The 106320-nt window shown below is 41.5% G+C and overlaps 9 protein-coding genes and 1 long non-coding RNA gene across 10 annotated transcripts in view; 6 read left to right on the top strand and 4 right to left on the bottom strand.

The window, feature by feature from the left end:
• The window catches only part of LOC133018440 (uncharacterized), a 7295-nt gene extending 4851 nt beyond the window's left edge, over nucleotides 1-2444 (bottom strand). Inside the window, exon 1 of the long non-coding RNA XR_009682809.1 lies at nucleotides 2375-2444. This is a non-coding gene — a long non-coding RNA (uncharacterized LOC133018440). The remainder of the gene's footprint in view (nucleotides 1-2374) is intronic.
• Nucleotides 2445-19960: 17516 nt separating this feature from the next.
• Nucleotides 19961-25720, top strand: LOC133017659 (cytochrome P450 7A1). Its single transcript, XM_061083800.1, has 8 exons — nucleotides 19961-20196; nucleotides 21390-21630; nucleotides 21723-21932; nucleotides 22174-22368; nucleotides 22558-22757; nucleotides 24245-24375; nucleotides 24508-24686; nucleotides 24778-25720. Exons 1-8 carry the CDS (start codon nucleotides 20114-20116, stop codon nucleotides 25078-25080), a joined length of 1542 nt encoding a protein of 513 aa, XP_060939783.1. The 5' UTR covers nucleotides 19961-20113; the 3' UTR covers nucleotides 25081-25720.
• Nucleotides 25721-35325: 9605 nt separating this feature from the next.
• On the top strand, nucleotides 35326-37069 carry LOC133018438 (transmembrane protein 70, mitochondrial-like). Its single transcript, XM_061084805.1, has 3 exons — nucleotides 35326-35559; nucleotides 36052-36151; nucleotides 36414-37069. The coding sequence occupies exons 1-3, from the start codon at nucleotides 35383-35385 to the stop codon at nucleotides 36857-36859; spliced, it is 723 nt and encodes a 240-aa protein (XP_060940788.1). The 5' UTR covers nucleotides 35326-35382; the 3' UTR covers nucleotides 36860-37069.
• A 2265-nt stretch (nucleotides 37070-39334) lies between these two features.
• On the top strand, nucleotides 39335-45422 carry LOC133017570 (ankyrin repeat domain-containing protein 45-like). The gene is made up of 5 exons (XM_061083680.1): nucleotides 39335-39569; nucleotides 40792-40959; nucleotides 41056-41141; nucleotides 41646-41778; nucleotides 45289-45422. The coding sequence occupies exons 1-5, from the start codon at nucleotides 39335-39337 to the stop codon at nucleotides 45420-45422; spliced, it is 756 nt and encodes a 251-aa protein (XP_060939663.1).
• An 8979-nt stretch (nucleotides 45423-54401) lies between these two features.
• Nucleotides 54402-65891, top strand: LOC133017569 (ankyrin repeat domain-containing protein 45-like). Its single transcript, XM_061083679.1, has 6 exons — nucleotides 54402-54636; nucleotides 63418-63585; nucleotides 63682-63767; nucleotides 64299-64431; nucleotides 65499-65605; nucleotides 65871-65891. Exons 1-6 carry the CDS (start codon nucleotides 54402-54404, stop codon nucleotides 65889-65891), a joined length of 750 nt encoding a protein of 249 aa, XP_060939662.1.
• Nucleotides 65892-68098: 2207 nt separating this feature from the next.
• LOC133017568 (E3 ubiquitin/ISG15 ligase TRIM25-like) lies at nucleotides 68099-69718 on the bottom strand (the record flags this gene model as incomplete). The annotated part of the gene is made up of 2 exons (XM_061083677.1): nucleotides 68099-68656; nucleotides 68873-69718. Coding segments are annotated over 2 exons (1404 nt in total), but the record flags the coding sequence as incomplete, so codon positions are not given.
• A 3442-nt stretch (nucleotides 69719-73160) lies between these two features.
• Nucleotides 73161-73989, top strand: LOC133017567 (transmembrane protein 70, mitochondrial-like). The gene is given in 3 exon segments (XM_061083676.1): nucleotides 73161-73233; nucleotides 73370-73693; nucleotides 73696-73989. Coding segments are annotated over 3 exon segments (588 nt in total). The 3' UTR covers nucleotides 73887-73989.
• Nucleotides 73990-76023: 2034 nt separating this feature from the next.
• On the top strand, nucleotides 76024-79044 carry LOC133017566 (ankyrin repeat domain-containing protein 45-like). The gene is made up of 5 exons (XM_061083675.1): nucleotides 76024-76258; nucleotides 77473-77640; nucleotides 77737-77822; nucleotides 78352-78484; nucleotides 79007-79044. The coding sequence occupies exons 1-5, from the start codon at nucleotides 76024-76026 to the stop codon at nucleotides 79042-79044; spliced, it is 660 nt and encodes a 219-aa protein (XP_060939658.1).
• A 1022-nt stretch (nucleotides 79045-80066) lies between these two features.
• On the bottom strand, nucleotides 80067-92826 carry bpnt2 (3'(2'), 5'-bisphosphate nucleotidase 2). The gene is made up of 8 exons (XM_061083775.1): nucleotides 92255-92826; nucleotides 90366-90438; nucleotides 89239-89385; nucleotides 86470-86629; nucleotides 84675-84770; nucleotides 84366-84527; nucleotides 83908-84042; nucleotides 80067-82451 (listed from the first exon to the last, which is right to left on the bottom strand). Exons 1-8 carry the CDS (start codon nucleotides 92371-92373, stop codon nucleotides 82309-82311), a joined length of 1035 nt encoding a protein of 344 aa, XP_060939758.1. The 5' UTR covers nucleotides 92374-92826; the 3' UTR covers nucleotides 80067-82308.
• Nucleotides 92827-95334: 2508 nt separating this feature from the next.
• On the bottom strand, nucleotides 95335-104952 carry dars2 (aspartyl-tRNA synthetase 2, mitochondrial). Its single transcript, XM_061084065.1, has 17 exons — nucleotides 104545-104952; nucleotides 103999-104098; nucleotides 103139-103205; nucleotides 102851-102952; nucleotides 102463-102558; nucleotides 102221-102344; nucleotides 101569-101615; nucleotides 101302-101408; nucleotides 101144-101213; nucleotides 100318-100497; nucleotides 99300-99407; nucleotides 99108-99170; nucleotides 97502-97654; nucleotides 97139-97357; nucleotides 96903-97013; nucleotides 96472-96547; nucleotides 95335-96008 (listed from the first exon to the last, which is right to left on the bottom strand). The coding sequence occupies exons 1-17, from the start codon at nucleotides 104711-104713 to the stop codon at nucleotides 95839-95841; spliced, it is 1962 nt and encodes a 653-aa protein (XP_060940048.1). The 5' UTR covers nucleotides 104714-104952; the 3' UTR covers nucleotides 95335-95838.
• Between the last annotated feature and the right edge of the window lie 1368 nt (nucleotides 104953-106320).

Genomic DNA, 106320 nt, shown 5'->3' with positions numbered 1-106320 from the left:
ATAGGATTGAGCCTTATTCTGTTCCTCTTCTGTCTATTTTGCACAGACTGTGTACGCTCACACAAACTCTCACTTTAATCGTATTTGCTACTTAACCATATACCTAACCATACATTAACCTTCACTCAAATCTAACCTCCTAACCTTAAAGCAGGAAGACAACTCCCCAGAAAGTGACTTTGTTCACAGATCCAGGAGTAAACTAAGACCATGCATGCAATGCACACTCACAGACTTTCTAATTTCCGCACTTCACTGTGTAGACTGCAGCAGATAAGGTTTATAATTGTGTCTCCAACATTTAATGACTTAATGTTCAAGGTCAACGCAGCAGATGATAACCTGCAGACACTTCACTTCTTGAATATGAAGGCAGATTTCCATTCATGAACAGAGTAAGGTGGCTGATAAGGAGGTAAAAGTGTAATACTCAGTTTCTGACATCTTTATTGGGCAGACTGCAGGAGATACGGTTTGTAATTGTGTGTCTTACACTTCAACCTCACGTACAAGGTCAACACAACAGCTGATATCACTGATCTGCCTCTTATTTACCGAAACATCAAGGTGCTATTTTGAACATTGTCTCTTTTTTATTACAGATGTACTTATTAGGTTATGTAAAGCATGCCAATCACGGTTTACACAACCCTAACTTACATAACGTTATGTGTTCTACTATTTTCTTATATTTATGTTACCTATGTTTCCTATTTTGAGTTGTTTCTAAATAAAGCACGTTGAGTTCACATTAAACTGTCATAACCTGCCAACACACCTGCACATTAACTATTCATGAACAGACTAAGATGTTTGAAGGAGTAAAAGTTCAAAAGGTAACTTCTCAACAACCCACGTGGACATAGAAGTCTTGTTTGCCAAAGTGTCTAAGTTGGCAATGTCAAAACTCCTCCAGAGAGACGTGTTCCTTCTGACATCACACTGTAAATCTTTGTATTGCGCTCTGATTGGCTGATCAAGTGATATCTAACCTATTTTTTTTTTTTTTTTTTAACACTATGTGATGGGACGGTACAGTAAAAAGTAAATAGATTACATTTATTCATGGCTTTTCAATTCCTGAGTACAACCAACCAAAGTGCTTTACAACATAGGATGTTCCTGTGCACTGGCCCAGGTGCAAACACCAACATTTGTGAGCACAGACACAATTTGCTGTGACAGCGCAAAAGGAAAATGCAATTAAAGCCATACATTTTAATACCAGTTACTCATAAAATACTTAATAAATAAACAAGTATAAAACATCTTACCCTTAAAATAATCATAGCATAAAACACATACAATGAACCCAATACACAAAACCCTTACACGTGTAGGGGGACATGCAGCATCAACAAACGGCCGTCTTGATCAACGCATTAAAACATTAAAACCATCTGCTTTATTGCTTTCTTAAAGCTATAGAGTGGCCTGCTGTGCTTTTTTAACTTAACAAGACAGACTGCATTAGGATATGTACTATTCTGAAACCTTGAAATTATGGCCATAATGATTCTTAGTCTAGAAAGACAGAATTTTTTTTTAAAGTTTCAGCTTTGTGTTAAGAGTCTTAATATTTAACAGCCATCTTTTGTAATCTAGCCCTAATAGATTTCCACTAGGGGCAGGAGACAGCATTTTTGAATGGTTGACACACAATTGTTATATTGGTAAGGATGCTCTCACTGCTGCCTTATGTGACCACACCATACCACTCCTGGAGACACCGTATTTCTTCTATTGTCTTTAAAAGATGTCTCTGGTATACTTTCTTGAGAACAGGTGTGGATGTGTTATTCATTTTTAAGTTGAGAAGAATGTCGTTCTATGGAACCTGTAGTTGAGTACTTGTTGAATGTTAGTGTTGTAGATTACAAAGTATAGGTGTTTCAATGAATGGTTACTCCAAATCCTTTTGCAAATGTTAAGTTCCTGGGTTTCAAGAGATGTGATCTGGAACACATATGCTCAGAGAAAAACATATTTGGAGGGATGCTGAGCGCCACTTGTGTGAACTAAGATATATAGGTTTATCATATAATTTATCCTGATCCTCTCCAAAATGATAGGTCATGCTCTACTCCTCACAAAATGTCATGGAAATCAGTTTAGTCGTTTTTGAGTCACTCTCCTGAGAGACCAATAAACAAACAAACAAAAGCAAATGGTAACATTTAGTATGTGCACACGCCTAAAACCACAACCTGTCATAATATGCCACCCTGACGTGTTTCACTGCACCTCCAGGACATTATAATATGACTATTATGAAACCAGATTCAAGACATCAAAAGGCCTTTTAAATACTAGCTGTGCAAAATGTTTACCTATTACAAATGTCTCATGGCACTTTACATAGAAGGAAACTTACAAGATTCGGGAGAATCTCAACAGTTCCCACAACAAGCAATCACTCAGGCTCAGTGTTAGCGGACATCTGCCTTGACCGGTTGAGATGAGGAGGAAAATAGGACATAGAGGAGAGAAGAGAAAGAGGGTTACATAGATTGATGGGTTCATTCATTTACAGTAAAGTGTTTTTCCTCCTGCATTTTTAGCACATGAACCTACATGCACCAGAGGGTGTCAATGTGCAGCTTCAGTTTAAGGTTTTCTCAGAAGATCTTTAGTTTTTTACATGTAAATGCATGCCAAACCAAGCACTGTCCTACCAGTGGTCTTGCAATATTCTGCTGACCTGCAGGTGGCAGTAAGTCAGCTAGATGCTAAAATGTGCCAACAAATCTAGTCATTCACACACACACATTCAAACAGTGTATCTATTAAAAGCACTTTCTCTGTAGCACATCCCCCACACACTGTAGGTCGCATGCATGGTACAAGGAAGAAGAACTCTGAAAGATAATAACTTACTTTAAATACTTTAGATTTGGCTTTGCAAATTATTTATGAAGAAGGAAACATTCACAAATCATTGGTTTCACACACGCACTTTAAACAACAGCTGTTCACAATCATATAAGATATAAACTGAAGCTAAAAGCCTCAGAGAGGATAAAAGTTCATCTTGTTAGCAAACTTTAGAACAACATGCAAATGAAACTCACCTATTTTGTTGCACTGATCATCCTAGTTCTCTTAAACACATTGAACCTATAATATAATACTATAATATTATATAATACTTGCCATTACCTCTCAACCTTCCCAATAAGGCCTATTTCCTTAATTTATTTGTTGTTCCACTGCTGAACATCATTCTGGATTCACATAACATAGAACTGTGCACAGTGCTGAAATGAACAGTATCAGGATAAGATAAGGAGGAAGAGCAGTGGAAGTTCCATAAGGTCAAGGTCAGAAATATGTGTCTTGTGTACTTCAGAATGAGGCTGTTGTCGGCCCACACAAGGAAGATGGCAACTAATTTCACAGTTTTTTATCATTTACGTTTATCATGTATCTGATAGTGTTACACAGCAAAATCAAACAACACTTGGAAAAGCCAAACATTGAGGGAGACCACACAGATCTTGAGGGTTTCTAGGAATAACAACTGTATTTATCGAATAACAAATGTTATATGAGAAGTCAAACACCAAACTGTGATGGCTAAGGGAAGAGAAAGAGGGATAACTGATCTCTCCAGGGGACTTTTTTAGGTGTGCCTCCTCCACTCCTCACTACCCTACCACTATGACATCCTCCTCAACAGGAAAGGAAAAGACCACAAGAGGCACAAGCAGGGCTCATGACAGCGAGCTTTCAGCTGAAGCAAAATAACACCCAGAGCATACAAGTGACTCAACTACTCATATAGAACTAAAAAAGTATTTTTTCACATTTATTTATGTCTTTCATACTTGGTGATGTATTTTGAGTGGATATTTTGTCTGGTGTCTGTTTTGGTGAGCTTGCTAAAACAAATTCCAACCAACTTTGTTGACACCGTAATAAAGTATTGAATCTTGAATCTTTTTCTTATTTATGTCTCTTACCTCTGTTGGAGGAAAATGTGTAAGTATCTCTGCCACTCTCATCTCTTGTCAACATTGTTGAGTGATTGAGCAGACATTATTTAAATGGTTGGTAAGGATAATGCACCATTCAATGCTCATGTCTGTGCCCATTTTTGGTAGACTTTTACAGTTGTAACACAAAAGGCTTGTGTAAATCCTCAAAGTGTATATTTGACATAAGAATCAAATGTTTAAAGTTGAAGATTGTGCACTGCACACTTAACTGCACTAACTCGTAGTCTCCACATTGTATTGATTCATGTTCGGCAAGTTCTGTCTTCTTTGGGAGGTGCAGCGGCAACCAAAAAGTATCAGAAAGAGCATAAATCCTTTTCCAAATAGGCACTTAGTGTTTACCTTTTCCCAGAATTTCAAACAGAATACCATGTGACTGCAGTGGTAACTGTAATGCTAGAGTTACTACAGTTTATCAGGAGTTTAAAGGTCATGCATGCTGAAGAATCAATTATTGGGAAGTGTTTGTTTAGTGTAGCTTAGTAATTATCATTCGGTTTCTTTGCTCTCTTGAACTTGTTATCTCTCTTCCTCTGTCTGTCTAGCTGTCTTTCTGTTCAGCTGGCCTTCATCTACAACCTCTTAAAGTTAACTCAAGGTTAAAGCCATATCAGCCCAGTGTTTCGTGCCAACGCAGGAGTGGATCAAACTGTGATCAACAATCCCCACATGGCATACAGCCAGGTATTTGATATCAGTATCTCAGGACGTGTAACTGCTGAATAATACGTAGGTCACTTAACATGATGTGGCAGAAATTGCTTTTAACTGTACAGCAGCGGGCGACATTAGACACAGATGAGGCTAAAAAAAACCTCCAATCTACCGTCGACATTATTTACAGACATGTCTGTGGGGATGGCAGCAATTGCCGGTTAATCAGTCCACCACTTTGTTGCAGGCTGAAATGTGTCATAATGGACTTTTCCATAATGACACCTAAGTGATGCCATATGGTTCATTTGAGTATCAGAGACAAATTTCATTAGTAATTGGGTGATTTGTAATACGTTTGTAAATACATTCTTTTGCCTCATTTTGTAATCACATTGGTGGTTTTACCTTTTACCTGCTAATGCGCATTCCCATCAGCTACAACTGGACTTAGCAAATGTTATCTTGCTAACATTTGATGGTAAACATTGAACTTGTCTAGCATTGGGATATCAACACTGACACTACTGCAGCTTGGAGCCTCTCAAGCATGGTAGTAGACTCTTCTCTAATTGAAAATTGGTCAGAAGACTGTGTGAAAGTCTCTGAAACTGTAAACTATGTGATCACATCTCTATCAGAGAGTGATTCTACTGATGAAAAGAAATGCAACCAAACCACCTCAATAAAGTGCTTACCTCCTCCAAGGCCCAACATTCTCTTTAAATTCAGTAAGGACGAACCAAATTCCACAAACTCATAGATATCAGTCCCCTAAAAATGCCAGATTTTTCATTAAGATCCATGAATCATTACCTCAAAAATTGGTAAAATGTCAACAACAAAGAAAACTCCCTGTGTCCTACATCTGCCCTTTGTCTGGAGGCACACTAAAGGCTGTGCGGTGGCCCGGGGGGTGAGCAGGAGGGCGCCCCCGCCGTGGAGGCTTAGGTACCTCAGTAGGTTGAGTTAGATCCAGTGGGCAGGTTTCAGCCGGTCCACAGATACATGTTCTGGTTTACCACCAATGTCCACGATAAACGTTTTAGGGCCAGCCTCAATGACCCTAAATGGACCGTCATAGGGACGTTGAAAGGGCCCGCAATGAGCATCCTGACAAATTAACACATATCCCGCAGAATGAAGTTTGACAGGGATATGAGAACGAGGGATGCTGTGTTGCGATGTGGGAACTGGTGCGAAAACCTTGGCATTGACCTGACCCCTTTCCCGGAGTTTCTGTGCCTTAGCGCCCGCGGATGCAGGGCCACAGCTGTGGCCGCACCATGGATTATGATTGTGGATCGCGCGTCAGAGGTCGCAATGGTGGATCCAGTTCGGTGGATTCTGTATCGTGCCAGCTGATCGTCGTTGTAATGGAGGATCCTTTGTCGCGTTGGCATCGGATGATGAGGGACCACGAGCGAGGCGGCAGCTGATAATGGATTCTAACTGGCGGCGGTGGACAATGACTGTGGATTATAGTGGATCCCATCCTGATGCTGGATCGTGGTCTTGCTGCTGGCCAGAGACTGTGATTGCAGCGGGACTGCCTGACACATAGTATTGAAAAATGTTTAGCCTAATGGATGCTGCTAAAAATCCTGATGATGTTTTCTTACACCTGACATCTATTGCACTTCTGTCCGTCCTGAGAGAGGGATCCCTCACATGTGGCTCTCTCTGAGGTTTCTACATATTTTTACCTGTGAAAAGGGTTTTTAGTAGTTTTTCCTTACTCTTGTTGAGGGTTAAGGACAGAGGATGTCACACAATGTTAAAGCCCTATGAGACGAATTGTTATTTGTGAATGTGGGCTATACAAATAAAACTTGATTGATTGATTGATTGATTGTCCAGGAGCGCAGCTCGTTGTTGTGCTGCAGACCAAGAAACTGTAGTATCTGGGACAAAATCCCCAGGGACTCTCAACGGCTGGCCATAAACCAACTCGGCAGATGAAGCTTGTAGGTCTTCCTTAGGGGCGGTCCTAAGCCCCAACATGACCCATGGAAGCCTGTCGACCCAGTTACCGTCCTTGAGGCTGGCACGTAGAGCAGCTTTCATAGAACGGTGGAATCGCTCGCACAGCCCTGTAAACTGCGGGCCTCGGTCAGACGAAATGTCAGATGGGACGCCGAACCGAGCAACCCAGGTGAAGCCGCTGCTGTTGACACTAACGGCACAGCTTCCGGCCAACGTGTGGTTCTGTCAACCATGGTGAGAAGGTGTGTGAACCCCTGAGAGGTGGGCAGGGGCCCAACCAGGTCCAGGTTAACATGGTCAAACCTTCTTTCGGGCACTAAGAAATGAGCCAGGGGGGCCTTAGTGTGGCGGGGGACTTTAGAGTGTTGGCACACCACACATGTTTCAGCCCACTACCGCACATCCTTTTTAAGTCCATGCCAGACAAATTTTGCTGCTACCAACTTCTGTGAAGGTCTTTTTCCTGGGTGTGACAGGCCATGGACAGCGTCGAAAATCTGTCGTCTCCATCCTGTGGGAACGACTGGTCGTGTCTGGCCTGTGGAAACATCACATAGGAGTGTAGTGCCAGCAGCACCAAAAGCAACATCCTCTAACCTCAGTCCTGTCTCAGCCGTCCTCAGTGCCTGAACATCTGGATCCGAAATTTGATCTGCTGCCATGCAATCATAGTCCACACCCAGCTGGACGGCTCCAGTGATCGCTCGGGAGAGGCAGTCAGCCGCTGGGTTGTGCTTGCCTGCCACATGTTGTATATCTGTTGTAAACTCTGATATGAAGGAAAGCTGGCGCTGCTGGCGAGCAGACCACGGCTCTGCCACTTTAACCATGGCAAACGTCAAAGGCTTGTGGTCCACGTACGCTGTGAAACTTCGGCCCTCTAGCAGGAAACGAAAGTGTCGGACGGCAAGATAGAGGCCTAGCAGCTCCCTATCGAATGTACTGTAAATCTGCTCATTAGGGCACAGTTGCCTGCTGAAAAAGGCGAGCGGCTACCAGGCCCCCTTGACCCACTGCTCATGCACCGCTCCAACTGCATAGTCCGAAGCATCGCTCGTGATGGATATCGGTACATTGGGTGCGGGGTGTGCAAGCATCGTCGCCTTAGCCAAAGCTGCCTTAGCATCCTCAAACGCTTTATGCCTTTCCTCCGTCCAAATCACTGCGTGCCTGGCCGCTTTACTCTTCAGGGCCTCATAAAGAGGTTGCATTAGCTGTGCTGTATGCGGAATAAAGCGGTGGTAAAAGTTCACCATGCCCAAAAACTCCTGCAGAGACTTCACTGAGAGTGGGCGTGGGAAATTCGCCACAGCTTCCACCTTTGAAGGGAGAGGAACTGCACCGTCCTTAGTAATGCGGTGTCCCAGGAAGTCGATAGTCCTCAACCCAAACTGACACTTGGCTGGGTTTATAATCAGGCCATGCTGACTGAGTCGCTGAAACAGTGTCAAAAGGTGAGAAATGTGCTCTGTCTTAGAAGCACTAGCCACCAGTATATCATCCAGATACACAAATAAAAAAGGAAGGTCCCTCAGTACTGTATCCATCAGTCGCTGGAAAGTCTGAGCTGCATTTTTAAGACCGAACGGCATCCGAAGGAATTCGAAGAGGCAAAATGGTGTGATAACCGCTGTCTTGGGTACATCCAGTGGGTGCACCGGCACCTGGTGATAGCCACGGACTAGGTCCACCTTGGAAAATATGACTTTATCCGCCAAACGGGCAGAAAAATCCTGGATGTGCGGGACAGGATAACGATGGGGTGTTGTTGAGTCATTCAGCCGGCGGTAATCGCCGCACGGGCGCCAGCCACCGCCTTTCTTTGCCACAATGTGCAGCGGCGAAGACCAAGGGCTACAGGAACGACGAATAATCCCCAGGCGCTCCATGTTCTCAAACTCAGCTTTAGCAATAACCAGCTTTACCGGGTCTAGGCGCCGGCTACGGGCATGAACTGGCGGGCCTGCTGTAGACATATGATGTTCCACGCCATGTTTGGTGCTGCTGGATGAGAACGTGGGCTTTGTTAAGCTTGGAAACTGTATCAGGAGGCGGTGGAACTCATCCGTGGTTGGCATAATGCTGGACAGCCCCACAAAGTCTGATACTCCGATTGAGCAGGTATAAGAACTAAAAGTCACTGCATCAATTAAGCGGTGGCCCTTGATATCTACTAACAGCCCATAAGCGCACAGGAAATCTGCCCCTAGCAGGGGAACAGTAACTTTGGCTGTTATAAAGACCCAGCTGAAATGTTGGTCCCCAAAACACAGCTCCACGTACCTTATCCCGTAGTTGCGGATGGGGGTGCCGTTGGCAGCTTGCAGCGGGGGGGCCGTGCCTGTCGCTCAGCATGTCCACTTGTGATGCGGGCAAGACGCTCTTCTGAGCTCCCGTGTCGCACAGAAAACGCCGCCCAGAAATGGAATCCTGAATAAACAGCAACCTGCATGTCCTGCCGGCGCTCATGGCAGCTAGTGGGCGCCGGCCGAGCCGTTTCCCATACTGCTGTAACTGCATGGTGGGCAACACCGTTTAGCTTTAGAACCATACTGTGCATGGTAAAAACACAGCTGGGAGCTCTGTTGCCGCTTCACCGCTGCAGCGCTGACCACGGCCGTGTCCCCGTGGCGCCATGGACCGTCCCCGGGTGAGTCCCAGGCTGCCGCGCAGGTCTGCTGTCCCGCCAGGAAAAACTTGTCGGCTTCCTCAGCCAGTGCCCGGCAATCAGTGATGCTCATGTTGGCCAAAGCAGACCGCACCTTGTTCGGCAGCTGCTGCAGGAAAAGCTCCTTGAACAGAAGCTCCGGCTTGTGGTTTCCCAGGAGAGACAGCATCTTGTCCATTAACTCCGAAGGCTTGGAGTCACCGAGGCTGGTAAGTGACAGCAGCCACCCTACAGTATCCCACTTAATTGATTTGTTCATGTAATCGTATATCACATAATATGGTGACAGCTATGTTTTAGCATGTAACTAATCATTTGTCAAACATTTGTTAAAGTAGCTGAGTTCATTATAAACAATTTGTTTGTTATCTAAAGATAAAATACTTGTTCTGTTTGATGTACTATTAAATTGAATTTGTACCACAAGTTGATTGGTGTCAAATTGTTCATAAAAGATTAAATAAATAAAACTAATAAAAAAAGTAAAAAGAAAATGAAATGATTAATAACATGAAAAAATTGGCCTTTTAAATGTAACGTTGTGGCGTGCACTCATGGGTGTGTCCTCTCACCCAGTGGGTCGATGGGAAATGTAAAGGTTGAAGCTATATATACTTCCCGTTTTGGGAACATGTGCCTGTTCTTCCTGACTACTGAATAAACAACAGTAAGCAGTACCTGCGTCTCTGCCTTTCCTTGTCCTGCCACATTGGTGACCCCGTTTTTTGAACATGTTCGAGGTGAAGGAGGATAGTGTCCCTTCCTCATCGGGGGAAGACGTTTTTTCTTCCCCTGCTCCCGTGGACCGTGTTTCCACGACGACCATGGCGCAGCAGCTTCCAGGATCGAACAGCTCCGCGGAGCACGTTAAACTGCCGGAGTTTTGGCAGAACGACCCCACGCCGTGGTTTCAGCACATCGAGGCTCTCTTCCATCTGCGAGGAGTAACGGCAGACGACTCCAGGTATTTTTTGGTGGTCGCGGCTTTGGACCAGCAATTCACCCGGCGCGTGATGCAGCTCCTGCGGGCCCCGCCGCTGCGAGGGAAGTACGCCGCCATCAGGCAGCTTCTTCTCCGGCGCTACAGCTTGTCAGCCGCGGAGAGAGCGGACAAGCTACTGTTGCTTCCCGGTTTGGGCGATGGTTTGGCAGTGGACCTGATGGACGAGATGCTGTCGTTGCTGGGCTCCGAGGATGAGGGTTTCCTGTTCCCGCACATCTTTCTGCGCCAGCTCCCGCTGCAGGTGCGCGCATCCCTCGCCCTCTCTTCTTGCTTGGCGGCCGGCGACTTCCGTGGATTGGCTGAGGAGGTGGACCGGATCCTGCTGACTTCGAGGAACGTCTCCGTGCAGAGTGTGGCCGTGGAGTCCTCGCAGTCGACGTTGGAGAACGAGGTTCCGGCAGTGACGGCTGCAGTCTCCACCCGCACACAGCGTGGCCAGCTGTGTTTCTTCCATCAGCGCTTCGGCAGCAAGGCGCGCCGCTGCGTTCCTCCGTGCGCGTTCCAGGCACCGGGAAACGCAAGAACCGGCGCTCGGTAGCAGCCGTGGGCGCTGGTGATCAAGAGGAGCTGCTGTTCGTTCATGACTCCATGTCAGGTAATCAGTTCTTGGTGGACTCCGGCTCGCAGAAGAGCCTTCTCCCTCCTGCAGCTACGGACCTCTCGGCCCGTGGCAGTGGTCCGCGTCTGACAGCGGCTAACGGTTCGGCTATAGAGACATTTGGTACCAAGTCTGTGACTGTGTGTTTCAATGGACGCAAATTTCTGTGTGATTTTGTTGTAGCCTCCATTGCGGTTCCTATTATCGGAGCAGATTTTCTGTGCACTAATGGGTTGTTAGTGGATGTAACTAATCGCAGGCTCATTGATGCTGTGTCTTTTGCGTGATTTCCGTGTCAGTCAGGGGGACCCGGGCCGTTAACACACGCTAATTTCGCGGCGTCAAAGGATGTCTTCCAGCGCTTACTGGCGGAATTTCCTTCGCTGACAACGCCCGCATTATCTGCCGCGGTTACTAAACACGGCGTGGAACATTTCATTCCCACTGCGGGTACGCCCGTTTTCGCACGTTCGCGTCGCCTCGACACCGTGAAGTTAGCCACCGCGAAGGAGGAGTTTGCTACCATGGAGCGTTTGGGGATCGTTAGGCGGTCCAACAGCCCGTGGGCTTCACCGCTCCACATGGTGCCCAAGGCGGACGGTTCTTGGCGGCCGTGCGGCGACTTCCGCCGTTTAAATAACATTACGGCCCATGACCGTTACCCAATTCCGCATGTTCAGGATTTTTCGATTCGTCTGGCGGGCATGACAATTTTTTCTAAAATCGATTTGGTGCGAGGTTATCATCATGTGCCTGTGCGGGCAGAGGACGTGCCCAAGACTGCTGTCATTACACCGTTTGGGCTTTTCGAGTTCCTGCGGATGCCGTTCGGCCTTAAAGGCGCAGCGCAGACGTTTCAGCGATTGATGGACTCGGTGCTACGTGACCTCGCGTTTGTTTTCGTCTATTTGGACGACATCTTGGTGGCCAGTCCGTCGGCTGATGAACATTTGTCGCACCTTAGGCAGGTTTTCCAGCGCCTTGATGGGCATGGTCTCATTGTCAACACAGCCAAGTGCCAGTTTGGGCTGTCTGTCATAGACTTTTTGGGCCATCGCATTTCGTCGCAGGGTGCGATTCCTTTGCCCTCGAAGGTGCATGCAGTTGCGGATTTTCCCCGTCCGGTCTCGGTCAGGTCGCTACAGGAGTTTTTGGGCATGGTAAACTTTTACAATCGTTTCTTGCCTCGTGCGGCCCAACTCCTGCAGCCATTGTATGGTGCTTTAAAGCTTAAGAAAGCCAAGGACCAGGTTGATTGGACCCCTGTGAGGATCCAGGCTTTTGAGGGGGCTAAGGCTGCCCTGGCTAATGCGGCGCTTCTGGCGCACCCCGAGTCTCGGGCGCCCATCGCCCTCACGACCGATGCTTCGGATGTGGCTGTTGGTGCAGTTGTTGAACAGCGGGTTGCGGGTGCGTGGCAGCCCCTTGCATTTTTTAGCCGCGGTTTGCGAGACAGTGAGCGAAAATACAGTGTGTTTGACCGGGAACTGTTAGCGCTGTACCTGGCTACGCGTCATTTCCGTTTCCTGCTGGAAGGCCGCCCTTTCACAGCCTATGTTGACCACAAACCATTGATGTTTGCTATGGCAAAGGTGACAGAGCCATGGTCTGCTCGCCAGCAGCGCCATCTAGCGGCGATCTCCGAATTCACAACGGACATCCAACATGTGGCGGGTAAAGCGAACCCGGTTGCAGACTGCCTGTCACGGGTGCTGGTGTGCCCTGTGCATCTTGGGGTTGATTTTTCCGCACTGGCTGCCGATCAACCTGGGGACCCGGGTATCGTTGCACTGAGAGCTGCGAGTACCGGTCTGGAGCTGGAGGAGGCAGTTGTGCAAAATGGTGGGCCTGCCCTCCTTTGCGACGTCTCCACGGGCCGCCCCCGCCCGGTGGTGCCGGTTGCTTGGCGCCGTCGGGTCTTTGATATGGTGCACTCTCTTTCTCATCCGGGTGTCCGGGCGTCGGTGAAGTTGGTGTCTTCGAAGTTTGTGTGGCCTGGCCTTCGCAAAGAGGTCAAGGAGTGGGCGGCCACATGTGTGGCGTGTCAGCGAGCTAAAGTTCACCAGCACACTAGGGCGCCCCTCGAGCCATTTTTGATTCCAGCCAGGCGTTTTGATCATGTGCATATCGACCTTGTGGGGCCTCTTCCCCCTTCCCAGGGTTTTACACATCTCCTTACCATGGTAGATCGGACCACTAGGTGGCCAGAGGCGGTTCCTCTGTCCTCCACGACATCTGCGGACGTGGCACGCGCTTTTCTTTCAGCTTGGGTCTCACGTTTTGGTGCACCGTCTGATATCACCTCTGACAGAGGCCCGCAGTTCATTTCGGAGCTCTGGTCAGCGCTAGCAAAGTCTTTGGGCACACAGGTTCACCGTACCACTGCCTACCACCCCCAGGCTAACGGTTTGTGTGAACGTTTTCACCGGTCGCTTAAGGCGTCATTGCGGGCTGCGCTCTCAGATGCAAACTGGTTGGATCGGTTGCCGTGGGTGATGCTCGGGTTGCGCTCGGCTCCTAAGGCTGACCTGGATGCCTCGCCTGCAGAGTTGGTGCTCGGTCAGCCGCTCCGCGTCCCAGGGGAGTTTCTGCCTCAGAGCTCGGCCCCCTTTCCGCGTCCTGCGTCACAGTCCGCTTGTGCACCGGTGCCCGTGCATCATTTTTCTCCTCGGTCTTTCGTGCCAACGGATCTCGCGACCGCTCGGTTTGTTTTCGTGCGTCACGATGCTCACCGGTTTCCCCTCCAGCCCCCGTATGACGGCCCGTTTAGAGTGTTAGAGGCGGGTTCTAAAAGTTTCATTCTGGACGTGGGCGGGCGCAGGGAGCGTGTTTCGTTAGACAGACTTAAACCAGCTCATCTGTTGGCCGGCGAAGAGGTGCTACCGGCCCTGGTTCCCCGTCGTGGTCGCCCCCCTTCTAAGACCCCTGTGTTGTTTTCTCCAGTTGTGCCTCCTGATCCTGTGCCTGTTGTAAATGATGTCCCTTCTGCTTGTTTCACCCCTGCGTTTGCGGACGGGGATCGGCGTAGCCGTTATGGTCGCCTCGTTAAACCCCCTGAGAGGTACTGACTTTAGTCCCATTTTGTATTTTTCCCTCTGGGTGTTCGGGGGGGGGCTGTGTGGCGTGCACTCATGGGTGTGTCCTCTCACCCAGTGGATCGATGGGAAATGTAAAGGTTGAAGCTATATATACTTCCCGTATGGGGAACATGTGCCTGTTCTTCCTGACTACTGAATAAACAACAGTAAGCAATACCTGCGTCTCTGCCTTTCCTTGTCCTGCCACAATGTATCTTTATTTATCTTAGGATCAATATAAAGCTACATGCATTGCAGTGGTGTATAAAGTACTTGAAAGCCATACTTGAGTAAAAGTACAGATATCTTACTTGAAAGTGACTCCGGTAAAAGTAAAAGTCACCCTAAGAAAATGACTTGAGTAAAAGTCTTAGAGTCGCTCATATTAAATGTACTTAAGTATCAAAAGTACCTGGTATTGAAATGTACTTAAGTATCAAAAGTACAAGTACCAAAATTAAAAGTGCTAAGTGCTTTTTATAGTAGGCCTATACAGACACAAAACAACCCAAAATTGTTCTCTTCAGGATTTATTTCAACTGACTGAAAAATTATATCAACACTATATATATAACGTATAATTTTACAAATTTTGGACCCAAGATGCTGAGGTTAAAATAGTATTGGACAAGTGTCACTTCTAGAGACAACAAAGAATCAATACAACAGAATAAACAAGTGCCTCTTGAGTCTACCTAAGAACACTAATAGACCAAAGTATAACCACTAAAAAAGTCTGTAAATATCACTAAACATGGACCTTTCATCAGTAGCAGGAGTGATACACAATGCCCCTTAAGATAACTCAGCAAAGGGAAACTAGGCACACAAAATAAAATAGTTTCTCTTTTATTAACAGCCTGGACAGTGCTAGTATAGAGAAGAAAAAACACTGGACACAGTCTGGTTTTGCTGCCAAATTTCAGACTGAACAAGGAAATAAATAATTGAAGACCAATGTTTCTACAAAATACATCCAATTGAATATCTTAAGGTGCAAATTTAGTTACATTATTTTGAAGTTTATAAATTATCAGTGTCTTGCTTGACGGCACTTCAACACTAACCTTTTGTGTCGATTAGCTGAATTTTGTAACTGCCTGTGTATCTGCCCGCCAGCTTGTCCACGCATCTACATGTAAGCCTGTTTATTTATCATTAGACTATCTTCACTGAATGGGCCTGGGGTTGTGTTTGCATTTGTTTCCAGCAGGGTGACAATACACCTGTAGGGTATCTTGCCTGTAGGGACGACAAAGTGAAGACACAACCCTGCTTGAAGTTGTACACATTAGCCAGTTTGTACAATACATATATAAAGACTCAACAGCTTCTAAGTTGTGTTGAGTCAGTACAAAGGGCGACTAAGGATTGGAATTGGCAATATATAGATATATAATATCTTTGCAAAAATTATATTGGCATTATAGTGAGTGGAAAACTGGGCCTGATTACCCAGGGTTCCATTTGGCGAGGTCCATTAAAAAACCTGAATTGTGTGCGTGAATATGCAGTAGTCCATGACACAGTGTTTGTTTTGGTTGTGTTGGCTGAGAGTTGTTTTTGCGTTTGTTTATATAATTGGTTGTGTTGTTTGTTTTTCCATCTCGACTTGTTTTAAATATGTTTGTTTTGTTTAAGTGAACGTGTAAGACTAAGTAGACACGGCCAACCAATGATAGTCTATTTGCCAACAGTTTTTGTTTAAACCAACTACTTCCAGTATCTTCTTTAAGACAAGTTAACCACTTGCTGCTTCGAGCTATGTATTTATGTGCAGATGTTGACACGAAGCAGGAAAGGGAAAACAAATGTGAATCGAAAAAGGAATACCTTCAAAAAATAATGTAAAATCACCTAATAAAAGCCCTCAAAACGCAAATTCATTTGCCTGAATAATAATCCTTACAATTTCAATAGGACCTCACGTCTGTCAGTGCCTGTCAGTGCTCAGGCCCTAATAATAAAGACTGCAGGAGCGAGAGAGCGAGAGAGAGGTGAAAAATCTACTTAAGTACAGTAACAAAGTATTTCTACTTTGTTATTTCCCACCACTGATGCATTGTAACCTGCTGGCTTCATCACCATGACAACCTCTTTGAACAATTGACTTCAAAATGACTGAACATACTTAAGGACAGTGTCTGTTAAAAGTATTAATTCACTTCTGTCTCATGAGAGAGTGAGACGTGCTTTAGTGATTTCTGGAGATATCTCGCAGAAGCTTTCCATCGGTCTCAGAAAACCTTGAGAGACGAGGAAGCCGATGTCTTGTTGTCTCTATGCAAAGAGAAGGCCAGGAAGAGAGGAAAATATTCAGCTCTCCAGAGAGAACATCCTTCCACACCCATTTATATGGTGTATCTATGTGCAGCACTTCTTGTCTATCTCACAGTTGTCAGGAATCCTACCCATTGACACTTTGGCATACGTCCGGGATTGATCTGCTGAAGTCATACTCTGTGTGTGTGTGTGTGGGTGTGTGTGTGTGAGTGTGTGTGTGTGTGTGTGTGTGTGTGTGTGTGTGTGTGTGTGTGTGTGTGTGTGTGTGTGTGTGTGTGTGTGTGTGTGTGTGTGTGTGTGTGTTACTGATATTATTTGCCCAGTAGTGACCTGAAGGTGCGGAGGGCGAGCTGCAGGTTACTGTAGCATGAACTAATATGAACTGAGTGGTTAATATATCCAGTTAGTGCAATTGATTTTAATTTCTGATGATGAAATGTCACCACCAGTTGATTTCCAGCTTGTTGCAACACATTAATGTGTGGGTTGAGAGCATCAGTGTGGATGGGTAGATTGTGTGACATGTCACAGCCAGAGAAATTGTCTCATCTCATGAAGACCCAATAGTTCCCATGATAAAATCATCACCATGTTTTTGAAATGTGCTTGTGTGACACATGATGCAGTTATGCAAACATATTGTGGTATGCAGAAATCTATGTGCATGAAATCCCACTAACATACTGTGTGTGTGTGTGTGTGTGTGTGTGTGTGTGTGTGTGTGTGTGTGTGTGTGTGTGTGTGTGTGTGTGTGTGTGTGTGTGTGTGTGAGAGAGAGAGAGAGATCAGATGTTATTTAGCCAGTAGTGACCTGAAAGGGGCGGGGAGCTGGAGGTAACTGTAGTATGAACTAATATGAACTGAATGGTGCAGGGCAATATATCTAGTTCAAGAGTCATTGGTACTCGTGTTTCTGCATGATGAAACATCTACATTAGTAACACTGAGTTGTCATAACAAAAAGTAAAAATAACATATTACAATGTTAAACATTAAATACCCAACAGGTAATAAAGTAGTCAAATTAGTGCATTCATAAGTCTTTATATTAGTATATTGTGCTGCTAATACTTAGATTTTTCTGTAATAGGATATGAAGTACTTTTACATAATAGTATTACTATTGTTATTTGACATTAAGGAAGTGAAGATATCTTCCACTCCTGGGTAGCAAAACATAGCTGCCTATGACAAAAGCCAAGGACTGACACCTGCACTCATTCATTAGTCTGTCTCCTCTAACATACTCAAAAGAGTTTGGTTTTGTGATTTTATTTTCTAGGTATAACCACTTGTCCTTTCAAACCTAATTATGCATGCAAAGCCTTTCTTCAAGGTTGACACTCCGCTGTTCTCTGAGAGTGCAAAGGTAAGATCACTCTATGATTAACCGATAAGAAACTGAAAACAAACTAATACCACGGCTCAACCTTGAACTCGCTTTATGTGCATTTGTACAGGCTAATAAATATCAATCTTTATCAGCAATTGATGGGAGGATTCTGCAAATATTATATAACATCCATGGTGACTATTTGAATACAACTTTGAGGGAGTGACCTTGACTAAACTGCATATTTTATGATATAACTTATTTTTATATGTATTCATAGCGTAAAATTTACCGTACATAACCCTCCAACATCTGCCCTTTTTTTTTACCCATGAAGGGCACTGGTGGACCACATGGAGGTTGAGGCCCTAGGCTGATGATCATTCTGCAAATGCATCCAAAAATGTATAAACAAAGAATAGAAGGAAGAGTACAAACTAAGAATACTTTATAGGCTGACATATTTGGCCTGTAGGGAGGTATAGGGAGGTATATGGGGTGGGAGGTCTACACATTTATGGCCATACTGTGCATTCAGAGTAACTGTAAACCAGTGAACCGATCAAGAACACATCATGCTTGTAGTATAGCATCCAACTTGATCAATGTGTCATGAACAGTGTAATAGATGGAGAGACATTTAAAGCACAACAAAGAAGAGGTCTGTTATAGTTTGATAAACAAACTCTGAATACCATGACAGCACCTCAATTAACAGATTGACTGTTGTCATGCTGGGATAAAGTGGCTGATAAATGGTTGGAAGATTAAACTTACGATTGTTATGTCATTTGAACTCACCTTGTTTGCATGTTGTTGCTTTTTAAAAACATATTACACTGGGGACTCATCAGGTCTCCACTCCCGTAAACTCCCATGGAGTTGTCTTGTAAACAAACAAGGTTTTTGTTTACATTTAGTGTTAAGATCCTGTCAGTTAGGATCCAGCAGTAGCGCCACTGTCTTCTGAAATCAATATTTCAATGGTGTGTGCTGCACAAAGACTGTTTTTCGCTGCACCAAGCAAAGCGCAACAATATTGAAGTTTCCTGGAAGCTGGTGAAAGGAGAACTCAGGCAGCAGCTGATGCCTTATGCAGAAGAGTTCAATGTAGACTTGATGCATCAAGGAGACCACAATGTGGAACAATATACAAACGCTAAAAGAGTAACATGAGCAATTGTCACCCCCAAGTCTGAGGATGTCTCCCACAATATCCCCATATATCTCCCTCACCCTGCATCACCCATTCCAACAGCACATCCATGAATGGCTAGAATTGCCGTAACTCTATATGTTAAGAAGGAACAATTCCGGGTCTGGCTGTGTGTGGGAGAGCCCCGTGGCAAGCACCACTGCCACAATCACAGGATCCGATCACCCTAAACCTTCACTATATGTGATTGCTGCTTTGTGATTTTACAATCTCTCATTGCGAAATTGATGACTCTGATCATGCCACAAAGTCTTTATCTGTCAATCAAGAGAAACCGCCAGATGAAGTTAATGTGATTGGTTGTTGATCTGCCAGCATTTCAGCTTTTTGCTATTTACCCATGCAGCCTGGATCTTTTCATGTCAGTCAGGCTAGCAATTTGCTTTATCAAAATATTTCCTTTGCATATTGGTTGCATTGCATTTGAGCACACTGCCTCAGATGTTGGCTAATGCAAGTCTCAACAGGTCAAACTTGTCACATATGGCACAAAGCAAATATTTAGTCCAGCTATCACCACACAACAGGAGTACAGCAGAGACCTTGAATCGGTTTACCAACCTGAATTCCCCCCTCAGGTAACACTGTCCATGGACTCCAGTCAAGGCCATCTCTCTCTTTCAGCCCCCCCCCCCCCTTTCCCCACACACACACACACACCCACACAAAGAGAGAGGGAGAGAACATCATGGAACCCGATTTCCTAGAGAATTCCCTGTGAGATAACAGCCTGGATGATAAAGGGAGTATATGCTACACTCAACGTATCTTAATGTGAAACCTAAAATCAAGATTAATCTTTCTGTTTTTACAGATAACTATGTAGCTCAGACTACTTCAAGCTGATTTTTTATGTGAAATTATACCTTTTTTTTATACTGAGGATTTGTTCAGGTTTTAAGCAATAAGCACTGCCAGAACATGCAAAGGTTCTTTTAAACCAACAAATTCACGAAAATAATTATAAACCCTTCCCAATCCAGACATACACACAGGGTTATCTGTAAGAACCTCACTGCAGATAGAGTAATAATGATCATTCTGTTGCACAACAAGATGAAGACAAAAAACAAGGTCCCACCCTGAGACAGAGCAGGTATAAATACCTCCCACATGCTGCCTGTCATCACACTTAGTTGAGCTGACACTGCTCACTGAGACATACACACAGGCTGCTTACATAATTTGAACTGCAACGTTCCTCTCATTGTCATCTGTGTGAGCATTAGTCGCTGTTACTGAGCCTCCTGCTGTATCGGATCTTCCAAACTTCATCATCATCGTTATCATCATCATCATGATATTAAGCATTGCTCTGATCTGGGCAGTAGTTGTGGGATTTTGCTGCCTGCTATGGCTCGCTGTGGGGATCCGACACAGGTAAGACTGGACATAGTGCAATGTATGAGGCATTTCTGTTGTTTATTCTGTAGTCATTCAGCCAATGTGTCTCGAATTGCAAGGCTATATTGTAGGACTCTGTTGAACAAGACTAACTTTTAGTCGACTGCACCCATATCAAAAGTGACAGGTCCTGCCGAACAACAACACATGTGCATGATTCATGTTGGCCATCCATCGGGTGAATGACAAACTGTGGGTATGCATGAAATGAGCAGGATTCACACAAAGGCTTTTGTAGGGATGATGGAATTTGTTTGGCAGGCTTCACATTGTCACCCGTGTGCTGTCAGTGTTTGGCTGCTGATGTCAGGGTTGTGTAATGACTGGTCATGTGTTTGCACATTGAAGAGGAAGCAGATTCTGTATCTTTCTATGTCGTAATTGTTAGTTTGTGGTTAGATTGAACAGATAATTAACTTTATGATATAAATATTTAGCTTATTTATAGGAGTGTCATAAAGTTATGAAGGCTGGTGTGACACAACAACAACACTGCTTTGTTATGTTTTGGAAATGTTTTTGTTGAAGTGTAGTTGTTGGGAGGACCATGATTTACAAATACAGGCATAATCAGTTACCGTCAGTGGAAAAAAGTGTATCTAGCAGCATGAAGTGGTAGCAGTATTCATTTTTTAACAGTTTTGGGAGCTATTTTTGGGAGATATTATTAGACAAGCGGGGAAGCGCTAGTTTAGGCAAAAACTGTCTTGTCTGGAATTGACCAGCGATGTTGCAACTACATGGGCAGCACCCTAAAACTCTAGGTCACAGGGTGCCCTGGTGGTGTTTGCATCTAGTGGAGACCTTTGTTGGATGGCATTAACCATTTCTCTCTATCTCTCTCTCTCTCTCTCTCTCTCTCTCTCTCTCTCTCTCTCTCTCTCTCTCTCTCTTTCTGATGATTGATGTTATACGTTTTTCTTTTGTCTTACAGTGATCCATAATGTCTGATTTCATTAAAATAAATTATATTTTGAGGGTACATGGTTTTCACACATTTGAATCCTATTGTCAGCCATAATGAGAAGCAGAATGAGTGTTATTAGTTTCAATTAATATAATCCTCTGTATCCCCACTGAGCTACAATACAGACGATTTTACGTTTGATCAGTGGTGGTTAGTTTTGGATGTGCACTGAATATTCTCTGAAATCTCTTTCTCAAAATAGGCAACCTGGTGAGCCTATGGTTGAAAATGGCTTCATCCCTTACCTGGGCTGTGCTTTGCAGTTCGGGGCAAACCCTCTCAAATTCCTTCGCAGCCGCCAGAAGAAGTACGGACATATTTTCACCTGCAAGATTGCAGGCCAGTACATTCACTTTCTGTGTGACCCCTTCTCGTACCACTCAGTCATCAGACAGGGGAGGCACTTGGATTGGAGGAAGTTCCACTTTGATACATCAGTCAAGGTACATTTATTTGATGTCTCCTTCTATCATTATTCTACTTATGTCAGAATATTATTTCTTCATCCTGTACCTCTTCCTCCTTCCCTCACCAGGCCTTTGGCCATGACAGCTTCGACCCTCGCCATGGCCACACCACAGAGAACCTCCACCAAACCTTTCTGAAGACCCTACAGGGTGAGGCTATACCCTCCCTGATACAGACAATGAGTGGCCACCTGCAGGATGTAATGCTGAAGTCAGACACACTCAGTCCCAGGAAGGAGCACTGGGAGGTGGACGGCATCTTTGCTTTCTGTTACAAGGTCAGTAAGTGGGCTATAGACTGGAGGCATAGAAGACAATTCAAGATACTGGAGTAGGTCGTTTTGGACAGTCTGAATAAAATTGACGACAACATTAATTTAATAATCTTCTAAAGCGTTGCCATGTAAAGTTTATTAACAATACAGCCTGTATCTTCAGTTGACATGTCCATATTAGCCATGGCCTGTATTATGTTCCAACAATCCTAACACTTTTCCTTTTTGGCCTAATGTTCCCCAGGTGATGTTTGAGGCTGGCTATTTGACACTGTTTGGTAAAGAGCTTGGTGAAGACAAGTGTCAAGCTAGGCAGGCAGCCCAGAAAGCCTTGGTGCTCAACGCTCTGGAGAATTTCAAAGAATTTGACAAAATCTTCCCTGCCTTGGTGGCTGGTCTGCCGATCCATGTCTTCAAGAGTGCCTACAGTGCCAGAGAGGTGAGTGGGCTTTTCCCTAAGACTATCAAAAGAGAAAATGAAAACAGAAACTATTTTGCTCTAAAATCACATCTCATGTTTCTTTACTGCCATTTCTAACTATTCTCATTATTTTAGCAGTATAAACCTTGCATAAAAGAAACCCATATATTTACATTTGTTTTTGTACTCAACCTTTCAAATGTGTAGAACCTAGCAAAGACCATGAATCCTGAAAACCTTTCCAAGAGGGAGAACGTGTCTGACCTGATCTCAATGAGGATAATCCTAAATGATGCCTTATCTACCTTTAATGATTTGAGCAAGGCAAGGACTCACGTCGCTCTGCTCTGGGCCTCACAGGCTAACACCCTGCCTGCTACCTTCTGGTGTCTCTTTTACATGATCAGGTATGCTGAACATTTTTTAGTTTTCATATCGTTAATAAAACAAACGGCAGCCAGAACAAATGGCTCAACCCATCAATGTGGGGGTATTCTGCTCTGTCTATAAAAATATTGAATTTCTATGCTAGAATTAATCATGTCAGTTGTCAGGTGTTATTAACTGTTACTATGAAGCACTGTGCTGTTACAGCCTGTGACCGCAGTGGCCAACCAATCGAATTATTTTCATACCATGTATCTAACAGAAGATAAAGCAGCTTGCTTTAACATGCAGCTACATGTAAGGAGCTGATTGTCTAATTTAGATGTTCAATTTGATACCGAGCTAACAGTGTTGTCACGCCACACAGAATGACTAAGCTCACAGCCCTCACTGTCACTTGGACCAGTAGCTGAGGAAAGAAGTGTACATTGTGTGTGTGTGTGGCAGCCTCCTCTCTAAAGATAATTAGTGTTGCAACAAGTGTGAGAACCTCAGTGTGTAGGGCAGCGATTCCCAAACCTAAGAAGGCCGCGGCCCAATTTGAAAACTGCAAAATTTGTGAGGCCCACCCACATCTTTAATCACAACTATATGATCCACACACAGGACTAGAATAACACATATTATTTATTTTATAACAAAAAATAATTGTATATGAACGCAGGTATATGCAGTGCAAATCCAATGACATCCACATTTAAGCGTAACGATTTGCAAAGCAACCAATGTAAAAAAAACATTAAGTGCAAATAGGGCACAACGACACCTGCTATATAGGTCAAATAAAATAAGAACAATGTGGAATTTAAATCTCATGTCTTTGTTTCATTACCTGTGATGATAACTTTTTTTTGAATCAATCTTAAATGTTTGGTGGTATTTAACGCTTACTTACAAATCTGAAACTTTTTTATCTATTTATCTTCTGATGACCTCTCACGGACCACCTGCAGTGGCTTCACGGCCCACCAGGGGGCCGTGGCCCACACTTTGGGAATGACTGGTGTAGGGCATCAGACCTATCATTAGGCTAAAATGCACCATGATTTATACAGCAAATTTACATTGAGGTCACTGATGTGCTTTTCATGCTACTCTCTGTGTAGTTCAGCACATTGGATTTGAAATAGAACCATGAGGATATGTGTATTTTAAGACGGTGATTAGCTACGATACATTATGCAACCAAATACTCTCTCTCCCATAAAACTGTGGGGCTATCTTCTGTATGATAAAGACAACAGTTCCTGCACTGTTGATCTCTAGAACAGTAGCTTCAGAAAGTATTCAGATCCTTAATCTGTTGTAGATTTGTTTTAAATAGATGAAATTGCCCCTTTGCCCAACAGTTTACTTTCAGTAACTGTTGTCTTTTGATGAGTTGAATAAAAACAAATACAAATGTTAAACTATGTAATAAGCTATGGGGTGTTTATGTATTACAATATTGCATCCATAACAACAGTGACAGTGGTTGTGCCTAACAGGCTTCTGTACCTGTGTTCAGGAGTCCTGATGCTCTGAGAGCAGCTCGTGAGGAGATGCAGAAAATTGTGGATGATTCAGGTCTCACAGTTGACCCAAGTAACCCCTCTCTGAGCCTTACCAGGGAGCAGCTGGACAACATGCCTGTTCTGGGTAAGATTTCCCAATTGATCAAATCTCCTGTTGTTAACATTCATATGGTATGTTTGGGCCTTTTTTTGTACTTTTAAAGGCAGTTAAGTAATGTTATGAATCTAAATTATTTGTATTCCCTTCTGTCTATAGACAGCATTATCAATGAAGCCATGCGTCTTTCTAGTGCTTCTATGAATGTGCGTATGGCCAAGGAAGACTTTCTGCTTCACCTTGACAACCAAGAAACTTACCGTATAAGGAAGGATGATGTCCTTGCTTTATATCCGCCCATGCTGCACTACGATCCAGAAATCTATGAGGATCCCTATGTAAGACTGAAAACAGCCTTTTTCAAGAACTCACTATAATTTGTTATGCCCCACTGAAAACTCATCTCACTGTCTCCTCTTCACACCACAGGAATACAAGTTTGACCGTTTCCTGGATGACAATGGTCAGGAGAAAACTGCATTTTTCCGCAACGGACGGCGTCTGCGTTATTACTGCATGCCATTCGGCTCCGGGGTCACCAAATGCCCTGGCAGGTTTTTTGCTGTGTATGAGATCAAGCAGTTCCTCAGTCTTGTGCTGTCCTACTTTGATGTGGAACTGTTGGACCCCGCTGTCAAAGTCCCACTTCTAGACCAGTCCCGTGCTGGACTGGGAATCCTTCAGCCTACCTATGATGTGGACTTCAGGTACAAGCTGAAATCAAAACAATAGGCTTTATCTTTTGTCAGAATGTTGAAGTGCATATTGTACATAGTGTATATTTATCAGTGTTAATGAATATGCTTTGCTGCATTATGTAAATAGATTGAATTATACATTTCTGTTGTTTTAATTTTGCTACTGAAGAACATGAATTCCTTTTTTATCTTTCAATTGAGCTTTGTTTCTCTCTTGCACAACAATGACTGAAATGCAATAACTAGGTGAGGATGCATCCCTGTATGTATGCAAGTGGTGTCAGACCCATGTATGTGTAATAGTTTGTGTAACACGGGTAGACAGGCTTATAAATGGGGCCCAGTACATGTGATATGAATCATTTGATTGTGTTTTTTTATGTTTTGTTTTTCTGTACAGATGTATTGAGGTAGTAGAATGTGCTACTGGCATGTTGAGTTATGCATATTTCAGTGGTGGTTTGATAAAAGGGAGATCTGCTTTTGTTACATTACTGCCAACAGGTAGCTTTTCTACCTGGCAGGCAGCCGTTTGATTCAAGAGATATCACCAAACCACATTACTGTTTTAATGGTAATATAGTAAAGACTGTAAATCAATCCACAATCATGAACTTCATAAAGAGAGCTACAAAACGTTTGAAAGTATAAAAATAAAAAACATTGAAGGAAAATGGTGTTATGATGTATTCATTTACCTGTTTTATAATAAGAGGAAAATCTTAATGTCATCTCCATATTGCCATGGGTACCTTTTTACTAATGAATGTAATCGCCCTTCCATATAAAAATGTCTAAATTCGAGCATTGACCATCCCAGTCAAAATGTATTTAATACACACAAATCCCTATGATACATCCATGCTGTTCTATTACCAATTGATTGGTTCTTTTTTTAGTCTATGAGTTCATGACTGTTATCATACTTGACCTTCACCTTTTAAGTTGACGATAAGAGCTTCCATCAGCCTTGAACTTTGCTCTCTCTTGTTGTCCCACTCTCAATCACTGATGTCACTGATGACATGTCTGATTGTTTGCCAGTATTTTATCATCTCCACTCTCTCACTATGGCACCTTAATAAGGTTAGTTTGTTCAATAAGTGCAAAATACTTTTGCATACTGTATTTCTGTTGGTTCACTGTACCAGGACATGGAGCACAAAACTATAAATTTAGATAATCATGTGCATCAGAAAAATGACAGAATACTCGTCTGCACACGTACGTGTGACATTTATGATGCACAGCTGACTCTGACCAAGCTATTTGTGAGTGGTCACCCAAGCCTTTTGCTTTTCATACTTTGTAACAGATCAAATGTCCAGTCCACCAACTAAAACAAGGTATAATCTAACTCCAATGACATAGACGGTTATTTGCTTATTAATACTACTGTTTTCAATGAAATCTACCTATTCAGTTTACCATCGAGTAACTGTGGTGGACCTGGAAGCGAGGTCAGATCCCCACTTTAACCATGGTCAGCTGTACTGTTCTTTGTTTATTCCCAGACAATAACAATCTGAACGTGTTTAACTGAGATCAAGTGTAACCGACATGTGCTGGTGCATATGTGTGTGTTTTGACATGTTTACGTTGAACAAATAGATGATAAATCAAGACATTGGCACGGCTGTCTGTGTGCCATGTGACTCTTTCAAGGACTTCCAGGAACTGACTATTAGGATAAGGACTTCTATTTACAGAGAATGTAATCGCACATTGAGTTAAATTCAATTATAGTCAATTCAATTCAATTCAGTTTCACCTATGTCGCACCAAATCACAACATAAATTACCTCAAGGTAAAAACTAAGGTCACTTTACAATATCATAGATAAACTTCTCAATGTTAGCGAATTAGTGATGGGGGGGGGGGGGGTGTGTTTGAGAGTGGTTCGATCTCCAGGAGCAGTCTGCACCAGTTTGCTGAGAGGAACTAATACAATGGGAAAAGGAAATTTGTAGACCTCAAAATAAAACTGGTAAACTTTTACAAAGCTAAAGAGGGATACAAAATATTGTATGTTCGGAGATACCAGTGCCACTCGTGAAGACTACAACCCAGAAAGGCTAGAAAGGACTCAACCAAAGAGTGGAAGGAGTGTAAAAACCGTAAACCACTCTACAGCTACACAAGATCTGTATCAAACAGCTGGGCACCTGAAAAAGTCTGTTGGGGCAAATGGGATAAAAGTCCACATATGCACAGTCAAGTACAGTCTGCACATTGGAAGCCACTGCTTACACATAATATAGAGAGAAACCCTTGTTACATGCTCTTGTCAAACACTGTTCAGTGCAATGTTCACACTTCAATGGATTTTGCAATGCAGCAGTTTACTGAGCTGATTGTGTGCTTACAGGTGAAACAGAACGCTCCTGATCCACAGATGTCCCTGCACTCTCACTGCAGCCTTGATTTTCAACAGCAAACCCAAACTTAAAACACTGTATTAAGCTGCTTACAGACATGCGCCGGAATCCGGAGATCCTCTGCAGTTTCTCTGGAGAAGGTGTGTGAATGCAAATGTCTGTGTGAGACAGTTATAAAATGGTGCAACAATTTACAAAGTCCCACACACAGGTTATTAATAAAAACACTTCTGGTGAAGGCCAAAAGCAAGACTCACAGAGCCATTGGTTTTCTATAGAGGTGCAACTGGACTTTGGCGCGAGCAAGGGCATTTAGAAAAACCTTATTATTATTAAAACGGATATTAGGAGAGTTAAATTTACTCATTGCTACCAGATTAGATTTAAATATTCTGCTAGATTAAAACATTTTCACGATTATTTTGCAAGATTCCATACTAACATTTATGAGCACTACCCCCAGCGGTCGCCATGATGATGTGCTTCCTCTGTTAGTGAAGCATTCAGGAATTTTCATCTACCCCTTTGTTTTTAGGGTGGTCCTGAATACACAACGGTTGAACAGGTGTTTGAAAGACTAGATGGCCACTACCCCTAGATCAAACAGATTGGACAACACAACCCCTGGCTGCGGGGCAAAACATAGGGGTAGGGCAAGGTGTAGGGCTAAGGGGTGAATTGGGACAGGGCCTTTTTTTTAACCTTGACAAATTTATTTGTCCTTTCTGATCAGGAAGCCAGTTGTGCACATGCATGGGTGTGTATGTTTGTAGGTGAGTGGGTGTGTTACAAACTTTCCCAGTGTAGTGGACACATGTGATAGACAGAATTCACCAAAGACTGTTGACGTGCACTACGTGGTTTGCATGATGACACACTCTGTAAGGAGCTGTGGGGTTACCATGGTAACAAGGGCACTGGGAGGGGTGAGAAGCGGATGTTTTGGTGACACCTGGAAGTTCTCTGTAGCCGTAAAATGTTTGTAAATAAGACGCACACCGAGAGGTGCACAAAACGAGAAATCTCCTGACTACTTCTTCCCATCGACTTCTACATTGGTGACCTCGATTTTCTCTGGACGTATCCAGAGACGGACATGGCAACAAACCCAGTCTCGCTAAAGCTATGATTTATTACAACAGTACAAAGAAAGCCCTTCGTGCCCAGCTGCCACTTATGTAGATCTAATAACTGCAGTCAGAGCTCCCTGCACTGTGCAGCTCATATGAAGCAGCATGTGAGAAGGAAAATAAGCTCCTGTATCAAAGTGAGATTAACATTTAGAAACTGTGAGAAGTGTGTGGAAGAGTAGACAAAGTTTTAGATGGAAGCAACTGACTTCCACTCTGGAGGCGATCAATCTGACTGGAGTGATCGCCTGCTGTAGATTAAAGTGAAGAGGACCTGCGTGGTCACAGGTAATTTGTGCAAGGGACAAGGGTGACGTTATGTGATGAAAAGGATAGAGCCAAAATGTCAGGTCAGGGTGGATGGAAAGGTTGAAAAATCCCCAGTCTTTGAAACAGGAGACTGCTATTTGTTTTTAACAGTGATGTTCATTTATTCATGTATTTATTTAGCCGATATCCTGTCGTATTTATTGGAGATGAAGGGAAATATATTTTGGACTTTCACCATGTAGACAGAAACACTACTACACCATATGAATGACAATGTTGCTTCATAAATGGAGCGACACCTGCAAGCTAGTTCAGGCAGCCAACTCCAACTGTGCTGCTCCAATCATGTGACATACATCATGTGACATACCTCACTTATCTATAATACACACCCAATTTCCCCAAATCCCCTTTGCTCCCACTGCTGCTGCAGTATTGCTACCAGTTGCTTCAGCCCCTCCACCACCACAGCATCCACCTGTAGGCTCTGACAGGGGGGGTGACCTTTTTAGTATTGGCCCATTACTCTGATCATTCCAGTGTAATCATATGAGGGAGTGATTAAGTTGGAGCCTAGACGCCAAACACTAAACCTGGTATACTGCTGCAATAAACGTTTAAACGTGAGTTGTCCGACTGAACTTCCGGAAGTGTAAAAAAACTGCTATATGCACATAGATTTGCTGATAAGCATACAGCTGTCTTGGATATATGCCACAAACAACAACCATAACATTATTAAAAGAAAGGTGGTTTCAGTGTTGTGGCCAGTTTGATTAAGAACTAGAAAATAAGATTGAAGTCAAATAACTGATGGTTCAGGATGGACTCTCTCAAATCAGGCCCTGGATATACACTGATCAATGTCAATTAGTGCGTATTCACAGTTTGTTTAATTCTTCCTCCAAAAGTCCTTTGTTTGAGGTTAAATGATAAATGATCCCTAAAACGTCATATGTCTACTTAAGAAGTAAGTGTGCCTCAGTATAGAGGATTAAATGTGTTTTTCAGCATTCGTTGTTTTTAAGTATTTACCAAAATATGATTGTTTTTATAATTGATATGAAATATGATATACGAATATTAATTAATTAATACATTAATTTTAAGTATTAGGCCATTACATGTGAACTCAGATCAGCCTCTTTACCCCTTAATAACCCCATTACCCTGTAGTAACCTCTGCAGTGCAGCTGAGTCCACAGGAATAGGAACCATGCAGAGTAAGGCACAACGAATTAATGAAAGTGACCACGGTGCTATTTGTGGCAGATGACAAACTCAGTTTTCCAGTAAAGGTCAGCTGCACAGACATGTCTATGTGATGCATTCATTCCACTGTGGAGATACTAATGTTGTTCCTCTTTTTTAGTTTTATGCAAAAATGGTGGTATCAATTTCTACAGCAGACATTTGACTGATAACAGTAACAATGGTCTATTCAGTTCAAGAGTTGTATGTCTCACTGTGACATAACAGTGTGAGTCAACAACACCAGGACATTCAGAACCGAAGAATCCAAATGAATTGGCCATGAATTAACCCAAACTGTCACAGATGGTCGTAACCACGTTTTTATGTTATGCAGGGTTAGAGTTTTTTGGATTGACCCAAATTTCCCTGCCGGTGGCAATGCCTAGAACATACGGTGAACATACGATGCATAATTTTGAAATCCATGTAATATTTTCCCCCACTTCCAAATGATGGACTATTTTGTGTTGGCCATTACATAAAATCACAATGAAATAAATTATAATCTGTGGTTAAGCCATGACAAAATGTAGAAAAGTCCAAGGGGGTGAATATTTATGCAAGGCACTGTACATGGCGAGGCTTTGATACAGTCCACAATTATCTCACAGTGGCCTGTGTGTTAATAGTCCGACAATGGTAAGGAAAGGTGTCATTCGTGCAGGCGTGTAGTGCACGTGGAAGAGCGTTATCTTGATAAACGGTGTATTCAAAACATGTTATTGCGTCATTACGGTCACGTGTCAGTGGAATGGAAGGAAGTTGTGGTTAATAAAGTACTTTCCTATATCAACAGGTGTACACATTAAGTATAACCTTTGACTCATGCCGCTGGGTGTGTGTTTGTGTGTGTGCGTGTGTGACAGGCAGACAGACAGCTGGACATGCTGATGTAAATGCCTTTTACATCACCTCTGTATAAACATTGTGGGAGCAAACATGTTGTTGAGAAATATCTGTCTGAACTGGAAAAGCCTCTGCAGCTTCACTGGCTGACAGGTTCCTACTGGTCAAATACACTCTGGACCAATCCACGCTGCCCCTGATATTAAACTGCATCAGACTGATATGTCGGTGTTGGTGTACTTTCAGCAAACCTGGTGGGAATATCATATAAAATAAGATAAGATAATCCTTAATTAGTTCCACAATGAAGCAATTTGCAGTATTATAGCAGCAAGAGTCAAAATAGACATCAGTAAGTAATATGTACCATGCAATACTTAAGAGTAAGGAATATACAAAATATAGAAAATATGATTTAAATTAAACTCTAATATACAGTGTAAAAACTGGAAAAATGTGTGCAGTGTGAGAATATGTACAGTGAATGAATTGCACACTTGTGTTACTTAGGGTTAGGGTTACCTACAGATGAATAGCTTAAGGAGCTAATCAGAGGTCGAGGTCAACACAATAAGGTCCAAAATCACATTCTCCACGAAGCCACCATTGATTATAGAGAGACCATCTAAAGAAAGTTATTCCCCATTTTTAAGATATCATATAAGTTGACGAAGAACACCGAAGAAGTAAGACACGAAGAAGAAGGAAAACTACGTCATCGACACACATACAAAATAACATTGTATCATGGATAAAAGCATTAACTTTATTGTTGTGCTTATTTTTATTAAACAATCATTAATGCAAGATATCAACAGCTGTTAAGTTCTGTTTTGGATCTTAATGCACCATTCAACATTATTGACCATCATGTAGAAAACCCAAGGGAACAAGATGAGAACATGCAAACTTCACACAGGATGACCATGGTCCGACTGGGATTTGAACTGGGAACCTTCTTCAAAAAGGGCTAACCATTGCACCAGAGTGTTGCCCACTATGGATACTGGCGACAGAAATCAAAACCTTCTGTTGCATAATCAACCTGGTACTCCTCATTCCTAAAACATTTTCTTTTATACTATTAACTTAAAATTGTACCTATAAAATATTTTTTGAAAACATGATTTATATGTTACATTTATATAGTTTTTCTAGGCTTATCGACCCACTAAAAGCACTTTACAGTACAAGTCAAATTCATATATTCTCACTCACATTCATACAGAGATTCTATATTTTATATTTTTCTTTTCTATCTCGCACCATTCATACACTGCTGGCACAGAAATTCTGGGTTCAGTATCTTAACCAAGGAATGCAAACTTAGTTCAATCTGGAGGAGCCGAGATTGAACTAAGTACCTTCTCGTGGACGACCCTCTCTACCTCCTGATGCTGATTTGCCACTATACAAATACAATTAAGTTGAATTGAATTGAATTAGCTCATTACTAACTTCCAAGGGCATAGGTCCTCAGGTACAAGACAGTTTCTTTAGTTTTTTCGCAACAAACAGATGGAGCAGCAACATAACACATGCAAAATAAAAATCGTGAAAAAAGAATGAATGATGTGTTTATAGTGAGAGAGAGGCTGCAAACATACAGCCACAGAAACACAGCTTCGTCAGTTTGACAGCACGTGCAGCATTTATCGAAACTGAATACACAACCAGACACAGAAACGCTGACTTACTACTTATCAAATGACTCTTTAAATGCTCAGAGCATTGTAAACAAGCTGGGGTTTGAGTACAGAACGTTTGAGTCATCGGTGTTACGCCGACCTAACAGACAAGTGTTTGCAGTTTTACCAGTTGAACCAGGTTCAGGAATTCAAGTCTCACCAGAGTTCCAATGGAAAAGTGTGTGTGTGCGTGTGTGTGTGTGTGTGTGTGTGTGTGTGTGTGTTCTTATGAAGTTGAAGTCACATAATCTTATATGACTCAATTTAATTGACTATGTACGTTTGCTCCAAGAAGGTTCCTGGTTTGAATCCCAGTTGGCTGTAGTCTTTCTGTGTGGGTTTTCTCCCGGTACTCTAGCTGAATGGAAATTGCATTCACCATTACTGTGAACTAATAGGTGTGCAGTAAGGAGGGACCACCCTGAAGGAAATGTTACTTTTATTTGATGGTATTTTCTTTTATTGGAGAAAAATTCATCCCCCCCCATGATCATTTAACAGTAATGACAATACAGATCATTGCTGTTAAAGGGTCGGACATAAATATATAAATTTGTTGTTCACTTTATATATATCTGAAGTTGAGCTACAACCCATTCAACTTTTATGAGATTGTTTAATCAAAACTAGTAAACTAGGAATCCACTCAGGCAGATGCAGGCAGTCTCACATATTAAATATGATCCAGAGCAGTAAAACGTTTAAGTTTTGATTGCTAATCACAGATGATTTTTTTTGATTGACAAAATAATGAAGTTATCATATAGTCTCAGCACATAGGCGACATAGATCTTGGTTCTCAATGTCTTTTACCAGTTAACGTGACTGTTACTGTGTATAGCTCTGGTGATAAATGGACTGTTTGAAATGTCAACGAAAAGTGGTTGAAATGACTACATGTTGTTTGTGGCATAACAGCATACATCACTCGTGCAGTATAAAGTATATGCAGTGCAGGGACTACTTCTATAGATTGTTATGCATCTGAAGGTTTGCAGCCTGATGAGACTTCTGAGTCAGTACCATAGGTCAGTACCCACTCTGAGAGGAATCTTAGTAACATGCTCCCACCTGCTGGATGAGTTGAGATGCTGCACTTGTGTGGATATGGAACAACTTGAAGTGGCAGCACAGTATGTCGTCAATACTTGGTTTTGCAGCCCCATTATCTCCCAGTTCCAACACTAATGTAGCCAAACCAAGATCTTTTTATTTAACAGAAGGACCTGTCACAGCCACTGCGATAACTGATGTCATATACCTAGTTTAAAGTCTGCTGCAATGATACAGACATAGTATAAATTGTATCACCACTTGGGCTGTGGTCCCAACCAGCAGCTTTAGATATTCATAATTCATTTACTCTTGTCATCTTATGATCAAGTAATATTTAATCACTTTATTTGAGTATAATTTCTTTGAGAAATTAGGACAAGATGTTGAATATCCCATGAGTTGGAAGGTCCTCCACTGTATTGTGAGCAGCAGATGTTGAGGTGTCAGTTGTTTACCTGTCGGAGTTCGCTTAGCTTTTCGATTGTATTTCCTTTTTTATTTGCACTGTACATTTTCTTGATAAAGATTTTTCTGGATTTAGGTTTACCTTTCTCTAAATTTCAGGACCCTACTGTCACTGTAGTGGACCCCAGGATCATAGGAGGTTTCTGCTATTACCACTAAACACCCCCGCTTGAGGAGGGCTTTCACATGTTACTATATTATACTGACAGTTTACTCAAACAGCTGTCAGTCTGATCCCAGAGCTGTGGATGTTGCTGTTGATCAAACAAAGACAATAAACATCCAATCAACTGCAAATTAAGTTGTACACTGTGATGGAAATTCATCTTGAGATTTGAAATAATGAAATTCTCAGACTGGAGTTGCCATTGAGTCTATATAATAGTACGCTCTGCAAAGTTTACACAACAAGCACGGAACAACAACTGGCTGCAAGTTCACAAAAGCCAGAACTTATACAAAGAGGCGTTAAATAAGAGATAATATGAAAAAAAGAAGACATCAAAGACATCAAAGACATGAGATCATCATCTATGGCTTATCTGGTGTGTCCGTCCGTCCGCAGTACCAGTTGGAAGAAAAACATCACCAAATAAGGGTTCCATCCTGTCAGGTAAACAGTATTACAGCAGTGAGACCCCTAGTCAGGGGATTTCCAGTACCTTAGACACTGGTCAGTGGAATTTTCCATAACAACACTTTGTCACTGAGGCAAGACACACACTCCTGTTCTTTGTTGGAGTGATACTAGACTCTAGATCTCCATTATAAACCTGCCTGACCGTGTAGATGTGACTCAGTGTAAGAACAGCAAGACATCAGGCCAGTTCAAACCAAGTGATTTTAAGCCTGTAGGAATCACTGATGTCTTAAGACTTAGGGCTCAGGAAAATAATATTTCTGTGAATGTAACACCAACATCTGACATTTGACACCACACTCACTGTCTCCACGTTTCCAGATTTATATTAATTGGATGCAACTTTAACTTATTTTTTTGCTCCCATCTAACACAGCAAGACCATCCTGACAGCTCCTCTCTGCACTATGTAAAAAATGGGTGGATGCTGACATGACTGACTAAACACGCAGCATCCTCTGCAATTATGTCCTTTTCGGGATCCTCCTGTCCAGCTGGTGGCGACACACGCCTCTCTTGCTGCTGTGTTCTATCGACAAAGAAGTGTTTTCCGGCGTGTGTGGATTTAGAAAGTCAATGGATCAGTTTGGGTCTTGAACTGAAGAATAATGTTTTCTGTGAGTGTCCTGCGGAGGCTTCGACCCTGTCTGGTCTCTGCCTCGCTCCGTTACACTCTGGTCTCGGCCGGACAGCACGGGCCGCTGTGTACCGGCTCTTTAATCGGAGGAGTTAGCCGGAAACAGCTACATGTTGTCAGAAGGTCGTTCCTCAGCCATAACAACAAGGTATTTAACAGTGGACGGACACGGGGGGTTCTCCACACACACACAGTGCACCTATTGAACTAATGCTTCACCGGATATCTTTACACGGCGAATGCAAACAGCGCTTGCTTAGATTAGCTTAGTTAGCATTAGCCGCTCAGATCAGTCTGACTGGAATCGACTGCTCATGCCTGATGGGATGTCTGCTCGATTATCTCACCTCAACAGTGACAGCAGACAGTGCACATTACAGATATGTGACAGTGAAATAACCAGACATTCTGTACAAAGATTACGTCCTTAAGTTAACCATTATGCAGGTTACAGTGGGACAATAAAATGACCTGCAGGAGTTATTTACTCATTTAAACATGCAAGAGTATTTACTGCATTTATCTGGAGTTCTTCATCAGTGCCAATAATTGATGGTGCGGCTGCTCAGCACAGCACATCACATGCCAATCAGTGTCTAAGCAGCTTTTTCAATGCGTGTCCTCTGTTTGGTTGTGGCAGGTGAGGTCTCTGTGTCCATCCAGCCGTTCTCTCTCTGTGCACACACACTCCGAGGATGGGGACCTCATTTACACTGGCACCCTGGGCACGGCTGTGAGAGGTAAGTTACATCTGAAAGAAAAAAACACTTGATTATCGTCGTCTCTCTTTTCCTTTATCTGCTTATTGTTGTAATTAGTTCTGAGTGGACATCAATTAAGTGACTGCTTTAAATGCACTAAAACTTAATTAGCAGTCACACTTAACTCTTCAGTGAGTGAAATGCACCTGGGGCTAATGGATAAAATGGATGCATGACTGATAAATACAGTGTGTGGAGAAGTGTATCTATAGCAACTCTCTGAATCTTCTCTCTCTGTCAGGGGTGAAGATGTTCTCCTACAGCACCAGCGGGACCAGCCTCTTCCTCATGCCCCAAATCCTCCTAAAGACCGGACTCGGGGTCCAGAGCTTCGCCCTGCAGGCCGCTTTCTGTGGCATGATCGGCTTCTTCACCTTCCTCACCCCCGTCTTCCTCCACTTCATCACCAAGGGCTACGTGGTCCGTCTCTATCACAACCCAGACAAAGACATCTACACTGCCATCACATACAGTGTATTCCTCACAGAAAAAAAGTACACGTTTCACCAGAGCCAGGTCAAGATCCCAGACGTCAGCAAGATGTTCACCACCTTCTACGTCAATAACACGGGGATGCTGGTAAACCCAGACCTGTTCCCCATCCCACACAACTACAATCACCTGATGGGCTACGATAAACCCTTCAGCTTCGACACAGATGACATGGACAGACCCGATAAGAGCTGAGAGACTGAAGGCAAACAGGTGTTAGCGTATGAATAACATCCCCAACTCTGAACTGCACAATACACACACTCAGTTTCTACCAAGGTGGAACATCTACTGAAGACTTGACAATTGAAGTAATCTCTCAACTTCATTTCATTTAATTTTTTGTCAATATATTGATGGATGTTTCTTCGAAATAAATTATAACTTGATTATCATGACCTGTTATTTGGGATGACACAGTTTTCTTTTGGTCAACATTATTACTAATTTATTTGGATTTGTACATATGTTCAAGGGATAGTTCAGCCAAAAATGACAGTTCACTCATTATCTCCTCACCACTATGCCTATGGAGGGTAGGACGAAGTGTTTGAGTTGACAAAGTCTCCTCAGAAACATTTAAGGAACATTAAACTGAATAAATAGAATACAATTAATATTAATTCAATTTCATCTTAGCATTATTTTCTCCAGGCTCAAGTTTTCACTTTCTTCATTAGCATTAAAAACAGGATGAATGTGAAGCATATGGTTATTTTTGTAGTTTCTTTTCAAACTGCACATCATTTCATTTTTTTCTGAGATACATTTGTCATGTTAAATTAAACTGATCCAGAAATGTTTCTACACTAGAATCATGGATAGCTGGAAGAATATAATGGAAAACTGTCATTTGAGTTACTGTAAATACTTTCTCAAAACAGCACTTGTTCATTTTGAGTTTGAAAGACAAGTGTTATGCCTGTACTTATGCCTGTAACTACTTAGCCCAATGATTTCATAAGGAGGCTGAGTTGAGCACAAAAACAGAGAAACTACAGCTGTGACAGGTGAGACAAAGCAGAGATCCTGATGCAAACGAGCCCCAGCAGCGTTATAAAGTAAAAACCCTCCTAAACTCATTTTACAGTAAAGCTGCGGGGAAGATGTTCAGGAGGAGACACCACCGTCATAAATGATGAAGTAAGTTCATATCTCTGATGGTTTCACTGAGGAGGGAGGAAGAGGAAGCAACGCTGCAACTGCTGAGAAAGATTATTACAGTAAAAAATTGTATTTATAGAACTCAATTAAACTGTAGAAAACTAAGCTGTGGCATTTGTTCTCTAACAATCGTCCCAGTGGATCATGTTAAAGTAAAACAGTTAAAGAAACAGCTCCGGTTAGCCGTTAGAGCGTGGATGACGCTATCACCATGACAACAGCAGCTTCCTGTCTGGCTCCCAGCTAACATAAGTGAGTGACAACCAGTGTGTTACTTTACAGATTACTTGATTTTAAAAGTAACTAAGTTTAATTACAAGTTACTTTATTAGTTACATTCAGCAGCTGCCGACAAAAGCCCCGCCGCCTCAACATAAAAATGACAACCGGTTTTGCCAACACTCACTTTATTAGAAATGCATTTTTAACAGTAATGTACACATTAACAACGTAAAATGTATCTCCTGACATTTTAAGTTGAACTTAAAAACTATTCCCTGAAAAAATACATGTTTTTATAAAAATAAAATAAAGACAGTCTTTCTTGACTTCACTTAACATAAATACTTGTTATAAAAATAAAAGAATGACAGTCTTTCTTGAATTCACTTAACATAAATACTTGTTTTTCTAAAATGAAATAAAGACAGTCTTTCTTGACCTGACAAATTTAACTGTTAACACTGTAATGGAAAAACGTACCACTTATGATCTACATTGTTAGTAAATGTAACTATTAAATTATTTTCAACATGTTTTATGAACATTGTACCTGTTGTTCACAGCATTAGAGAAGCAAGGAGTGGTTTTACAAAAAGCTGTTCTGTGAGGCAGCCCGGCATTGACAGTAGTAGGGATTTTGTTTATTATGGCACGAAACAAGGGCGATTCAACTTAATTGTCGCATAGGCTACATGACTTCACTCCCGGAGACGCAAGAAGAAAATCAAATATATTGTTACGGACTGGGTTTATGTTTATGTTTGGATTTGACGTATGTTCAGTAAAACACTGTGTTGAAGGAGCGTTCCGATATCCTGAGGGTCAGTGAAGGGGTTGGGTTGGGACATGTGACTGTTTGGACCAATAGGATGGGGATGTTGGGAATGTCAGGGCCTCATTGGCTGGTTGTGTTGGGGATCCGGGGTCAATGAAGTGAAGGGTTGTTGACATAGACATATATAAAGACTATATAAAAAGCCTTTACACATATATAAAGCCTTTATATATATATAAAAAGCCTTTATACATATATAAAGCCTTTATATATGTCTATGGTTTTTGATGTGTGCGAGTGACGGAGTGCGAGTGACGGAAGATGATAATAAAAGTAATAATAGTAGTATAGTAGACAAAATAGTAACGCACAGTGACTTGGAGGAGTAACTTTAATCTGATTACTGGTTTGGAAATAGTAACGCGTTAGATTACTCGTTACTGAAAAAAGGGGTCAGATTAGAGTAACGCGTTACTAAGTAGCGCGTTACCGGCATCACTGGTGACAACATGTCGTCTGTTGCGGAAGAAATCTTTAAATGTGTGCTGTCCGGAGACTTGGCCACTATCGAGAAGTATTTACAAGCTGAGAGTGTCGTGGGCAAGTCGCAGGAAACAGACCTTTTCAGTAAGAAGGACGAGCTAGGGAGAAATGCTCTGATAACCGCCGCCATTTTGGGAAAGAGCGACATCGTCCGAGTGCTGGTGAGAGGAGGAGCTCAGGTCAACGAGCAGACTACGAGCGGTGAGAGCTGGGTTCAATTATGTATATCATATGGAATATTATATGAAGTAGGCTTCTGCTTATCAAGGACCAAATATATTTATAAATAAAATCTAAAAATGTACAGTTACATACAAATACTATTAAAGTATTCTTTTACATGTATACATTCATTTATTTATATATTTCTACATCTATGTTTCTATTTCTGTATCACTACATTCATTTACTCAGCAGTTCTACGTTTATTTTTTTCTGTTTCTACATTTATAAAAAATGGCCTTCATAACTGCTCAGGTTTAATCAGGTTGACTCCAATGCTAACTGGAGATTAATTATAGCAGTTGAAGTTCACTAGCTATCTCTGGCTAATGTGATCCCTTTCCACTGTAATGTGTTAGCCAAACCTCTTCTAAACTTTGTTTTTTTCAATCAAGTTAATTTATTTAGAAATAAATCCAAACACACATGTTTGTATGAACACACAATATATTTGTATGTCTGTTTCATATATACATCTCTATTTGTGTGTATACTGGATAAATGAATATGCAGAATCTCTCAGTAGGATGTACAGTATACTCATAGCTGCTATGATCAGATGTGATACACAATGTATCAGCCATGAATCCATTTTATCCATCAGCACCAGGTGGATCTCACTCACTGTAGAGTTGAATGTGACTGTAAATCAGGTTATAATGCATTAACTTTACAATTCAAACAGTTACCTAATTTATGTCACTGATAACAAGGGTCCCACTGCAGGGCCTGTACTGTGGAGCAGTGGTTATCAACAAAACTTCACGTTGAACTTTGTTTTTTTTGTCCTACAAAGCTGGTTCACTTCTTACCAGGTTTAATCATCATGGTTACTGCTCTGACCTAGAAGTCTGCCCAATCAGATCAGTGGAAAACCAAGGTCATTATTTCCACAGGATCTGACAGTGAACCTGTTAGCCACATGCACTTAATACATTTTTGTGATAGATATTTCTATTTAAAAACATTAAGGTTGGGGGGTTTAATCTCAGGCTCCTCCAGTCCACATCCCAAACTGTCCTGGATAGAAGATACTGAACATGTGGCGACTTTGCCAGCAGTGTTTAAAAGACGATTTATGAATGTAAAGTATGAGTGTGAATGTATAAAACCCTTTGAGGGTCGATAAGACTGGAAAACTGTGATACCATTTACCTTAGCCACCTGCACTGGCCTCAGTTTGATCGCCTTTGTGTCTCAGGTTATTCAGCGCTGCATCTTGCTGCTTGTTGGGGTCACGTGGAGACAGTGAGGACTCTGCTTGAACTGGAAGCTGACAGAAAGGCCACGACCTACAGGGGGGAGAGGCCTGTGGACGTGGCTCGGAGATACTCCAAGACAGACTGTGTAGACTGTCTCGACCTGGCAGGTGTGGGCCGGTGACGTTCTGCTGTTATCTTCCACAACCTTTGATTTGTAAAGATGTATGTTACTGTTAATTCTATGTATGTTTATCTTCACACAGAAGCCAAACAGGACCTGATGTCATATCTAGCCTCTGTGAAGGAGACTATTTCAAACTCAGGGAGGAGCCTCACGAAGGAAGAGAAGGTAAAACATTTCTTTAATTGGGATCAACACTGAAATTAAAGATTGTTTATTGGTTTAGCCATTTTAACATTTCATTAGTTGTAAATGGGATCCACATTTTAGAGTTTAACCCCGAATAACTTTTGTGTGGGGAACCTGTCTGTCTGTCTGTCTGTCTGTTTATTCATGAGGTCAGTTATTATAAATACTGTAGTCGTGTCACTGCCATCGTACAGTATTAGTGAGTGTCTCTGGGGTAGGGAGGTAGAGCGGGTTGTCTACTAAACTGGGTCAGTAGTTCGATCCCAGTTTAGACTACACTACACTACTGCAAGTAGATGCACTGAGTGAATGTGTGAATGATAAAACTGTCCTCTAAAGTTCCATTAGTGCCCTTTAATTAGAGCCACACCCTATTCTGACTTTTCACTTCTACTGTTACACATTAACAGAAATGTCAGTGTTTCATTGTCTGTTTTTCTTCCCTCTAAGTTCATCGTGTCTCTTCTTTAAATTCCTGCACAGAACCTCTGTACGCGTGCATGTTCTGCAGGGTCAGACTGGATCCAGAGTGTCCAACAGCCAGCCTTGTCAGACTTCATCGCCCAGAGGAAAGACATAGAGGACACTCTGCAACCTGTTCTCAGCAAGTTGTCAGGTCAGTTTAAGTATTAGTGCAGTAACTTACAGAATCAGTTTCTGAACACACAAACACATTTCCTCCTCTAATGCAGTACCCAGTTAAACTGAATTTTTGCAAGTTCTCATCTAGAATGTGTTAATTTATTCAACTGTTTCACTGGTGGCAGATAATAACTGTAAAGGTGGACCACTGCAATATGTACACAAAATTATATTCTATACATTAAAATTGTGTGCTAACTTTCTTTTTACATCTCACTGTGATTAAAGTGTGTAATGGCATTATACTTAAGAATCATGTGATTTCTTTTTGCAGCACAAATGCCTGATTAACCACCTTTAAAGGATTAAAACAGGGATGTTGTGAGGACATCACCTCTTCTCCGAGTCTCACCTGGAGATAAACGCTGTGTTTTGAATAACGTTTTTTTGGACTTCCTGTAACCGCCTAATGGCTGTCTCATGTTCGATAGAATGAATAGGGGACGTTAACTCTCCTCCTGACTTTTTCTTTGCTGTGATTCTCAAGAAAAGGGATTGAGACCAGTTGTAGTACATGGGGACTAGAGAAAAATGTTTTACTCCACAAACTGTATATATTCAACAAAAGAACACCATCAGTACCTTAATACCATTTTTCTCGGTACTAAACTAAGTACTGTTACTAGTTCAGGGAACTAGTAACAGTACTAAATGATAATTGATGGTCCATTGGGATGTGTAGTTTCGTTATATGTGTAGTGTCATTATTTTGAGTATCAATTAATTTTTTATGAACATTATAAGACATTATCTTCACAGTTAACTAGTCCTGAAATGTGTCCACTTTATGTTATACAATCAATGTTGATGGACCATGTTGAGAAACGAAAATGTGTACGTTTTTTGCATAAAATTTAAATGTATAATAAAAATACAAATTAATCTATAAGTACAAAAATCTGTGCTTTCTTACCACATCTCTTGAAACAAAGACATGAGTGAATGTATAAATGTATACATGTACACATACCCAAGAGGCCACTTGTTTCAATTTCAGATGATTCAAATCCCAGAGATGAACTGAAAAATCTGCCTAATTGTAATTAATGTCCTTAATGAGGTCTCTTTAACAGGGTCCTTCTTCAGGATCCGTGCAGAACACAGCAATGAAATATCATACTTGCAGCTGATTCCTGGTCAAGTTTTTTTGAAAATAAGTTACGGAAAAAAATACAAATATTTGAACATATTCTGTTGAGTCACTGAAAAATAAATTCTCTTCGACATAGTAAGTCTTCCTGTTACCACGAGTCACTGGTTTCTGATGACTCAACACAAAGTGACTCTGCCAGGAGAGTGTGGCTCTCACAGCTCCACTGCTTAACGCCACAACGACCGGTGATTATCACACCTCCTTTCAATAGTTTTCACGACCAGATATAGCAGCACATCATGCTCTTTTAAAATCTGCAGTTATGCCTCCCACCTTAACCCTGGGTGACCTTTTGTGAAGCACTTCTATGATATTGTTAGTCACATGACATCACTTGAAGATATTTGTCAGACGTTACCCTCTGGAGCTACGAAAGCTTTTGTCCAACTTTTTTTTAGTCCTTCCCCAAAAAAACCTGTGGACAGACATGGTCTAAAATAGGCAGAAAGTTCCCTTTAATCTTTTTATATTTCAAAATGTCTTTCATGCAGTACATGTGTAGCACAATCCAAGTAAAAGTCAAATGTCCATTCAAACAATAACCGTGCTATTTAAATGACACCGACCGTAACAAATTTAATTGTTTATCATTCATTGTTATCAAAGCAACATCTAAATAACCCATCCTGAGTGCCGTGGCCAAAGTCGTCCTCCATCGACAATGTTGTGTTGTGCAGATTAAAGGCACTCTCTGAAACTCAGCACACAAACTCCGACAGCTCTACCTGGGACCCTGAAGCTGCTTGCTTCTTTGAATTGAGCCACGTCATCCATACAGGTATTTATCTTTCTGACAGCTTCTTCTTCTCATCATCATCATCATCAATTATAATCTCCAGGCAGAACATGTTCTGAGTATTTAACTCTTAACCCTCGACACATTTGTTTTGCATCTATACAAGGTTTTTAACAACACACAGGGCGCTGAAACAGAACATGAAACAAGTCACTTCTATCTTCAAGAAATTGAGGGGAGTTTAAATTTCACATGGGTTCATGTCAAAAGTAACACAACCAAGTGGCAGTTTAAACACACAGACACACTCAGGGCAGACAGTACTGATCGAGCCAGTCCCTTTTTTTCTCTGTGTAAAGTGAACACAACCATGCAAGTACACAATGTATTGTAACACAGGGCAGAGTCCAGACTCCAAAGGAATATGATGAACAGAACATTTCACAAGTCTCTTCTTGACTGAGATTGTACATAGTGAACGGGAACAGTCTCTGGAGAGATAAGACATGAAAGAGTCCAACCGAACCAAACAGTTTGTAATAGATATGTTATGGTGGTGGTGTGATCAAATACAACAAAGAAAAACTTGGATGTTTTTAAGATGTTCTGACTGATTAGACCTCTGCTCCGTAGAAGGCTTCAATAAACAGTTTGCCTTTATCATCATCATCTTTCTTGCACACACTACCAGCCAGGGAGAATTAGGGAAACATCATGGAATACCTGAAAATAGATTTAATCATCCTCAGTGGAAAAGGCAATAAACGGTGATGGGAAAACTAAATTTGACTTAATTGAAATTGAATGTATTGTGACACAACGGCGTCACAATATGTATTATGTGGTCTTTCTTGCCAATCAGCCCCCTACATCTATTCAGCATGGCAGCAGTGGAAGGAAAGAGCAGACGATAATGTGACACACAAAAGCACAAAACCAACACAAGGATCTATCGCCTCTGCTATGATAGACATGTAGGAGACACAATAAATGGCACACACTGAAATCATTTTCGACCCACAAACCAAAATGACTGAAAGGTCAAGAAGTACAATTCCAGATTCCTCATCTGCTGATCTACAGAACGTTTATAGGTGGCTTGAGTGACTGCATTTGTTGACGCTGCATGAGACTTTGCTGCAGTTTTCTTTTCTTTTACCCATCAGATCGAAACTGCAGTAGAAAAGGGGGGAAAGAGTAATGAAGCACATTGTTGTCATCAAACCTTTAATTGTCGAATAAAACTGTAAAGACTGTTTCATGATTCCAAGATCCTAATAATTTAGGATTAAACTGTTTGGCTGTATTTAAGCAAAATTGGTAACTTGATGAAGCTGGCCTTTGCTATGAGTATGACTCGTGAAATAATATAATCTACAGAAAACTTTCCTTCTGTTCAGGACCTAGTTATCGGTTAACCATTTTCCCAGACTCACATTCATAAACAGGTGATGTTGTGATTGTTTTGTGATGAAGATGGGACTTGATTAAATGATAATAAAAACACATATCTGTCAATCCAAAGGGTTTTTTGTATTCAATATTGTGCTCCTCGGTTTAACTCTTCACATAAGTCATTCTGTTGTCCTCTGAAGATGAAGGAAAGGGATTCTGGGATGGCAACTGTTATCCAGTGTTCACTGTGTATGCATGTGACTACACCCACACTGGCCACCAGTCCTCCTTTGCTGAGTGGTTCACCACTGTAGTCAATGTCCTCTCCTGTTAGGGTCGTCATGTGGCCTCCTGCAATCATAGTAATGATCTGTCCTTAGTACGGTGCACTACACACATTTAAGTCAACACAGAGATGATGAAAAAAAGTAAAAACTTCCCTTATTACTAAACACATTATCCAAAGCAACTTACAACTTAAAAACAACACAAAAGCAGAAGTGTATCTATAGCAACTCTCTGAATCTTCTCTCTCTGTCAGGGGTGAAGATGTTCTCCTACAGCATCGGTTCCCAAACTTGGGTACATGAAGTGGTTCCAGGGGTACGCGGGGAGAAACTTGTGTTCGCATTTTCAAAGTGAAAAAGCCCATTCAGTTTTCAAACTGAGATATAAATAATTTTGCAATATTAAATACTCTGAATAGCCAAGTCACATTGCCAAAAACACTCATGTATACCCATATTCAGCGAAATAATTTCGTCGATGACATTATTTTGTCATCGACGAATTGGATTCTGTATCGTGCCTGCTGATCATAGTGGTAATGGAGGATCCTTTGTCGCCCTGGCATGGGCTGATGAGGGACCACGACCGAGGCGGCAGCTGACAATGGATTCTAACTGGCGGCAGTGGACAATAACTGTGGACTATAGTGGATCCCATCCTGATGCTGGATCGTGAGCTTGCTGCTGACCAGAGACTATGATTGCAGCAGGACTGCTTCACATATAGTATTGAAAAAATGTTTACCCTCATCGATGCTGCTAAAAACTTTAATCTTGATGATGTTTTCTTAACACTTGACATCTATTGCACTTCTGTCCGTCCTGAGAGAGGGATCCCTCACATGTGGCTCTCTCTGAGGTTACTACATATTTTTACCTGTGAAAAGGGTTTTTAGTAGTTTTTCCTTACTCTTGTTGAGGGTTAAGGACAGAGGATGTCACACAATGTTAAAGCCCTATGAGACGAATTGTGATTTGTGAATATGGGCTATACAAATAAAACTTGATTGATTGATTGATTGACGTAATTCTGTTGAATTCACTGCCAACACTGCAAAGCTATATGTCTCCATGAGCAGTGATGCCGGTAACGCGCTACTTAGTAACGCGTTACTCTAATCTGACTACTTTTTTCAGTAACGAGTAATCTAACGCGTTACTATTTCCAAACCAGTAATCAGATTAAAGTTACTTGTCCAAGTCACTGTGCTTTACTATTTTGTCATTAATAGTAAAATATATATTTGATTTCGTGCCGCGGATGGGGGAGCAGCCGCCCTCCGCTCCGCGCAGCCGGAGGCTCGGTGTGCAGCCTGCCGCGACGTATTTTGGGGGGGGGGTCCTCGTCCGCCGCGCCTCACGGCGTCTCTGGTGCGGGGGCTTCCTTTCTCTTGGACCGAGGGGTTGTGTCCGTCGCCGGTGGGCCGTCGGAGGGGACCGGTCGGCGGCGGCGACTCTGGCCGCGTGCCGGGCCCTTCTCGCGGATCACCTCAGCTACGTCGCCCGCTCCTTGCTTCTCTAATGCTGTGAACAACAGGTACAATGTTCATAAAACATGTTGAAAAGAATTTAATAGTTACATTTATAACCAATGTATAAATAGTAAGTTTTGCCATTACAGTGTTAACAGTTAAATATGTCAGGTCAAGAAAGACTGTCTTAATTTTATTTTAGAAAAACAAGTATTTATGTCAAGTGAAGTCTAGAAAGACTGTCTTTATTTTATTTTTTATTGTTTTATAAAAAAAATAAGTATTTAAGTTAAGTTAATTCAAGGAAGACTTTTGTTTTTATAAAAACATGTATTTTTTCAAGAATTAGTTTTTAAGTTACATTGTACATTGTTGTTGTGTACATTACTGTTAAAAATCCACTAATAAAGTGACTGTTGGCAAAACCGGTTGTCATTTTTATGTTGAGCCGGCGGGGGTGTTGTCGGCAGCTGCGGAATGTAACTAAGAAAGTAACTAGTAATCTAACTTAGTTACTTTTAAAATCAAGTAGTCTGTAAAGTAACCAAACTACTTTTAAAATCAAGTAGTTTGTAAAGTAACTAAGCTACTTTTTCAAAGTAACTGTGGCAACACTGTCCATGAGTGCCTGAGGAGTCCACTGCTCTTCTTCAAGTAGGAGGTCGGAATATCCGAGTTGCCTGGAACACAGCACAGTGAGGATGTTAGCAGCCCGGAGCTATACTCTTACGCCGGCTTCACACCGGACGCGTAAGCGTCGCGTGAGCGTCGCGTGAGCGTCGCGTGAGCGTCGCGTGAGCGTCGCGTAAACGCTAGGCTGTCACACCGGACGCGTAAGCGTCGCGTAGATCCCTAGCACGCCGGGGCCAGGCTGCACACCGGACACGCTGAACTCCGCGGCTGTCATCCTGCGATTCCTCCCCGTGATCACACATACAGCTGATATTTGTCATTAACTGAAACGGTGTCCCAGCATTTGTCCTTTTTAATGTTGTCTTAAACAACACGGCCGAGGATCGTACAGCTCACTGTACTACTTCTCCACTTCAATTATTAATTTAATGTCATCCATCTTCAAGAACTTCTCCGCTGTTTGCTCCGTTCAATGTCGGGTGTCGAGGGTAAATTACGTATTCTCCACCCAAGCCTATGTGGAGAGTACGTAGACACACACACACACACACACACACACCCTCTCTCTTTCTATCTTTATGACTGCTTGTGTGGCTGTATGGATGGGCAGAGGGGGACATTTAATAATGTGATTGGTAAAATTGGTAAAATTAAAACTCCAGGACAACAGAAGGGGAATACAAACTATGTGATGCATATTTTATCATTTATATCATATAAAATATGTCCCCAATATCGATTAAAATCATTTTTCACTGTGTTTCCCGGAGCGCTACGCTCGCGTCAAGCGCAAAAAATAGACTCGACGCCGAAACGATCGCTGCACGACGCGAGGCACTTTTGGTGCAGCGCTGCACTTCAGCGTCCGGTGTGGCCGGCACAAGGGATTAACATGAGAGTGGATGGGAGCCATCTGTTATTTAAGGCTTGGCGGGTGCTTACGCGACGCCTACGCGACGCCAACGCGTCCGGTGTGTGGCCGGCGTTAAGCCCTCTGAGAGAGCAGTAGCTAGCCGCTGAGAACTAGCTGGATTTAACGGTTCTCGACCTCTCAGTCCGGTTTTTGTCACGTCCTCACTCCCGGAACCCCTCACACAGACCCGGCTCTGAACAGGAGATCCTCATTAAGTGGATCCATTGAAATTGAATTCAATCAGAAGCCTCTGCCAGATTTCTGGACAGGACTGTGCATAACCTTGTTATCGGTCTGCCTACAAATTAAATAAATATATATATAAACGAAATACACTCAAACAGGTTGCGTATTATACACTGTATTTAAACAAAACACCAATCAAACCCCACATATCCCCGCGCTCGTGCCTGCAAACAATGGCGGACCCGTAAACATAAACACGCTATTTACACACATTCAAACATCAATATTTTCCCACCCCCAGGTCCATAACATAATCCCCAAACAAACGTCCAAAACAAAATGCCTGCAGGTGTGGCGAGGTGAGTGTCGCAAACAAATCCAAACAAAGTCCACGCTTTCTCACCCCCTTCCAGTGCCCAGAAAATGTTCAGTCCTTGAAATAATCCATTACGTAACTCCCAGGCAATAATCCCGTTCCAGAGAAAAATCCTTGCAAATTGTAATTGATCTCCTGGCCCTTGAACCTCTGGCAGCACCGCCAGCCCTCTGCTCCAAAAAAAACACACAACAACCGTCGGGACGTCACTTCCCCATATTTAACACATTTCATGTTACAGAACCCCATATATACATAATCACACAAATAATAAACAAATACATACACAGATCCATTCCCTCATTCTTATAATTTTAAGGTGTCTGACTAATGACCTATGTACCTTTTTCGATACATGAAGTGCACTCAGGTGACCTTTACAAACCCTCGACTAGGGATGAGCGAGTACAGCATTATCTGTATCTGTTAACCATATGAATTATTATAAATTATAGTGGGCGGGGCCTAACCCGGAAGTGGTTGTGATTTAACCCGGAAGTGGGCTGGTTCAACATAACTTTCTTTTTAGGGCCCGAGCACAGACATCAAAGGTGTCTGGTGAGACCCTATTGAAATTGTAAGGATTATTCTTTCTTATTATTATTATTCAGGCAAATGAATTGGCTTTTTGAGGGCTTTAACATGCTCAACTTCTTACCAAAATTTGCAGAAAGTTAGAAAGTGGTGAAAATTTACGTATTCTGAAGGAATTTTCAATGGGCGTCGCAAAATGGCTCAACGGGGCCCCCCGAGACCCCCGGAAGGTGTTCACATTGACCGGTCTTCACAAAAATCGATATACAGGTGTATCATGACCAGACAAACAAAAAAGTCTTTAGTTGCAATTGGAAAAACACAACAGGAAGCCTGCTATTTTGCATTTAGTGGCCATTTTGGCCATATTCCACATTTTTACTTTAATACACTTGTACCAGGGTTTTTAGGGCCCGAGCACAGACATCAAAGGTGTCTGGTGAGACCCTATTGAAATTGTAATGATTATTATTATTATTCAGGCAAATGAATTGGCTTTTTGAGGGCTTTAACATGCTCAACTTCTTACCAAAATTTGCAGAAAGTTAGAAAGTGGTGAAAATTTACGTATTCTGAAGGAATTTTCAATGGGCGTCGCAAAATGGCTCAACGGTGCCCCCCGAGACCCCCGGAAGGTGTTCCCATTGACCTATCTTCACAAAAATCGATATACAGGTGTATCATGACCAGACAAACAAAAAAGTCTCTTGGTGCAATTGGAAAAACACAACAGGAAGCCTGCTATTTTGCATTTAGTGGCCATTTTGGCCATATTCCACATTTTTTCTTTGATACACTTGTATCAGGGTTTTCATCGGATCAACTTCAAATTGAGATGAGTGTCATCACAACAAGATGGAGATAAAAACTGACTGACGGATTTTTTTTTAATCACACGGTGTGACCGTGGCGTGGCGTCAAAGTTTGATTACACGCCATTAAAACACGATGTTCTGTAACGCGGACATACATGGACCATGAATCCTTTGATTTCAGTCTTCCTAGATCAAAGGAAACTTTATGTTTTGCAAAGGTTACGTCTCTCTCTCTCAGAACTGGTTATTTTTGTTTTTTCAGACAAAAAGCATGCAACGCTTCAAAATGGATGTGCTCGGGCCCACCCAGTGCTGCTTTGCAGCCCTAAAAATTTTATATTATTCTTGTTACAAGTTGAATCACATTTGATACTGCTCCTGTATATATTTATTATTATTATTATTATTCAGGCAAATGAAATGGCTTTTTGAGGGCTTTAATTTTTGTTTTTTTCAGACAAAAAGCATGCAACGCTTCAAAATGGATGTGCTCGGGCCCACCCAGTGCTGCTTTGCAGCCCTAAAAATGTTATATTTTCATTTTATCAATGTTTTCATTATTATTATTATTATTATTATTATTATTATTATTATTATTATTATTATTATTATTATTATTATTATTATTATACCAACATGGTCCTTGAAAGCTACATGGTTGTTACCCACTGACTGGTTTAGGAAAATATATTAAATGGACTAAATACTATTACTATTAATATTATTATTATTATTATTATTATTATTATTCAGGCAAATGAATTGGCTTTTTGAGGGCTTTAACATGCTCAACTTCTTACCAAAATTTGCAGAAAGTTAGAAAGTGGTGAAAATTTACATATTCTGAAGGAATTTTCAATGGGCGTCGCAAAATGGCTCAACGGTGCCCCCCGAGACAGCCCGAGACCCCCGGAAGGTGTTCCCATTGACCTATCTTCACAAAAATCGATATACAGGTGTATCATGACCAGACAAACAAAAAAGTCTCTTGGTGCAATTGGAAAAACACAACAGGAAGCCTGCTATTTTGCATTTAGTGGCCATTTTGGCCATATTCCAAATTTTTTCTTTGATACACTTGTACCAGGGTTTTCATCGGATCAACTTCAAATTGAGATGAGTGTCATCACAACAAGATGGAGATAAAAACTGACTGACGGATTTTTTTTTAATCACACGGTGTGACCGTGGCGTGGTGTCAAAGTTTGATAACACGCCATTAAAACACGATGTTCTGTAACGCGGACATACATGGACCATGAATCCTTTGATTTCAGTCTTCCTAGATCAAAGGAAACTTTATGTCTTGCAAAGGTTACGTCTCTCTCTCTCTCAGAACTGGTTATTTTTGTTTTTTCAGACAAAAAGCATGCAACGCTTCAAAATGGATGTGCTCGGGCCCACCCAGTGCTGCTTTGCAGCCCTAAAATTTTTATTATTATTATTATTATTATTATTATTATTATTCAGGCAAATGAATTGGCTTTTTGAGGGCTTTAACATGCTCAATTTCTTACCAAAATTTGCAGAAAGTTAGAAAGTGGTGAAAATTTACGTATTCTGAAGGAATTTTCATTAGAATTACGTTTATTACATAAAGGTTTAAGGTAAAACTTATTATTATTATTATTATTATTATTATTATTCATTTTAATTGTATTTTATGGACCAATTACCAGACAAACATGACACTGAAACCAGTGAAATATACAATAATGAACTATCAAACTGTAACCATGGTCATTACACTATGGTGAATGGTTGTAGGGCGTTCGCCACATGTTTTTTCATTATTAGGGCCCGAGCACAGACATCAAAGGTGTCTGGTGAGACCCTATTGAAATTGTAATGATTATTAGGGCCCGAGCACAGACATCAAAGGTGTCTGGTGAGACCCTATTGAAATTGTAATGATTATTATTATTATTATTATTCAGGCAAATGAATTGGCTTTTTGAGGGCTTTAACATGCTCAACTTCTTACCAAAATTTGCAGAAAGTTAGAAAGTGGTGAAAATTTACGTATTCTGAAGGGATTTTCATTATTTATTATTATTATTATTATTATTCAGGCAAATGAATTGGCTTTTTGAGGGCTTTAACATGCTCAACTTCTTACCAAAATTTGCAGAAAGTTAGAAAGTGGTGAAAATTTACGTATTCTGAAGGAATTTTCAATGGGCGTCACAAAATGGCTCAACGGTGCCCCCCGAGACAGCCCGAGACCCCCGGAAGGTGTTCCCATTGACCTATCTTCACAAAAATCGATATACAGGTGTATCATGACCAGACAAACAAAAAAGTCTCTTGGTGCAATTGGAAAAACACAACAGGAAGCCTGCTATTTTGCATTTAGTGGCCATTTTGGCCATATTCCAAATTTTTTCTTTGATACACTTGTACCAGGGTTTTCATCGGATCAACTTCAAATTGAGATGAGTGTCATCACAACAAGATGGAGATAAAAACTGACTGACAGATTTTTTTTTAATCACACGGTGTGACCGTGGCGTGGTGTCAAAGTTTGATTACACGCCATTAAAACACGATGTTCTGTAACGCGGACATACATGGACCATGAATCCTTTGATTTCAGTCTTCCTAGATCAAAGGAAACTTTATGTCTTGCAAAGGTTACGTCTCTCTCTCTCTCAGAACTGGTTATTTTTGTTTTTTCAGACAAAAAGCATGCAACGCTTCAAAATGGATGTGCTCGGGCCCACCCAGTGCTGCTTTGCAGCCCTAAAAATTTAATTTATTATTATTATTATTATTATTATTATTATTCAGGCAAATGAATTGGCTTTTTGAGGGCTTTAACATGCTCAACTTCTTACCAAAATTTGCAGAAAGTTAGAAAGTGGTGAAAATATACGTATTCTGAAGGAATTTTCATTATTATTATTATTATTATTATTTGCATTGTTATTGTTTGAGGTTGGAAATTCCAACTTGTTAAAGGCACAAACTGGTTCATTCGTAACTGATAAGCATTTCTGTATTTTTCTTGTACTGTATCTCTCTTTTAACTTTGAAATTGTTTTATGATTTTTTTATTTTTATTTTTTTTAAATTTATTTCCACACCAGGTGTGTGTGTGTGTGTGTGTGTGTGTGTGTGTGTGTGCGCGCGTGTGTGTGTGTGAGTGAGTGAGATGTGAGGGACGTTCACTGTCTCCCGGAGAAATGAACACTGTGTTTTTAGTATAGAAAGACGTGAACTATATTCGTTCACAAGTCATACAGACTGGTTTTGTTATTTTAACTTTACATTAACACTTAAAGTTTAGTGCAGTGTAATTGTTTGCCTTGATAATTAAATGCCAGTGTGAAAATAGATGACAATTTCAAACCATACAAACTGTCATGTTGTACTGTATTTAATAGAGGTTTACTTTACTGTAAAGTAAGTGTAAATGTAAATGTATGTGTACACCGAGGGACTACCAACAGAAAACAACTGGTGCTACCAGAGAAGTACAAGGCAACAGTTCTGAGACTGAACAACATCCCTCATTCAAGATCGTTTCTTCTGGCCACACATGCAGCAAGAGATAAAGCATTACGTGTCTCAGATTTGTACATGCCTCAAACAGAAGAAGCCCTCTTTTCTTTTCTTTTTTTTTACATCTCACTGTGAGTCGAGCCCAATACAGAGAAACTACAGCTGTGACAGATGAGACAAAGCAGAGATCCTGATGCAAACGAGCCCCAGCAGCGTTATAAAGTAAAAACCCTCCTAAACTCATTTTACAGTAAAGCTGCGGGGAAGATGTTCAGGAGGAGATACCACTGTCATAAATGATGAAGTAAGTTCATATCTCTGATGGTTTCACTGAGGAGGGAGGGAGAGGAAGCAACGCTGCAACTGCTGAGAAAGATTATTACCGTAAAAAATTGTATTTATAGAACTCAATTAAACTGTAGAAAACTAAGCTGCGGCATTTGTTCTCTAACAATCGTCCCAGTGGATCATGTTAAAGTAAAGCAGTTAAAGAAACATAAACCTCCGGTTAGCCGTTAGAGCGAGGATGACGCTGTCACCATGACAACAGCAGCTTCCTGTCTGGCTCCCAGCTAACATAAGTGAGTGACAACATGTCGTCTGTTGCTGAAGAGATATTTAAATGTGTGCTGTCCGGAGACCTGGCCTCTATCGAGCAGTATTTACAAGCTGAGCGTGTCGTGGGCGAGTCGCAGGAAACAGACGTTTTCAGTAAGAAGGACGAGCTAGGGAGAAATGCTCTGATAACCGCCGCCATGTTGGGAAAGAGCGACATCGTCCGAGTGCTGGTGAGAGGAGGAGCTCAGGTCAACGAGCAGACTGCGAGCGGTGAGAGCTGGGTTCAATTATCATATGGAATACTATATGAAGTAGGTTTCTGCTTATCTGCTTATGTTGGGGTCACGTGGAGACAGTGAGGACTCTGCTTGAACTGGAAGCTGACAGACAGGCCACGGCCTACAGGGGGGAGAGGCCTGTGGACGTGGCTCGGAGATACTCCAAGACAGACTGTGTAGACTGTCTCGACCTGGCAGGTGTGGGCCGGTGACGTTCTGCTGTTATCTTCCACAACCTTTGATTTATTTGTAAAGATGTATGTTGCTGTGAATTCTATGTATGTTTATCTTCACACAGAAGCTAAACAGGACCTGATGAGTTATCTAGCCTCTGTGAAGGAGACTATTTCAGACTCAGGGAGGAGTCTCACAAAGGAAGAGAAGGTAAAACATTTCTTTAATTGGGATCAACACTGAAATTAAAGATTATTTATTGGTTTAGCCATTTTAACATTTCATTAGTTGTAAATGGGATCCACATTTTAGAGTTTAACCCCGAATAATATTTGTGGGATTACTGCCATCGTGTGGGAAACCACAATTGAATAGTTAACCTGTCTTTCTGGGTTCAATTATGTATATCATATTGAATATTATATGAAGTGGGCTTCTGCTTATCAAGGACCAAATGTATTTATAAATAAAATCTGAAATTTACAGTTACATACAAATTCTATTACAGTATTCTTCTACAATAGACTGTTCTGTGGACACCTTGATTGTAAGGTTCCCTGTTTGTAAAACTCATCAAACACCTCTGCATTCACCTCTGTCCCTCCCTGATTCATCAGTCAAGTGCAGCTCAGTCTGTAATGGTAGACCTAACTTTTGTAAAACTAAAATCTTAACCTTAAATCTAAACATCTTGTCAGCTTCATTTTTCCAATAGGACTGTTTAGTCCCCTGTGGGGTTCATTTAAAGTGGCTGTTCTCATCTAGATGTTTTTTTTCCTGAGCTGTGTTAATATGAACTGTTTTAAAATTAATTAACAAATTATTGGACAACCATTGGAACGCATGTTTGTTTTAGAAGTGATGATGAAACCCGAATGCCTGCGGATCCAGGGATCTGAACTATGATGCAGGATTTGCGTAGAGATCTTTCAGTCCTACGAAGATTCTCACCTGAGGAAAATCACCAAGACAAGATGGACCAAGTTGACATCTTCCATGACTGGGACTAAAGTTTTTAAAAAGGTTAATACGAACTATAACATCCTAAGTTTAATTGGGACTGTGCAGTCAAACAAAATATTTCTATCTGAGCTGTGAGGTCCTTCCACTACAACGATTCTAAGTTAGCCTCTAAGCTTGAGCGGTGGTGTGGATGATACGTGGATGTTGTTTATATACATTATTTATTTGCTCCTCAGTAAGTCTTCATAACCATTCCATGGACATTCTCATTTATAGGACATGACTCTGCGGCTGGACTACGTTGTCGATTTCATGACGAAGCAGGTCAGTGGCACAGGGAGCTGATAGTTTACAACCTAGAAACACGTAAACATGCAATGTTCCGTTGCCATTGATCTGGTTCTGAATTTGACAGTTTGTCATGTTTTGTGTTCAATTTACCATTTAAAATAAAAATATAAAAACATAGATGCATTAATTGCTAGAAATGCTATATTTAAATACAAAAGCATTTACAATTCTCTCCTCAGGCGGTCCAGAGGGAGGACACCGAGGAGGATGTGGTGGTGGAGGTCGTTCAAGGCTTTTCTCAGATACATGTCAGAGATTCTTGTCACGTGCGGCATAGACAGAGAGTCTATGCCGCTACAACACTACAACATTCAGAGCAAGAGTGAGTGAGGAGACTGAGGGCTCCTCTATTTATAGGCTGCCTCTCACAGACTCCTCCCCCTCGTCTATTCCAATGTGATCCTTAAATTCTATAACTGTGAATAAAAATAAACTTATTTATATATATTATCATTCATGATACCGTGTATCTATGAAAATATTATATTTTATTGGACTTAAATGATAAATTTATAAATAAATCTTGTTATTACTACTTTGTGACGTCTACAAAGTCTTTTTTTATAAATGAACTGTGACTTGTGATTTTAAGAAAATTCGTATAGATAAACTGATTGTTTTAACTTACATATCAAATTACATTTTTATTTCCTCAATGTTTATTTGAGAATCTTTTTGTGATCCATCATGTTGTTATTACTATTTCGTCTTTCTTCCAACCTTATCGGCTCTGGACTTTCGCTCGACTGAGAATTGAGGGTGTGTCCCAGCCTTTATATATCAGTCTATGTCAGTGGTTCTCAAATGGGATTTTTAAAAAATATATTTAAAGTTAGCATCCATTCAAAAATCCTTTACAAATTGTTCTTTAATAACTATTCAATAAAATGTAAGTGTAAGTGCATAAATTGAATTTTAATTCAGTAGGCCAGTGGTTCCCAAACTTTTTACAGTCCCTTACCCCTTCAGACCTTCAATCTCCAGCTACGTACCCCCCCCCCCCCCCCAACTAAAGGAAAATGACAAACAAACAAGGAGGTTGAACTAACTCATTCAGAGGTTTAACAGGAATAACTATTTAACTCAAACAAGGCAAAACAGATGAAAACCAACATACTCAGCGTCAAATGCCGGAAGAACACAAACTAACAATGTTTAACTAAGGACATAAATAAACTAAACAGTGTGCAGAAGTGTGTGCGTTGTATTTGAAAAAAGGAGCGTGGCCGGAGCAGAGTTCAGCCAGAAATAATCACCACAGGCACAGGTTAATGAGACGGGTGTGCTTGAGAGGATGCACATAATTCTGCAATGTGTGGCTGATTTGGAGAAAGTCTTAAGGCTGGCGCTTGCTTCTACAACGGCGTCTGCGGCTTTTCACGCAGATGTGACGCAGGAATTGTTGTCATTCATGGTTTTCCAAGCGTTGCGCGTGTTGCAAAGCAATTCCCCGCCAGAAAACTAGGCAGAGTAATGTTTTTTGTGGAAGTCGGCTCTTCTTCGTGTGTGGCATGAAGAAGAGCCGTTTATTTACATCCCCACGGCGGCTCCTCATAGCCTTTTTCTAGCGGACAAATCCGCCAGTCAGTGACGCAGGGTTTCCCCCAGTGCTGTATAGGCCTGGCGGGCCACCAGGCTTTTCTCCACCCCCCACCAGGCTAAGCGTCGCTTGTTTTTTTTATAAAAAAAAAAAAAAAAAAATCCGTCACTCGCGCACATCAACAACACTTCACTTCCTCATTGAGCCCCGATCCCCAAGCAACCATCCTATTGGTCCAAACATTCACATGTCCCACCCAGTCCCCTTCACTGCCCCTCGGACATCAGAACGCTCCTTCAACACAGTGTTTTACTGAACATACGTCCCCTTCACTGACCCTCAGATATCAGAACGCTCCTTCAACACAGTGTTTTACTGAACATAAGTCAAAACCAAACATAAACATAAACCTTGTCCGTTACACGATTAGGCTGCAGCTATTTGGTTTTATTTATTTAAAAATAGGGTACTTCTTATTTCATACATTTTCCACAAATATGAGGAGGACTCAAATAGCCCTACAAAGTTCTGTGTTTAATTTATTTCAAAGTAGGCCGACACTTGCCTGTGTATTTTGTTTGTTTGTTATTTTGTTGCTTGTCTGTTTGAGTAGCTGGCTGAAAGCAAGGAAGTAGTAGGCTTACCCTTTATAGGTAACCAAACTGTTACGGTTCATTGTTTCAGAAATAAGAGGCCTGGCTGCTATGTTCACAGCAAACTTGAATTTTTTTTAATATTAAGTAGGGCTGCCACTAACGACTATTTTTCTATCGATTAATCTGACGACTATTTTATCGATTAGTCGATTAATCTAAACGATAAATTTTCCTCCAAAAAAATCAAATTGACCATTTCAATTCAGTTAATTTTATTTTGATAACAAACAAACTGTATGTCACCATATAATGCAGCACAAAACAAAATGTAAACAAAGGCTCAAATATTAAAGTGCAAAACTGTAGGTTTAAACTAGCAATAAAGATAAATAAAAAAGAGGGCTTATAAGTTAAGTCAGCAGTGGAACTCAAAAAGATATCAAAGTATCTATTTAACCCCTTATCAAAATAAAAAAGTTAGGTGTGCATATTAAACAAAGTGCAACATGTTTAGAGTATAAGAAACAATGGTGTCCAGCTCAAAATCCGACTCAACACCCCCCCCACCCCCCCCCCCGCGGGTGCCTTCTAGCAGCCCTACCACCAGGCTTAGCAAGTTTTCTGGGGGAAACCCTGGTGACGGGTTATACTAGTGGTCATAGTTTCCGATCTCTTCTGCCAAGTGCTCTTCTATTTGGTCCATATTCGTTCTTCTAAATCTTCCGTGGTTTCCGCCGGTTCCGGGCATGAAACCGGTAATGCGACTCCGGAAAGGATGTAGTTAGCAGACCAATCACAGCCTTGCCGGCTAGTTAGAAAAAAATTGGGCGACCCTCGTAATCACGTAAGAAGGGATACGTAAGCACGTAAGGGGCCCGGAAGGGCTCTTGCGGTTCCGGGCCCATAAAAACGCAGAAGCATGCGCCTGCCTTGAATCTTAAATCGAATTCCAAACACAGTCTATGCCTGTATTTAGTTTTCATGCTCATCAGAGCTGAGAACCTCACATAAATATGTGGTGGCAAATGGCATCAAAGTCTTGACAGCGCGGTTGGCCACTGCAGGCAGTGCCGCTGCTAGCCATTTTGGTGCCCTAAGCAAAACTCCTTTATGATTCCCCCCCCCCCCCCCCCCCACGTTTGTTTCTGCCAGTTAAACATTTTATTAAAAAGAAAAAAAATTCTACTTTGTAAACACAGTACACAGAACAACCAAAACATACATACACACAAGTATGTGCAAAATCTTTGTAGATATTAAATAGTCATCTATAAATACAAACTTAAAAGCAGAAGTATACAACTTAGCAATCTTCAATAAAGAAAAGATTTAGAAGCAGAAAATTCACACAATTTTACTTAACTTTGTTAACACACTATGTAGAACAGCTAAAACACACATTCAAGTAAAGTCCAAAATCAAAATATTCAAACAAAGAATCTTATACTGAAAAAATTATAAACATTTAATACTGTTAGCATGCAGCCAGGGTGCTCTCCCCCTTTATTTATCAACTGTTTGATGGATCTAATCTAATATAAAAGCATAATAGATGTAAAGTAAAGTAGCATCTAGCTGGCTTCAGTTAGGCCGTCTTGTAAAATGCATGTTTAACAGTAAAATCTCAATTTAGCTTGAACCTAAGTTATGACATATTTGAGTGTGCTAACATTAGCAATAACGTCAGCTAGTTCGAGGTGTATGCATAGGCTAACTATTAACGAACCATCGTAACTTTTTTTGAGCAATTAAATATATCTCTTGTTCTGCCTGTTTTGTGATATACATGCCTAAAAGGTGCCTGATATTTCTATACTGGAATAATATCGGCTTTATAATTGTAAGCTATTTTATTTAATGACGTTATCGTCGAGGGTTGATTTGTATTTCCTGTTCTAAGCGGGTTGTTTGTAGTGACTCTTATTTTGAAAGGGGGTTTTAAAGGAAGTGGGTTCTGTGATGAGTGAAGTTGCAAAGTGAGCAGAGAATAAACGTGTGTGCTGTGCCGAGCGCATGACCTGCTCTCGTGTCCTTTGTCGGCTGAGGCCGGACCTATGATACAACTAAACGCTCGGCTACATAATTATTATAACTATGATGATTTTTCAGTTGCCTATTTTTTGGTGCCCCCTCAGGACTTGGTGCCCTACGCACAGCGCGTAGTTTGCGTTATGGGAGCGGCACCGCTGCCTGCAGGGTATTCTGTGCACAGTCCTATCCAGAAATCTGGCAGGGGCTTCTGATTGAATTCAATTTGAATGGATCCACTTGTTACGACTTCAATGAGGCTCTCCTCTTCAGAACCGGGTCTGGGTGAGGGGTTTAGGGAGTGAGGATGTGACAAAAAACGGACTGAGAGGTCGAGAACCGTCAAATCCAGCTAGTTCTCAGCGGCTAGCTGCTGCTCTCTCAGAGGGCTTAAGAGTATAGCTCCGGGCTGCTTCCTCGAGCTGCTAACATCCTCACTGTGCTGTGTTCCAGGCAACTCGGATATTCCGACCTCCTACTTGAAGAAGAGCAGTGGACTCCTCAGGCACTCATGGAGACATATAGCTTTGCAGTGAACGCAACAGAATTACGTCGATGACAAAATAATGTCATCGACGAAATTATTTTGCTTAATATGGGTATACATGAGTATTTTTGGCAATTCGACTTGGCTATTCAGACTATTTAATGTTGCATGATTATTTAAAGCTCAGTTTGAAAATGTAATGGGCTTTTTCACTTTGAAAACGCGAACACAATTTTCTTCCCGCGTACCCCCTGAACCACTTCATGTACCCCTAGGGGTACATGTACCCAAGTTTGGGAACCGATGTTCTACATGTATACATTAATTTATTTATTTTTACATCTATGTATCTATTTCTGTATCACTACATTAATTTACTCAGCAGTTCTACATTTAATTTTTTATGTTTCTACATTTATAAAAAATTGGCCTTCATAACTGCTCAGGTTTAATCAGGTTGACTCCAATGCTAAATGGAGATTAAATATAGAAATTGAAGTTCACTAGCTATGTCTGGCTAATGTGATCCCTTTCCACTGTAATGTGTTAGCCAAACCTCTTCTAAACTTTGTTTTTTTCAATCAAGTTCATTTATTTAGAAATTAATCCAAACACACATGTTTGTATGAACACCGTAATATTTGTATGTCTGTCTATATACATTTCTATTTGTGTGTATACTGGATAAATGAATATGCAGAATCTCTCAGTAGGATGTACAGTATACTCATAGCTGCTATGATCAGATGTGATACACTTCTCCAGACAATGTATCAGCCATGAATCCATTTTATCCATCAGCACCAGGTGGATGTCACTCACTGTAGAATTGAATGTGACTGTAAATCAGGCTATAATGCATTAACTTTACAATTCAAACAGTTACCTAATTTATGTCACTGATAACATTGGTCCCACTTCAGGGCCTGTACTGTGGAGCAGTGGTTATCATCAAAACTTCACGTAGAATTTTGTTTTTTTTGTCCTACAAAGCTGGTTCACTTACCAGGTTTAATCATCATGGTTACTGCTCTGACCTAGACGTCTGCCCAATCTGATCAGTGGAAAACCAGAGTCATTATTTCCACAGGATCTGACAGTGAACCTGTTAGCCACATGCACTTAATACATTTTTGTGATAGATATTTCTATTTAATAACATTAAGGTTGGGGGGTTTAATCCCAGGCTCCTCCAGTCCACATCCCAAACTGTCTTGGATAGAAGATACTGAACATGTGGCGACTTTGCCGGCAGTGTGTAAAGGACGATTTATGAACAGTGTTGGGGAGTAACGGAATACATGTAACGGCGTTACGTATTTAGAATACAAATTATGAGTAACTGTATTCCGTTACAGTTACAAATTAAAAAGATGGTATTCAGAATACAGTTACATTGTTGAAATCAGTGGATTACATGACGGTACTTCTCGAGTTTATTCACTCTCTCGTAAATTCACCGGCGGCAAAGCCCCCAAAGCAGCTGGAGACCAGGGCTGCCGTAAGAGCGCCCGGGCCCCCGGCGGCGTGAAGGAGCCTCACCGCTACCGGCTCGGGACACAGGCCCGGGACCGAGGCTCTGAGAGAGTTCCGTCGCTACCAGAAATCTACGGAGCTGCTGATCCGCAAGCTGCCCTTCCAGCGCCTGGTGAGAGAAGACCGACCTGCGCTCCCAGAGATCCGCTGTCATGGCTCTGCAGGAGACCAGCGAGGCACGCAGGGTTCACACCGGACGCTGAAGCGCCGTGAAGCGCTGATAATATCACCCGTTGACCCAGTAGCATATGGTCACTTGTTGCTCCAACATTAACTGCAACAGCGTCCCAATTTAATTTCATCCATCTTCAAGAGCTTCTCCGCTGTTTGCTCCGTTCAATGTCGGGTGTCGAGGGTAAATTACGTATTCTCCGCCCCCCCCCCCCCCCCCCCCCTCTCTTTTTATCTTTATGACTGTGTCTGTAGTGGATGGGCAGAGGGGGGCATTTAATAATGTGATCGGTCAAATTGGTAAATTTAAATCTCCAGGACAACAGAAGGGGAATACAAACTATGGGATGCATGTTTTATCATTTATATCATATAAAATATGTCATCAATATCGTTTAAAATCATTTTTCAGTGTGTTTCCTGGAGCGATACGCTCGCGTCAAGCGCAAAAAATAGACCCTACGCCGAAACGATCGCTGCACGACGCGAGGCAGCCTTGGCGCAGGGGGGGGTTCAGCCTCCGGTGGGACCGTCACAGAGGTGGGAGTGGATGGGAGCCGGACATCCAGCTGGCCCGCAGCATCGGTGGAGAGAGAGTTTAAACTGCTGCTGCTCCACTGACTATAACAACGCCGCAATCATACACTTAAAAAATGCAATGCAAACCGTAAGTATTCCAAGTATTCAGAATACGTTACTCAGATTAGTTAATGTAATGGAATACGTTACAGATTACATTTTTGGGCATGTATTCTGTATTCTGTAACGGAATACGTTTTGAAAGTATCCTTCCCAACACTGTTTATGAATGTAAAGTATGAGTGTGAATGTATAAAACCCTTTGAGGGTCGATAAGACTGGAAAACTGTGATACCATTTACCTTAGCCACCTGCACTGGCCTCAGTTTGATCGCCTTTGTGTCTCAGGTTATTCAGCGCTGCACCTTGCTGCTTGTTGGGGTCACGTGGAGACAGTGAGGACTCTGCTTGAACTGGAAGCTGACAGACAGGCCACGACCTACAGGGGGGAGAGGCCTGTGGACGTGGCTCGGAGATATTCCAAGACAGACTGTGTAGACTGTCTCGACCTGGCAGGTGTGGGCCGGTGACGTTCTGCTGTTATCTTCCACAACCTTTTATTTGTAAAGATGTATGTTACTGTTAATTCTATGTATGTTTATCTTCACACAGAAGCTAAACAGGACCTGATGTCATATCTAGCCTTTGTTAAGAAGATTATTTCAGACTCAGGGAGGAGCCTCACAAAGGAAGAGAAGGTAAAACATTTCTTTAATTGGGATCAACACTGAATTAAAAGATTATTTATTGGTTTAGCCATTTTAACATTTCATTAGTTGTAAATGGGATCCACATTTTAGAGTTTAACTCCGAATAATATTTGTGGCATTACTGCCATCGTGTGGGAAACCACAATTGAATAATAAACCTGTCTGTCTGTCTGTTTATTCATGAGGTCAGTTATTATAAATACTGTAGTCGTGTCACTGCCATCGTACAGTATTAGTGAGTGTGTCTGGGGTAGGGAGGTAGAGCGGGTTGTCTACTAAACTGGGTCAGTAGTTCGATCCCAGTTTAGACTACACTACACTACTGCAAGTAGATGCATTGAGTGAATGTGTGAATGATAAAACTGTCCTCTAAAGTTCCATTAGTGCCCTTTAATTAGAGCCACACCCTATTCTGACTTTTCACTTCTACTGTTACACATTAACAGAAATGTCAGTGTTTCATTGTCTGTTTTTCTTCCCTCTAAGTTTATCGTGTCTCTTCTTTAAATTCCTGCACAGAACCTCTGTACGCGTGCATGTTCTGCAGGGTCAGACTGGATCCAGAGTGTCCAACAGCCAGCCTTGTCAGACTTCATCGCCCAGAGGAAAGACATAGAGGACACTCTGCAACCTGTTCTCAGCAAGTTGTCAGGTCAGTTTAAGTATTAGTGCAGTAATTTACAGAATCAGTTTCTGAACACACAAACACATTTCCTCCTCTAATGCAGCACCTATTAAACTCGTTAAACTGAATTTTTGCACGTTCTCAACCAGAATGTGTTAATTCATTCAGCTGTTTTATCTGGTGGCAGATGATAACTGTAAAGGTGGACCACTGCAATATGTACACTAAATTATATTCTATACATTAAAATTGTGTGCTAACTTTCTTTTTACATCTCACTGTGATTTAAGTGTCTAATGGCATTATACTTAAGAATCACGTCATTTCTTTTTGCAGCACAAATACCTGATGAACTACCTTTAAAGGATTAAAACAGGGATGTTGTGAGGACATCACCTCTTCTCCGAATCTCAACTGGAGATAAACGCTGTGTTTTGAAAAAACGTTTTTTTGGACTTCCTGTAACCGCCTAATGGCTGTCTCATGTTCGATAGAATGAATAGGGGACGTTAACTCTCCTCCTGACTTTTAAATTGCTGTGATTCTCAAGAAAAGGGATTGAGACCAGTTGAAGTACATGGGGACTAGAGAAAAATGTTTTACCCCACTAACTGTATATATTCAACAAGAGAACACCGACAGTACCTTTGTACAGTTTTTCTCCGAGTACTAAATGTTACATGATGGTCCATTGGGATGTGTAGTTTCGTTATATTTGTAGTGTCTTTATTTTGTGTATCAATTAATTTTTTATGAATATTATGAGACATTATCTTCACAGTTAACTAGCCCTGAAACGTGTCCACTTTATGTTTAGAATCAATGTTGATTGACCATGTTGAGAAATGAAAATGTGTACGTTTTTTGCATAAAATTTAAATGTATAATACAAATACAAATTAATCTATAAGTAAACAAATCTGTGCTTTCTTACCACATCTCTTGAAACAAAGACATGAGTGAATGTATAAATGTATACATGTACACATACCCAAGAGGCCACTTGTTTCAATTTCAAATGATTCAAATCCCAAAGATGAACTGAAAAATCTGCCTAATTGTAATTAATGTCCTTAATGAGGTCTCTTTAACAGGGTCCTTCTTCAGGATCCGTGCAGAACACAACAATGAACTAGGGCTACGTTGTAGCACTAATGGGCCCGAGCACACAGGCGATTTCAAACCTGTTGCGGTCGGTGAAGTGAGAGCGATCAATGACCGCTGCTTGGAAAGGATGAATGCTTCACTTCCTGTAGCCAGCAGATGGCGCTGTGATTTTAAGTCATGTTTTCTTTGTAGATGTCATCAGGTCCCAACTCTTGTCTTACATGTCTAGTTTGGAGTCAATTGGACCAAATATGTCTGAGATACAGAAGCTCGTGTTTTGATGGCTTGTTTTTATAATGCTCCTTGTGGCTTTTTTGTATGAATAGTCGTGATACACTTGTGTCCTGATTTTGGTGAAGATCGGTTATGTGGAAACCTAGGGGCTGCGTTCTATGTGGCGCTGTTGAACCATTCTTTTAAAGATTTTGAGCCAATTCACTATGCCAAGAAGAATCCTTACAATTTAAATAGGGCCTCACCTGTCAGTGCCTGTCAGTGCTCGGGCCCTAATAAAGATTCTCTCTGTTCATAAAGAAAAAATCTAATCTAAATCTAATCTCAACGTTTTGGAGTTTACTTAATGAGCAGCTTCATTATTGATCCATATTTAATCAGATGAAAGATTCATTAGGAACTGAAGCAGTTTAACACAAACATCACGTTTAAATCAAAGCTGGACTTTGATTTAAAGATTTTTCTGACACGAGATGTAATTTGATCGGTTTCTTTTTTCAGAAAAGTAAAGGATCAGTTTCAGGAGGAGTTGAGAGAGGAGGGGAGAGAGGAGGTGAGAGAGAGGTGGGAGAGGAGGGGAGAGAAGAGGTCAGAGAGGAGGGGAGAGAGGAGGGGAGAGAGGAGGTGAGACAGGAGGTGAGACAGCAGAGGAGGTCAGAGAGGAGGTGAGAGAGGAGAGAGAGAGAGAGAGGAGGTCAGAGAGGAGAGAGAGACAGAGGAGAGACAGAGGAGAGGAGGTCAGAGAGGAGGTGAGAGAGGAGAGACTGAGAGAGGAGGTCAGAGAGGAGAGAGAGAGGAGAGACAGAGGAGAGGAAAGGAGGTCAGAGAGGAGGTGAGAGAGGAGGTGAGACAGGAGGTGAGACAGCAGAGGAGGTCCGAGAGGAGGGGAGAGAGGAGAGAGAGAGAGGAGGTCAGAGAGAGAGAGCGGAGAGACAGAGGAGAGGAGAGGAGGTCAGAGAGGAGGGGAGAGAGGAGGGGAGAGAGGAGGTGAGACAGCAGAGGAGGTCAGAGAGGAGGTGAGAGAGGAGGTCAGAGAGGAGAGAGAGAGAGCGGAGAGACAGAGGAGAGGAGAGGAGGTCAGAGAGGAGGGGAGAGAGGAGGTCAGAGAGGAGAGAGAGAGGAGGGGAGAGAGGAGGTCAGAGAGGAGAGAGAGGAGGTGAGAGAGAGGAGGGGAGAAAGGAGGGGAGAGAGGTGGTCAGAGAGGAGAGAGAGAGAGGAGAGAGAGAGGAGGTGGAAGAGGAGGTGAGAGAGGAGGTGAGAGGAGGTGAGAGAGGAGGTGAGGGAGAGGAGGTGAGTGAGGAGGGGAGAGGAGGTCAGAGAGGAGGTGAGAGAGGAGGGGAGAGAGGAGGTCAGAGAGGAGAGAGAGAAGGTGAGAGAGAGGAGGGGAGAGAGGTGGTCAGAGAGGAGAGAGAGAGGAGGTGAGAGGAGGTGAGAGAGGAGGTGAGGGAGAAGAGGGAGAGGAGGTGAGAGAGGAGGGAAAGAGGAGGTGAGAGAGAGGAGGGAGAGGAGGTGAGAGAGGAGGTGAGAGAGGAGGCCAGAGAGGAGGTGAGAGAGGAGGGGAGAGGGGAGGTGAGAGAGGAGGTGAGAGAGGAGTTGAGGGAGAAGAGGGAGAGGAGGTGAGAGAGGAGGGAAAAAGGAGGTGAGAGAGAGGAGGGAGAGGAGGTGAGAGAGGAGGGGAGAGGAGGTCAGAGAGGAGGTGAGAGAGGAGGGGAGAGAGGAGGTCAGAGAAGAGGTCAGAGAGGAGAGAGAGAGGGTGAGAGAGAGGAGGTGAGACAGGAGGGGAGAGAGGAGGGGAGAGAGGAGGTCAGAGAGGAGGTCAGAGAGGAGAGGAGAGGAGGTCAGAGAGGAGGTGAGAGAGGAGGGGAGAGAGGAGGTCAGAGAGGAGGTCAGAGAGGAGAGAGAGAGGAGATGAGAGTGGATGTGAGAGAGGAGGGGAGAGAGGAGGTGAGACAGGAGGTGAGAGAGGAGGTGAGAGAGAGGAGGTGAGAGAGGAGGGGATAGAAGAGGTCAGAGAGGAGAGGAGAGGAGGTCAGAGAGGAGGGGAGAGAGGAGGTCAGAGAGGAGGTCAGAGAGGAGAGAGAGAGGAGGTGAGAGAGGAGATGAGAAGGGAAGTGAGAGAGGAGGTGAGGGGAGGTGAGAGAGGAGGAGAGGGAGAAGAGGGAGAGGAGGTGAGAGAGGAGGGAAAGAGGAGGTGAGAGGAGGTGAGAGAGAGGAGGTGAGACAGGAGAGGAGGTGAGACAGGAGAGGAGGTCGGAGAGGAGGTAAACGACGAACTTTGATCAACAAACATTGAGACAAAAGAAGTTAATGATTTAAACACAGAATCTAAATCACTGCTTTTAATGAATCAAGTCTATTTGAGTTTACAGAACTCAGCGACTGTATCATCATAAATATTAAGCCCAGCATAGAGAGGCTGAGTGAACGTGGTCTGGACTCTGTGGAGGAGAGTCATGGTGTCAGAGACGCTGTAGAACGACAGAACACCTGCACTGTGATCCAGGTACACTCCTACTCTGGAGGACACAGGACCTGACACTGTTGTCCTGATGTGGTTGTGATAAAAGATATAACTGTGTCCATTATAATAAAATTGCCAAGATTTATCATTGTGTCCAAATAAACATTCACGTGAGTCTCCTGCTCTGCTGATATTCTTGTATGTGACTGCTACACCAACGGTTCCTCCCCTTCCCACCTTCACCTCCCAGTAACAACGTCCAGTCAGACTCTCTCTACTCAGGACCTGCCACCAATCAGTGAATCTGTCTGGGTGATCAGAATAAGACTGATCTTCTCTCGCCCATGTTACTTTTCTGTTTCTCTCAGATAATAACAGATATTTGTATACTGTGTTTGGATCCAGTGTGATTTCCTGTGAATATTTTAAGAAGTCAGCTCTGGTCTCTGGCTCTGGTTGTCGCAGTAAAACATCCCCTTGAGACACAATTTGTAAAATCTCTGTCACTGTCTCACTCAGAATGTCCTGTAGTCAACCTCCGACCTGTGAAACAGCTGCTGTCACATCCTCAAAGTCCGTCAGCGGACAGATCCTGAAGCTGGATGAGTGTGTAGATTCACTGAGTGGTGACAGTGAGGGGTCGTTGTGTAGAAGCTGGTTGTGATCCTTTGTGTCTGAGAGCTGCTTCAGTTCACGGTCTTTCCTCTTCAGCTGTGTGATCTCCTGCTCCAGTCTCTCCTGAAGCTCTCTGACGAGACTCACTTCAGTTTCCTGCTGGGATCTGATCTGCTGCTCCACATCAGAGCTTCTTTTCTCCACCAGACGGATCAGTTCAGTGAAGATCTCCTCACTGTCCTCCAATGCTTTATCAGCAGAGCCATTGACGGCCTCCTCCTCCTGTTGAAGCAGCTTCACGTCTTTCTCTGTGTCCTGGACTCTCTGCTGGATTGTTTGTCTCCTCAGCCCAAGCTCTCTCTGCCTCTCAGTCCTTTCTGCTGCAGCTGACACTGTGTCGTGGCCTTTATGTTCCTCCACAGGGCAGAGATAACAGATACACTGCTGATCAGTGCGGCAGAACATCTTCATCACCTCGTTGTGACGAGAGCAGATGTTCTCCTGGAGCTTCTCCGAGGGCTCCACCAGCTTGTGCGTCTTTAATGGAGCTGACTGAAGATGAGGCTGGAGGTGTTTTTCACAATAAGAGGCCAGACAATTCAAACAGGACTTAAGAGCTTTCACTTTTCTCCCAGTGCAGACGTCACAGGCCACATCTTTAGGTCCAGCAGAGCAGTGATCAGCAGGAGCAGCTTGGAGTCCAGTCTTCTTCAGCTCCTCCACTAAATCAGCTAACATGGTGTTTTTCTCCAGGACAGGCCTCGGTGTGAAGGTCTGTCTACACTGAGAACAGCTGTAGCTTCCTCTCTCCTCCTCTTTGTCCCAGTGGGTGTTAATACAGTTCCTACAGTAGCTGTGTCCACAGCCAGTAGTCACTGGATCCTTCAGTAGATCCACACAGATCAAACAGCAGAATCTTTCTCTGTCCAGGTGATTTTCTTGCTGCTCCATTTCAGCTGCTGCCAGAGACTGAAGAACAGATTCACTTCCTCTGAACAGAAACAGACCTCTGCTCCTCCCTCTCTCGTTCACTTCCTCTTTCCCCCACGTTTTAACAAACTATTGAAAAGAGCAACAGTCTTACCTCTCCTCAGCAGTGTTGTCACACTGTTCAAAGGCAGCTGCCTTTAGTGTAGCTGCCTTTAAACAGTGTGACATACTGTTATATTTGTAGACTTTGATGCGGGCCAATTAAAAGTGGATGGCAGGCCGCAGTTTGGAAACCCCTGGTCTAGGCCCTGGAAAAGACCAAAATGGCAAATAATAATAATAACAAGACAATAAAGATTCCTTTGAATTATGACCACTGTCATTGCAGGAGTGGAGTTGTTTGTTTACGGCTCAGCATCAAAGGATTCATCGTCCATGTATGTCCGCGTTACAGAACCTCGTGTTTTAATGGGGTGTAATCAAACTTTGACGCCAGGCCAGGTCACACTGTGTGTTAAAAAATCGATTTTTGGATAAGTTTTAATCTCCGTCTTGTTGTGATGACACAAATCTCAATTTTAAGTTGATTTGATGAAAACTCTACTACAAGTACATCAAAGTAAAAATGTGGAATATGGCCAAAATGGCCACTAAATAAAAAATGGCGGGCTTCTTGTTGCGTTTTTCATAATGCACTGAGAGACTTTTTTTGTTCATCTGGTCATGAAACACAACGGTACTAATTTTCGTGTGGATGAGTGAATGCTAAATGAGGGGGTTTCCGTAGGTGGCTCTGTTGAGGTATTTTGCCACGCCCATTTCAAATTACTCCAGAATATGTCAATTATCACCACTTTCTAATTTACTGCAAACTTAGTAAGTCTTCCTGTTACCACGAGTCACTGGTTTCTGATGACTCAACACAAAGTCACTCTGCCAGGAGAGTGTGGCTCTCACAGCTCCACTGCTTAACGCCACAACGACCGGTGATTATCACACCTCCTTTCAATAGTTTTCACGACCAGATATAGCAGCACATCATGCTCTTTTAAAATCTGCAGTTATGATATTGTTAGTCATATGACATCACTTGAAGATATTTGTCAGACGTTACCCTCTGGAGCCACGAAAGCTTTTGTCCAACTTTTTTTTAGTCCTTCCCCAAAAAACCCTGTGGACAGACATCGTCTAAAATAGGCAGAAAGTTCCCTTAAATCTTTTTATATTTCTAAATGTCTTTCATGCAGTACATTTGTAGCACAATCCAAGTATGTCCATTCAAACAATAACCGTGCTATTTAAATGTCACCGACTGTAACAAATTTAATTGTTAATCATTCATTGTTATCAAAGCAACATCTAAAGAACCCATGCTGAGTGCCGTGGCCAACGTCGTCCTCCATCGACAATGTTGTGTTGTGCAGATTAAAGGCACTCTCTGAAACTCAGCACACAAACTCCGACAGCTCTACCTGGGACCCTGAAGCTGCTTGCTTCTTTGAATTGAGCCACGTCATCCATACAGGTATTTATCTTTCTGACAGCTTCTTCTTCTCATCATCATCATCATCAATTATAATCTCCAGGCAGAACATGTTCTGAGTATTTAACTCTTAACCCTCGACACATTTGTTTTGCATCTACAAAGCAGAACATGAAACAATAAACTTCTATCTTCAAGAAATTGAGGGGAGTTTAAATTTCACATGGGTTCACGTCAAAAGTAACACAACCAAGTGGCAGTTTAAACACACAGACACACTCAGGGCAGACAGTACTGATCGAGCCAGTCACTTTTTTTCCCTGCTGTGTAAAGTGAACACAACCATGCAAGTACACAATGTATTGTAACACAGGGCAGAGTCCAGACTCCAAAGGAATATGATGAACAGAACATTTCACAAGTCTCTTCTTGACTGAGATTGTACCTAGTGAACGGGAACAGTCTCTGGAGAGATAAGACATGAAAGAGTCCAACCGAACCAAACAGTTTGTAATAGATATGTTATGGTGGTGGTGTGATCAAATACAACAAAGAAAAACTTGGATGTTTTTAAGATGTTCTGACTGATTAGACCTCTGCTCCGTAGAAGGCTTCAATAAACACTTTGCCTTTATCATCATCATCTTTCTTGCACACACTACCAGCCAGGGAGAATTAGGGAAACATCATGGAATACCTGAAAATAGATTTAATCATCTTCAGTGGAAAAGGCAATAAATTGTAATGGGAAAACTAAATTTGACTTAATTGAAATTGAATGTATTGTGACACAACGGCGTCACAATATGTATTATGTGGTCTTTCTTGCCTATCAGCCCCCTACATCTATTCAGCATGGCAGCAGTGGAAGGAAAGAGCAGACGATAATGTGACACACAAAAGCACAAAACCAACACAAGGATCTATCACCTCTGCTATGATAGACATGTAGGGGACACAATGAATGGCACACACTGATATCATTTTCGACCCACAAACCAAAATGACTGAAACGTCAAGAAGTACAATTCCAGAGTTATCATCTGCTGATCTACAGAACGTTTATAGGTGGCTTGAGTGACTGAATTTGTTGACGCTGCATGACACTTTGCTGCAGTTTTCTTTTCTTTTACCCATCAGATCGAAACTGCAGTAGAAAAGGGGAGAAAGAGTAATGAAGCACATTGTTGTCATCAAACCTTTAATTGTCGAATAAAACTGTAAAGACTGTTTCATGATTCCAAGATCCCAATAATTTAGGATTAAACTGTTTGGCTGTATTTAAGCAAAATTGGTAACTTGATGAAGCTGGCCTTTGCTATGAGTATGACTCGTGAAATAATATAATCTACAGAAAACTTTCCTTCTCTTCAGGACCTACAGTTATCGGTTTACCTTTTTGCAAACATTTTCCCAGACTCACATTCATAAACAGGTGATGTTGTGATTGTTTTGTGATGAAGATGGGACTTGATTAAATGTTAATAAAAACACATATCTGTCAATCCAAAGGGTTTTTTGTATTCAATATCGCTCCTCGGTTTAACTCTTCACATTAGTCATCCTGTTGTCCTCTGAAGATGAAGGAAAGGGATTCTGGGATGGCAACTGTTATCCAGTGTTCACTGTGTATGCATGTGAAGAGGAAGATGCACCATGTCTCTTAGCTGCACGTATGTATGTGTGGAGAAGTGTGTGGTCAGAGCCATTCCAGTTTTCAGTTCCACACTCTGAGTGTCTCCAATCACCTGACAAGTAGATGTTTTGTGACCCACGATGATGAAATCGTGCAGAATTGTTTAACGTTTCCAGACCAATCCTAGTTGAAAGAAAAAGGGCCGCCACGTATCACAACCACTGGCTCTTGGTTTGTGTGTTTCAGTGCTTCTCAGGGTCCCAGCTGGGTAGTTTCTCCAGAACAGCCTTATGGTCCACACCCACACTGGCCACCAGTCCTCCTTTGCTGAGCGGTTCACCACTGTAGTCAATGTCCTCTCCTGTTAGGGTCGTCATGTGGCCTCCTGCAATCATAGTAATGATCTGTCCTTAGTACGGTGCACTACACACATTTAAGTCAACACAGAGATGATAAAAAAAGTAAAATCTTCCCTTATTACTAAACACATTATCCAAAGCAACTTACAACTTAAAAACAACACAAAAGCAGAAGTGTACCTATAGCAACTCTCTGAATCTTCTCTCTCTGTCAGGGGTGAAGATGTTCTCCTACAGCACCAGCGGGACCAGCCTCTTCCTCATGCCCCAAATCCTCCTAAAGACCGGACTCGGCATCCAGAGCTTTGCCCTGCAGGCCGCTTTCTGTGGCATCGGCTTCTTCACCTTCCTCCCCCCCGTCTTCCTCCACTTCATCACCAAGGGCTACGTGGTCCGTCTCTATCACAACCCAGACAAAGACACCTACACTGCCATCACATACAGTGTCTTCCTCACAGACAAAAGTACACGTTTCACCAGAGCCAGGTCAAGATCCCAGATGTCAGCAAGATGTTCACCACCTTCTACGTCAATAACACGGGGATGCTGGTAAACCCAGACCTGTTCCCCATCCCACACAACTACAATCACCTGATGGGCTACGATAAACCCTTCAGCTTCGACACAGATGACATGGACAGACCCGATAAGAGCTGAGAGACTGAAGGCAAACAGGTGTTAGCGTATGAATAACATCCCCAACTCTGAACTGCACAATACACACACTCAGTTTCTACCAAGGTGGAACATCTACTGAAGACTTGACAATTGAAGTAATCTCTCAACTTGATTTCGTTTCATTTGTCAATATATTGATGGATGTTTCATGGAAATAAATTATGACTTGGTTATCAGCACCTGTTATTTGGGATGACACAGTTTTCTTTTGTTCAACATTATTACTAATTTATTTGGATTCGTACATATGTTCAAGGGATAGTTCACCCAAAAATGACAGTTCACTCACTATCTCCTCACCACTATGCCTATGGAGGGTAGGACGGAGGGTTTGAGTTGACAAAGTCTCCTCAGAAACATTTAAGGAACATTAAACTGGATAAATAGAATAAAAACAATATTAATTCAATTTCCTCTTAGCATTATTTTCTCCAGGCTCAAGTTTTCACTTTCTTCATTAGCATTAAAAACAGGATGAATGTGAAGCATATGGTTATTTTTGTAGTTTCTTTTCAAACTGCACATCATCATTTCATTTTTTTTTTCTGAGATACATTTGTCTTGTTAAATTAAACTGATCCAGAAATGTTTCTACATTAGAATCATGGATAGCTGGAAGAATATAATGGAAAACTGTCATTTGAGTTACTGTAAATACTTTCTCAAAACAGCCCTTGTTCATTATGAGTTTAAAAGACAAGTGTTATGCCTGTACTTATGCCTGTAACTACTTAGCCCAATGATTTCATAAGTAGGCTTAGTCGAGCACAAAAACAGAGAAACTACAGCTGTGACAGGTGAGACAAAGCAGAGATCCTGATGCAAACGAGCCCCAGCAGCGTTATAAAGTAAAAACCCTCCTAAACTCATGTTACAGTAAAGCTGTGGGGAAGATGTTCAGCAGGAGACACCACCGTCATAAATGATGAAGTAAGTTCATATCTCTGATGGTTTCATGGAGGAGGGAGGAAGAGGAAGCAACGCTGCAACTGCTGAGAAAGATTACAGTAAAACATTTTATTTATAGAGCTCAATTAAACTGTAGAAAACTAAGCTGTGGCATTTGTTCTCTAACAATCGTCCCAGTGGATCATGTTAAAGTAAAACAGTTAAGAAACATAAACCTCCGGTTAGACCAGGGGTGGGCAAACTTTTTGACTCGCGGGCCACAATGGGTTCCAAAATTTGACAGAGGGGCCAGGCCAGGAACAGATAGATGGAGTGTTTTTGTGAACTAATATAAATGACATGGAAAAATCATTACATGAAAGGATTTGGCCTTTACCAAGTAGCAAAGCACTTATTTGCAAGGCCATTTAACAAAAACCCGCCTTCAGAAATTGGCTTGCTAGCCTTTGCTATTTCAAATGCCCCCCAAAAAACATGCCTTGGTAGATGACCCTTTAATCGCAGTCTGTCTGTGAAAAAAAATGTTGCTGAGTCTGTAAATAAGTCGCCAACCTCTGAGCTGCAGCCACCTGTTCTTGCGTTGACTGACTTCGTAGCAAAGTGACGGCTGATGTTGTACTCTCTGAAAACTGCGACAGTTTCTCGGCATATCAGGCATACAGCCTTCGATTGGAATTCAGTGAAAAAGTATTTTGTTTTCGACTGCGTGTTAAACACTTGGCACTCATTGTCCACTTTTTGTTTCCTTGATCCTCTCATTTTACAGAAGGGCTCACAGGGCAAAGGGAAAAAGTGAAGGGAGATCATGTGCCTTTTCAAGCCCTATACACCACACTCCCTGGCAAACTTCATTTAGCTGACGCTTTTATCCAAAGCAACTTACAATAAGTGCATTCAACCCCCAGGGTTCAAACCCAGAACATCAAGAATCAAGAAAGTACGATTTCTTCAAAAATAAAGCAAAACTACAAAGTTCTATAAGTATGTGCCATTTAAGTGCTACAAAATTGTTAGTTTAAAAAAAAATAATAATAATTTTTATTAAATTTTTATTTTTTATTTGGACAAGTTCGGCGAGCCGGATTAAAAAGCCTAACGGGCCGTACTTTGTCCATGTCTGGGTTAGACGTTAGAGCGTGGATGACGCTGTCACCATGACAACAGCAGCTTCCTGTCTGGCTCCCAGCTAACATAAGTGAGTGACAACATGTCGTCTGTTGCGGAAGAAATCTTTAAATGTGTGCTGTCCGGAGACTTGGCCTCTATCGAGCAGTATTTACAAGCTGAGCGTGTCGAGGGCGAGTCGCAGGAAACAGACTTTTTCAGTAAGAAGGACGAGCTAGGGAGAAATGCTCTGATAACCGCCGCCATGTTGGGAAAGAGCGACATCGTCCGAGTGCTGGTGAGAGGAGGAGCTCAGGTCAACGAGCAGCCTGCGAGCGGTGAGAGCTGGGTTCAATTATGTATATCATATGGAATATTATATGAAGTAGGCTTCTGCTTATCAAGGACTAAATATATTTATAAATAAAATCTGAAATGTACAGTTACATACAAATACTATTACAGTATTCTTCTACATGTATACATTCATTTATTTATATATTTCTACATCTATGTTTCTATTTCTGTATCACTACATTAATTTACTCAGCAGTTCTAAATTTATTTTTTTCTGTTTCTACATTTATAAAAAATGGCCTTCATAACTGCTCAGGTTTAATCAGGTTGACTCCAATGCTAACTGGAGATTAATTATAGCCGTTGAAGTTCACTAGCTATCTCTGGCTAATGTGATCCCTTTCCACTGTAATGTGTTAGCCAAACCTCTTCTAAACTTTGTTTTTTTCAATCAAGTTAATTTATTTAGAAATTAATCCAAACACACATGTTTGTATGAACACACAATATATTTGTATGTCTGTTTCATATATACATCTCTATTTGTGTGTATACTGGATAAATGAATATGCAGAATCTCTCAGTAGGATGTACAGTATACTCATAGCTGCTATGATCAGATGTGATACACTTCTCCAGACAATGTATAGGCCATGAATCCATTTTATCCATCAGCACCAGGTGGATGTCACTCACTGTAGAGTTGAATGTGACTGTAAATCAGGTTATAATGCATTAACTTTACAATTCAAACAGTTACCTAATTTATGTCACTGATAACAAGGGTCCCACTGCAGGACCTGTACTGTGGAGCAGTGGTTATCAACAAAACATTTTTTGTCCTACAAAGCTGGTTCACTTCTTACCAGGTTTAATCATCATGGTTACTGCTCTGACCTAGAAGTCTGCCCAATCAGATCAGTGGAAAACCAGGGTCATTATTTCCACAGGATCTGACAGTGAACCTGTTAGCCACATGCACTTAATACATTTTTGTGATAGATATTTCTATTTAAAAACATTAAGGTTGGGGGGTTTAATCTCAGGCTCCTCCAGTCCACATCCCAAACTGTCCTGGGTAGAAGATACTGAACATGTGGCGACTTTGCCAGCAGTGTTTAAAAGACGATTTATGAATGTAAAGTATGAGTGTGAATGTATAAAACCCTTTGAGGGTCGATAAGACTGGAAAACTGTGATACCATTTACCTTAGCCACCTGCACTGGCCTCAGTTTGATCGCCTTTGTGTCTCAGGTTATTCAGCGCTGCACCTTGCTGCTTGTTGGGGTCACGTGGAGACAGTGAGGACTCTGCTTGAACTGGAAGCTGACAGACAGGCCACGACCTACAGGGGGGAGAGGCCTGTGGACGTGGCTCGGAGATACTCCAAGACAGACTGTGTAGACTGTCTCGACCTGGCAGGTGTGGGCCGGTGACGTTCTGCTGTTATCTTCCACAACCTTTGATTTGTAAAGATGTATGTTACTGTTAATTCTATGTATGTTTATCTTCAAACAGAAGCTAAACAGGACCTGATGTCATATCTAGCCTTTGTTAAGAAGATTATTTCAGACTCAGGGAGGAGCCTCACGAAGGAAGAGAAGGTAAAACATTTCTTTAATTGGGATCAACACTGAAATTAAAGATTATTTATTGGTTTAGCCATTAACATTTCATTAGTTGTAAATGGGATCCATATTTTAGAGTTTAACCCCGAATAATATTTGTGGCATTACTGCCATCGTGTGGGAAACCACAATTGAATAGTAAACCTGTCTGTCTGTCTGTTTATTCATGAGGTCAGTTATTATAAATACTGTAGTCGTGTCACTGCCATCGTACAGTATTAGTGAGTGTCTCTGGGGTAGGGAGGTAGAGCGGGTTGTCTACTAAACTGGGTCAGTAGTTCGATCCCAGTTTAGACTACACTACACTACTGCAAGTAGATGCACTGAGTGAATGTGTGAATGATAAAACTGTCCTCTAAAGTTCCATTAGTGCCCTTTAATTAGAGCCACACCCTATTCTGACTTTTCACTTCTACTGTTACACATTAACAGAAATGTCAGTGTTTCATTGTCTGTTTTTCTTCCCTCTAAGTTCATCGTGTCTCTTCTTTAAATTCCTGCACAGAACCTCTGTACGCGTGCATGTTCTGCAGGGTCAGACTGGATCCAGAGTGTCCAACACCCAGCCTTGTCAGACTTCATCGCCCAGAGGAAAGACATAGAGGACACTCTGCAACCTGTTCTCAGCAAGTTGTCAGGTCAGTTTAAGTATTAGTACAGTAATTTACAGAATCAGTTTCTGAACACAGAAACACATTTCCTCCTCTAATGCAGCACTTATTAATCTGATTAAACTGAATTTTTGCACGTTCTCAACCAGAATGTTTTAATTCATTCAGCTGTTTTATCTGGTGGCAGATAATAACTGTAAAGGTGGACCACTGCAATATGTACACTAAATTATATTCTATACATTAAAATTCTGTGCTAACTTTCTTTTTACATCTCACTGTGATTAAAGTGTGTAATGGCATTATACTTAAGTATCATGTGATTTCTTTTTGCAGCACAAATGCCTGATGAACCACCTTTAAAGGATTAAAACAGGGATGTTGTGAGGACATCATCTCTTCTCCGAATCTCACCTGGAGATAAACGCTGTGTTTTGAATAACGTTTTTTTGGACTTCCTGTAACCGCCTAATGGCTGTCTCATGTTCGATAGATTGAATAGGGGACGTTAACTCTCCTCCTGACTTTTTCTTTGCTGTGATTCTCAAGAAAAGGGATTGAGACCAGTTGAAGTACATGGGGACTAGAGAAAAATGTTTTACTCCACTAACTGTATATATTCAATAAGAGAACACCGACAGTACCTTTATACAGTTTTTCTCCGAGTACTAAATGTTAAATGATTGTCCATTGGGATGTGTAGTTTCGTTATATGTGTAGTGTCTTTATTTTGTGTATCAATTAATTTGTTATGAACATTATAAGACATTATCTTCACAGTTAACTAGTCCTGAAACGTGTCCACTTTATGTTATACAATCAATGTTGATGGACCATGTTGAGAAACGAAAATGTGTAAGTTTTTTGCATAAAATTTAAAATTTATAATAAAAATACAAATTAATCTATAAGGAAAAAAAATCTGTGCTTTCTTACCACATCTCTTGAAACAAAGACATGAGTGAATGTATTAATTTATACATGTACACATACCCAAGAGGCCACTTGTTTCAATTTCAGATGATTCAAATCCCAGAGATGAACTGAAAAATCTGCCTAATTGTAATTAATGTCCTTAATGAGGTCTCTTTAACAGGGTCCTTCTTCAGGATCCGTGCAGAACACAGCAATGAAATATCATACTTGCAGCTGATTCCTGGTCAAGTTTTTTTGAAAATAAGTTACGGAAAAAAATACAAATATTTGAACATATTCTGTTGAGTCACTGAAAAATAAATTCTCTTCGACATAGTAAGTCTTCCTGTTACCACGAGTCACTGGTTTCTGATGACTCAACACAAAGTGACTCTGCCAGGAGAGTGTGGCTCTCACAGCTCCACTGCTTAACGCCACAACGACCGGTGATTATCACACCTCCTTTCAATAGTTTTCACGACCAGATATAGCAGCACATCATGCTCTTTTAAAATCTGCAGTTATGCCTCCCACCTTAACCCTGGGTGACCTTTTGTGAAGCACTTCTATGATATTGTTAGTCACATGACATCACTTGAAGATATTTGTCAGACGTTACCCTCTGGAGCTACAAAAGCTTTTGTCCAACTTTTTTTTAGTCCTTCCCCAAAAAAACCTTTGGACAGACATCGTCTAAAATAGGCAGAAAGTTCCCTTTAATCTTTTTATATTTCAAAATGTCTTTCATGCAGTACATGTGTAGCACAATCCAAGCATTCAAATGTCCATTCAAACAATAACCGTGCTATTTAAATGTCACCGACCGTAACAAATTTAAGTGTTTATCATTCATTGTTATCAAAGCAACATCTAAATAACCCATCCTGAGTGCCGTGGCCACCATCGACAATGTCGACAAAGTCGTCCTCCATTGACAATGTTGTGTTGTGCAGATTAAAGGCACTCTCTGAAACTCAGCACACAAACTCCGACAGCTCTACCTGGGACCCTGAAGCTGCTTGCTTCTTTGAATTGAGCCACGTCATCCATACAGGTATTTATCTTTCTGACAGCTTCTTCTTCTCATCATCATCATCATCAATTATAATCTCCAGGCAGAACATGTTCTGAGTATTTAACTCTTAACCCTGGACACATTTGTTTTGCATCTACACAAGGTTTTTAACAACACACAGGGCGCTGAAACAGAACATGAAACAACTCACTTCTATCTTCAAGAAATTGAGGGGAGTTTAAATTTCACATGGGTTCACGTCAAAAGTCACACAACCAAGTGCCAGTTTAAACACACAGACACACTCATGGCAGACAGTACTGATCGAACCAGTCACTTTTTTTCCCTGCTGTGTAAAGTGAACACAACCATGCAAGTACACAATGTATTGTAACACAGGGCAGAGTCCAGACTCCAAAGGAATATGATGAACAGAACATTTCACAAGTCTCTTCTTGACTGAGATTGTACATAGTGAACGGGAACAGTCTCTGGAGAGATAAGACATGAAAGAGTCCAACCGAACCAAACAGTTTGTAATAGATATGTTATGGTGGTGGTGTGATCAAATACAACAAAGAAAAACTTGGATGTTTTTAAGATGTTCTGACTGATTAGACCTCTGCTCCGTAGAAGGCTTCAATAAACACTTTGCCTTTATCATCATCATCTTTCTTGCACACACTACCAGCCAGGGAGAATTAGGGAAACATCATGGAATACCTGAAAATAGATTTAATCATCCTCAGTGGAAAAGGCACTAAATTTGACTTAATTGAAATTGAATGTATTGTGACACAACGGCGTCACAATATGTATTATGTGGTCTTTCTTGCCTATCAGCCCCCTACATCTATTCAGCATGGCAGCAGTGGAAGGAAAGAGCAGACAATAATGTGACACACAAAAGCACAAAACCAACACAAGGATCTATCGCCTCTGCTATGATAGACATGTAGGAGACACAATGAATGGCACACACTGAAATCATTTTCGACCCACAAACCAAAATGACTGAAAGGTCAAGAAGTACAATTCCAGATTCATCATCTGCTGATCTACAGAACGTTTATAGGTGGCTTGAGTGACTGCATTTGTTGACGCTGAATGAGACAGTGCTTCAGTTTTCTTTTCTTTTACCCATCAGATCGAAACTGCAGTAGAAAAGGGGAGAAAGAGTAATAAAGCACATTCTTGTCAAACCTTTAATTGTCAAATAAAACTGTAAAGACTGTTTCATGATTCCAAGATCCTAATAATTTAGGATTAAGATACAGAGATTAAGATACATTTATTTATCCCAGGATTAAACTGTTTGGCTGTATTTAAGCAAAATTGGTAACTTGATGAAGCTGGCCTTTGCTATGAGTATGACTCGTGAAATAATATAATCTACAGAAAACTTTCCTTCTCTTCAGGACCTACAGTTATCGGTTTACCTTTTTGCAAACATTTTCCCAGACTCACATTCATAAACAGGTGATGTTGTGATTGTTTTGTGATGAAGATGGGACTTGATAAAATGATAATAAAACACATATCTGTCAATCCAAAGGGTTTTTTGTATTCAATATCGCTCCTCGGTTTAACTCTTCACATTAGTCATCCTGTTGTCCTCTGAAGATGAAGGAAAGGGATTCTGGGATGGCAACTGTTGTCCAGTGTTCACTGTGTATGCATGTGAAGAGGAAGATGCACCATGTCTCTTAGCTGCACGTATGTATGTGTGGAGAAGTGTGTGGTCAGAGCCATTCCAGTTTTCAGTTCCACACTCTGAGTGTCTCCAATCACCTGACAAGTAGATGTTTTGTGACCCACGATGATGAAATCGTGCAGAATTGTTTAACGTTTCCAGACCAATCCTAGTTGAAAGAAAAAGGGCCGCCACGTATCACAACCACTGGCTCTTGGTTTGTGTGTTTCAGTGCTTCTCAGGGTCCCAGCTGGGTAGTTTCTCCAGAACAGCCTTATGGTCCACACCCACACTGGCCACCAGTCCTCCTTTGCTGAGCGGTTCACCACTGTAGTCAATGTCCTCTCCTGTTAGGGTCGTCATGTGGCCTCCTGCAATCATAGTAATGATCTGTCCTTAGTAAGGTGCACTACATACATTCAAGTCAACACAGTGATTATAGACACATTCAAAAAAAAGTAAAAACTGCCATTATTACTAAACACATTATCCAAAGCAACTTACAACTTAAAAACAACACAAAAGCATTAGTACCGTCGGAGAGGTTCAGTAATGACTAAAGGCTAAATCGTTTCAATAAGATAAAATGCAGTAGATCAGGTAAAAGAGTGTCACAGTAGTTTGACATATTAGGGTGTAAGACTTATTAGGAGAGAAGCTGCTCTCCGACCAGATGGACCAGTTGGACCAGAAGGAGCATAAGCATGTATGATTGAGCTCTGTAATCAGTGACTTCAGTGTAATTCTGCTGGCCATAGATTATTTTCACATGGCAGCCATTTTCCTCTGACAACAGGCTCACGCTGGGTAGCTCAGATGCTAATAGGAACAGCATAATGTTGCACTTCTGTGATTAACTAGTCATATAAACACATAACCTGACGAACGAACTAACCAACTGAAGAGAATAGATAGTTCAAATTTGGAGTGACATGGGACTGTGCTTCAGGGTTTAACAAATTATACTTGATAGTTCATTAGCTGCCATTGACAACAGGTCATGTTAGCATGACATGAATTTCTGGTCATAAGTGCGATGTAAGAGTTGCATGTCCACTGAGTGAATATGGTCTATGGTTAGCCAGAGGAGGTCAACGAGCAGCAGAGTGACATGTTGTAGACGTGTTCATAGACCATTTGTACTTTTGAAGTATCACTGACACACATTGAGCATGTTTGTTTGTGTGTGCATGACATGTGATGAGTGATATCTTACATCTTAAGTTTCTAAAAAATATCAACAGCCTACAAGTGTTTGGCAGAAAGAAAAAAAAAAAAAATCCTTCATCAGCTAATGGGAAAGAGTGATGAGGTCAGACACAGATACCAATTTTCGCTAAAGTTTGAACAGAACCTATTTATCTCACATTAGAGATTTGTGTTTTTGTCTCTTCTCAATGGTGTAAATTGAGCAGGGCTTAGTTGGAAAAAATGTGATGTCACATACAACAATATCACACTTTCAGGCACCAATCAGGATGTACCAACATTTGAGTCCGATGACAACTGTGGGGGCAATTTGCTTATGTTGCCAGCCCTGTCAATCAAATGTGATCACATCACACCCACACAGTCTTGAAAAAGCAGATCCGTTTCTGAGCATTAAACTCTCAATAAACAGTTTCTAAATATGATCTTGAATTAGATTGTTGCTCATTTAGTTAGGAGCATTTAATGTTATAGAAGAACTTAAAATTCTGGAATGTAGTCCAGTAAACAAAGTGTGTCTATACCAAAAGGAGTCTTGTTTGTGATCTAATTGAAGAAAACCAGAACTTTAACCTGAAAAGGACACCACACAATGGAATATAAGAACTGTTACAGTACCCAGTGCCGTCAGTAGAGCTGCACCAGCACAGATGTCCCATTTCTTAATGAATGTGATGTGGACGTAAACATCTGCCTGGTCTATTGAGGACTTTTCATCTGCTGGCATCTCCAGGAGTGCCAGAACCTTATATCCTGAGAGAGAGAGAGATGACATAACAGATCATGAATTGATATTAATGGCAAATAAACCAGATACATTGTCAAAATAAGAGTGTAACAGATGTCCCATTTCAAAATCATACCATAAAAATACAGATTTAGCCTCTGTCCTTTGAGACCGAAACATTAAGAAGTGTGTGTGTCGTAATGAATGGACTTCTGTGGTCCACAGTAAATACTATGTGTATGTTTACTGAGAACATTTTTTTTGTATTTAACAGCATTTAAGCTTCAACTGCACATGAAATACTTTTAAATGTCACAAACTTGAAAATATGGAAGAATTTTCTACTAACCTGCTCCACCAGCTTCTGTGATTGTTGTGCTGTTTCCAAAAGCATCATGAATATAACTCTTAACTTGTCCAGAGTGGGAACGTGACACAATCACACTTGGAGGGCTGATGCTATAGGACGAGCGGGGATGCATATTCGATCCCTGACCCACAAACGCCCAGGCTGAGGGAGAGATATGACAGACAAAATAAAAACATTGGAGTAATCTTAGACCGTATGGTTTAGCCACAACCAGAAACCAACCATGCAAAGTTCAGAAGGTGGATGTTTAATAAGCAGAAGTGAAGGTGTGGAAGAACACATGCTTACCAGTGAACCCAGTGAATGGCTGGTGTATGACCCCGATGACTGGTTTACCATCTACTGCCACACACACCATTGTGGTCACGTACTGAACAAGGTTCTCTGTGGAGAGAGATGAGCCGGAGTCAGGATCATAAAGAATAGAAAATAAATAAAAATAAAAAACATCTGATGTCATTGATCTCATTGTTACCTCTAGTTTCATCAGATCCTGTCAATATCCACAACAATCAGGATAGTGATAGTGACATTGAACTAAAATGGCAGGTGATCAGTCTGTCGTCCTCCATAGCCAAACTCAATATGAGGGCTCTGTGTTCTTGGTATTGTAGTAACCAGTAATGTGTTCAGACTGACTTTGGCACTGCCAGTCTGGCAACACCTCATCGGTTAGAACGAAGGAGCCTTTGTTCAAGAAGATTTGCACCATGTTATCTAGTTATTCATCCAGCTGGCCAAACAGGAAGAGCAAGCTTACATGCAAGCTTACATTAGTGGTGGAATTATCCAGCCTCCTGAAGGTTGTGCTCACTGAGCTTTGCTGAGAAGATTCAGAACTATGGTCTAGTCAAGGCTCATTTAGGCTAAAAGTCAGCTTTCAGTGTAGCTTATTCAGAACATTTTATAATCTAACATGTTTTCCATGGTTACTGTGCTGTTAACCAGGACACTGTTTCACAGGTACTTTTATTAATGATGATTTTTTTAAACTTTATTTATTTGCACCTTGAGAAAAGTATTGATTGCGTCAACTCAAGTAACTAAACCCGATGCTATGTTTCCACGTGGCCTCTCCGCCCTGCTGCAGAGGAGAAAATAAAACTCACCCCCCATCAAACAAACTTCATGCTCCACAATCAACATCACCAGTCATTTTACAGGTCCTTGGACACTGAATCCATTCCCTAGTCCCTAGTCTCGAACATAGGGCTGGGCGATATAGTAAAAAATCGTATCATGCCATCAGTTGATATCGATATACATCGTGATAAAAATCAAATAACCAGAAAACAACGTTTTGGCACATTTGTGTGTATGTAGAATGTTCTTGTGTATGAACGCTTTTTCACTGCACAATCTGCACAATCTGCTTAATCTGCGGGATGAACTTCTGTCTGCAGGAGTGTGTGTGTGTTTGTGTGTCTGCTCGCCTCTGTCCCTCTTTACACATTAACTGATAATCACATGGGAAATTCACCATCTAGTCCTATATTCTAAAATAGTTATTAATCGATTTGGATCGTTCCCGTCACTTTAACCCTGATGTCCTGACTGTGCATGTCACGTCTCGTGTTGCAGGTTTAAACATCCTGTGTGTGTCCTAATAACTTGTGATCAGTGCTGGTGTTTATTGTTAAGGTGTAAAGTGAGCGCAGGTCAGAGGAGGACACAGACATTGATGCAGAGTTGTCCTCCTCCAGCGCTATTCTCATCATCATTGGCTGTTAGTGTTGTCTGTCAAAACATGGATGGACAAAGTTCTATCAACATGGGACATGTCTTAAATTTCTATCGAGGAAAAGTTATATCCGATAATAATCGCTATCCTTTTATCGCCCAGCCCCGACCCTACACCACCAGTGCACCCAATTCATTTGTTCACATTTACCTATGACTCCCATGAACTGTGAACCCAGATCTAAACCCAATGTTTCACCTCAACTTGTGCTCAGCTCTCCTTCTTATTTAAGTTATTAAAGAGAAATACAACCTCTCAGTTTGTACCACACTAACAGGTGGAACATTATTGTCTAATATGAGCCCAAAAAAGATCATTCAAATGAGGATGTGACATATTCACCTGTATATTCCTGTGTGGCGTCTAAAGGATCAATCCACACTGTGACGCTCTCAGAAGAAGCCTCCTTGCCTCCTTCTATCTTGTCTAGTATGTCAGCTGGAATGTCCCGGCTCCAGGCTGCTTCCTTATCCACCATGCTGTCATGTTCCTCACTGTTCACCTAAAAGCAAAAACATGAAGACAGAATTATGAGTCCTATGCCGCAGGCTTATTTTAAACTTTAGACAGTGGGAAGGCATAAAGTTCTAGGCTTTTTCAGCTGGATTTAAACTTTATCAGGGGTTGGGTCCTTCTGCCCTCCAGGCCATATGAAGGCCCTGCAAGGCAGTTTAACCCACCCTGCAAAACTATTCAGAAATACAACAAAATTACAAATCCATTTTGAAAATGGATCAGATTCAGTGTTGGGAAGGATACTTTCAAAATGTATTTCGTTACAGAATACAGAATACATGCCCAAAAATGTAATCTGTAACGTATTCCATTACATTAACTAATCTGAGTAACGTATTCTGAATACTTGGAATACTTCCGGTTTGTATTGCATTTTTTAAGTGTATGATTGCGGCGTTGTTATAGTCAGTGGAGCAGCAGCAGTTTAAACTCTCTCTCGGCTGATGCGGCGGGCCAGCTGGATGTCCGGCTCCCATCCACTCCCACCTCTGTGCGGGTCCCACCGGAGGCTGAACCCCCCCTGCGCCAAGGCTGCCTCACGTCGTGCAGCGATCGTTTCGTTGAGTCTATTTTAGTTTGAGCTTGACGCGAGCGTATCGCTCCAGGAAACACACTGAAAAATGATTTTAAACGATATTCATGACATATTTTATATGATATAAATGATAAAGTATGCATCCCATAGTTTGTATTCCCCTTCTGTTGTCCTGGAGTTTTAATTTTACCAATTTTACCAATCACATTATTAAATGCCCCCTTCTGACCATCCATACAGACACACAAGCAGTCATAAAGATAAAAGAGAGAGAGGGGGGGACTCCCCATTGGCTTGAGTGGAGAATACGTAATTTACCCTCGACACCCGACATTGAACGGAGCTAACAGCGGAGAAGTTCTTGAAGATGGATGACATTAAATTATTGATGATATTATTAGCGCTGCCCGGCGCTTCAGCGTCCGGTGTGAACCCGGCGTGCCTCGCTGGCCTCCTGCAGAGCCATGACAGCGGAGCTCTGGGAGCGCAGGTCGGTCTTCTCTCACCAGGCGCTGGAAGGGCAGCTTGCGGATCAGCAGCTCCGTAGATTTCTGGTAGCGACGGAACTCTCTCAGAGCCTCGGTCCCGGGCCTGTAACGGTCCCGAGCGGGTAGCGGTGAGGCTTCTTCACGCCGCCGGGGGCCCGGGCGCTCTTACGGCAGCCCTGGTCTCCAGCTGCTTCCTGGGGGCTTTGCCGCCGGTGGATTTACGAGAGAGTCAATAAACTCGTGAAACAGAGAAGTACCGTCATGTAATCCACTGATTTCAACAATGTAACTGTATTCTGAATACCATCTTTTTAATTTGTAACTGTAACGGAATACAGTTACTCATAATTTGTATTCTAAATACGTAACGCCGTTACATGTATTCCGTTACTCCCCAACACTGATCAGATTAATATATAAAGTTTTAGAAAGACATTTTTTTGTTGAAGTCAAAGACAGTCAGGGTTTCTAGTTTTGGAGTATGCAGGAGTATTATGGCCAATTGAAGGGAGAAACAATTGTGACCCTAAGATGTTAGTATGGTTAAGAGTATGAATGTAGAGCATCTTGTTAAGTTATACTTTACTATAGTGAAAATAAATGTATATTTCACACATCAGCATGACATTATCAGAAAGTTTGCAAATGTTGATTTCAAAGAAAGACCCACACAGACTTGGAGAAAATTGATTCTTTTGTGGAGGATGTTTGGTTGTAGTTACATCTGTGTGATATTCAAAGTAATTTCATTGTTTCCCAATAAACTGGGAGATTCTGAAGATTTTTAAACATAGTCCCTCTGAAGGACACACTACAGAGAAGTGTTCCTTTTGTGGCTTCCACCTCCTAAACAATTGTTTAAATTTCTGCGGTGAAATTCTTTCTCTCTCTTATAACTTCAAATTCATGACAAACCTGTGTCCTTTTATGGAGAAATAGAGGCGTGGCAGTATGCGCCTGTCAATTTAGAATGATTCTGATTCACAAGCATACGCAAGGTGGTGAGAGCAAAATCGGTGGTTGCGCACGCATCATGAAGCCAGCGGCGATTTTGCGAACGCACTTATTTTCTTGGAACACTTAGAACATTTCTACATGTTAGTGAATGAGGCCCAATGTTAGTCGGGCAAGTTTTGTGGTGAGTGAGCTGATACGACACAGATTCTCCTTCTGAATGCTGAAACCTCACTCATGAGAATTTGTGAAGGGGCTTCTGAAAGTTGCTGGAGCAGCTGGGACAAGTAAAAAACTAAATTATTCCAAAAGTATCAGTTTGTCGTGAGTAACCATCATGGACTTACGGATATGGTTCAAGATACAAAAAACAAACACTGAGGAGACATTGCAAAAATTGTTCTTTCCCTCTTGCCTTTGGCAGCTTTGTGGTCGATACCAGTCTCTAGCAGGGTCCTGCATTTCAGGTTGAATCAGGTTATACAGATTACATTCATCTTTTAAAAACAGTATTTCTGGAGTTTCCACATTCTACAATTAACGACAAGAACAATGCAGCAGCTATTTAACACAAAGAAGAAAAGAGACTTTTACAACAGCTCCAGTGCTCGTACTCACCGTGACTTCCGGGAAGGTGTTCTTAATGAGGTTATACATCTTTCTGTGGGACTGCAGGTCACCCATGGTCAGCAGCTCATTGGCTCCCTCTTTCGTCTTTCCCTTTGACCTCTCCATCAGGCCATTTTCCTCATGCACCTTCTTCACCTGGAGAAGGAGAAATGTAACTTAAATGCTGCTAAATCTGATACAGCTCAAGGAGCCCAGATGTACAGCTGTGTGTTTTTTTTTAGAGGCTGCAGTCAAAAGCTGTGTCCCAATTCAGGGGGCAGCAATCGATAGCTCCAATCCTGAACAGTTGATGGTATACATGTTTAAAAACACTAAAAATGGCCATTAGAACTTTCTCATTGTGTCCAACTTTAGCTCAAGCTGCTGACGCTGATCATGGAAAGCCTCTGTAGACCAGACCGTCTCATTTCAGTTTGGGCTTCCTCGTCTATGCCTCCCACAAAGACCTCCTCCTGAGACCAGATCCTCCAGGAAACCACTGATTTTAGCCACAGCTACGGTACAATTGTTAATGATTCCACTACAGTGTAGAATGTTGGTTCAAAGAGTTGCATAGAAGGTTTAACATTAGCACAGGGGGACATCGCCTTTAGTGACCCACATAAGACATCTGTACTTAGCAACGGTGACTCAAGTTCTCCTTTCACTTTACTGTCTTGCCACAAATTATCTGCCAACTATACTTTTAAAAAGAGTTATGCAAGTTATGTAAGAAGAGTTTAGTTCAAGCAAGTTAAGTAACTTGAAAAGTTGTCACAATGAAGCCAATAGATTACAAAAACATTGTTGTGACTACTGATAAAGCAAAATGAGACAATGCAATATTTTTGATACATTGGTATTGCCACTAAATTTATTGCATTACCTATAATCAACCAATATTGAACTGACAAGTTTACAAAGCAAACTAATTATAATCCTAGTGATGAAAACATTCATCATTTGTTCTTTAGTATGATACAGTTGTTCTATAGGCAATGTCTGCAGTCCCACATCCTGTGTATTCTCATGACACTGACTAAACAATGATATGCTTCTACACAGAGGGATTTCAAATGCAGTTGTGATGATGACTAATATGTGAGCATTGATCTGCCAAAAAAACATGGTTTTACCTCTCTGCCACCAAGCACAGCCGCCTCCACTGAGATTGCCAACAGGTCCCTCAGATCTACGTTTGTTCTCTGTCTGCAGAGATGGAGGGACAGAACAAGAGTGTGTTAGGCTACAAAACAGATTTTACTCTCACTGAGCGCAATGACACTGACATCAGTAAGAAGGAAACTGTAGCCCACTGCCCCAGTAGTTTTATGAAGGACCTCATATGTTTCTGACGATATGCAGCATCTTACAATCATACTAGTGAGGTGTCAGACAATTGCCAAATGGACAAAACATGATCATATAAAAGTGTTAGAATTTTCATTAAATTCAGAACAAATCTTAGAAAAATTGAAATAAGTAACAAACACAATTAAATAAGGTCTGATAAGGCACAGAGTGACAGCTTTTTGTACTTGTCACTAGGGTTGCAAAGGGGCGGAAAGTTTCCAGAAACTTTCCATGGAAGTTAAGCTCAGGAATTTGGGGAATTTTGAAAAAAAAAAAAACTTCGCTAATTAAACTCTGAGCAATAAATACATCATTCAAAACTCAATTTTAAAGATGTATGGAATGCAGCACACACTGCACGTTGAATTTCAACTCTCCACTGTGCATTCTTCCATCACATGCACAGATAATTCCCAGCATCCTGCACTCTACAGCAGGGCTATTGAGGCCTGCTGTAGAGTGCAGGACTAGTCAGGTAAGTTTCGATGATATTACTGGGGAAAATATATTAGCATGCTGATTGAGGATTGTTCATCTGTTCATCTAGCCTATTTCCATTCATTTATCCATCAATTGTAAAATATTTTTACAGACGATTCCAATTATTTGGCTAACTATTTATATCTCTGGCATTGCATTAGTGTTTTTTTACAAATTTTTTTTTTATCTTATTCTACAGAACAATGCCACGTGCACTATCTTATGTGTGGAGACATTTCACCCCATCCAATGTAGAAGGAAAGGCTGTGTACATTTGCAAATACTGTGGGAAGACTAAGAATGACACAACGATGCAGAAGCATATAGTCAAGTGCCCAAAGTTTCCTCAGGGCTCAAATCAGCCTATGAAAAAACAAAATGTTTATATTTATGTCTGTATATGACAAGGAAAATACAATTAGTAAAAACTACCCACAACATTTCCAGTTTATTCCCGTTAATTCCCGTATATTCCCGTATATTCCCATGGAAAGTTTCCAACTTTGAAAATTCCCGGAATTTTGCAACCCTACTTATCACATGTCTTTTATTAGAAGCAGCAGTTCAATAAAATGTGGCAGCTGTGATGACTTTTAGTCGTCATTTAATGCGAGATGAAATTTCATGACTCAAGATGCTGGTGATATTTGAAATTTTTTAGATTCTAGAGCAAAGAAAAACAGCTCAATCTTTAACAACAATTTAAATAAATATTTTTAACTCTGTTTCTCAGTTTGTGACAGTAGTTCCTAATTCAGATATGACATTTTAGACAGAAGTACAAGCATTTGAGACTAGAATGTGATGGTATAAGGTTCAAGACACCAGGCTGCAGTTTGACAGGAACATCAGATATAATGACAGTTTACAACACCAGCCCAGAAATATTTGAAATACCTTAAGACCAAAGTCAGCCTGATGTAAATGAGAAATGTACCTATCAAACATATGTGATATATTACCCTATAAGCCACCACTCATACCTGGATATGTACAAGCTTATTACATGCTTTGCAGCTGATATGGAGTTACAACACATACAATAGACTGAACACTATCTGAAAAGTAATGATAGCCTAACTTTATAGAAGAGGCGATCAGCAGGACGGTGACGTGTCCCGATCGTGTACATTACAGTTGTTGTCCTCACTCGGGTTATTGAACTCGTAAAGAAACCAGAGGAGAGTCTGACCTGAAAGCAGCCAGGCGGCTGGAGATGACCCCGGCGTACAGGTGGTAGATGACACCGACTCCTAGAAGGAGAAACACCCCGACACCCAGCGGTGACAGCCGGATACCCATCGGAGCCATGGAGCGAGAGACCCTCCGAAGTTGAAACACTGAAGACCCAGTGACACGCGTCCAGAGGAGCTCAGCGTGCAGCACGGCCGGAGGAAGATGAGGGCTAGGTTGACGTGTCACAGGCTAAAGGAGCTAACGGAGCTAACAGCTGCTTCACACCGGCAGCTGGGTTTCAGATAAATGTGTAGACTGTCATGAGGAGGAGACACAGGAGCTGTCAGAGGCCACACACACAAACACCCGGGATAATAAGTATTCGAGCCGCTTAGCTTCGTCCGTCGTCCTCCTCCGGTGTCAGTGGTGTCATGTCTGCAGTAACATTCCGCTCCTGTGAATGTATCCGCTCCTTATAGTCACTGCTCACTGTTCACTGTCCCAGCCGAGTGTTCTTCACAGGTAGAGAGGGAGAACAACCACTCCTCTGTTCCCTCATCTTCCTCCTCCTTACGCACACAGCGGAGGTCACAGCTGCACCGCTTCACTTCCGGGTCAACGTCCGTACGTTGGTGCTGACGTCACAAGTTTGACTTTGCGTTCCCCCATTATTGAAAATATACTTTATTGACTTAATTTGTTATTTACTCATATGAAGGACATTCAATTCAAATAGAAAAATATATTATTAGATTCAACCAAAACAACTAAACTATAGCCTATACATTAGGAAACCATGGAAACAGAAAACCTCTTTTCTCCCCGCACGGTTCTGTTTTAAACAGAAAACTTTATTTTACCTGTCAGTGCACATCATAGAGAACTGTACTGTCTATCGGTATCTTCTGTCATAAATAAAGTTTTCTTTGAAAAACGTGACGTACTCCATCTGGCTCAAGGAATAATGGTTAGGAAAGTAGATGATTTAGTGGTTAGGAAAAGAGGTGATTTGGACTTTCTGAACACAGCCCTGTTTCTAATTAGGCAAAACCTCCTATCTGAGCTCCTGGTTAAGATCAGTGTTAGGATGTGAATTGTGGTAAAGTTCAGGTTAGAGTTAGGTTTAAATCGGTAATGGTTAAGGTTTGGGATAAGGTTTGGGTTGCAGTGTACTAACAAAGAGAGGTGTGCAAACTTAATTCTCCTTCCGCTTATTTTGTCAAATTATTAGCGGGTTCAGCTCTTTTTGGTTTTCCTTGCATGCAGCTCTTCTCTTTAATAAACCCCATTGTTTACTAAATATATATTTACATCTTCCTGACATTTCAATCAACAAAATCTATTTTCTCACTAGATGAGTATTCTCATGCAATCTTAGTCATGAAGGGTGTACTTGTGAGATAATAAAATTAACATACATGTGAAATGTCCAAAACTGGAGTCTTCTAAGATCTTTAAAAAGTCAGTGTTTATATTTTTTATTGTTTGGGACTGTTAGAACCTACAGTTTAATGATACACTGGAAGTTTAGCACCTTTATTACAGTCAATCAAACCTCACTCTCACTCCTAATGTGAAGACCTCAGAGGAGGAGGTGGAGAAGTTGTATGAGAACACTGTTGATGCTGCATCCACCCAGAACACTGAAGAGGAGATGCAGCCAATGAGCGAACAGACTGAGTGCACTATCGCTCTTCTGCAGGAGGAGAACAGGAGATACATCTTCCAGGGTTAAGGTGGAAAGAAGCCAGTTGTTTTCAAGATCAAGCTCATAAAGATGAAGAAGCACAGACCTGCTCAAACCAAGCCACAGGTGGATTGAGACCCTGTCCAAGATCATTTTTGACAATTTTCTCAGCCATGTCAGCTCGGAGGACACCAGGAGCGCTGTGGCAGACTTTGCTCCAGGTTTTTGTCAGTTTAGAGGTGTTACCCGGCTGTGCGGCTGTGGCTGAGGGGTAGAGTGGTCGTCCTCCAACCTGAAGGTCGGCGGTTCGATCCCCAGTCTGAACCATCTGCATGCCGAAGTGTCCTTGGGCAAGATGCTGAACCCTCAATAGCCCCCCATAGAATAACAAAGTGCTGCAAGTAGATGCACTGTATGAATGTGTGTGTGAATGGGTGAATGTGAAACTGTACTGTAAAGCACTTTGAGTGGTCTTCATCAGACTAGAAAAGTGCTATATAAATACAAATCCATTTACCATTTACCCGACACTGAGCTGCAGAAGCGACTCCAGGAGGAAGATGGGCCTTTTGCTGCATGAAATGTTGAACAGAGCAGGTAGTTAAAGTGCTGGAAGACTTCATAGATCAGCTGTTGACATTGATGAAGAGGTGCCCAACATCTGGTTATTATTATTATTGATTGGCTGCTGGATGAGTTGAAACTCAAGATAGCTGGACAGTTGGAAAAATTGAGGGGTCGCAAAACAAAAAAGACAATGCTCATGGTGGACATGTTCATTAGCTCATCATTCTGTACAATTTCATCTGCCCAAAATGTATTTAATAGGCAAAGTCTGTAAATCACTTGATGATTTTACTCGTTGTTGTTAAAGCCAGGCTGCTTAGCTTCATGAAATACCAAAACGAATCAGCGGTGTGGTATAAACCCTGTGCTTGGTTAGTGTTCATGTGTGGAGGAGGAAGTCAGAGACAAAGCAAACTGGATGACTGATTCCTTAAACTATCTGCATGTTTATATAATTACACCATGTGGTCAGATATGGTTCTAATAGACTTTCACCAGTATTTTGTCAGCACATGGTGACTGTGGATCAGGAGAGGAGAGCTTTGCGTGAGGGTGTCTGATTGTTGAAAGAACCTACACTCACTGACCCCAGGTAACATCACTGGCGATGTGTCCAGGTGCATCACAAGCTGATGTATTTCACAAGTCACATATCAAGTTTAAAAACATCAGAAAAACTAATACTTCTATTCACTGAATATTGGCTGAGGAGGAATGAAGTGTTTTGTATCATGTGGTGATTCATCATCGGACTCAGTGACTGGACCACAAGTAATACTGTCAGTGACAATACCCTCTAGTCTGAAACTCAATTTTTAGCCCAAAAAACTACAGGTCTGAAGAGTTTTTCCAGAGTTTTAATCTTCAAACAAGCTCTGAAACATTTGAACACATGACATTAAAGTAATAAAAAGTAAACAGGTCTGTAGATTCATTAGAGTTACAGCTCTGCCAATTCGAGAGGGAGCTATAACATTGATCATTTTTAATTAGCACAACTGTCCTTTAAGGAAACCTCTCTCCTCTTAAAGACTATTGATAATATGAGGTGTTGTTTTGGGAGGAAACATCATCACAGTGTTTTCCATTATCAATGAGAGTTAATTTAATCTGTTGAACTCTTCGTAGTTAGATTTCAAGACTGAATGCTGTGACTGTTTCCATGTTCTCTTCCATTTCAAACACTGAGATTCAGTCACAACATCAACTCCTCCAACATCTTCTTCTGGATGGCCGATTTTGTCACTGACTCCTTGTCATCATCTGCTATGCTATAGAGATCGCCCTTTCCTCTGATGTCTCTTCATCTCTTAATATCCTCACTTCCCCTCTTCTTCTTCTCCTCCTCATCGCTCTGTTGGCCATCTAATGGAGATGTGGTAAGACTTCAGCTCCTCCTCAGATACAAAGTCAGGGGCGTGGCTCATGATGTCATGACCCCTAAAGGACTTGGGGAAAGCGATGACGTCACGGATGCTGGGAGCTCTGACCATGATGGAGACCAGCCGGTCCAAACCTAGGAAAACATGAGTTATCAGAAAAATGAAAAAATATATAATGGTGTTTACCTCTTCAACACATTAATAACTAAGTTTTAGTCACAGTGTTACGTTTTACATTCAATTTACAGGATATTCTGTTTTCTCTGCTCAATTCACTCCTACCTCTTTAAATTATACTCTGTTGATTAACTGATGTTTTTCTCACAAGCTTTGATTTCTCACACATGATATTGATTGATGTTGCCTTGCCAAAGGTATATCATATCAACATGTATGCAGATATAGCCAAAGTAAACTGTAATAAGGAAATGTTTTACTGGTTCATTGTGTCGTTTTGTTAAATAACCCTGGGCTGGTCCTTGGTCCCCTGACCCTGTGGTGACAGTGACAACGGGTCCCCACTCGACCTTACTATATAAATTGAATTGAATTCCAACATTAACATCCGTTTCTTTTTTTTGATTGAGTTAGCTTTACCCAAAGCAATGCCTCCATGTGGTGGTGCTCCCGAGTCCAGAGCCTCCAGCAGGTGAGAGAGGAGACTGGAATCCTCCTAGAGCACACGTATGACAGAAGAAATTATGAGCGACAGTTATGAAACCCTTAGACTGTATATAAAGATGGACGATTTGTCTCCACTTCCTATTTAGAAATTAAGCCAAAATTTCCTACATGCGAATGCTGCCATCTTGCCCCAATTTATGACACTAGCAACCAGGGGATGTAGCCACAGTAAATAGGTCGCACCTATAGAAGTTTATGACCGATATTGCAGCTAGCCTCCAACAGGAAACAGAGATACTTTGGTTTCACTTTCGGGAGCCGTCATGTCGTCCATCTTTAAATACAGTCTTTGATCAGCCCGGTCCCTGAGGTGGACTGACCAATGACAACATACAGTGACGTACCTTGAGGATGTTCGTCAGCACATGCAGCTGCTCTGAGGCCTTGTGGATACGGATGGATCCTCCTCCGATCTCACAGCCGTTCAGCACCAGGTCATAGTGCTGACCACGAACCTTAAGTGAAGTTACACACATGAGACTTTCATACCACAAGGACGATCATTACTTCCATTTATCCTCAAATAAACCTAAATAAAAAAAGGAAATTAAAGAGATTTTGATAGAAATTCCATGGCTACCTTGTGAGGTTCAGTGTAGAGTAGCTCCACATGCTCGGGCAGTGGAGCAGTAAATGGATGATGGGCTGACTCCAGTTTATCTGGCTCATCCTCTTTGGGCAGGAAGAGAGGGAAGTCCACAACCCACAGGAAGTGGAAGGCTGAGAGATCTCGTAGTGAAACACCATGAGACTCCAGGAGCTCTGCAGACTGCAGACGAAGACTGCCAAGCAACATGCGCTGAGAGCAGATCACAGGTGGAGGAAGGTAACAGGAGAGACGCAGGGACATTAACTCATCTTACATTCAGGTGTATCTGTCTTTGCTTATATTTCCCCTCATCAGTCTAACATAGCCTTCGTTTGATGTCAGTGTTTCTCTTACCACAGTGTCCAGGGAGCCGGCTGCCATCAGCAGCAAGTCTCCAGGTTCGGCTCCAGTCCTGCTCAGCAGCTCCTCTGTGGAGGAGACAGACAGCAGCTTCTTCAGAGGAGACTTTAGTGTCCCATCTGCCCTGACACGCACCACACTCAGCTCCTTGAGACAGAACACACGGAAACAGAAAAAATATTATTGTCACCTGTAAAATAAAGTCCTGTGATGCTTCTAAAGTACTGTGTCAGAGAGCTTTTCAACTGGGTGTTTCACAGGACTGAACTCTGCATCAACATGAGAATGTTAGCAGTTGTTTTAATTCATTCAGTGATTTGGTTTTATGGCCAGATACTTGTGAATCTCATCACATCCCCATCATCTCAGATGTACTTTGTCTTTAACGCTAATGATCAAATGTTAGCATGCTCCCTATGCTTTGGGATCATGATTAACATTACACCTGCTACAAATCAGCATGTTAACATTGTAGATGTATATGCCAACATTAGCCAGAGGCGGTTGTGGCTGAGGGGTAGAGCTATCGTTCTCCAACCTGAAGGTTGGCAGTTCGATCCCCAGTCTTCCCCATCTGCGTGCCGAAGTGTCCTTGGGCAAGATGCTGAACCCTGAATTGCCCCTCATAGAACAACAACGTACTGCTAATAGATGCACTGTATGAATGTGTGTGTGAATGGGTGAATGTAAAACTGTACTGTTAAGCGCTTTGAGTGGTCATCATCAGACTAGAAAAGCGCTATATAAATACAAAACCATTTACCATTTATCATTTACCATTACAATCAAATGAACTCCTTGGTCTTGTTTAACTGCAGAACACTGGACTCAATTACTGGTAATGTATGTGCAAACACATTCTGTATAAACAGTCATACACAATGTGAAACTGAAACTGTGTTTGTTTGTTTCCATTCAATTATAAACATTTTAATTTATTTTTCCCCCAGACATAACAGGAGACAAGATATACCCTATATGCATGTGTATTTAAGTGATTTTATGCATTCCATCCATTGGCTTAATAACAAACGTTACTAATATTTGTATATAATATTTGTATTAGAGAAGGTGAGGGGGTGTCTATTGTGCAAGAGCATGGGGAGGTATATAATTGTTTTTAGAAAACCAAAATTTGTAAATAATAAAAAAGGAAGGTTAAATGATGAGGGAAACAAAATGAAAAGAATAAAGAAAGGAAACATTTTATTAACTGTTCAATTATAATTAATTTATATCCATAATTGATCTAATTCATGATTTTATTTCCTGTATCCACTCCACATTCTTCCTTAAAGTACAGCATTAGTCCAAAAAGACAAACAGACAAACAGAAAACTAGACTTAGAATGTTTTCATTATTTGTTGATGAAAGAAAGAATGTAATAAAGGCTATCAAGTGTTTTTTTTTAAATTATATTCTGATATTGAGTTATTGGCAAAAACAAAAACATATAAGTTGTGAGTTCACCCTATAAAGAAAGCCTCCGGCCTCGGCTGTCACTTGTGTGAGGGCATAAAAACTGACACACAAGTGAACTTACAAGACGATATCATATGTAAAAGTGATGGAAGAGAAAAAGAAGAAAGATAAGTCTACCTGTCCAAATTGAGTCTTAGCTGTTTGTTTCAGTTCCTCCAACTCTTTACCAGTGAAAAGTTTCTGTAGGAAAACACAAACACATCAGGTTTATTATGTTATGTTGTTATTATGTTCACTCTGTCAGTAGTCATGTCTCTCTATTATACCCAAAGAATTTGCTGCCATAGGAGACAACATTTCTCTTCTTACCTCTCCACTGGGAACACAGATGGCCTGAACAGAGCCTCCTGGATGACTCAGAGCTGATCTAAGGAATTCAATTTTCGTGGATGAGAATACCTCACTGAGGTCAGTCAGCTGGACAGAAAGACAAGAAGAGAGACGGGGATTCAGAGAGAGAGACAGATACAGTAGGTAGGAAAAATGTGTTAGACCACCAAACCAACTGCTACATGTTCTGCCTTTCTAGTTTTAAGTCAATTTATTTTAGTTAACATATCCAACATTTATTGTGGCCTGGCAGGGCCTAACAGACATGATCAGGATTCAGGAGAGGTGTAATTTCAGTAATAATGTCAATAATAGATGACTGGCAAGTTATCTCCTTTTGTTGAGCCATTAAGAGAAGGCGCTCACTGAGCTGTCATTGTCTCTGTTGGCTTTGAGAAACAATGTCAAATTTACGATTATCCAACTAAATCAGTATGCAAATAAATCTACGGAGGAGCTGTAGAAACTTTGCAGTTTGACTTTCAAGAAATCCAATCTGGTTTTCGAACAGAGTCTTTACCAATGAAATACTATATCACACTAAATACATAATGAATGAAGGGAATAAAGCCATCACTGTTTTAGCTGAATTTGCAATAAGTCTCTTGCATTCTGACCGGATTACCATCAGAGTGCTTTTTAAAACATCCAACATCCAACCTCAACCAAACAAGGATTCTTCTGTGTTTAAAATCAATGTTTGATTAATATTTGTAAATGTTATTAAGCTGCAGAGATTGTATCTGTGAAGTAAGTTTGAATTAAACTGCAAATCTGAACATTAAAAGGAATTAAAATAAGGAAATACATATTTCAGAGAAGCAGAACAAGGTGTTTCATGAGTGGCAGCAACATTCGACATTCAAGATACAATTTTCCCTCATTCTCTTCTCCTGCAAAAGGCTCAGTCTTTTTAAGGGCTCATGAGAGCAAAAGACATGAACTTATATCCAGTCATTTAGGGGACATTAAGAAACAAAAACACAATAGAACCCACCTTCATACTGAATCTAGTATCTGGTTTGTCCACACCATAGTCCCTCATTGCCTCCTCATACGTCATGGTTTGGAAAGGAATCTTAATCGGACCATTCTCTGCGGGCCAGGAGTACTGTAATAAGCCCTCCACCAGGGACATGATACCTGCCTGGTCCACAAAAGACATCTCTATGTCCACCTGGGGGACGAGATCAGTAGATTAACCAATCAGATCACAACTACGAGGACTGTAAAACAGAGAGCGATGCCTGTGACAAACACAACAAACCAGATCTTATCAGCAGCTGGACCAAAGGAAAAATAACTGTGCACATTCACACACCATTCACCCCGACATGCAGCTAATGAGTGCAATGAATGAGAAGAAGAAGAGTGACACTGAAGAGAAAATAAACAGGAAATACGATTACACAAGTGAGTGATGACCATCAGAAACGGCAGTCAGTGGAGTGCATAACTCTGCTATGAAACCACATATAAGTTCACTAGATCTGGACTGTTATTTGTGCTCACTCATAAATATCAGTCCCCAAAACATTCCGGATTTTTTTATCAAGTATCAGGAATTATTTTCCAAAAGATTTTTTTTTTTCAACCTTTTTCTTATTCTGTCACTGCTTAGGACAGTGAAATAATAAATCCTGGATCCACCCCCTGATTCAGATCCACCACACAATTTAATGGGTTCTTTCCTGATCTGTACCACATCCTTTTACTAAGTTTAGTGTGATTCCGTCCAATAGGTTTACCATAATCCATAAATGTATACAATAAAGTACTTTAATGCAGCGTTAGAGTGCATTTGGTCCCTGCCTGTGTCTTACCTGGGTGAACTCAGGCTGCCGGTCCGGTTTGGAGCCCTCATCTCTGTAGCACCTTGCCATTTGGAAGTACCTGCCACAGTGACATCAGGGGAGAAAGGTGGATGTTTGTCTTTGTGCTGCGGTCCAAACCTATGTTACAACCTCCATCCTGTACCCACCTGTCAATGCCAGCCACCATCAGAAGCTGTTTAAACTGCTGTGGACTCTGGGGGAGGGAGAAGAACCTGCCTGGTTCTCTGGAAGGAACCACAAACTCTTTGGCTCCCTGGAACACAAAAGAATATACAACATAAAATATTATTAAAACTGGTTTTGATGTAGGAATCTCAAGTCAACGCCTTCATCGTTTTTGTAGGTTTCCACTGCAAAATGTAGTAAATTATTGAAATTATTGAAATCACTGACAGATTAATGGACCTTCTTACCCCTGGTGTTCTTTTGAACAAGGTGGGAGTTTCCACATCGACAAAACCTACAAATAGAAGAAACAAAAACACCCATCGTTAAAACCAGGTCTGATAGTTAGAAGGGACTGCATTTTACACTCCTGGTTTCTACGGTGCTTCACATCGTGATTTTTTTCCGTTCCCATAAAATCCCAGTGACAGACAGTTATGGTAGGTGGTGAGTAAACACTGGTGGTGTGCAGTGATGTCAGGGTTGCTGCTCACATCTGTTAATAACATGTGTTCCAGGTGATCTGACACCATTGGACAGTAAGAACATTGGTTCACACCTAACATTAGAATATGTGTCCACATGTGTCTCCAGTGACCACTTGTGATCAGACACACATTAACCATTTCTGTTCAAAGATCCACATGATGCTGTTCTTTGCTTGCAGGAAGCAGCGGTGCACTTTCCATACATCCCCTAAGATATTTGACACACACTTTGCAGACATCATGGACAAAGCCAGCATACACTATTTAACACTTTAGTTTAACAAGTGACTGAATATAAATGAGTATATACTTCGTCTTACGCAGAGGACGTCAGTTGAGTAGCACAGGCTCCAGTCAGCGACACTTTTACAAAGACTAAGCGAGCAGAGCGAATAAATCTTAGTCTCCATACCGTGCACATTACAGAGGTATTCTCTCATCTTCATCACCAGCTGAGATCTCAGTCTGAGGTTCCTCTGCATCTGAGAGGACCTCAGGTCCAAGTAGCGATACTGCATCCGCAGAGACTCTGATTTCTGTACAATCAGAAATACAAAAAAACAGATCCATCATGATTATCAACAATAATAAATGTCATTACTTGCTCTGAGTATTTGTAAAATATTGTACATGCAAGTAGAGTTAGCCACTTACTTTAACAAAGTCTTTAATCTCAAAAGGCAGCTGTCGGCACACATTAAAAACCTCCACGTTCTCAGCAAGGACTTCGATGTCTCCTGTTGGCATCGCCTGTTGGTATGAGCACAGCAGCATGAGGAGACTGAGATCTAATTGATTCATGACTTGTTCAAGATAAATGCTCTGCTAACAAAATGTCAACAACAGAGATAAAATTACTTATATCCACATGGAGTAGATAATGTGAGATTTTGAAAACCTCGGATCCTGCAAGTAATAATCAAATATTCAACACACTATTTTCTATAGTTTAGTGCTGAATTACATCATACGAATTAGAGGATCTGTTTTTGATCTCTAGTCATTGTCTAATATTATCAGACACACACACACACACACACACCTCGTTCTCCTGTCCCGCTGGGCGTCGTCTGACGGTTCCTGTTACCTTGATGACAGACTCAGTTCTGAGATCGTACAGCACTGATTTCAAATCTCCTGCAGACTTTAACAGAGAAAAAACTGGTTACATTTCGGTTATATATGACATACATTTTTCTATTATTACACTTATTTTCCTATTTTCTTGTATATCTTTGTTGGAAATAGTTTATAATGATCATTATCTTTGTTATGTGACTAAGTCATAACAGACACTGTATTTGTTGTATTGAGTTGTGTTCATTCTTACCTCTTCTTGAGGAATTAAAATCTGCGTTAATCCACTGAAATCTCTCAAGATGACAAACAGGTTTTGTCTGTTTGGAGGCAGAAACAAATTGTGTCAACACAACTGTGCATGAGACCTCATGGGAGTCACACTGAGTCTGAAAGCCTTTTCCAATCCCCAAACCCAAAGTTGTATATAACTGTAACTAAACATCTTAAACAGCAGTTAGGGGTTGTCTGATAAAACATAGGCTTACCAACCACAGAGGTCAAATCATTATCTCCACCTAGAATGTTTGGTTTTCATTGCTGTTTGTTGGTTTTCTTGTCTTTCTGTGGTCTGAACTTTTACAAAGGAATGGGACGTGACTCAAGGAAGAACCCAATAACCTTTGAGAGGATCTGGAAAAATTTGATACAGGATTCTTTTTCTTTTCTTCTCATGGCCATGATGGTGGTAATGAGAGTTCACTGACTTCACTGACCAGACGATAAGTATGCACATGCTGAGCAGATTGTTCAGGGGAAATTAAGTATTTTTTAGGGATAGCAATGCTGACTGAAATATCTCAACAGCTACCGGGTGGATTGCCATGAGGTTTCTACAGTCAATCATTCTGATCATCCTCTGCTTTTTCCTCTGTGGCCACAGCATGAGGTTGGCTTTTAATAGTTTTTTTTGATAATTGCTGCTACCTGTACTAGGCTATGTTAGTGTGAGTGTTAGTGTGTGTCATGCCAAGCTTAGATGGCCAACATGGTTAACATTATACTTGTTCAATATCAGTGCAAATTCACTGAATTTGTTATGTACACACTCACACTTCAAAATGGAACTCATTACACACTTTGTAATTGTGTTAAGGTCAGAATCCGTGCTACCTGAGGTACTGGACCCAACCACACAGAGTGACTGTGTCTCCCACATGATGGGATCTCAGCGCTCCACAGCTGTGACTCCTGAACGACCAACTGCTGGGACCTGACAACACAACAGTTCAGACAGATTCAAAGTCAAGAAGCAAACAAGATGTACATGTTGGTGCACTGTAACATAGTTTAGAGTTATACGAGTAAACCCAGGTAAAGCCAGGGGTTAGGCCACAAAAACAGCCTTTTCTTTGTACTGTATGCTAAATGTTTTTTTATTTTAATTGATTACAAGTCCACCTGCCAAGGCAGTAAAAATGTCCCTACTTTAGAATGATCATTTATAAATTAAACATTTACAAAAAGTTATAGTTAATTTCCTAAAGTCAAATTTGTCTTTGTAATTCCTACTGTCAGTAAAACCAAACAGTAGCAGGAGCAGTTTTCCCATCTGATGACGCCTTTTGGAACAGAAGAGAATGTGCCACTGACGTGCACACGATCCAACCTGATGTGGGAGCAGTGGTAATGCCAGAAAGGGCTTCACGAGGTGAGTACCTGTGGGGGGAGGCTCCGCCCTCCTCAGAGTGTGGGAGCAGCTCAGCTGTCTGACAGGAGCTCGTCCTTGACTGGAGGTCGAAGCGGAGCTGAGCCACCGAACCCTGTGAGCTCTGAGAGGGAGTCCGCTCAGCAACCTGCGCACTGCACACACGCTCCTTGCTGTCATTGTGACGATCAGCTGTCAGCTGCTGCTACACTGGGAGAGTTTCCTCTCACTCAGAGAAGTGCTCACTGTGGTGGTGACATTATTCTACACGAGTGATCTCACACTCATACACGAACACGCCGGTGGGAAGCCCCCCCCTACACGCCGGGTGGGATGGGTGATAAACCTCGATCTGTGTTCAAAAACCTCCGCCTGCTCGTTATCTGATGCTGTTTCCGCAGTTTAGTTTGTCCTCGCCATCTCCCACGATCCGTTACTCATGTGGATAAACTCTCCTGAATCATCAAACATCGGCACAATGCTCATCCATTCACGTTGGAGTCTGTGAAATACGTCATCTAATGGACAGTCACGCGGTCAAGACTAAGGTAATCGATCTGCAACACAATCGATTCAGGCACTACAGTTGAAAATTGAAAAATTAATAAATTAAACCAATAGCTAAAAACTAAACTAAATTAACTATATCATCATAAAAAGTATGTAGTTAATGGCATGCTGTTAAGATGTGTATTGTTTCTGTGACAAGCTTTCTGAAAGTCTGTTTAAATAAGCAAATGAGCCATTAGAAATAGTAGGTAATGGATGCTATTTTATTTCGATGGACTTATATTAAGATTTATCAAAACAATTTGTTTGCATATCTTATTATTATTTTAATTTTGTTGTTGTTGTTGTTATTATCATTATCAATACTATTATCATTAGTATTATTATTATTATTATCTGTAGTAGTAGTAGTATTGGGCTATTTATATTATATTTATAAAGCATATATTTTTATTTAAACTAAATGTCATAGTTCACCAACATATTCATCTGTAACAACACAGATCGTATATAAAAACTACAGTAAACACATGTGTTACTGATCACATTTATGATGGTAATAGAAGCTGGAATACCTACTATTTTTAAACAGCATGGCATTTCCAGAGCAGAAATATTAACATTGTGTAAAGCCCAGTTAAAAGTTAAATATTGTTTTCTCCTGGTTTGGATCAAGTGTTTATTTTCCCCTTCATTAAGAGACTTGACAAAAAGAAAAGAGGCACGATCCAGAGTGGAGGCTGTTGGGCCTTGGTGCAGGTATGCTCTCTACTGAGCGACATTCTAGTTAATAGAAATACTTAAAATAAGAGCACCTGACAACAGGAGTTTATGTAGAGGTACAAACCTTTATTAAACATGTTAATTTTGTGGCAGTTTTCACATCAATGAGACATAACATTGTATTTACTGGACCCTGTGTGGTCTATATTGATTTGAGAATCGTTACAGCCCTAACGAACACTAACCCACTCATATAATGAACCATAAAAAATGTCTTCCAGCAGAAGGAGCTGGATCCAAGAAAAACTCTGAGCCGGTAACAGATTTATCTTTGCATAGTCGAAGATGATCTTAACTGTTGTTGGGGATCACCAGGGCAGCACCTCTCCAGTAAAGTCCAGAAATGGCCCATGATCTTTTTCACTCAGGCCACCAATCACAGACAACAGGAAGCGCTCTACACTTGATTCAATGGAGCCTGGAAAGACACTGGAAATCCATTTTTGCACAATGATTATCTTTGAAAGAGTTAAAAAATGTATTTTACCAGTCGT

This window comes from Limanda limanda, chromosome 13 (assembly GCF_963576545.1).
Source record: "Limanda limanda chromosome 13, fLimLim1.1, whole genome shotgun sequence".
In the NCBI taxonomy this organism is placed as follows: domain Eukaryota; kingdom Metazoa; phylum Chordata; class Actinopteri; order Pleuronectiformes; family Pleuronectidae; genus Limanda; species Limanda limanda.
The sequence above is the reverse complement of the archived record's forward strand: the minus strand, read 5'-3'. Positions and strand labels throughout refer to the sequence as shown.

Bases quoted from the DNA above. Each gene is read 5' to 3' on its own strand.
- bpnt2 (XM_061083775.1), bottom strand. From the start codon at position 92,373: ATGGCTCCGATGGGTATCCGGCTGTCACCGCTGGGTGTCGGGGTGTTT. The intron at 86,630-89,238 runs GTGAGTACGAGC...TTTTGCTTTTAG, and splicing joins ACACCTTCCCGGAAGTCACG to GTGAACAGTGAGGAACATGA. The intron at 84,043-84,365 runs GTTAGTAGAAAA...TCTCTCTCTCAG, and splicing joins CACAGAAGCTGGTGGAGCAG to GATATAAGGTTCTGGCACTC.
- LOC133017659 (XM_061083800.1), top strand. From the start codon at position 20,114: ATGATATTAAGCATTGCTCTGATCTGGGCAGTAGTTGTGGGATTTTGC. The intron at 21,631-21,722 runs GTACATTTATTT...TTCCCTCACCAG, and splicing joins ACTTTGATACATCAGTCAAG to GCCTTTGGCCATGACAGCTT. The intron at 24,376-24,507 runs GTAAGATTTCCC...TTCTGTCTATAG, and splicing joins GGACAACATGCCTGTTCTGG to ACAGCATTATCAATGAAGCC.
- LOC133017570 (XM_061083680.1), top strand. From the start codon at position 39,335: ATGTCGTCTGTTGCGGAAGAAATCTTTAAATGTGTGCTGTCCGGAGAC. The intron at 39,570-40,791 runs GTGAGAGCTGGG...TTTGTGTCTCAG, and splicing joins CAACGAGCAGACTACGAGCG to GTTATTCAGCGCTGCATCTT. The intron at 40,960-41,055 runs GTGTGGGCCGGT...ATCTTCACACAG, and splicing joins AGACTGTCTCGACCTGGCAG to AAGCCAAACAGGACCTGATG.
- LOC133017566 (XM_061083675.1), top strand. From the start codon at position 76,024: ATGTCGTCTGTTGCGGAAGAAATCTTTAAATGTGTGCTGTCCGGAGAC. The intron at 77,823-78,351 runs GTAAAACATTTC...ATTCCTGCACAG, and splicing joins GCCTCACGAAGGAAGAGAAG to AACCTCTGTACGCGTGCATG. The intron at 78,485-79,006 runs GTCAGTTTAAGT...GTGATTCTCAAG, and splicing joins TGTTCTCAGCAAGTTGTCAG to AAAAGGGATTGAGACCAGTT.
- LOC133018438 (XM_061084805.1), top strand. From the start codon at position 35,383: ATGTTTTCTGTGAGTGTCCTGCGGAGGCTTCGACCCTGTCTGGTCTCT. The intron at 35,560-36,051 runs GTATTTAACAGT...TGGTTGTGGCAG, and splicing joins TCCTCAGCCATAACAACAAG to GTGAGGTCTCTGTGTCCATC. The intron at 36,152-36,413 runs GTAAGTTACATC...TCTCTCTGTCAG, and splicing joins CCTGGGCACGGCTGTGAGAG to GGGTGAAGATGTTCTCCTAC.
- LOC133017569 (XM_061083679.1), top strand. From the start codon at position 54,402: ATGTCGTCTGTTGCTGAAGAGATATTTAAATGTGTGCTGTCCGGAGAC. The intron at 63,586-63,681 runs GTGTGGGCCGGT...ATCTTCACACAG, and splicing joins AGACTGTCTCGACCTGGCAG to AAGCTAAACAGGACCTGATG. The intron at 64,432-65,498 runs GTCAGTTTAAGT...TCTCTTTAACAG, and splicing joins TGTTCTCAGCAAGTTGTCAG to GGTCCTTCTTCAGGATCCGT.
- dars2 (XM_061084065.1), bottom strand. From the start codon at position 104,713: ATGACAGCAAGGAGCGTGTGTGCAGTGCGCAGGTTGCTGAGCGGACTC. The intron at 103,206-103,998 runs GTAGCACGGATT...GCCTCCAAACAG, and splicing joins GGTTGGGTCCAGTACCTCAG to ACAAAACCTGTTTGTCATCT. The intron at 101,616-102,220 runs GTATGGAGACTA...TTCTATTTGTAG, and splicing joins ATACCTCTGTAATGTGCACG to GTTTTGTCGATGTGGAAACT.